This window comes from Marmota marmota, unplaced genomic scaffold, assembly GCF_001458135.2.
Source record: "Marmota marmota marmota unplaced genomic scaffold, marMar, whole genome shotgun sequence".
Classification (NCBI taxonomy): Eukaryota; Metazoa; Chordata; class Mammalia; order Rodentia; family Sciuridae; genus Marmota; species Marmota marmota.
In genome coordinates this window covers 39,839,622-39,973,928 of record NW_026000093.1, presented here as the reverse complement: position 1 = coordinate 39,973,928, position 134,307 = coordinate 39,839,622, and the positions used below count along the sequence as shown (strand labels likewise).

Here is a 134,307-nt window from a genome sequence, read left to right as displayed (position 1 = left end):
CAAAAAAAAAAAAAAAAAAGAAGAAGTAAAGTGTTATAGATCACACTCCATGATACCAGATAAACAATAAAATAATGATCAAATATTTCTTTGTTTGGAATAACTCTTAATTATTCCTTTTAGTGAGTAGTTATGAAATTAAAACTACAATTACAAACTAGAAGATAATAAAAAAGAGAGCATTTCATACACAATCCTAAAACTAAAAGCTCTAATGAGAAAAAATGCAAGTTTAAAAACCTTTCAATAGTTATAATAGAGTATAATAAATGCAATAATACTCATGTTAGTAAATTTTTAATAGGAAAATTGAATAAAAATATAGCCTAAGATTTAATTTAAAAAAAAAAATAGAAGATTAATCCTTTTTTTAAAATACTTTTTTAGTTGTCAATGGACCTTTATTTTACTTATTGATTCATGGTGCTGAGAATCGAACCCAGTGCCTCACACATGCTAAGAAAGCGCTCTGCCATTGAGCCACAACCCCAGCCCAAAGGTGAAATTTTTAGAAAGATGAAAAACATATTTATATGCCCTGAGGGAAAAATACATATGATTTGAATATGAATGTGAAAATAATCACAGATATGAAAATAATACTAATTTGTAAAATAAAAAATTATAACTCTAGGTAAAAAGTTTGAAAAACTAAGAGAAGGGAAGGTTTTCTAGAAAAATTTATTTGTGAATAATGTATATCCAAGAGGTATAAGACATGAGTAGATAAATGATTATAAGAGAGATTTGAAAGCATATTAAAATATGTCACCAAAGTCAAATAAACCTATATGCTATGTAATATCCCAGTGCTTCAGTTTTCTGATCTATAAAATGTAGATAATGTCTTTCTGACAGAGTTGCTATGACAATTGCCTGTTTACATATATAAACTTCTTAGAGTACTTTATTAGGCATCATATAAATGTTAACTACTTCATTATTGGAGACGATATAACCCCAATGCTATGAAAAAAAGAAAAAAAGTGCATCATTAAAATAATACCAAAATTTGATTATTTTAAGAAAAAACAGATAATTGGACAAAATACACCAATTTTACTTGAAAATAGAACCACAAAATTCTAGATGTATTAACAAACCAATTCTAGTATATTAAAAATAATCACAAGTTATTTGAGAAAATGCCTGGGCTGGATACAGTGGTACATGCCTATTATCTCAGCTACTTAAGAGTCTGAGGCAGGAGGTCACAAGTTTGAGGCCACCTTGGGAAATTTAACAATCTTGCTTCAAAATAAAAGTAAAAGGTCTAAGGATGTAGATCATTAGTAGAGTGCTCCTGGATTCAATCCCCAGTACCAGAAAAAAAAGAAAAAAAGGAAAAAGAAAAAAATATATATTTATTCTAGGAAGGAAGAAGTGCACTGATATCCAAAAATATGATCTAATCAATTGTTAAAGGAGCCATCCTGATGAATATATAAGTAAATTCTTAAAAGAATTTAGTAAAATTTAACTGTTATTCTTAATTTTAAAATCTGAAATTAAAAAAAAACTAGTAAGATGTAAACTAGGTTGATTTCACAGAAACAATAATAATTATACTAAGCAGCGAGACTATTTTCATATTAGAAACAAGGAATCTACCTGTTACTATTATTTTAACCTCACCTGAAACATTGTCCATGCCTCTCAGTATTTTATTTTTTATTATAATTTAAAAGTCTATAACACTCTGTATATTTTACTTATTTTTCTGGCTTCTTGTATGTGTATGATCTAGAATGGAAGTTCCATGACAGAGGTTTTTTGACTCTTTTCTTTCTGCTGTATCACTGAGACTTGAACAGTACCTGGAACAAAAATTAAATAAGGAGAAGAATTTAACAAATTAAGTAATTTATCCCATATTAATTTTGGGGTAGTAACTAATGTAATAAGAAAGTTGGTTAGAAGAGAGAAAATTAAACCAACAAGGTGGTGCAGGCCTGTAAGCCTGTGACTGGGGAAGTTGAGGCAGGAAGATTGCAAGTTCAAGGTACAGCTTCAGCAATTTAGTGAGGCCCTAAACAAGTTAGTGAGACTTTCTCTCAAAGAAAAAAAAATAACAAGTACTAGGGAGTTCTGCTCAGTGGTAAAGCATGCTTTTGAGTTTAATCCTCAATTATAAAAAAAAATTGTGGGCTGGGAATATAGCTCAGTTGGTAGAGTACTTGCCAAGGCCCTGGGTTCAATCCCCAGTACCATAAAAAATAAAATATAAAAGAGAAGAGAAGAGAAGAGAAGAGAAAGAGAGAGAGAGAGAGAGAGAGAGAGAGAGAGAGAGAGAGAGATTTGTTTGGATGACTGCATGTCTCAACACTTACAGTAAATAAACCTAATAGAATTAATGAGTAATTTGGCCAGGATTTGGATTTTTTTTTCTCCCAGGAATTTTAATTAGAGGGGAATTTAAATCTCTATAGGAGTAGATACAACTGGAGTTGAGTCACTGTTAATAGTGCTCTAAAATTTTGTTCATGGATTCTTGTTCCTGAGATCCTTGGAGCACTTCTCATTTATATTTCTCAATTCTATAACTTCAGCAACACATTTCCTATTTTTACAGCTTAATTTAATGAAAGTCATTTTCTGTCACTTGGTATAAATACATTCTACCTATCAGAATAAGTAAAAAATGTTTTTTATATTTTAATTATAAAAATAAGGATTAATTTCTGTCTAGTCTGATTTGTGTGTGTATGCAAACATACATATATATAATCAAAAAGTAAAACATGGATATGAAAAAGAGCATCACTGAAAAAACAGCATTCATGTTAGCGTATAACTGACTAGAATTCTTAGAGAAACAGATGTTCTGGTTAATTTAATTTTCTTATAAATTAAAAAATAAAAAGAAGCTCCCAACACTTGAGAAAATCTTTATAAAATCTTTTTTTATTTTCTCGTTTTAATAAGCAATCAAAGAGCAAAATTTAGTGTTTCTTTGGTGAACTAGCTTTATGTTTACATCTTACCCCTTCTGTCACTTTTTTATTAAATTATTTATTTATTCTAATTTGTTATACATGGTGGCAGAATGCAATTCATATCATATTACACATATAGAACACAATTTTTCCAGTTATTGGTTGTACACAAAGTGTTTTCACACTATTTGTGTCTTCATACATGTACTTAGGGTAATGATGTCTAACTCATTCCATATCATTCCTACCCTCTTGTCTCCTCCCTTCTTCTCCCTCCCCTTTACATATCTAAAGTTTCAGTATTCCTCCCATGCTCCCCCTCCATCACCATTATGAGTCAGCATCCTCATATCAAAGAAAACATTTGGTCTTTGGTTTTTTGGGATTGGCTTACTTCACTTAGCATTGTATTCTCCAACTCCATCCATTTACCTGAAAATGCCATGATTTTATTCTTTTAATGCTGAGTAATGTTCCATTGTGTATATATACCAAACTTTCCCTATCCATTCATCTACTGAAGGGCATCTGAGTTGATTCTACAATTTAGCTACTGTGAATTGTGCTGCTATAAATATAAACGTTGCTATGGCTATATCCCTGTATTATGATGTTTTTGAGTCCTTTGGGTATAAACCAAGGAGCAGGATAGCTGGGGCAAAAGGTGGTTCCATTCTCAGTTTTCCAAGGAATCTCCATATTGCTTATCAGATTGGATGCGCCAATTTGCAGTACCACCAGCAGTGTATGAGTGTGCCTTTTCCCCCACATCCTTGCCAACACTTATTGTTGTTTGTATTCTTACTAGCTGCCATTCTGACTGAAGTGAGATGAAATCTTATAGTAGTTTTGATTTGCATTTCTCTAATTGCTAGGGATGTTGAACATTTTTTCATATGTTTGTTGACTGATTGTATATCCTCTTCTGAGAAGTGTCTGTTCAGTTCCTTGGCCCATTTACTGCTCAGGTTATTTGGGGGGTTTTTGGTGTTTTTTGAGTGCTTTATATACCCTAGAGATTAGTGCTCTATCTGATGTGCTTGTGATAAAGATTTGCTCCCATTTGTAGGCTCTCTATTCACCTCACTGATTGTTTATTTTGCTGAGAAGAAGCTTTTTAGTTTCAATCCACCCATTTATTGATTCTTGATTTTAATTCTTGCACTGTAAGAGTCTTATTAAGGAAGCTGGGACCTAATCCAACATGATGGAGATTTGGGCCTACATTTTCTTTCATTAGGTGCAAGGCACAAGGTCTCTGTTTTAATTCCTAGATCCTTGATCCACTTTGAGTTGAGTTTTGTGCATGGTGAGAGATAGAGGTTAATTTCTTTTTGTTACATATGGATTTCCAGTTTTCCCAGAACCATTTGTTGAAGAGGCTATCTTTTCTCCAATGTACGTTTTTGGTGCCTTTATCCAATATAAGATAACTATAGTTATGTGGGTTTGTCTCTGTGTCCTCTATTCTATATCATTGGTCTACAGGTCTATTTTGGTGCCAATACTGTGTTGTTTTTGTTACTATTGCTCTGTAGTATAGTTTAAGGTCTGGAATAGTAATGCCACCAGCTTCACTCTTTTGCTAAGGAATGCTTTGGCTAATCTGGGTCTCTTATTTTTCCAGATGAATTTCATGATTGCCTTTTCTATTTCTATGAGGAATGTCATTAGAATTTTGATTGAGATTGCAATGAATCTGTATAGTGCTTTTGGTAGCTTCTGTCACTTAATGTTGTTTTAACACTACTCTATTTCAACCAGTGTTTTATTAATTGCTTTTTAGGATCTTCACTTTTGAATCAGTAGTATTTTTAAAAATCATATATTATAAACTGTTTTAAATTCATTAATTCTTCTGACAATCTTCTATTTGTTGTTTGCCTTATAATTCTTTAAAATTTTTTAACACACATGAGTTTTTTAAAACAATACTCATATAGTCAATGTATCGATATATTTTATGCTGATTTCTTCATTTATTTGTATGTTTAGATGTTTCTAATTATTCAGTTAGTCTACCATATTTTATTCTAGTCATAATTTCTTCTATGTTTTGGTTGTAATTTTTGATACATCTGTAATCTATTTTAATTTGGGGGATGAGTTCTGATTCTAAATTGATTATTTAAAAATAAAAACATATTTTATAGGTTAATCCTTTTATTCCTCACATATTATCTTGATCACACTTTAAATAAAATTCTCATGGTTATGGCTGTGTTTATGGTTGTTATTCCACAGATTTGTCCACATACCATTGCATTTGTAGAGCACTAATCTTTTTAGCTCTTCTTGTTTGTTTACCTTTTCACATAAAATTTAGAATTTGTTTTTGCCTACCTGCTGTCAAAAGTATATAAATCACTGCCATATACTTTTGTTGAAAGGATTTAAAACTATGAATTGGAGGAAAGGAGTAGATATTTTCATACTATTCACTTTAATATGTATCTATCATATAATATTCCAAAGTATAAGAAATTAAATAAGATGTAATCCCTAATATTAAGGACCTTGTTGTTAATAATTTACTAATTGTTAAAAGTATTCTTTCATGTGTTACAAACACAGAGAACTGATATATTGACCAAGTTGGGAATCTTGAATATCCAGGGACAAATGGTGTTTGAGTTCTAATTCCTTAACTATAAAGGTTACCCAAGTAAATGTTGGGGGTTAAGTAAAGCAGAGACAATCTAATGTAGAAATATTTTAGGAAATGAGTTGAATCATTGATCTAATTATAATACTTTGAAATAAAATGACTTTAGTTTTAGTAAAAATAAACATACCAAATCAACACAGTGTCCTTATACATTTAAATGCCAGAAAAGTTAGCATGAAATTTAAACAAAGACATACATACATACACATAAAAACACACATACTTTTCTTCCCTTCTTCTTTTTGTAGCAATAGGAAATATTAAATTCACCTTTTGGGATAAAATGATTTTAGAAAATATAAAGGAATATGAAGTCAAAATAAAATCAGCAAAGTTGTGTCATCCCAAAATAATACTTAAAACTGTATACTGTATTTATATCTGTGCCTGTGCCTTTTGTTTTCTATCTGTATTTCTATATATCTATATCAATATTTATACCCATGTAAATTTATGGTTTATTAGCTTGATTTTTCAGCAAAGTAATTATTTTTTTAATTCTTCAAAAATAAGATTTTAATATATACATAGGGTCCTAGAATATAAATGTATTATGAAAGTCTTTGCACTAAGATCAGTATAATTATTCTAATCATTGTTTTCAAAAGTACTTTTATTTATTTGATGAATCATATTCACCCTTTATACTTTTTATTATTAATAATTATACCAAGCAATTGCCTCTGGTAACTGCTCACCAATAAACTAAGCTCCTTCTTAACACTATTGGTATTCAAAGACAATAATAGTATTTATTCATTCTGTCTGTGCTAATTTTGCAGGAGAAACCCAAGTACTTTCACATAAAACCAAATAACATACATACATATATAAGTCTATATGCTAAATAATTCTCCATAGTTTCCATTCTCTGTAGGAAAACAAATTTTCCTTTTAGCTATTTTTTTAAGGAATTGTATAAATTCCTTGGAGACTCCAGAAAATTTCTGATATCTGTTTATGATGTTAGATCTACAGACCATCCCTTAAAAACATTTGTCAATTGGAGTTATGAGTGAACTTTGGGATAAAATGTCATCAAGGTAAGACAGTTTCTGATGCTTCAAGAGGCCTAATTGCTGCCATTAGTTTCTTGAATTTGTTGCGCTTCATACATATATATCTCATAAAATAAGGCACAGATAATAGTTTGGTTAGTGTTCTGTGCTTAATTAGACTCAGGGAGGTTGACCTGAATTGATAATGTGTTAACTCAAAAGAATGGAAAGTCCTGAAAGATAATTCACCATTCAAAATTTCAGTGAGATGTAACCTTTTAGTTGACCATCCCATCCTATTCTCTACTGTAGAAACATATTTGGGGAAGTAGGTCTATTACCTGGATCCTTGTCGTGTGTTATGTCACGATGTATACTTTGATTTTATTTCCTTATTTCCTTATTTTAAGATACGATACATAGACAACAACTACCTTAATTAACCATCCTTAGATTCCACTGAGTTATTTCTCTTTACAGATGTATATCTGTATTTCTGCATGTTCATATCTAGACTTCAGTTTCTGCATTTGGCAGAGAACTTCTGTAGAACTAATTTTTTGCCTTTAGTATGAATACTCATACAAATACTATTACCTGACTTATGACACAGTTCATTGCAATTCAGAAGGAAAAGAATAATTAGCTAACAGGACCAAATGGAAAATAAGGAAAGAGGAGGTAGTAAGGTCCTATTCCATTCCAGATTTCTCCTGAAAACAATTCATTAATTATTTGGAAAACTACTGAAGTGAATTTGGGGGGCTGTTAGGGATTGAATCCAGGGCTTCACACATGCCAGGCAAGGACTCTACCATTGAGCTACACTCCCAGCCCCACAAAGTGAAATTTATTCCTACTCTTTTCTTATGCCATGCATAAAACAGGCAAATAAAACTAAATAGAGAAGAAGCTCTGAGAAATTATTTCAATTTAGAGTAACTGGAGAGATTCTAATATTCACATGTTCTGTATTACAGAATTACTTGAGTTGTTGGACTCAAAGAGACTGAGTATAAAAGTATATTCTAATTAAGTCTGAGTAAAATTTTCATCATCAGTTAGGTTGCAGTTACTAACAGTTAAAGATGTGTTAAGAAATATATTCTTGATAATTTCTCTATATATAGTTGTTAATTTTTCTAGTTTCTGGGTTCAACTATTTCCTCACATAGTTGAATTTCATATATAGGAAAAGTATTTAAAGCAAAATGCTTTAATGTAAATTTCAGAAAATGTGTATATCTGGTAAAACCATATGAAACAAAATAATTATTTCAGCTGATACTTGAGAAAATAGTGTGGTACCTTTCAAAACGATGCGAAAAGAAAAAAAAAAAAAAACGGTTTCCCTGGTAAGCTATTCTATATTGCATATAGTAGAATGCTTGAACATGTATTTGATTTTTGCAGATATATGTAAAATCATCCTAAGAGATCTGAAAGGATCTCAGTCAAATCCTATTGTATATTCAAATCACTCAACTACTGCCTCCTTGTAATTAAAGACAACAAACACCTTTCTGGAAATTTGACGTACGTAACTCTATAGGCAGAAAACATGCTAGTTAAATAGAGAAAAGTATCTAGTACCCTTAGCAATTTAAGTTAGTCATTGTAAATTATTAAGCTCATGCCTACATATTATACATCTGTACTTTATGAGCTCTACTAATGAGTGACAGAATATTGGATTCTTATTAATTGGGCACACTAACATATTAAGATTCTTAGGCCGTAATATGAAGGGTTAGAATGTGAATTATGCTAGTGGCTACTTTTTTTGGCCTTTTATTAGCCAAATCCTGGGCACAGAATAGGTAAAAAAAAAGAATAGGTAATATAGTTCCTTAACCATACTACCACAAATATTACCGCCACTACCACCACCACTACCACAACCAAAAGACTCATTTAACAAATATTTTCTTGGGTGACAAACATGTTTTTTGTCATGTTTGCCAGAATTTGTTTAATGATTAAGTCTGGGGAAACCCTGAAAGACCTTAGGACGTTTTATTATATATATATAAACAATAAGTGCATGAGATTAAATTTGAACCTTTATTTTCCACCAGATGGTAACTGAAAATACAGTGAAGCTAAATCTCCTCTAATATCTCTAAAGTAAGCTATGCCTCAGTTTTTTGTACTCAAAATAGATATATTCATAAATTTCAACCACTGCTTAGTGTGTGGTGGAAGTTACTAAGAAATCAAAAGAAAAATGGAAAAAAAATATAAGTAAAAGATTAGATAGGAGGCTATCACAAATGAAGGTCATGGAGGAATGAAGAGTTCATGGTCAATAGCTACATTTGTAATGAGAATTTATTGTACAGACACACTTATTTCTCTCTCTCTCTCTCTCACACACACACACACACATACACACACACACACACAGAGAACAAACTTACATTTAAGACAAAAAAGCTATGTTTTCAAGAAATGATCTCAAACACTAGAGACCATTGGAGAACAAATAATAGTCATTCAAAAAATCAATTAGTGTCAGTTGACTTTGAAAAAGAAAACTAAAATGAAGTAAATCTACGGTGGTGCTCTACTTGAGTCTACAGAAAAATTTAAAACAATGAATTTATTAACCTTTACACACAGAACAAGCTGAGACAAGTTTGTCATGACAATTGTCAGAACAAATTTATTTTCAGAATTTAGCTCAGCTAGAGGTAATAATTACTGCATTATACATAATACTCTACTAAATTTTTTGTGGCTTCTAATTTTTATGGAATACAAAATATATGAAATGTATACATAGAAAGAAAACATTTTTTTCATTTAAATTATATGGAACAAGTTAATGAATGCTAAATAAGTGATGACTTATTACACAGACAAATTGTCTACAACAGAATAAGAGGCAAACTAATTAAGCTCTTCTTTTCAATTCTTTGAAAATAATTAGCTTAAGATTATTACTTAGTCTTCTTTTAAAATCTCATATGTTAATAATGTTTATGACAAATTGAATTTTTTACTTTTCAGACCCCTGCCCAACATGACCTCTAAAAACTCCTTTCCACTTTCACATCATCTGATTATCTTTTAAATCCTTAGTTCATATGTAAGGCTCTGATGATCTCATATTTTCCTTATCATAATCTACTTGAGTTCTCTCACTATAACATGCTAACTAAACATATTCCAACTGTATAATATATGTTAAATTCAAATATATATATATATATATATATATATATATATATGATACTTAAAAAGCATTACTTGCACAGGGATGTTAATGGTTTTGACGACGATAGGGCACAGTGACAATGGAATGCCAATTTACTACTATAGTAAATTTTTTTAGGCATTTCATTAGTAAAAATAATACTTTGTACTTCCTTATTTATAATCATATTTTTGTGTAATATTTAAAATTAACATTCCATTTCTGTGATTTTGATAGACATCTTTTCAGATAACTGAACCTGGGAAAGTTTGAGTGACTTGAACAAATTAACAAAGAGTTAGGCACAGAATTCATCACTGAACAAAACTGAGTTGAACTGATGAGAACATCACAAACAATTCTGTGTTTACTGCTCAGTTTAAGTAAAAATTGCATGTTCATTTTGAAGGCAATATGAAAAAACATGAAAAATGTTGGTGAGAAAATTAAAAGGAAAAGTTCACTGGATTCCTAGCCCTTATTCTAGCATTTGATAAAATCACATCTGTGGTAGACTTTATCCTTCGTGTTTACCAAACCCTGAATTTTCTTTCCACCTTGAGCACAGTTCAATTACATCTTTAAGCCTACCTTCTCCCAGTAGATGAGACCATGTGATTAAGTTCCAGCTAGTGCAATATGAGAAATTTGAAAATGATGCACATTTCTTCTATGCTTGTACCCCCAAAATACACTCCTGTGATTTTCTATGGTTCTCTTAATTTCTTTTATTTCCCTTGTTTTTTAGATGAAATAGAATACGATTTCTAAGTAACAACTGCATTCTAGAACAAATTTCAAGAATATTTGTAGGATCAAAAAAATATCTAGCACCCACCAAGGTTAAGTTCAAAAATCAGTTTAAAAAAAAATCCAGGCAGCAAAAGATATAGGAAAGATATACTATGGGATTAAAAGCCTTTCTTCCAGTACTAACAAACCCAGATACAGATGATATAAAGAATTAGTAGGAAAGAATAATAAATACGTACAATAACTATATTCCAAATGATCAAGAAAGTAGAGAAAAGGATAAAATGTTAAGGAAAAACAATGATGATATTTTTAAAATGTTAATTTAATCTTATAAATGCAGAAAACAATGTCTTATCTAAAAAAATACACTGGATGGAATAGAAACTTTTCAAAATTATAGACACAGAGAAAAATAGAAAAAGGGGAGACCAAATCTCTCTCTCTCTCTCTCTCTCTCTCTCTCTCTCTCTCTCTCGATATATATATATATATATCTGTTTGAAGTTATTGAAGGAAAGCAAAAAGTGGAAAGGATAAAAGAAATTGATGCAAAAACAACTCCAAATTTTTACATATTGATGAAATGTGAAACCCATATTTGTTGAAGCTCAACAAATCCTAAACACAAAAAATATAGAAAAATCTGCACCATGCCATATTATAATCAAACTGCTTAAAGTGACTGGCAAAGGGAAAAATTTTACAATCAATCAGAGATAAAAGATTAATTAGTAACAAAGGAACAAATGTAAGATAATAGCAAACCTCTTGTTGGTAATATGTAAGGCAGAGGAAAAGGAACAGCATCTTTAAAGTATTGAGGTAAAAACTGTCAATCTAGAATTCTATACCCAGCAATGTTATCTTTGAAACCAAAAGGCAAAATAACAACTTACTAGACTTACAAAAAGATGTAAAATTTACAACCAGTAGGCATATGCCATAAGAAATGTTTAGAGAAGGCTTTTAAGCAGAAGGACAATAATAGAAAATGGTAATACAGATCTACACAAAGGAATAAAGAGCATGTGAAATGGTAAATAGGTGGGTGAATATAAAATAATTCTTTCATATTTTAAAACCTTTAAAGGAAGATCAAGTTGTTAAAGCAAAAAATATCATCTGAATTGTTTGAGTTATAACATACATAGAAATATAATGCATGACAATAACATAAAGCCTCAAGAATACAAGTATATTTTGTCAAAATTATTTTGCTACATGCAAAATTACATAATATGTAAAGATAGTGATAGTAAGTTAAGTATGTATGCTACAAAGGAACCATTGAAAATTATAACTACTAAGTCAGTAAATAAAATGGAATCATTAAAAATTCTATAATTTCCAAACAGAAGAATAAGAAAAGGGAACAAAGAAAAAATATAGAGAGAAAACAAATAGCAAAATGGTGTATTTAAATCTATCAAATTAACAATCATGTTAATATAAATGGTCTATACCCCAATTAAAAGTCAGAAGTTGTCCAATTAGATAAAAAAGAAAACCTCAATTACATATTGCCTTTAAAAGTATTCAAAATATAAAGATGTAATTTGGTTACAAGCAAAATAATGGAAAAATTAAATCATACTAATACTGGTTAAAAGAAAGCTGACATAATTAAATTATAATCAGACAATGTTGAATACAGACAAATAATATTACCAGAAACAAAGAAGGTCATTTCACAATTGTAAAGGGGGTCAGTACATGTTAAAGGACATATCATATGCACATACTGACACAGTTTTAAGTATATGAAGCAAAAAAAAAATATAAAAGTTCAAGTATAAATGGACAAATCTACAAGTATAGTAGAAGATTAAATACCTCTCTCAAGTAATTTTTTTAAAAAAGATATATAATCAGAAAAATATAGAAGCCATAAATGCCCCTATAAAACAACAAGACATCATTTAAATACGTAGAAACTTACTGAAGTATAGCAGTATTCTCCTGAAGTGCACATGAAATATTTACCAAGATAACAGATATTCTAGGACATAAAATGGATTTCTATAAATTTTAAATAATGAAATTTATGCAGAGTATATTCTCTATAACAACAGAATTAAGTGGAAAAGTAATAATCCAAATATGTCTGGAAAATATCCAATTATTCACACTAATATATATGTATATATTATATATAAACTAACATATATAATATATATATTCTAAGTAATCCATTAATCATATAAGAAATAAAACATTAATTAAAAGTTTTTTAAATAAATGAAAATGAAAAGAAAACATTAAAATTCATGGGAGGAAAATTAAGCAGTGACTAGAGAAATTTATATCACTAATTTTCTATATTAGAAAAGAGAGAATTGTCTAATTAATGTCCATCTACCTAAACTTACTAAAACAAAACAAAACAAAACAAACATACAAATAACAACAACAAAAACCTTTCCCCTCCAGTCAGCAGGAACTGGGAGGCCATAAGTGCAGGAGGCTAGGGCAATAAACCTTGCTAAACCTTACAAAACAGGTACCCTTGGTTGTTAATGTTTCTTTCATGATCACTTGTTCTGACTGGGGCAGAGACATGAACAGAGACATACAAGCATCCCTACCAGAAATAAGAGCCAGGTCCTCCAGATATTGCATAGTAGAGGCAGATTTGGGGAGTGCAGAACTCTAAAATCAAAACCATTTTTCAAATTCTCCTCCAAGCTTCTGTTGGAAACATACAGTGTCTTCTGCCTGTATTTCCTCTTCTGTTGGTTCACATCCTATTCCTGGTCCAAGACAAGGCTATGAATAATATATAAGGCTGACACAGTAAGATGTCCAAGGGTACCATGGCACCACCACATCCATTTTCACAGCCCTCTACGAAGTACCGAGTTGGTGAATAAGTCAGATTCCCTAGTAGTCAGCATCAGGGGTGGGAGGATGAATCAGGAGCTACCTCATAACTGAGATTGCTAGATATGATGGAGCTCCTTGAACTTTTCTATCTTATGATACATTAGATCATATGATACTATTAGTCAATTAAGAAGCTCTCCTGAGAAGATTTCCACCAAAAACTGAGCTGGAGAAACTATATACCATCTACACAATAATGATTTTTTTTTTCTTCTAGGTTGTATAGTGACAATACCATTCCTTAAAGTAGAAGGTGAAAAATGATGGTTGGGTGTTGGTCTGACTTCCCTGAAATAGGATAAGCTCATTGAAAAAGTGCTTGGGGCTTAAGAGTTTGGTCTTTACCTTCTATTGGACTAGTTTGGAGTGGAGGCTATGGGTTAAGACAGAAGTCCATATCCAGAATACCTTATATTGGCATACTTATAGGGTATAACGGTCTTGGCCTTACAGCAGGGATGAGCCAATAATCCAAGGAAGGTGTCAACAAATGATACACGTAAAAGTCCTGTTTGTTACTGGGCATGACCTTGGAAGTCAGGGAAGTGGTCTTATTTCAGGTTTTCCTAGTCTCACATTTCTACTATTCCTGTATGGATTCTCACTGGCTGTAGAGGAGCTGGCAACCATGTAGGCTGTTCTGTTGATGATGGCATGGGGTTATCAACCTGAATTAGAACTTGATCTTCAAGTATTTGATGTGAAACTAATGAGGAGATCCAGGCAGGCGCTGGTTGTTTGCAAAGGGCAGGTTGGTAGCCAGCAGCGGTATATGAAGGAAGTAATTCCCCAAAGCTAGTAATATTACATGGTAAATATACAAGAATCATGCGGTTTGGGATAAGAGGTCCCAGACCTATACAAGATGGTAGTCATTTGTGCTTTCTTGGGTAAAGAAGAGAGTGCAATAGGGGACCAGAATATATTGTGAAGCTCAGACTTGATATCATTATCTTGAACTTTTCCTTTTCCTCTCTTGCACCAAATATGTTATACTATTTGATCTGTGACTCTGCAGAGGTGGGATCATTAAAGCCAACCTTCAAAATTTCATAGTAATGAAATGGTATCAGACCAAGCTTTATAATTTGTAGGTGCCAGGGGAAAATGTGCATGTGAGGCCTATTGTTACAAACAAAATAAAATAATAAAGAAAAAAGAAAAAGAAAAGAAAAACAAAACAAAACCAAAGAAACTAAAACAGGAATAATGTGCCACTAAAAGTAGAAAAATATAAAATATTTTTGCTTTCTTTCGCCATCTTTCTTTCAATTTCTCATGTTTTATATTCATTATTTAATACCATTCTAAGTAAAGAAAAAATATACTTTTTTATCATTAGCCTGAAAAGTTTCATTTAATTTCATATTATACAATGCCAGTTTTAAACGAACAGGTAACAGTGATATATAGAATTGCTGCAATTACATAATTCATTTTTCATAGCTTACATTTTGTTCTTCTTGAAATAGCAATGTGATAGTCGGCTTTTTGTCACTGGACCAAAACACCTGGCAATATTTTTATTGTGGGCTCACAATTTCAAAGTTTGGGTACACAGTTGATCAACTCCATCATTTTGTGCCCAAGGTGAAGCAAAACACTATGGCAGAAGGGCAGCAGGGAAAGGAAACTGCTAGCCTCATAGCAGCAAGAAAGTTGAGAGATAAATGGGAAGGAGCCACAGGAAAGATGAATCCTTCCAGGGCAGCACCCAGTGACCCACCTCCTTTGACCATGCTCTACCTGCACACAGTTACCTAGTTCATTCAAACTAGGAATGACTGATTAGGTTATAGCTCTCTATTCAGCATTGTAATAGTTGTTATGCCATGAAAATGAATTAAAAATATTGAAAAGGAGAAAACAAAATTGTCATTATTTATAGAGGAAATTATTGTATAGAAAATAAATAATATTTAAAGGGAACTTTAGCAGAATTGCAAAATACAAAATAAAAATTCAAACATCAGTATGGACTTCTGCTTCATGCTATGTCAGAATAGTTGAAAACTGACTAGCTTTTTTTAATGTAAGTTACTGTACAAGATAACACCTTTAAATATTCCTGTTTTAATACAGAAGCTTTTGGGGGGCAACTCAGATCTAAATCATAACAAATGGAAATCCTGCAAATCAAGCTCAACTGTTCTTATCTTACTTATTGATATGTACACATTCTCCCAATGCTATACGGAAGCAAGTGACTTCCATAACACACTTATCTAACACTTGTTTTAAATATCACTGAAACTTCATATCATGGATCCATGAGACTTCCCTGCTCATGGGCATCATGAACTCTCTATGAAATAAGATATCAAGGAATGGTAGTGCACATTTTATCTTGTGCTTATTTTCTCTGCTTATGCACATGCTTTAATGTCCCATTAAACTTCACTTACAAAACATAAATTCAAAGATAAAATTATAAAAATTTCAAGATAGCAACAGTAGAGCATTAATTAAACATGGGAACTCTCTAAGTGTGATGTGCCATATGCCCAAACAGTGCTCAAATCATGAAGCTGGCCTTGAGTAACAGGTCCTGGGACCCAGTAAAGATCCAGTTCATGTTTTGGTTTTGTAAGGACTAAAAATTATGAAGACTTCCACCTGGTAGGATTTCCTGTTTCCTTGGCCTAGATACATGACCCTCCTAGGTGGGGTCATGCTGTGTGGCAATAATACTTGAGGATGTACCTAAAGTTCAGGTTCCCAATAATATGCTGCAGCCCTGTGTAGTAGCAGCTGCTCATCTGGACTATAAGCCAGGGTTTCAACTAAACCTGGGATAGTAGAAGAGCGCTTGAAGTACACTTTAACATTGGAAAATGATTAATTGAATTCATTTTACCAACATAATAAAGTTTAAAAACATGATCATTTTAAAATGTCTAGATAAAAATTTGATGAAGCTAATATCCATTTATGGTCTTTAAAAAATAAGTCTTTGAAAACTAGATATAAAAAAGAATTTCATTAACCTAGTTTAAAAAAAATCACAATCAAGAAATACTTCATAATGAGTGTTAAAAGCTTTCCATTTGAGAGGAAAAAATATAATACCTGCCACCATCACTTCTATTCAGCATTGTAATGGTTGTTATGCCATGAAAATGAATTAAAAATATTGAAAAGGAGAAAACAAAATTGTCATTATTTATAGAGGAAATTATTGTATAGAAAATAAATAATATTTAAAGGAAACTTTAGCAGAATTGCAAAATACAAAATAAAAATTCAAACATCAATATGGACTTCTGCTTCATGCTATGACAGAATAGTTGAAAACTGACTAGCTTTTTTTAATGTAAGTTACTGTACAAGATAACATGAGATGAAATTTTTCAGGCATTATGAAAGAGTCAGCACATAACTGTGATTCCTGAGAGAAGGGAAACATTTGACATGATCCCCATGTTCACTGTAGCTTTCTGTTTCGAACCAATTTCCTGATCACAACATGAGTAGTATTCACTGTAGCTCTCTATTTGGGACCAATTTCCTATTTACAATATTCGTAGTTGGAAAACAAGCAGAACATACCAGTCCCACTGGTCTGTGGAGTCAAATTTCAGAGTTTGGGGCCATGAAAATGGCTAGCCTCTACAGGGCAGGATATTGAAGAGAAGAAAGAAGTACCTAAGGGAGAGTTGAAAGTTTTGAGAGTTTCCTAAAAGTCCTTGGCCATGAATGAGGCTGTGCACTTACAATGAAAGATGTTAAAAGGCTTGCTAAAGACTGGTTGCTATAAATTTAAAGATGAATCATGACATTAGAGATTAACTAGGCTGAAGAGATCAAATTCCAACTCAGGCAGAGCAAAGAAACCACAGAAATGGGTCATGCAAAAGACTGATGAGACTTTTGGATGCAAATGGGTGCAAAGACCATACCATAAAGAAAAGCCTACTCCTAACTTACACTAAGAAGCTTAAAACCAAGCCTTGATAAGAACATAAGGGGAAAAAGAATTTGTAATTTGAGGTAGCCTATGTAGAGTGTCTTGGAAATGCCAACAAATCTACCTTAACAGAGCACATAAAAATACTATAGAAATGCAAAGTAATTGAGAACGATTCATTTTGCTGCTAGAAAAAAAAAATCACTTTTCAAAATAATATAAAATAATCAAGTCTCTAAAACATATCATTTACAATATCCCACGCTATGGTTTTGATGTGGTTTGTCCCCCAAGAATTGATGTATTAGAAGTTTGGTTCCCAGTTTGGCGATGTAGAGGTGATGTGGAACCTTTATGAACTGGGACCTATTGGGGGGGGTCCTTAGGTAAATTAGAAGCAAGTCTTTGGAAGGAACTGTGGGACTCCAATCTCCCTGGCTTCTTATCTTGTGATGAGGTCTCTTGCTGTCATATATGCTCCCACCATGATGCTATCCTCCATCAGCTCTTCCCAGAGCTCAAATCACTGGGGAATCTTGAACTTTCAGTCTCCAAAACTGCAAACTGAATAAAACCCTTCTCTTTATAAAGTTAGAATATATCAGGTATTTTGTTATGGTAACAGAAAATGGTTGAATAAATTCAGTATCAAATAAAAAATTATCAGACATGCAGAGAGACAGAAAATAGGACCAATAGTCAGGAATAATAGTAGTCAATATATTGTGACCTCAAAGAAAGCATAGACATTTTAATTATCAGGTAATGTGAATAAGACAGCTACTACTAACATATTCAAAGACTTACAGGAAAATATTCAAAGAGTTAGGAATCTCAGTTGAAAACTAGAAATATATGAATGGAAATCCTAGGAATTCTACAGTAACTGAATCTAAAGCTTCACTAAATCAGCTTCAAATCAAATTATAGGGAGCTGAGTAGGGCATTTAATCTGAAGAACAGTGAGTAAAATCTTAAAAAATGAACACAGCCTTAGTGAAGGGACCTGGATGACACAATGATTATTCCTATACTTGGAATCCCCAAATGATAGAAGAATTATAATGGGCCAGAAAAATTATTTGAAAAAATCATGGACAAAATTTCCCAAATGATATGAAACTTTGGCTTACATATCCAGCATTCAAGAAAATTAAAGTAGGATAAATTTCAATAAACTTATATGCATAAGCACATGGTAATGACACTTCTAGAAACTAAGATGAAATCTTGAAGACAGATGTGGAAAGAATAGACAGACTACAAACAGGAACATCAACATAAGTAATGACTAATCTGGCATTATAAACATGGAGGAAAGAAGACAATTGTGTAACATTTTAAATGCTGAGAGAAATAAAATAAAGCTTTCAACTAAAAAATCAGAATAACTTTAAAAGAGGATAAAGATATTTTCAGGCAAATAACAGTTGAGAGAAAATATCACTTATACACCTATACTATAAAAAATAATTTTGTAATATGAAGGGAAATGATTCAACTGGAAATGTAAGAAAGAACAAAATGTACCATAAGGAGTAAATATAAAAGTGAAATCTCTTAATTTCCTTGAAAAAATCAATTATTTTGGACAAAGTAACTGCATTTTTTAGTTTTTCTAACTTAAAAGAAACATATAACAAGATGGGAAGAAGATAAATGGAATTATACTCTTATAAGTTTCTTACATTTGTGAAGTGTGATGTATGAACGGGAATTGTGAAGTGTTATGTGTGAAATGTGAAACTGTGAACTCCAGCTCTAGTTGTTAGAGTTGAGGAGAAAATGGCATAGCATGAAGGAGGAATTGCATGAAGAGGAACATAGGAGATTACTCTTAGCAATGTAACATTAAGTGGAGATAACACTAATGAATCTCAGAAAGGATTTAAGGATACAAATGGTTAACCCCAGAATGACCTCTAATAACATAATAAAACAAATATTGATAAAAAGCAAATAGAAGCCATTATCTTATTAAAATAAAGTTAAGGAATGGTAAACATATTTGACTGAACCAAATGAAATCAGAAAAGGAGAAACAAAAGATAAAATCAGGATTGGAAAAGAGAAAATATATAGAAAGATAGTATATCTTTCAATAAAATATCAATAATTACAGTAAGTGTAAGTGGAATATAAAGTAGATAATGAATTAAAGATTTTCAGGCTGGATAATACAAGTTAACTCAACAAAACACTGTCTAAAAGAGATAGACTTAAATGGAAAGACATAGGTAGCTTAAAAATAAAGGTATGGGAATGAATTTAGTAGAAACAATAAGCCTAAGAAATGCAGTTTAACTTTATTAGTATCAGGTAAAGTAGACTTCTAGATATAACCACAGATTTGGAAAAAAAGAAAACCTACACAATTCCATAAGCTAAATGAGTTGATTCATCAGGGAAGTCACATAAATTATAATGTATGTTTCTAACAGACTTGCAAAAATACATGAAGCAAGAATTAATATAATTAAAGAGACAAAGAAATGCCCAAGCATGGTTGGAGATTTAACACTTTTCAGTAAGTGATAGAATATGTCAAAAACATCAATATAGACTACAGCTGGACACGGTGGGTGCATGCCTGTAATCCCAGTGACTCTAGAGGCTGAGGCAGGAGGATTGCTAGTTCAAAGTCAGCCTCAGCAAAAGGAAGGCGCTAAGCAAGTTGGTGAGATCCCATCTCTAAATAAAACAGAAATTTGTCTGGGGATGTGTCTCAGTGATCGAGTAGTCCTGAGTTCAATCCCGTTACCCCACTCCCCCAAAAAGATATAGACTACAGTAGACATCCATAGAACACTACATCTGACAATTGTAGAATATACCTACCCCCACCCCAAGATAAACCACAGGCTGGGCTATTTTTAAAAAGTATCAGTAATTTTCAAAAGTGTAAATTCTTAAAAGAGTTTGTTCTCTAATCCTAATGAAATTAAATTCCATACTAGAAACTACAAAATCTTTAAGTACTTGCAAACAAAACAGCATAATTCTAAATCTGTAACCCAATGATAAAAGAAAAATTCACAGCTAAGGAAATTAAAACATATTTCCCAAGGAATACAAATTAAAAAACTACATTTCAAGTGCATGGGATAAAACCAAAGCAATTCTTAGTCATAATATTCTAGTTTTAAATGCTTACAGTAGAAAAGAATAAAAATTTAAATCAATTATTTTAGTTTATACCTTAAAGATATAGTAACATAGAAAATTTAATAAGGCGAAAATAAATAATAAAGGTAAGAGCAGAAATCAATGAAATAAAAAACAATAAACTTATCAAGACAAAAATTATTTTTCTGAAAAGATTAATGTATTTAAATACTATAAACATTTCATTTAGGAGGGCAAAGGGGTATAATACCTCAGGAAAACAATTTGGTAATTTCCTTTTATTTAGAATATGGACTTGATCTACAACTTTTTTTGATTCTACTCTGAATTATAAGCCAAAGAGAATGTCTGGAAATTTTGCATTAGAAAATTCATGTGTTTATACAATAATTTTGTTACAGATGAAATCTAGTGACGATCCCCAAATCCTACAACAGAACAGAAATGTGAATTGTGGTATATTCAAGCACTAGAATATTTCTAAATAAATCAACCATAGCTATGTAAGGCAATTTAATCAAAAACCCTATCTTGAGTGTTTATTAGGTTCCCTTGGGATACATCAGTTTATAGAAGGATCAATACCTTTAAGCAACTTACATTCTTGGGGTAGAGATAAATAATAAACAATGCACATAATAAATAAATAAATTATGTATAAATACATTAAAAAGTGATGAAATATTACGTACAAAAGTACAAATGAAGCATTATAAGGGACTCTGGAATACTGGAGTTGGGGAGAAACTAGAGTATTATAAAAAGAGCAGATGGAGATTGCTTTTAGCACTGTAGTATTAAATGAATATAATGTTGATGAATCTTATCAATAATATTGAGCAGCAAGGTATACATCCCTGATATACACTGATAAGTCCCAGTGCTTTGTTGAGGATGCATGAAGCTCCTATGGGATTATGCAGTAGCTCTTTTCCCTGGATGTGAGAAATGGGAATGCTCATTTTGAGATGAGCAGCACAAAATCAAAGCAACTTTGATTACTGAGTCAGCACCTGGACATTAGGAGGCTATCATCTGTAAAAGCCATTATTATCTCTCATTTTATTAATGAGAGAAAATGCTATCTGTGAATTATTTGTAAGCTGAATCATGATTTGGGAAATGTTTTAGAATTATTGACATATATTAATTGTTCAATAAATTGAGAGAAAAAGCTTAAATGTGAGTCTTTTCAACTGGCTAGGCTATAAGATATGTCTTATCTACATTTCATTTTTTACAGATGCAGCACATAGCTGCATATTTGAAATTGCATCCTTATAGTATTTAATTTGTGACTCCATTTTTCTTTCACTTATGTGAAACTATTCTCTACACATGTTTTTACATTATTTAAATATATCATGTATAATATATCATCTATAATAGATAATTTTTCATGATTTCAGAGACCATCTTGCATTCAATTATTTAAAAACAAACAAGTGTTGAAAAATGACTTAATAATATAGGTTCATTCTTCCCATGAAATTCATTTTTTATATGTGCTATGCAAATATAATTTCGAATGTTGTACAAGTCAACAGAAAATATTTTCTGTGGTTTACAAATCTCCTGACTTTTGAGAAAGAAGCTTTTCTTTTAAGAAGACCATTCCCATTTTCAAGTTTCTAATAAGTGGTTTAAATATAGTACTGTAAGGCAAAACCATGACTTTCATGCAAAATTTTAGGGGATCACAGAGCTTTTTTTTGGGGGGGAGAGTGTAACCAGAGATTGAACTCAGGGGCACTTGAACACTGAAAAATATCCCCAGCCATGTTTTGTGTATTTCATTTAGAGACAGGGTCTCACTGAGTATGCTTAACACCTCGCTTTTGCTGAGAATGGTTTTGAACTTGCAATTCTTCTGCTTCAGCTTCCACAGCTGCTGGAATTACAGACATTCACCACCACACCCAGCAAGATTTCTTAAATTAAGTCACATGAAAAATAATTTCTTTAAGTAATTTAAACAAAGTTCACCCTAAATGTTTCCCTGATTTTGTCCTAAGATGAATGCGGGCAAATAGCAATATGGGTCTGACCTATTAAGTAATCAGTTCTAGGTACTTTGATAATTCAACCATTAAAATAAGATAAACCTCTTCTAAACAAAATTAAATAATTTCATGTTATATTTACCATTTTAATGTATTCAATAGACTTCACAATATTTTGGCAGAATCATCATTTTAAGATATTTAAATTTCATGATTAATAAAACAAGTTTCTGCAAATGAGTAAAATTGATCCCGTGAAACTTTTAAGTGTATTATTTTAAGTCAAAGGTGTAAGCACACATAATTATTAGATTCTAGTGTATATTTCAATTTGTCACAAATAGAACTTAATATATGACATTATATGATAAAGAAATAAGTATATTTATAAAATATATCTGAATGCTTTATTTTACATTAAGTCTTTTAGGTCTTGTTGTATATCTCAAAAATATATTTAATATTTGCTTAGTTATATTAGTTCCTCATAATTTTTTCCAATGTACATTTATAATATGGAATAATTTAAAATCACACGTTTTCCAAGTTTTGGAGCAGAAGCATGATGTGCAATAGAAATAACTGAGATGTGAATAGCACAAAACTCTCAATACTCCAAGTATGGGGAGTATTAAAAGTTAACTGGAAACATTACTTTTGGAGCACATTTTGAAAAACTTATAAAACTACTTCACAATAGTTATACTATAGGATGAGTTAGCTAGTGCTCATTTATATATCAGTAAAATGTAGAATAATTGGTTAAGACAAGCTCTTAAGTATATGTTCACAAGTAATTCAGGGATAGACTTATTATCTGATCTTTTTTCCTTATTTCTTCACAGGGATATAGTTTAAAAATTTATTATTCATATGTAGCACAGTATTTTATACTGGGTGTGTAACTAGATACGAAGGTATAGAGTTTCAAAAAACTTGAATATATGCTTCAAAAATCTGGAGCTGTACCTGTGGATAATATATAACTGTGTTTATTTCAAATATTATAAATTTACAAGCATATAATGCATTTACTTAAATGTATATTTGTATTTTCTCACATATATGTGAGAATGTCCAAACGTATTTGCTATACTTATACTTATTTGAAATGGATTCAAATAAATACATTCAATGCTTAAATTTGCAGTACTTATTTATATAATGCACTTAACATACAATTGTAATTCTTTCTTTTTAGACTAAAACCAGATATTTTTGAAAGATTAAAAAAACATAATGAAGACTAGGAGTCTCACAAACTGAGAAAGTTCTGTAGAGTTATTTGCAGTTAGCAAGCTTTCAGATTTTAGAAATTCAGCAGGACAAGAAAATAAAATCATTTGCAATTGGAATGTGTTTCTTTTATTTCAACAATTTTATCACAATATGGTGGGCATTTTAATTGAATCTCAAAGCACTATCTAGAGATACTGTTTTTCTTGGTTTTGGTTTGATATGCTAAAAAAGGGGTGGGGTTTGCTATTTTAAAGTCACACACCAGGAACCTGATTAAGGATATTAATATAATCACGTTTTCATGTTTAACTTTACCTTTATTTCTGGTAGATTAACTGGAGACTAGAAGATGATTTAGGAGGACACAAAATAAAATTACATTTTGGATTCAATTCCTGGCCATGATATCCTGGGAAATTTCAGAGAACCTTCTGGTTATTCTATTTATACTTTTCTTTTTTTTTGAATGCTACTTTCTCATGAGATTTTTTTTTTTTTTTAAGATGATGGACTAGCCAGAGATAGGTAAATTATAATTCATCAAGAAAAAAACTAAACTGGAAGTTGCATGATTTTTTGAAGGACATTTAAATTGAGTTTACTAAAGTATAAAAAGACTCCAGACACTTAGATTTTGTTGAATAATTAAATAAATGTAATCTCTCCTAGCCTATGTTTCATTGTTCATAGGCTGTGGATAATAACTTCTCTTAGTGGGTTTTGTAAGATTATATAAATATATTACATAAAGTATTAGATTGTCAAATGTATTCCAAGTAATAACTAATATCTTAATATTTCTTCCTTATTTTATAGAAATAATATTTCTTCCTTATTTCATAAAAACTAAGTACCTGAAACTGACCCCAAACCCTAGTTGTGGGTCATATTTCAGCAATTAGCTTTCCTAAAATTTTAAGTTAAAATTAATATAAAGTTTCTTTTTTCTTTCTTTCATTATCTCTCTCTCTCTCTCTCTCCCTCTTTTTTTTTGGCTGGCCAAAGCTGCAATCAATACACTGTTTTCAAAGACAGTTCAGACTTCTACCTAGGGATACTTGCCTTTGAGTGCCATTTGGGAGTATAAGGGTGTGTGGGGTGGGGCCTGTTCAATATCACAATAACTTTTTTTCGTCCTGTATCTGTAAAATAAGTCAGTTTTCACATTTCTACCTTGCCAGACAGGTGTGGTAGCTTCTAACTTATTTCAAAAGGAAGGAAAGGCCTCAAGGCGCTCTTTAGCCTTCAGGATCGCGCAGAGGCGGGAGAGAGACCAACCAATCAGAGAGAAGATTGAGGGTTGGTCCCGCCTCTGCCGAGTGAGCCCTGCCCCTTTTACGAACCGCCCTGTGGGAATAGCGGCGTGCGCCTGGCTCGTCCCGCCCCTGCCTCTGAGTGACAGGACGGTGGACAGCAACATTTCCAGCCGGACACGAAGTTTGTCAGCCCTTGCCTTGGCTGAGCGGAGGTGTGTGTGTGTGTGTGTATCTGGTGAGGGCTACGGGGCTGGGGAGACCCTGCAAAGAAAGCTCCGGGCCCGGATCTGAAAACGGGCGCACCTCCTTAATTGAGTCCTCAAAACGTTTAGGACACGATCGTTCCGCCCCTGGGAGCGGTTCTTGAGCGGACTGGGGGAAGGGAGATTTTGTAAGAGGAACCCGGAGCTGGGGAAACCTAATAGGTACGGTAATCACTTAAGGACCCTTTCCCCGAGAGCTATGCGTTCGAGGTGGGATTGAGGGGAGAGCGGGCGCAGGGTTTGGGCGCAGGGTGGGCGTGGCCGCCGCGGTTGCTAAGGAACGCGCCGTTCCTGCCCTGCCAGCGTGTCTGGTGCTGGCCGCTGGGCCTTGGAAACGTTAGTCCCGCCCACTTCCTGAGGCTTTCCACTCGGCTAGGGATTGGTACCGTTCTGCTGTCAATTATCTTGCGACCCTTCCTTCCCCACCCCCCTGGGCTGCCTTCTTGGTTCTGCAGTTCTCATTCAGGCCTACCTTTCGTGTATCATTTCTGCTTATTCGTTTTCCTGTTTCTCCTTATTAGTGAACAAGTATGCAGACTAAAATATTTGCAGAGAAGAGTGACTTGGTGCTTGTGGTGTTGGTGTTGGAGCCGGGTTACTTTACCTGGTGCTTGGTGAATCCCTTAATCCAGGAGACATTGGTGTCCATGTGGATGATTCTGAAAGAAGGGTTTAGGAATCTGTTCTCTTCACTTGCAGTTATTTTTCTCTGTTGCTTTTCTGAGCTCAGTGTACTTTCTCAGAAAGTTGAGACAATTCATTCCTGGAGGTTCCCCATTATAGGCTCTCCCCTTCAACCCCTATGCTGGGTCTATATTTGACAGTCAGTGGCTGTAGGGTAACAACCATTTCAAATGTCCTCTCCTTTGCTCATATCACTTGGCCCCAAATGATTCAGCAGAGCAAACATTCCAGAGAGAAAACAAAGGAGCTAAAATTCTGCTTTCACTTCCCTGTGCCAGGTTTGCAGTGTATATCTTCAGGAAGGAAACTTGTACTGCTTGTTAACACTGGGAAGAGCATTGGCCTACAAGTCAGGAAACTGGCAGGATTAATTGCTTTTAGGTAATAACCCATTAATTGCTTTTAGGTAATAACTCTTTCTCATCTTTAAAGTGGGGATACTTGTTTGTGTCCTTCCTTTTAGGAAGGACTGATTTGAAAATGTATTTAAAATAATAATCTTTACAAAGTGTTTTATGCTTATAATCTGTCTATATGATCTGAATTTGACAAAATGGTTAATCTGTTTAAAGTACTTTTAATTTTTCCTTATGATTTTTTTTTTAATCTTTAGGATTAGAAATAATCAAGAAACCACTAATGTATTCATTAATGATTCAGGGTTGTTCTGAAATGTCTTGCAGGATAACCTGCCCTCCGCCCCTCCCCACACCATCCCTCCTTTTTTTTTTTTTTTTTTAATGACGTGCATATATAGCCTGAAAGGAAGGGAGAGCATGTTTCTAATCCATTAATGATTAGACACTACAAGGTTGTACATAGAATTCATTATTTTCTTTGCTCAAGTCACCAATGAAAGTAGGCATCAATTGTAATATCAATTGTAGATGTAAGATGTTATCATTGGATAAGGAGGAAATTGAAGAGGGAAAGATTTCTTACTTTTGTAATAAATCTTAAGGATATATATGTGTAACTTTTATTTCCTTAGCACTTTAATTTGAACTCTTTAACATTTGACTCTTTCCTTTGACTCTTTCATTATTCAACTCTATTTCTAATAGAAACTAGAATGAGGAAAAATGGATACAAGATAATGGACTTAGTGATTTTAGGGGTTCAGTAGTAGGTCTTTTTGAACTGTCTTGAATTTGTAAAAAGTTTACAACATCAGCTTTGTTACTAACAGGCTGGTTGAGATTAGTGCTTTAAATAGGACACCAAAAATAAGTACTAGTATTTCCTACCCTCTTTTATCCCCTAAAAAAATTTAGCTGATAGAAAAATTTCATTTTTTAGAACAGATGCATTTACCCAGAATCACTGCTGTGCAACCATAGCTGTACTCATTGGCATAATATACACCAGCATATTCCAGCCACTGATCAGATAACTGCCCTACTGAAAAGCTACACAAGGTGAGGGATCTTAGGCCAGGACTGTTAACTTAGTGCTCTGGTTTTCCATTGTGGGTGATACCTCTGGTTAACTGGAAATGTGTGGTAGTACTTTTGAGTTATTAAAGTATCTTTAAAGTAAGTAATGGCTTTTGGGACCCTGAAGTTTAGAGATGTAAAATATTTGGTATGTAGAAGAATTATGAAGTTTCACAAAGAATAATTTTCTTCCCTCAGTCCAATGCACAAGGCATTTCCATGGAAATATTGGTCCTACAGAAGTTCTTTCATGTAGAAACATGTTTCTACATGAAAGAACTAGGGCATATTTCCCCCATTTTTGATATCAATAGATTTGGCTGTAATTGTGAAGTCTTAAAAATACTACTTAGAATATATATTTCTTAGTATTCTTTCAGAATAACTAAAACAATACTAACTAGTGAGACATATTTTGTATTTGCTACTCTCAAGAATTTCTTACTGAAGAGATAATGATTATATAGTCCTAGAACTGATTATTTTTCATAGCTACTATATGTATCTAACATTTCCTATATGGAAGAAATGTTAAGTATCTTTGGATAATTTGAGTGAGATGGGTATGTATATATTTTTATGAAATAATTTTGAAATGTTAAACAGCAATAAAAAATATGTGTTCTACATCCAGAGGTTTAACAATCTGTTTCATTGAATTTGAAAGTAAATAAATGAGGGACTCTTGTCAAGTTCATGGCTTTATACCACTGAACATGGAGAATGGGGATAGTAATAAAGTAATTTAGTTCCATAATAGTGTTACTAGGGACATAGTTGTAAAAATAGCATAACAATTAGATTGAACAGCTTAAAATTTTAACAAAGAGAAAAGAAACTTGACTGTATTTTAAGCACATTTGTTTTGCATACTTTAAATGTTGAAGATATTTAAATATTTTGGGTATTAGGAATAACAAATGGATACCTAAGAAAATGTTCTAATTTTGGTTTATGGTTTATGACCTACACCAGGTAGAAAATAACACTGGATGGAAAAACTTGGCTCCGGTATTAGAGATATTATTTTTTGGATATTGTAACACTTCCAGTGATCAAATTCATTATATAGGAAGGGTTGAAGATATGTAGTTCTCTTCCATTGTTTTTGAACCATATACTTGAACATTATAATATACTCCCATTATTCATAGAGACTTAATATAGCACTGAATTTCTCTCAATAGGGGCATGTCAGTGTTGTTGTTGTGTTTTTCCTCTTAATATAGGCAGGTGTAATCAGTTTCTGATTCTGTTTCTAGGGGTCTGTTCTGTGTCTCCTCTCTTCCCCTTCAGGTTATCTCTCCTAAACATATTTGGAAAACATTACACTATGCAGGACCAGCATATACTCTTTTTAAAATATAAAAATAAATAAATTTAGCATTTGAAAATGAATTAAGTGGAACAAAACATCCCACAAAATCAAGGCAAAGGAAATCAGCTGAAGACTCTGAGGCATACCTATGAAAACTTAAAAGTAATTTTCTGCTAAAGAAGAACATTTCAGGGCATTCTTTGATATTTAACATATTCAGGCATACATGAACTCTGTGGATAGGAAAATTCTATTTAAAAAGGACAGATACTGATGATGTGATAATAGGAAGATAGAGAAAACAAAATAAGTACAAGGAAACTAAACATATTAGAGATATATACTTTTTAAAATTCTTGCTATAACAAATTACAACAAACTTTGTAGCTTAAAACAACAATTTTATTTTCCTATAGTTCTATAGTTGAGGAGCCTGACATATACCACAATGGGCTGAAATAAAGGAATCTGCAGAGCTGCATTCCTTTATGGAGGCTCAGAAAGATAATTTTCATTTTCTTGACTTCTAGTTTTTGAGGTTGCCCACATTCCTTTCTTCCCTCTTCTTCGATTTCCATAGTCAACAAGATGGCATCTTTATGGCTTCTTATGTAGTCACCTCTTCTGAATATAGCAGGGAAAGGTCATCCACTTTTCAAGACACATCTAGATTATCCAGGGAGATCTTCCCATTTTAAGGTTCTTCATTTAATCATGCCACATAATCCTTTGAGCCATATAAGGTAACTTATTCACAGATTCTCAAAATTATGATGGAACATATTTGGGTCAGGGGAGTATTATTCTGTCTACCACAATAACATTAAAAATCTGTATTTGAAGCAGTAAAAGGCAGAATTGATATTGTGATAAAGTTTAGTCAATACAGAGTATAGTCTTAAAAAGTTATATAGCTAAAAGTTATGTCATACAAGTAAGATGATATATATGAGTATAAAGTATGAAGACCACTTAATTTTTTAAATATTTGTAGATTCTGAAGATGAGACAATAATATAGATAATTTTTCCAAAAGAATAGAATAAAGCATTTGAAAAAAAAGGTAATAAACAACAGCAACAAAAAAAGAAGGAAATAAAACATTTCCCAAGCTGAGAAAGACCTATAAATGCAGAAAGTCTTTATATAAGACATGACAACACAAAAAGGGACGATATCACAAAATTTTCAAATGATGATAATGAAAAAAATATTTTACATAGGAAGGAAAGAACAAAAGCATGTTATTATCAGGAAGTAAAAATTAGGTGGGTTTCCAACTTCTATTCTGTAGTGTAAAATGCTTGAAGACAACAGAACAATGTTTTGAATTTTAAAAATATTCCCATGCAAACTGTATTTCTGATGTGATGGCAACATGAGACCATGTGTATATAAGGGGAAAAAACACTAAGATACCTACTGTAAATTATATATAAAAAGAAAAAACCATGATGTGTTTGTGTATAAAACCTGATGGAATACTCTAGTATAGAAGTACCTTGAGATAGTTTTGTTAAATCTACTTAAAAATTGACTGAAAATTAAAAATTTACCTGCATAAGAAGATATATATTGTAAAAGTTAATTCAGTAGCAACATTCTATAGTTAAATAAAATTTTGTGACCTTCTAATTTATTTATTCCAGATATGAAATCTAGTATTTCAAGAGAATGAACAGATTTAAAAATATAACCACACCATTGATTTGCAAACTATAACCAATGGGCCTACTCTGGCCCACCATATCTATCACATGACCTTGTAAAAATCGTGTCATTTTGTGAAATGAAAATTTAAAAATTCAAATTTTATTATTAATAAATAAAGTTTTATTGGAAAACAACCACATTCATTTATTTCCATATTGTCAATGGCGGCTTTTACACTGCAGCAGCAGAGTTGAGTAATTGCCACAGAGATGCGTATGTGACACTTTCATTGCTGCTTCTGTGCATACTACAAATAGTAGTGACACAGTAGTAACTTGATTTTGCCTCTTGGCATGCAAAACATAAATTATTTGTATCTGGAAAACAGAAAAACTTTTATAACTCCTGAACAGAATTATAAACTTTAGTGTATAAATTAATATTTTTCTTTTCAATTTAAGGAATCCCGATTTACTCCATTATTGCTTTCTTATGTCAGTATCTCTGGTCTTTTATGAATTGGTGTTAACATCAAGAAGATCTTATTCTTTACATTTAATAATCTGTAACTTCTTTTTCCCATCTGTAGAGATGGAACAAATCTCGTGCAAAGATTTCATACTTTAATTTCCAAAGACAAAAATCAGTTAATATGTCATTATTATAATAATGAATACTTTACTGTTTTGTGCTGAAATTATGAGTGCTTATAGAGATAAGCATGTGCAGTATTTAGTGAGTTATATGTCAATCAGATAATCACAGATTTGTCTGGCATGTATAGGGGAATTATACAGATAACATACGTAATTGAAACAGAGTCTTCAAGAACACCTATGAATTCAAGATAGATAAGACTAGGGATAAGGTTACATTGAGGTAAGAACAAGGTTTGTGAAGCCATTAAGCTGTAGCAGAATCTTGTGATTAGGAAATTAAAAAAAAGTTTAGTGCCCTAGAACAGGATATAGTTAAAAGCACCTGGAGTTTAGATAATGTGGACCTGCTAGACTAAGGTTAGAAAGCTTTTGAACACCATGCAAAGCAGTTTGCATCTTATAGGCAATGAGGACCCATTTTAGGTTTTAAAATGATAGAATAATATGACCAGATTAGTATTGTAGAATATTGGTTCTTGAATTTTTTAAGTACAACATACTCCAAGATTCATTAATTCTATGGCAACACAAATAAAAGTTGCCTTGGGAAAGATCTACTTATGTCTTACTTATGATAAACTTTTCCTTGAAAGACAGTATATCAACAGTCCCCTAGTTATCCTAGGAACATCGGTGTTATATAAATTTATGTGGAATATAAACTTATGCTATAAATAAATAAAAAACATTTCATATTTTCAGAATTAAGAAGTTTCCTGTAAAGTAAAAAAGTAATCTGTTCTGATTTCTCATCAGTAGATAAAAAGATAGATCTTCTTTAAGATAAAACATAACGTTTTTTTTGCATACTGCCTTACTTTTACATAGGACTTATAAAAAGTTTGCAGAAACTTAAGATGATAGTTTAATTATGGGATATTTGAAGATGTTTGGATTTTATATTTTAAATATTTAAAATTAACACTTAGTGTTTAGCATTTCTTTCAATAAACATTTTTTTTCAATGTCTACAGTGAATTTGATTAAGGTAAAATCCCACTTTGAACCTTTATTATTTATATAATGAAATAGTTTTGAAGGTAATATTGTCTCTGATTTATATAGACCTTGATATTCAGCATATTATTTTAATAATATTATATTGAGCAATTAACTTACTAAATAATAAGGAAACTCAGTTTCCTCATTTGGGGTTAATTATACCTATTGGAGGAGAAAGTTAGAATTTCTTTTTGGGGGAGGGTGGGGTACTAGTAATTGAACTCAGAGGCTCTCCACATATCCCCAGCCCTATTTTTCATTTTATTTAGAGACAGGGTCTTACTTAGTTGCTTAGCTCCTGACTTTTGCAGAGGCTGGCTTTGGAATAATGCTCCTCCTGCCTCAGCCTCCAGTGCCGCTGGGATTACAGGTGTATGCCACTGTTCCCGGCAAAAGTTAGAATTTCTAATCATATATGTGACCATGTATAGTATAGTATTTGCCATATTAGTTGACATTTGACATTTGGCAACTGCTAATCAGCAGTTGTATTATTACTAATATTATTATCTTTAATAAGGGTCCAGTGTCCATTATTTACATTTCAAAAATCCAAAAGTTCTACAAAATTAAAATTTCCCAAGTTTTGCCTGAACTCAACTGAGGAAAAAACCAGCCTTGATTGAAACAATTTATATCAAGATTTTTCAATGAAGTATTAACATTCTTTATCCACATCCCTTAAGGAGTATTATGTTTTTATGATAAATGGGATGTATTGCTCTTTCTGTAATCTAAAACCTTCACAGAAACATCTGGCCCAAACATTTTAAATAAGGCCTATAGACCTGTGTTATTATGACATCTTTAATATCTTTATTGAAATATAATTAATAATTGTAAGTAAGATTTATCATTTGAAAATATACAATTGTTTGGTTTTTGTAATATTCCTGGAATTGCACAACTACCACCACCATTTAATTTTGGAATATTTTCATTATCTGAAAAACAAACCACATACCTATCATAAGTCATTCTTCATTCCTTCTGCCTATATCCTCTAATGAACCATTATTCTGTTTTTTGTCTCTATTTATTTCCCCATTCTAGGTACTTTTATAAAGGGACTAACAGGAGTAATGTATTTAGCCATATTTTGTGGCTAGATTTTTCAGAGCACAGTGTTTTCCAGCATCATCCATGTTGTAACATATATCAATATTTCATTCCTTTATATGGCTGAATAATATTCCATTATATGGACCATGGACCAACCACATTTTCTCGGTTCCTCATGGATTGTTTTTACTTTTTGTTATAATAATAGAGTAATGAACTTTGCTTTTATTCTTATTTGTTATGTACAACAGCAGAATGCATTACAATTTATATTACGCATATAGAGCACAGTTTTTCATATCTCTGGTTGTACACAAAGTAGAGTTACACCATTCATGTCTTCATACATGTACTTAGGGTAAAGATGTCCATCTCATTCCATGTTCTTTCCTTCCCCTTCCTCTCCTTTGCCCTATCTAGAGCTCATCTAATCCTCCCATGCTCGTCCCCCCCATTCCCATTATGAATCAGCAACCTTATATCAGAGAAAATATTCAAAATTTCGTTTTGGGAGATTGGCTTACTTCACTTAGCACTTTGTTCTCCAACTCCATTTACCGGCAAATGCCATGATTTTATTCTCTTTTAATGCTGAATAGTATTCCATTGTGTATATATACCACAGTTTCTTTATCCATTCTTCTATTGAAGGGCATCTAGGTTCGTTACACAGTTTAGCTATTGTGAATTGTGTTGCTATAAACATTGATGTGGCTGTGTCTCTGTAGTATGCTGTTTTTGAGTCCTTTGGGTATAGACTGAGGAGTGGGGTAACTGGGTCAAGTGGTGGTTCCATTCCCAGTTTTGCAAGGAATCTCCATACTGCTTTCTAGATTGGCTGTACCAATTTGCAGTCCCACCAGCAGTGAATGACTGTGCCTTTTTCTCCATATCCTTGCCAACACTTATTGTTGTTTGTATTCTAAATAGCTGCTATTCTGTCTGGAGTGAGATGAAATCTTAGAGTAGTTTTGATTTGGATTTCTCTGATTGCTAGAGATGTTTAATATTTTTTCATATGTTTGTTGATTGATTTTATATCCTCTTCTGAGAATTGGCTGTTCAGTTCTTTGGCCCATTTATTGATTGGGTTATTTGTTCTTTTAGGGTTAAGATTTTTGAGTTCTTATATATATCCTAGAGATTAGTGCTCTGTCTGTGCTTGTGGTAAAAATTTGCTCCCCAAATGTAGGCTCTCTATTCACCTCACTGATTTTTTTTTTCTGAGAAGACACTTTTTTAATTGGAATCTACCCATTTATTGACTCTTGATTTTAATTCTTGCACCATAGGTGTCTTAGTAAGGAATTCAGGTCCTAATACGACATGCTGGAGATTTGGGCCTACTTTTTCTTCTAATAGGTACAGTGTCTCTGGTTTAATTCATAGGTTCTTGATCCACTTTGAGTTGAGTTTTGTGCATTGCGAGAGATAGGGGTTTAATTTCACTTTGTTGCATATGGATTTCCAGTTTTCTTGGCACCATTTGTTGAAGAGACTGTCTTTTCTCCAATGTATATTTTTGGCACGTTTGTCTAATATAAGATATCTGTAGTTAGGTGGGTTCATCTCTGTGTCCTCTATTCTGTACCTTTGGTCTACCAATCTATTTTGGTGCCCATACCATGCTGTTTTTGTTACTGTTGTTCTGTAGTTTAAGTTCTGGTATAGTGATGCCACCTGCTTTACTATTCTTGCTAAGGATTGCTTTAGCTATTTTGGGTCTCTTATTTTTCCAGATGAATTACATGATTGCTTTTTCTATTTATATGAGGAATGTCATTGAGATTTTGATTTGGATTGCATTAAATCTAAGTAGTGCTTTTGGCAGTATGGTCATTTTGACAATATTAATTCTCCTATCCAAAAACAAGGTAGATCTTTCCATAATCTGAGGTCTCCTTTAATTTCTTTCTTTAGTGTTCTATAGTTTTCATTGTAGAGGTTTTTCACTTCTTTCATTAAGTTAATTCCCAAGTATTTTATTGTTTTGAGGCTATTGTAAATGGGGGTAGTTTTCCTCATTTAGTCTATATACCTCCTTAAAGGTCTATATAAATAAGAAACAATATTACTTTCAAAACTATTTCATTATATAAGTAATAAAGGATCAAAGTGGGATTTTGGCTTAATCAAATTTTCTATACACATTGAAAAAATGTTAATTTTATTGAAAGAAATGCTAAACACTAAAATCCTTTCAGAGGATTTGTCACTGATATATAGAAATGCCTTTTACTTATGGGTGTTGATTTTATATCCTGTTACTTTCCTAAATTCACTTATTAATTCTAAAAGTTTTCTGGTAGAATTTTTTTTGGGTATTCTAGGTATAGAATCATATCATTGGAAAATAGTGCCAATTTGAGTTCTTCTTTTCCTATCCATATCTCTTTAATTTCTTTCATCTGTCTAATTGCTTTGGCCATTGTTTCAAGAACTGTGTTAAATAGAAGTGGTGAAAGAGGGCATCTTTGTCTTGTTCCAGTTTTTAGAGGGAATGCTTTCAATTTTTCTCTGTTCAGAATGATGTTGGCCTGGGGTTTAGCATAAATAGCTTTTACAATGTTGAGATATGTTCCTGTTATCCCTAGTTTTTCTAGTGTTTTGATCATGAATGGGTGCTGTATTTTATCAAGTGCTTTTTCTGCATCTGTTGAGATAATCATATGATTCTTATCTTTAAGTCTATTGATGTGATGAATTACATTTATTGATTTTGTTATGTTGAACCAACCTTACATCCCTGGGATGAACCCCACCTCATCATCATGCACTATCTTTTTGATATGTTTTTGTATTTGATTTGCCAGAATTTTATTGAGAATTTTTCTATCTATGTTTATTAGAGATATTAGATGTTTTTTTTCTTTGATGTGTCTTTGCCTGGTTTGGGAATCAGGGTGATACTGGCCTAATAGAATGAGTTTGGAAGTTCTTCCTCTTTTTCTATTTCACTAAATAATTTGAGGAGTATGATATTAGTTCTTTGTTAAAGGTCTTGTAGAACTCAGCTGTGTATCCATCTGGTCCTGGGCTTTTCTTGGTTGATAGGCTTCTGATGGCATCTTCTATTTCATTGCTTAAAATTGATCTGTTTAAATTGTGTATATCATTCTGATTCAATTTGGGCAAATCATTTGACTCTAGATAATTTTTTGATGCTTTCAATATTTTCTATTTTATCAGAGTACAAGTTTTCAAAACAATTTGTAATTATCTTCTGTATTTTTGTTGTGTCTGTTGTCATATTTCCTTTTTCATCATGTATGTTAGTAGTTTGAATTTTCTCGCTCCTTTTCTTTGTTAGCATAGCTAAGGGTTTGTCAATTTTATTTATTTTTTTCAAAGAACCAACTTTTTGTGTTTTGTCAATTTTTTAATTGTTTATTTTGTTTGAATTTTATTGATTTCAGCTCTGATTTAAATATTTCCTGTCTTCTACTAATTTTGGTGTTGATCTGTTCTTTTTCTAGGACTTTGAGATGTAATGTTAGGTTATTTGTTTGTTGACTTTTTCTTCTTTTAAGGAATGAACTCCATGCAATGAACTTTCCTCTTAGTACTACCTTCATAGTGTCCCAAAGATTTTGATGTTTTATCAGTGTTTCCATTTACATCTAAGAATTTTTAAATTTCTTCCTTGATGTCTTTTGCAACCCATTGATCATTCAGTAGCTTATTAGTTAGTCTCCAGGTATTGGGGTAGCTTTTATTTTTTTCTTTTATCATTATTTTCTAGTTTCATTCCATTATGATCTGATAGAATGCAGGTTAGTATCTGTGTTCTTTTGTATTTGCTAAGTGTTGCTTTGTGGCATAGTATATGATCTATTTTAGATAAGGATCCATGTGCTGCTGAGAAGAAAGTGGATTTGCTCATTGAAGGATGAAATATTCTATTTATGTCAGTTAAGTCTAAGTTATTGATTGTATTATTGAGTTCTGTAGTTTCTTTGTTCAGCTTTTGTTTGGAAGATCTATCCAGTAGTGAAAATGGTGTGTAAAAGTCACCCAGACTTATAGTGTTATGGTCTATTTGATTCTTGAACTTGAGAAGAGTTTGATGAACATAGAAACTCCATTGTTTGGGGCATATATATTTATAACAGTTACGTCTTGTTGGTGTATGATTCCCTTGAGCAGTATGTAGTGTCATTCTTTATCCTTTTTGATTAGCTTTAGCTTAGAAGTCTACTTTATTTGATATGAGGATGGAAACTCATGCTTGCTTTTGGAGTTCATGTGAGTGACATGATTTTTCCCAACCTTACACCTTCAGTCCTTGGATGTCTTTTCCTATGAGATGAGTGTCTTGGAGGTAGCATATTGTTGTTTTTTTTTTAAATGCAATATGCTAGTCTATGTTATTATTGAGAGATGATTTGTATTCCCAGCCATTTTTGTTTATTTTTGGTATTTAACTTGACTTGTTTTCTCCTTTGATTAGTTTTTCCTTTAGTGTAATATCTTCCTCTGCTGATTTTCATCATAGCTTTTCATTTCCTCTTTATGGAATATTTTGCTGAGGATGTTCTGTATTGCTGGCTTTCTGGTTGTAAATTCTTTTTAACTTTTGTTTATTATGGAAAGTTTTTATTTCATCATCAAATTTAAATCCTAATTTTGCTGCATATAAATTTCTTGGTTGGCATCCATATTCTTTCAGAGCTTGTTATATATTGTTCCATGATCTCCTGACTATGAGGGTCTGGGTTGAAAAATCTGCTGAGATACAAATTGTTCTCCTCCTATATGTGATGATATAGGGGGAGATTCCTCTTTCTTATGACACTTAAAATTCTATCCTTTTTCTGTATGCCACGTATTTTCTTTATAACGTGCCTTGGTGTAGATATGTTGTAATTTTGTACATTTGGTGTCCTGTAAGCCTCTTGTAATTGATTTTCCAATTCATTCTTCATGTTTGGGAAATTTTCTGATATTATTTCATTGAAGAGATTGTACATTCCTTGGTTTGAAACTCTGTGCCTTGCTCTATCCTAATAACTCTTAGATTTGTTCTTTTGGTGCTATACCTCATTCTTGAATATTCTGTTCATGGTTTCTTACTATCTTCACTGTGTAGTGAATTTTATTTTCCAGATTGTATACTTTGTCTTCATCATTTGATGTTCTGTCTTCCATGTGATCTAATCTGTTGCTGATGTTTTCTATTGAGTTTTTTATTTGGTTTATTGTTTCCTTCATTTCAAAGACCTCTGATTGGAGTTTTTTCAGAGTCTCTATCTCTTTCTTGAAGTAATCTTTTGCTACCTGTATTTGCTCTCTTTTCTCTCTGTTGGAGTGATTAGTTTTTGTCTCTGTTTGCTCATTTAGGTCATTCTTTAATTCACAGATCATTTTAATTATGATCATTCTGAAGTCCTTCTCTGACATTTCATCAACTTCACTGCCATGGGATCTGTTATAATAGTATCCTGATTTGTTTGGGGTACTTTCCTCCCTTATTTTTTCTTGTTGTTTATGTGTCTTATTTTCTTGCAGTGTGGATCTGAGATATTATAGTTTCTGCCATGCAGATTATCTGTACCTCACCTTGATGCTGGGCTTCCAGACCCTACAGGTGTCCCACGATGGATGCTACTGCAACTAAAGGTGGTGATTGCAATAGGGGAGGCAACTCGAGATAACAGTGGAGGTGCCCCAAGATGGATGCAAAATCTTTCAGAGATTGGGCTGAAATGGTGTGCCTTAAACCGGCTTTGGGATGCCTGCTCCGAAATGTAGTTGCTTTTAGGCCCTGTCTGTTGTCGAAAGGTAGAGGCTACTTTGTGGGGAAGACTATGGCGATGTCTGCAGTGTCCCAAGATGGAAGTGGGCTAGGCCTGGGCTCACAGGTCGGAGGTGGGTGGTGAGGAACCTGGACTTACCCTGGGCCTGAGTCCTGCACAGGTGGGTGGAGGCGGATATATAGGTGGGCCTTGTCATGAACATTTATGTACAAGATATTTTCATTTTATTTTATTTTATGTGATGAAAGCTATTTCAGTGTAAAACTAGGAGTAGAATTGTTATTTGTATGGTAACTTTGTGTTTTGCTTTTTGAGAAACCACTAAACTGTTTTCCAAAGTGTTCACCATTTTACTTTCCTATCAGCAATTTATGAATGCTCCAGTTTCTCTCCACATCCTCATATTCATTTGTTATTGTTTTTTTGGTATCATAATTCTAGTGGGAATGAAAGATATCTTGTAGTTTGTGTTTGAATTTCCCTAATTGCTAATGATGTTGTGCCTTTTTATGCACTTATTGGCAATTTATATATTTTTGGAAAAAAATCTGTTCACGTATTTTATCCATTTAACAATTGATCTATTGATTTATTTCATTGCTGAGTTTTGAGGGTTCTTCATATATTCTGGGTAGAAAACCTTTATCAATCACCTGATTCGCAAGTGTTTTCTCCCTTTCAGTGGATTGTCTTTTCACTTTCTTGATCATGTTCTTTGAAGCAAAAAGGCTTTATATAGATGAAGTTTATCTATTTTTTAAATTTTGTGCTTGTGGTTGTTTTGGTGTTGTGTCTGAGAAACTGTGGTCTTAGTCAAAGGCACGAAGTTTTACTCTTGAGCTTTTTCCTAACTGTTCTAGTTTTAGTCTTTGTGTTCAGATTTGTGATTCATTTTGAGGTAATTTCTGCCCATGGTGTGAGATAAGGGCCCAACTTTATTCTTTTGTAAAACCATTTGTTAACAAAAGACTATATTTTCCTGTTATAACTTCTGACTTGGATTATTATTGGTGATCTTAACAACTTCAAGGTATTTTTAATGATCTTATTGGAATTGGTGAAATTTATATTCTCTAAATTTTGAGTTTATTATTATTAGCAGTAGTTCTAACCATTTAAATGTGATATTCTTTTCCATATGAATGTTTTTGTAGTGTAAAAGTATAAAAAAAGTTCAGTGTTGATCACATGATAGGTATTTAGTTAATATTCATTGAACAAAAATAAATAAATCATGCTTTACTTGATTTTTAGTGGGTGCTTCTGGTTGATATTTAGTGGGTGTTTAGAAAATAATATATACTTGAAAGTGTATGATTAAATAAATACAATTGTATTGTGAGTCAGCCTGGTACAAATTGAAATAACAGAAAATAATTTCAAATTAGTTTCTCTGCAGGCATACTTGATTCTAGAATGTATTGGAAATATGTCCTATTACTTTTTAGATAATCTTTGCAGACATATTGGATAAAGGAAATTTTAATAGGATTTTCTATTATATAATCTCTCAGTGTCCTTATTATATAATTGTGGCTTGTGAAAGTGGGCATAAAATGCAGTATTTTCTGAGTGTATTCTGGCCATGTAAACTTATTTTGATTTTGTAGGTAACAGAGTTAGCAACCCAAAAAACTTTTAGAAATGCTTTTACTGTGATTCTATTTTGTAGACAATATGAGGGAACTGGGGATCATCCATTTAACATTTATATATGCTCTATTTTGAATTTCAGTAAGAAAAAGCAACCAAGGATATTATTTTTGGTATCTGGAGTTGAATTTGCCAGGAATCCAAGCACAGCTTCCTCAGTAAAGACCTTGGTTTTGGAAACATCTTACCGCTTGGCGGCTCTCCAGAGTTCAGACTTGGCAGCATCAAGGACACAACGCAAGGTGTTTATTTGATTTAACATTTGGCAAAAGGTGTTTTGATTTGTAGTTTATTTCCTCTCACTTTGTTTTCTTGTTTTGGGTTGTTTGGTTCTGGCAAGGAACCTGGGTTCTGAATACAGTTCTTTCTTATGGAAGGCAGTATTACACTGAGGAAATGTTTTTACTTGTATTTATTTTATGGTATTTGGATAAATCTAAGTAAATGAAGCAAGATTCATAAAGCTATTAATCTTTTTCTGATTGGTTGTTAATTCATTTTATATTATTATCTACTAAGATTTGTTGCAACATAAAGAACTTATTCTCTCTTGATATTTGATACATTATTATACTTTGGTACATTAAAATATTTTGGTAATTACATATTGGTTTTACTCAATCTTGCTGCCTAGCAATTAATGAACATAAATTATCAGATATTCAGTGTTTTTTTCTAAGATTTCTCCATGCTGCACATGTATTATAGAGAGAGGAAATATGGCATAAGATGGGAGATTGGGGCTGTCGTTTCTTTGACCTTATCTTCTACTGTCTTTTCCCAGTCTTGACTCTTTGCAAAACCATTCAGTGGTTCTTCATTGCACTCAAGATAAAAGCTAAAGCTCTTAAATTTACCCATAAAACTGACCCCTTGTTTTCTAATTTCATCTCTGAATATTGTCATCCTCCTTCACTTGCTCCAGGCATACTGACTCTTTTGTTTGAATATGCCAGGCATTTTCCCATCTCAGAACTTTTGTGCTTAGGTTGTTTGCCTTTGCATTGTTCTTGTCTTGGATATCTGCATGGCTAGTATCTTTACTTTCCTTTGTATCTGTATTAAAAAGGTCACCTTCAAATTGAAGGTCTTATCTGACTACCATTCAATACTTGATAGTCTTTCCCTGCTCTATAGCATTTATCACTATTTAATAAGATATGATTTTATTAAGTATTTTTTTTTTGCTTATTGCCATTGTTCCTCAGAAAAATATGAGGTTATGATGGCAGGAATTTTTGTTTGCTTTGTTTTTACTCTATCTCTACTAACTAGAATAGTCTCTTGTTCTTGATGACTGAATGAATGAACAGTTAATTCAATAAACATTTTAAGAACTTACTGTGCGCTTAACACTGTGTTTTCACTGTATGGTGAGAATGCACGACCGAAGTACACAGTTCCTTCTTTTAGGAGTACAGTTTAATAAGGGAAATAGATAACTGCGACAGTCATTTTATTACATTCTTGTGTTATAATAAGAATATGACTATAATGCTATCAACACTTGGAGAAGCAACATTTAAATCAGTTGATGTTGCACTCGTGAAAATGTAACAAAAGTAACCCTCTGTATAAGTAAGAATAGCCTAGGTTGTGCTGCAGGAGCAAACCGGCCAAAAAAATACTGTTATGACACAACAAATGTTTATTTCTTTTATAGGCTGTTTGCCCCAAATGGGTTGATAGGGAAACTTTAGGGACCCAAGATGTTGACCACTTCATCCAAAAGTATTTCCATGATCACAGCAGCAGTGGGAAGACTGGCTTATTATATATTGTCATTTATGAGTTTGATTGGTCAAAGCAAATTGTTTAATTTGAAATGGGGGAACTGTGAAGTATAATATTGCCTTCTATCAGAGGGGAAGGATAATTAGAAGATTAGAGTCAAATTAGTGACTGCCATACCCTTTTTCTGTTTTAAGGAAGAATAGAACATATCCTAATAAAAATATTTTGAAGCATTTTTAGAGAAAGGAAGAGCATGAGCAAAGATAGTAAAGTATTGTGTAATATAATAGCAAACTGTGTTTCATTCCAAATAGTTGGAGCACATTATATGTGTGGGATAAAGACAGGTTAAAAAGATCAGAGAGACTATGGGCCAGAGTTTACCAAACTCTGAAGTAAGAACTGCATCTTAAAGGACATGGGGAAATATTCAATGATATAGCATACTTCAGGGGAATATCTTGACTAAACTTAAATCATAAAAGATTGTTCTGGAAGTGCCATGATATAGATTTGTGGGAAAGAAGACTGAAGATAGAAAAAATCAATTCTGCTACAAATTCAGTATTTCAAGTGATGCCCCAGGTGGAGGCACTGACAGAACATATAGAAAGAATGGAACAAAAGGCATGTTTTGGGGGTAATCTCCTGTACACAGGGGAAGCCTTGGCAGAAGACGGAACATTTCTTACCCTGAGATCAAAGTAGAAGTACTGATGCAGACAGGGTTTGTGTCTAAGGCTATGTGTAGATTTGTGTGTTGGTGTCTGTGAGAGACTTAGAGCAAGCTTGAATATTGACTGATTTACCTGATGGCCTGTATTTTCTTTCTGAGTTAGGAAATGAACCCAAGTGCCCAGGCTAAAATGAATATGGATGGGGATTTGAGCAGAGCTGTGCAAATTGGGATGGCTAGAGTCAAATGGGAGATACAGAAGATTTGAGGCACAGGGATTGCTAGAAATTTTTAGCATTTTTTTAATAAACTATACATTTTACTGCAAAAGTTGCTTTGGGAAACTCAGTTGCTTTTATCTTTAAATTGTTTATAATTCAGCAAAGATTGAAAATGTATACCTTAGCATGTATAGATTTAATAGTTCTATAGAATTTTGAGCATGTGATTTTTATTAGGGGGCTTATGAAATATAATAGCCTCTGGATAAGAATTTTGTTTAACTTGATAAGAAAATTTCAATCATTTCTTAATAGTGGAAAAATTTTATAACTAGTTAAGTAATTATGCAGTACTATTATGGAAATTTTTTTTCTGATAGCTCTAAACTTTTTTTAGAACAGCTTTTAAGTTCACAGCAAAATTGAGAGGAAGGTATAGAGATATCCTATATGCCTCGTCCTAATGCATGCATAATTTGTTCGTTATCAACATTTCCTACTAGAGTCTTATATTTGTTACAGCTGATGAATCTGCATTGATACAGCATCACCCAAGTCCATTTCTTACTTTAAGGTTCACTGTTGCTAATGTACATTCCATGGTTCTGGACACATGTATAATGACATGTATCTACCATTATAGTATCATATAGAAGGAAACTTTTGTGTTCTGCCTATGATTGCTGCTTCATATTATAAGAGTATGATTATTTTTGTAAGAAAATGCCAAACTTCCAAAATGGCAATATTGTTTTGCATTCCCACCATCAATGAGTGAGAGTTCCCATTGCTCCACATCCTTAACCAGCATTTGATGTTGTCAGTGCTCTGGACTCTGTCCATTATAATAGTGTGAAGAGATCTCATTATTGTTACTATAATTTAAGAGTTGTTCTAAAATTGGGTTTCTTGTTGCCATTATATGTTAGATCCAGGATTATTATAAACACAGAAATGCTACATTTATTATCGAAAGGTCCAAACCTCTATGATAGAATGAGTTTAATTAAAGCCAGGCTACTGCTCTAATATAGGAAACTGTATTGACATGCACAATGCATGTGGCAGATATAATAGAAAAATTGACTTACAGACTAAGTAATACTAACATCAAGAAGAGGACATAAGGAAGAATTGGCAGAAGTGGTCACCTGACAAGGTCCTTTTCTTAAACAGAAGTATAATTTGGGACTTCACGCAATCAGAGATTAAGCTGCCAGTTTAAAAAATAGTGAATAGTGTGTGTGCTTTTTTTTTTGTTGTTCTAAAGTATTCAATTTTAGAAAGTAAATATTTTTGAGTACCCATTATGTACATATACTGTAAGTATGTAAGTGATACTATGTTAATCCAGAGTTTCCAGCATTTATAAGCAAGGACAATATACATTTATTATCACAAATGAAAGGTTATTTGGCATCTTGTAAGTTATCTAAAGACACTTTTATTGAAGATTCTTAGCTGTTGATAAAAGATGGGTAGGAGATCTAGCAGTAGCAGAAACTGTACAATTACCTGTAATTAAGTTGTTACAGGCTTAGTATATTCTGAGACCATTCTTAAGAACCTATATATAATGGAGCTTATTGATTTTTAATGAGATGGGGTTAAGGTCAGGGTGTTTTATGAGGGGGAGTCTAAAGTACTGTTTGCCCTGTGAACCTTAACAGTAACTTATTGAATCAGCACAATGTAGAGGTATTAGTAATACTGAGTACTTATTGTGTGAGAAGCATCATGTTAAGCACTTTATCTGATTTATTTATTTAATTTAGCCACTATAATACAGCCATGAGATAAGTGTTCTTATTGTACCCATTTTAAAAATGTAAAATGAGCTTACATGGGTCAATAGCTAAAAAGTAAGAGACTCAGAGGAAACAAGTTAAAGTAGAGTTCATCTATACTTTATTATGCTCATATTCTTTAATAATATGTAACTACTTTGTGCTAGACATTGTCCCTATTTTTTGAGAATCTTTAGTATGCAAAGCAAAGATCCCTGTTCTTTTGGTACTGCATTCCAGTCAAGAGAAGTCAGAAAATAAACAATAGACTAAGTTTAGTGTGAAAAATTATTTTAATAGTTTTAAACATAGTTTTGATAGATCTAAGAAAAATAACTTTTATGTTTCAACACTGATAATCTGATTGTTCATTAATTTGGTAGTGCCTACACCAAATCATGCAAAGTATGAAATATTGAGTGCTATAAATATTTATTAAATAATTAATTTGATGAAATAATGCTGACCATTATTATAGTGAAATCTCTCCCTTTTCTCCTTCCTTATACACTGAAGATGCAGCATTCCAACGAAGCAATTAAATATCATTTGTCATTTTTAAAGGAACTTTGTTTTCTGTAATTACAGACCTAGGTGGTCTATGGCTTAAAAACAATGAAACTGAATTTTAAAAAGGCCCTAGGATATATTTTTCTAAAGAAGGACACATTTAAGTACAGTCTTGGCATCTCAAAATATCTTCAGAAGCTCATGATTAAAGATTTAATTTTGTTCTTTTTGTTTGCAATATATGGGCTTATATATAATAAAAGAAAAGGGAGACAATGAATATGAAAATGAGAATGAATTACACTGGGGCTCCTTGGGTAACTTTTTCAGAATCCTACCAATGTAATGCAGGGAATTGACTAAATATTTACATATTGTTAAAATAACTATATCATTTTTCTCTGTGTTTCTTCTACTTTTCTTCAAGCAATCTTGGTATTACTATACCATATATTCCCTTATGCAAGCATGTCTAGTTTTACTGCTTTAAACCCTCTGTTAGGTAAACCATCTTGCATTAATTCTTTCTTGTGAGTGCTTCAAAGGGTTAAATAATGGATATGGTTTATGGAATTCATCCCTGAAATAATAATGATGTGGCAGAGTGAAAAATTAAAATGTTCAATCACAAGGTCATTAACAAAGAATAAAAAATAATTAAGGGCAAAAGAAGAAAGAAGGTTTTAAGATAAAATCCAAACTCAACTTGAATATAAAAAGAGCTGGGTGTTGAAAAAGGCATAGCCAGAATTTTTGCAGAGAATGGAATCTATATTTAAAGAAAAGTATAGTTCTGTTTGTAACTAGATTTTTGTATTGAAAGAGATAGCATGAATGTGTTTAGAACAAGATTCTAAAAGAATTTTGGAAAAAATAGAGGTAACAAAAATGACACATATATTTAAAAAATAAACTAGTTTGCATGACACATTCAGGAGAAATATGGTCCAGTCAGAGATTATGATGATGGCTAATTACATTAAAAAGTTGGAAAACAACTTTTTTTTTTTTTTTTGCTTATTATTAGCTTTAGGGAATTTACTCATGAAATTAAGAGTTGCGTACTTTTACAAAATCACATTTTTTGATCTGAGCTACCCAGAACAAGTTTAAAGGCAGGAACTCAGAATAATTCATAGCCTTTTTACTACATTCATTTTTAAATGCCTTATTTGAAAGGAATGTCCTGGTTTATGATTTTCATATTTTTCCCTTTTAGAAAGAGGCAGATGGTATGAAAACTGGACTCCCTTATTTAAAGGAATGTTGATATTTATAACCAAGCTTATCTCCAGCAAGATTTGTTTTTTGCAGCTGTTCCAGGTTGGAAAAAAATATTATATGAAAGTCCTGGCTTGTTTTCCTTTCCATATTTTTGGGGGATTTCAAAATGTGAAAAAATGATGTTTGATTTTAAATATGAATGCAATGTAAACTGTGATTTTTTTCTGTCTATATGTGAATTTTCTGTTTGTATGCTGTGATGATATTACTTTTTGTTTTACTGATCTATTTCCTTGGTACTTCACACTTAAGAAATAATTTACTCATTATTTTCTATATATCATCAAAATATTCTAGGAAATGTAGATTTTCATGAGGAGTTAGCTTATATTATTAAACAAACGAATTTCTTATTTTCCATTTTAATATTTTAGGCATTTTCCTCTCTGTTCAGAGTATCTTTACTTGTTTTTTTTTTTTGCCTATAACTATATTTATATAATTTATTTTAATTTTTTCTTTTTATTTTGTTCTCTTTGATTCTCTTTTTAATTATAAATGATGCCATATTTCTCTGGATATATTTTACATCCCTTATTTATATAACTTAATTGAAAAATAACTATTTTATACTATGAACAATACATGAAGCTGTCTCTTTGGGCACATGTAAATATAAAAGAATGGACACCCATGCCTCCATATGCATATAATTTTTATACATATGTATATGTGTATAAGGACCAACACATATATAGTGTTCCATAAAGAAAGAATTTGTAATTAATGCATTGTGAATAAATGTGTTAACTATTGATTAATGGGAAAGTAGCAAATAGTATGCTTGTCAAATTAAAGGAACTCCATTATTTATGTAGTGATATCTTCTTGAGTATGAAATATTGTGCAAATTGTTACTATGTCAGACTTACATATTTTTCATTTTAAATTCTGAAGCAAAAACTTTTACTTAAAATTTTTTGTTGCCTCTCTATCTCACTCAACAATTTCACCATTTACTTCAACATCATGAAATGCAGCATACTTGAAATCTATGAAACCAGTCATTACTAGTAGCCAACAACTTAATTATCTCCAGAGAGATTTCTTGCTCTTTTATGAACAAATGTTTTAAGTTTCAATCTTTAGTTCCCAAAATAAATTTCATTTTTTTCTCTCATTAGTCACAGAGTGAATGTTGCATGAGTCCTTTCAGTAAATTTTGTCACTTCAATCTATTCCACATCTTCTTTTATCCTTTCTTTATTGTTTACAGTGATGCTCACTGAAGTGAAATGTGAAGAATATGGGAACTCAGTTGGTATATCACCTCTTTCTTTCTTTTTATAAGTGATGTTTTCACACAAGTGGAATACTCCATTACACAAATGCCATTCTGTCCTTTCATGAGTGTTTGCTTTATGTGGATTTGGAAAAAAAAGTTACATGGAATTTTCAAAATAGAGGAAACAAATTGACATGACACAGTTAGTTAAAACTCTTAGCATTCTACTATTCTATACATTTACCATGTAACAAAGCAAGTGATTCTGTATAAGGCATAAAACTACAAATAAAAATGTTGCACATCTCTACTCCCGTTTTTTTTTTTTTGTTACTGCTTTATGCTTCTTTATGTTTGTTTCCAGTGAGTAACTATATGAGCAAGTGTTTAAGGACCATACAATGTGGAGTTGTCTGTTTTCATTTTCTACTCATTAAGCAAGGAGATCCCACATATATGTTATTAAATCCTTTGAAAATAAAAAAAAAATGAAGGATATTCCTTCAATCAGCATCTTACATATCTGAATGAACATAAGTCAGATAGGAAAAGCTAGGACATAAATATGATATGGCTGAAGAAGGAGATGATGTGTTTAGCCATATAAATATAAAAGTACCAGTATATAATAGAAAGTGAAATAAAATATATTTAACTAAATTAAAATCATTGGATTTTTAAACTCAGAAAGTTCTTATGAATTTCCTGTTTGCAGCTCTTTAATGTGAAAATTGGTGATTATTTTCAGTCTGTTTATTGAGGCAAATAACAAATTGCTGATGATGGATCACTCTCTTTTGGAAATATCCTTCTTTAGAGCCCAATACAGAGATTAAGTGTCAGCTTTTCAGAAGGAGGATTTGATCAATATTGGTGCCATCCAGCATTGGAGAAAATTTCTTGGATCAAATCTTTTTCACCTAAAATTTTTCTTATTTCTCTAATTTTGATCTCTAGACCAAAATTTAATTTATGTGAAACTTGTCTTCTCATTCATTGTGACATAACCACAGAATATCATCATAGTTACAAATTCTATCCACACACAAGCTGGGGAGGCAGTTAGGCAAGGGTGAGAGTCATTGGGAGTCATCTTAGACTTCTGCTTACCACATTTGATAAAAAGTATTACCTATCAATATGAATATAATGATAATTTTAATGAGTAATCTGAAATCAGTTTTCTTTTTTTAAAAAAAAACTTGATCACAGCTCCTTCTTGCTTTACTCACAACATTTTCATATTTACTTTGACATTCCATTCTCTACATCTCTGTTGCTACTATCATAGTTTCCTCTTTATCTGGGTTTAGAGTAGTATAGACATCAGGAACCTACGTTTTTAGGTTTCTTGCCTTTTCTGAATTCCCAGGGAGAATTATTCTGTGTCTACATTCTACATTCAAAATTATTTTCAGAAAGCACAGAATATCTCAGCTAAGTACAAACAAACAAACAAAAATTCTGCCATATATTTAGGAACAAATGTAGCAGAAATGCAATAATGTATTTTCTTATCCTAGGATCCCCAGACAACATATTTTGAAGCACAACCTAGGGTTGGGTAAAACATTGGAAGATAAAGAGTGAGGAGAAATGGAAGAAAGAGAAACAGTGAAGGAAGAAAAACAAAAGTTGATGACTAAGCAGCCCTCAGATATATAAGAAAACCCAGACACTGTCTTAGTCACTTGCTCAGTCATGCGGAGCATCGCCAAACAAACTGTATAGAATCAATCAGTTAAATTAAGGTAGGGGAAGAGATTTATCTGCCAACATCTTCCCAGCTCTTGGTTTTCATTGGTCAAACTTCTTCTCATGGCACATATCATCCCTGTTCTTTCAGATTGTGTTCCTAATCCTTGTGGGCAGTTGTTGGGGGAAGTCAGATCCCACAGTGTAGGCTGTGAGGCTTTATTGGAATCTGGAAGTGATAGGAAAAACCAAGCTTGTGTGGGTCAGTGTATAGGTATTGCTGTGACTGTGGAGGTGATGTTGGAGCTGTGCCTCTTCCTTTACCCACAAAGGAGCGCTATGTCAGTCAGTGGTTTTAGAAGATAAGTTGAAGGTAGTGCCTGTTGCTTGCTAAGGGCATTGCCTAAGTGACTGAGAATTCAGTAGGTAGTAAATCTGGGCAAGTACAAAAACTGGGTTCAACACAGGATGATGGTAATGATTAGATCTGGCCAAATTCTTTAAAGATTATTTATCATATATAAATGTGATTTTCACAGTATCTGGTTCACAGTAAGCACTCATTATTTGTTTGTTTAATTTTTAGATAATATAGTTTCTCTGGTCCTTAGAGTCTTTTCAACATTTGGATATGAGTTTCTTTTATGGTGGGAGAATGAATCAGGTATAATTACTATCAGAAACATAAATATCATTTCTTTGGATATCCTTTATTGAGTGTTTGAGTTATTTAAAAAGCGTTGATCTTTTGAATGTGTTACTTTTCAAATGTGAATATTCAGTTAGGGTAGTATTCCTTACTGGTGTGACAAAAAGTACTTATGAATTTCAAATGTCTGTGTGGAATAAAGAATTTCACAATTAGGAATTCAGATATTTACATGTCTTCTTACAGTAAGATTTTATTATTATTATTTGTTGGGTATTATCAAGGTTGATTTAATAAATGTTATTTAACCTTTTCACTTTGGTGCTGGTAATGATAAGTCTGTTTTCTAAGAAATGTAAGTTTAAGAGAGAGAGATAGGAATGACAGAAATTCAAAGTGACTGTGGGATTATCCAGAGCAGAGTAGCAGGTTCTCTGAAAAGAGAAACTAAGGAAGTTTCTGAACATTCAGAGTGTCTCACATTTTCTTGCTATTGCAAAAATCTATGACAAATTTATGTAAAAACAAAAACTCAACATCCATGCAAAGTTTATAAGCTTTTATTATTTAAAACAACAGCAACAGGAAATATGTATTTTAATTTTCAAATTTATTGAAACAAGTAGTTTTTCTTGGAATCCTCCTGTTGGATAATCTCTGCAGAATATTTAGTCGTGTTCTATTTTTCATTCCTAATATTGTTTGTATATTTTTCTTGTTCTGTCTTGATGAGAGTTAGTACTATGTCATTATTTTAAAAAATTTATTCTAATTTGTTATATATGACAGCAGAATGCATTTCAATTCATATTACACATATATAGAACACATTATTTTCATATCTCTGGTTGTACACAACATAGAGTCATACCATTCATGTCTTCATACATGAAATTAGGGTAATGATATCCATCTCATTCTACCTTCTTTTCTACCCCAATGCCCCCTCACATCCCTTCCCTCCCCTTTGCCCTATCTAGAGGCAAATGCCATGATTTTATTCTCTTTTAATGCTGAATATTATTCCATTGTGTGTGTGTATGTGTGTGTATGTGTGTGTGTGTATGTATGTATGTATGTGTATATATATATATATATATATATATATATATATATATATATATATATCACATAAAATTTTACCTTAATATTTATANTACTTTTTCTTCTATTAAGTACAGTGTCTCTGGTTTAATTCCTAGGACCTTGATCCACTTTGAGTTGAGTTTCATGCATGGTAAGAGATAGGGATTTTCTCTTTACTTCATTTCTCTTTAGTCTTTTGTAATTTAAGTTTACTCTAAACATTTTCCTTTTTAAAGAAAAAAACCTAATTGACTTATAATATGTACAGGAACATGCTTATGACCTAATAGTGTATATATTGAATTTTTAAAAAATGCACACTGATGTAAAACCATGAGTATTTTATTTTAGCCACAATTTATATACATTTTGTTGATGAAGTCTTTGGATCTGTATAGTCCACAGCATGGAAGTTAGAGTCTTTTTCTTTTGTACAATTTATTTCAAATCTATATTTTTCTTATTTTAATTTGCTAGCTTTTTGTTTTCTTTCTTTTTTGTGGAACTGAATGATTTTAGAAAGCTCAACTATCACTATGCAGCATCACTTTGACATCTTTTAAAATGAAATGCCTTAGGAAAGATATTTCACATTTGACAGTGTAGGAGTTTGGGAACAGGAGATGGGAGATGGAAAACCACTAAGAGAGAATTTTTTTTGCTTGCTTTATGTATTTTAATCATATCTGACAAATCATTTTTTGTTAATCCATTGTAACTGAAATTTGATTGTACTTCTTTTCTCTCTACATTCTGCATTAGAGTTATGTTAGTCATAACTCAATGCTTTTCCCCATCAATGGTTTCCACATTGTTTTCTCAGTTTGTTACCTCAATTTCTTTATTATATTTCCCTAGTAATACAATTTGGTGGTTTTACAAATGTGTGATTTGTATCATAGTTTGTAAATGTAAATTTTAATTCCACATTCTGTTTAAAAACTACCAGTTTGAAAAACTTATTTTGGTGAAGTGGTAATGATAGAATCACATAGTACTTCAATATAATACCCTTTCCACATTTAATGTAACTTCTATATAATTGAATATATAGTAGTTATTTTTATACTTTTCACAGCTACTTACTAATAAGGCTATTTTAAAATAAATAATACAGAATGATAAATCTATAGAAATGAAATAACCATGAAGGGTATTCTAATGGTTGCTTTCAACTCTTTATTTCACCTTATTTTCTTAGATTAAGATTACTTTGGTAAACATAGCTTACTTTCATTGGTTTTAAAATATGTGTTTGTTGGGCATGCTGAGGTGTACCTGTAATTCCAGTGATTTGAGTGGCTGATGCAAGAGGATTATAATTTTGAGACTAGTCTTGGTAACACAACAATGTAGCAAGACCCTGACTCAAAATAGATAAATAAGAAAATAGATAGATAAATAAATAAATAAATATAATGTTTTATAAAGCAGACTGGAGATATAGCTCAGTGGCAAAGCATCCTGGATTCAATCCCACATTACCAATAAATAAATAAAGAAAAAAGATATGAGTTTTATAATAGTATTATTATTATTAAGATTATTCTAATATGCAAATATGTGTTTCTAGACCCCAAAATAATTATTCACAGTTGAGTACATGGGCTAATATATATACAGTTTTTTTTTGGTTTGTTTTGTTTTGTTTTTAGTTGGAAAGGAATCTAGAAATTGTTTAAGAAGGGAAACTACATGACTTTGTCAAGGCCATTTAGTCTTTTTTTTTTTTAATAATATGGTTAAACTAAGGTTTTATGCCTGTGACCTGGAATGTTTACCTACTAGTTTTTATTTTGTCAAGGGACACAGACATTGAACAAGTGTCTTTTTGAAACTGGACCAAACTAGAATTTTTTTTCTTTCAGTTTATTATTCCTGAAGTAGTTAGCTATATACAGAGAGAGTGAAAGACAAATCTGTATTATTTTTGGTTCCCTCTGTATGGGCTTAAATGGCTTTTCTTATGATGTTTTTGTTAGATCTGGAAATGAATTACTTGAAATGGATAATGGACATGGAAATGACTAACAATTAGCATTAGTGATGGCTGCCATTAAAATAGATAAGGAATTTAGTGAGTAAAATCTCATTTGTATATTTTACACTCAAAAGTATGAAAATCATTGTTTTAAAATCCTAGATTAAGTGATGAATGAATATATTTACTCATAATTTCACTTTATGGGTATTGAATATAAGTAATTTAGTATAGCCAAACTGTTTTTTAATGTACAAATATTTATGTGTATATACAGTATGTGACTATATATTCAAATGACACTTTTAGTTTCCTGTCTAGAATTCTTACTCTTTATCTTCAAAGAAGTCTGACTATATTCCATTATCTACTCTTGCTGAAGACCGCCACATACTTAGGGGAAACAGATCCCACTGTCAGTTTCAAGGGATAGTTGGTTTAAATACAATCTCATTTTCCTTACCATAAAGTGGAACATATATGTCCATAATGTGTAAAATAATGTGACAGGCCTGTATGGGTGTTTAATATTGGATATTAATATCATCCTCCAGTTGGTCCCTATCAACCCAGGATATTTATTTGGTACATTTGGTTCAAATGAGCTTTTATCATTTTTTTCATAAGTAATTCACAAATTTAAAAAATCTTAGATATTAATTTTCTTTTACTAATTACTATAAAAATTATCCATATGACAAATTTATATTGATAACTGTGTCCAACAGGTTTCTCAGTGTCGAAGAAGAAAGTTATACAGATAATTGTGGAATAGTCAAGACTAAAACTTGGTGATATTGGATTGGAAGTATCAACTTCACACACACACACACACACATATATATATATAAAACAGTATATCTCCATTAGAAATTAGCATATCTTGACTTCAGATCTTTGTTTCTAGATCCAATTTTTGAGGAAATGTATACTGGGCATCTTGGAAAAATAGCAGATTCAAGAGCAGGTGTAGGAAAAGTTCAGGATGATCTATGAATATTTTAAGGGCTAGACAGTATGGAAGTAATTAAAATAATTATGGTAGGGGCTGGGGTTGTGGCTCAGTGGTAGAGTGCTCGCCTAGCATGCATGAGGCACTGGGTTTGATCCTCAGCACCACATAAAAACAAAATAATGTGTCCACCTAAAACTAAAAAAATACATTAATAAATAAATATTTTTTAAAAAAATTATGGTGATATGTCAAAAGGACACAAGCCACCTTGAAGGACATTCCATTGGCCAATACCAAAGCAATCTGGGCATTAAAATAAACAAATGATACAGATGAAATCTAACTCATTGATCAAAAAGTGATCTATGATTATATACTGCTATAAACACAAATGAGTAAATAGGGAGAAGCAAATACTCTTGTACATAGTACAACACCAACTAATAAATGTGGTAGGAATGATGAAATTGGAAAATAATTATATGGTAACTGTCAGAGTTTTAATAATTCAAGAAACATGAATAGATGGCAAACTAATAGTTGCAAAATTTTATAAAGAACAAGATATAAAACTTTTTATAAACACATTGATTACTAAGGAAAAAGCTTAAATTCACAGTGGAGAAATTGGGTAGAAACTACCCTAGTGAAGTAATCAAAGTTAGCATCACCAATTGAGGACATCATGCAATAAAAACAATACTATATTTGTGATATTCCTGTGATGTATTTGTGAGTTGAGTGAAAACCAAAAATTGAGGGAGAAAGCAGGGTAAAAAAGTTAGACAAAGGATAAATGAGAAAATTAGGTTGATCATTCTCAGTCAGAATGATTCTGAACGTATGATAAAAGTAGTCAGGGCTAGGGAGACAGGACCTTAGTGTATATTTGAAAGAATAAGGCACCAGAGGAGAGCATATTATATGGAACAGGTGAACTTCGGGAACATCAATTATCAGTTTCGCAGGCAGAGGTAGAGTGCTTATAAAGGAGGCCAAGAAAAAAATCTAAATGGAGAGGAGAATCAGGAAAAGTGTTACCTTGGAAACCAACAACTTAATATTTTAGGACTAAGTACTCAGTGGTGCCACATGCCTCAGAGTAATTTTGTAAATAATGACATTGTTTTCTCATAGCACAACTTTCTCTTATATTATCATATTTGCTGCAGGAAATTTCTAAAATATGAATGTTTCCTGAAACATAAGTATTGGAAAAGAAGATTTGCCTTCCTTCCCTTTTATTGCAATACCTTACTAGTTGAACTGTGGTGTATTATAAATTGTCCTTGTGTTTCATAGTTGTGGCAAGGATATATTCCAGCTGTCCTAGTTTACACATTTGACTTTGGGTAGTGGGGTCCCTTGCTTTCACAAAAGGGTCCTGGTTTGGATGATAAATTATATAGCCATCCTGTTATAAGCTTCTGTTAATAGGATCATGTGAATCTGGGGAAGTAATAAATAAGTCGGTGTTGCAGCCAGTTATTGATATCTTTTATTCATTAACCAAAAGCTTATTCCCTTCCTTTATAATTCTAAATCAGCTTTTTAATAAATTTGGACAAATAACACTGGGAAATGTGGCATATTCAAGCCCACTCTTTGAGACTGACAAGGCACCTGTACAGACTCAGAGGATTTTCAGTAGACTTTATTAACATATTATCATATTTGGAGTATATCAGAACATTTCATCTACACTGAACACACATGCTTCAGAAATTCCTAATCATATTCATCTAACATTTGGGCTATACAGATACAAATGTATTTTTACTAATAAATCTTCAGAAAAAAATTATTGGAAACTTAAAAAGTAGTTGCCATTTGAGATGTTTACATCTACAGTGTATCTATCACTTTTCTTCATCCTTTAGTCACCAGTTTTTGGTACCAGTTGGAAGAAGTATGGATTATATTATCTATATGAAAGCTAAAGAAACTCTGGATCTCCTAGACCTCTCTTAAAATAACCCAGTTTAAAGGGATTATGCACATTGAAAACTCAAGGTTTGAGACCTTTATTCATAATGTTTTCAGTTATTTTTTGTCTCGTAAGCAAAAGAAGACTGAAAGTAGGTTAGTTAATATTCAAAATGGATATGAAACTGTCCTTTCTCAACTGTGTAATCCCTAAAGCCAAACATACTCTTCTTTCTTCTCATTCCTCTTAACTAATCAGGCTCTTGAGTGAAGCTGCCCACCTTATTGGTTGTATGCCAGAACTATAGAAGTCTGTTTTTTATATTTTTAATGTCTTCATCAGTACTTTGTAATAATAAAAACAGAGTCTGCATTTTTTAATTTGATACTATTTAATTGTAACCTTTAGAAAATCTTTTGAAAGAATAATTTTCATAAAAATAACCTTTATTTAGAGAATAATGTAACTTGTGTGACTAATGACCTTTTAATTTGATGCCTACAAGTTCATAATAGGTATCTCATATACCAATCCTAGCTTAACTAACTGATCTCCTTTTGCAAATATACAGGAAATTAACTAAAGTGCACTTCCTGTTTTGTTGAAATAAAACACTTGGTGATTTTAACAATCATATTCCTGTATTGGAAATGATTACTCAATAGAAATTCTCTCCTTTATGTGGCTTCTCAGATTTGAAGTAATTACCCCTTTTATATTTGTGTAAAGTTCAGAATTAAAAAAGTAATCCCAATGGACTCAGCAAATGTGGCACCCCCTCCTCCAGTGATGAGTGTTGTTGATGGTACACACAAGGCAGCTTTTTGTCTATTCTGGGCAGTATAAATTTAATGTGTTGTTTTCAAGTGTGTCATGTGTCCAGATGCCACAACAATCTGTGCATTAAAAAGGCATTAAAACGAAAGTAAGTAAAATATTTGTGGGTTATTTTTTGGTGGGGCCCAAGGAATTTGTGATGTAATTATGTTTGGATCAACTAATTCTGTTAGGTTTTGGGAAAAACAAGCACATTGTTTTCTTATAGCAATTATAAACATTTTATCAGATAGATTTCTAACACTCCCTCACTCCCAACCTCACCACATACCCTATACATACATTACCTTGCTGCCAGGGAGTTGATCCCCTTGTTGAACATGCTGCCTCCTTGATCCTTCCCCAGTCTTACTATTTCTAAATGGTAAGGTCTTGGACCTTTTGATTAATTATACTATAGTTAAAAAGCACTGTTATTGTCTCTCAGTTTTCCGTCTGACTCATGGCCCCATCAAGGCTGCTTCTAAATTCTGAAAAAGTCAAACACCAAATATTACTACTTTATATTTGCTACATATCTTCCTTAGTGGATTTGCCTTTGGATTTTAGCAAGTTTTTTCCCCTGTTCTATTAATTATCTTCAAAATTTTCAGTCTTTCTAATCTTATTAAATAGAATCTGATTCAGTTATCATACAAAACTTTTTGATGACTGTTGCATTCAGAAGAAGCTTATTTAATAAAAAAAGAATTTAAAAAGAAAATCATGAAAAACTACCACAGTTTAGTCATGCGCCCCAACCAGACCTTACCATGCATCAAAGAGGATAAAGGATCCCACAGGTCCTGCTCAAACTTCACACCTGCTTCCAACAAGACTTTGCAAATTACAGCATGCAAAAAACTACCTGTGAGCTTGTTATAAAGAAAAGCAGTGGTTCTTAATCTTTAATGGTCATAATAATCACCTGGGAAGTCTAAAAGCCAAGGAAAATTGGCGATCTATGGGCCTTAGCCCTTGAGATTCTGATTCAGAACTGTGATGCGGCCCAGGAGCATGCATTTTAATGAACATTCCAGACATCTCTGAGACTGGGAATGATGGCCACATTTTTACAAATGCTGACTTACATCCTTGAATTGCACTGATATTGTAAGTATACCAGTGCTGAATTTCAGCTTGCCAACCCTTCCTAGATTGACTGGTATTTCCCCAGGCCGCAATTGACTCCTGAGAGACCAGAACATTCAGTATCGTTTTGGGATAAATATAGTCCAAGGTTCTATACATTCCTGTTCTGTGAATGCTTATGCCCTGCATTATACTGTGGTTCTTTTCATGAACCGCTCTCCTGCTGTTCTCTTTCCTCATATTTTTTATATACCACCTGAACTCTCTGTCATTGAGCACTTCATTGAGTATTAGTTTTACTTTGTGAGATTAAACTTGATTTTCTTATAGACACCACTTTCTTGAAGCATTCTAAAACAGAGACTATTCTTTCTTTAAATTTCTGCGTACCTGTGAGTTAAGAGTTTGATTGTTATCATATTTCTATATTGCTGTCTCTAGATCATTTACTTTTCTGAATTTAAAAACAAACAAACAAACAAGCAAGGCAAGTTGAAACACCCAGCTCCTTTGGGGTTCATTCCATTTAACTGTACTGTTATCTCTCTCTCTCTCTCTCTCTCCCCCTCTCTCTCTCTCTCTCTCTCTCTCTCTCTCCATCTATGGGCATTCAGATCCCTCCTTAGTCTTCTTAGTTCACAATTTTTTTTTGTGTGTGCCCAAGCCCAAATTCTGACACCATCCCAATGCTTTCCCTGTTCACATGTGTAATAATATGTGCATTATCCTTTCTCTCAGTTCCTTAGTTTTTCATGTTTTTCTATCCAAAACAAGTACTATTTCAATAATATCAATTCCTCATACTCACTATTTAATAACTTTAGTTCTTCCCTAATAAATAACCTGTAATTCTTCTACTGTTAATATTAATTATCTTTTACTCTCAAGTTTGGTTGTTCAACATCATCTAAACCTTAGAATCAAAAACCAATCAAGTTTCTGGTTAAATCTAAACCCCTGCTATCCTCACTTTCTTCTATAGCTTTAGACACTATGGGACATCACTTCACCCACTTTTTGTACTAACCTAAACTCTTTTTTTTTTTCACCTTACTGCCCATATGTTGTGCCCATTTAGAAAAACTAAAACTGCTTAATCTGACTACCTTTTCCCTGTGCCTGTACTGGGCACCTGAGCACTCAGAAAGAAATACATTTATAGTCCTGTAGTCCAGTGCTGCAATAGGTTAATGGTTACCAAATCCATTTGATCTCTTAGTATTTTCCTTCAACCTGTTTTCTTTTTAGACAACTCTGCATTCCTCCACAGCATGAATTCCAGTATCTCTGTACTTTCTACCTTCCCTTTCACAGGAGATAATCTTTCCTCCTAATTCATAATAATAGCAGAGCTACCAAAACTCTCTCCTTTTGGCTACCAAACTTTAAACCACTTTTTTTTTTTTCCGCGTGTGTGTTTGTGTGTGTGTGTGTGTGTGTGTTTATGTATTTCAACCATTGTTTCTCTTTTTCCTCTTAAAGTGAAAGGTAGTGTAATATGATTATCCAATCAAATATGTACTAGATTCTACCCCTTCCTATCTACTTGGAATTCTCAATCATTTTTTTTTTTTTTTTTACTTTTGGTCCAGTTTTATTTTTTTCTCCCTTATCCCTTAATTTTCTACTTGTTCCTTTTAGTTATCATTTAAACCAACTCAAATTTCCATCTTTATTTAGAAATGAGCCTCAAGAGTAAAAACAAAACATAACAACAAAAAGAGCAAAATCTTCCTCAATCCTAGTTCCTTTCTACTTAGAGGAGATCAGCCTGGTCAAGTGATGCTACAAGGACAAATAAAACTGATGAGTGCCTATTTAATTTGGGTCCAAAGAAACCTTTGCTTCTTTCACTCAGCGTATTTAAACCATTCTAGGAGGTGTGCAGTGGTACCTCAGTTCCAATTTTAATTGGCATTTTGCTGATTACCAATGCTGTTAACTTTTTAATGCACTTGTCATTCATATATCATCTTTGGTGAAGTTACTATTCAAACCTATTACTCCCTTTTTTAAAATTGGTCTGTATCTCTAAATATTATTGAGTATTCCTCAGACATTCTGAATGCAAATTCATTTGTAAGATATAGGTATTATGAATACTTCCTATCTATTACTTGCCTTATTTATATTTTTCTAGTATGTTTTATGCACAAAAATTAATTTTGATGTAACACATTTTATTCTATGTTTCTTGCTATTTGTATTATAACTAAGAAATATTTGCCTCTCTCAGGTCTTATAAATTATCTCTACTTTATCCCTAATATTTATTTTATTTTTTTAGGTCTTCTGTTTAGGTCATGATTATCTTGAACTGTGTATGGTGTGCAATAGGGATTGAGTTACTTTGTTTTTTGTTTTGCTTATTTTGTTTTTCTTAAGAAAATACAGTAATTCTAGAACTATATTTTAATACTGCATTAATTTTAATTCCATAGATTGAAGGCTGAAACCCAGCAATTAGGATTCTTTTCCTGGAGCATAACTTTTGGGATTGACACAGTTAACTATTCTATAGTTACTTTTATGAACATTTATATTAATGTTGGCAAGTTATTAGGGGTTTGGAAGTAATCTTTTCACATTCAAAATTTTAGGTAATTTCTTGTGCTGCTACAAATGAAATTAATTTGGCAAAATTATAGTAAGCTGATAATAAAACTGATATAAAATAAAGGTCATTTGATCTTGAAAAGTTATGAAAGACTGTTAGCTCTCTAGTTTTATACAAAATTTTGTTTCTCATAATAATGACTTGTCCCAATATAATCAACCTTCTGTATATAAGGGTTTCATACCCAAGGTTTTCAATTCTATAGCCTCAAATACAAACTGAAAATATTTGAAAAAAAGAAATTGTTTTTTTACTGAAAATATATAGGATTTTTTTCTTGTCATTATTCTCTTAACATGAAATTATAACAATTGGCATTAAATTTTGATTGTTTAAAGGCTTATAAGTAATCTACAGATGATTTAGAGTACATGGGAGGATATACATAGGCTATATGTAAAAACTATGCCATTTTATAAAAGGGTTTGCCATTTTATAAAAGTTTCTGGGGATTTGAATTTCTGAGAGGTCGTAGAATAAATCTTCCATGGATACCTAGGGATGGTTATTATATTTATTTACTTATTAAAATGTTGACAATTAGTAGTAATATTAATAAATGCAACCAATAATGGAGTGAGATAACTAACATTATTTAATGTAATGTTAATTTTTATGTTTATAATAACATACATTGTCTATTTCACATTCGGATAGTATTTCAAATCTTTTTTTTTCTTTAAATCTCTAGAGACCTAAATCATGTATGATGCCTCTCAGGCTAGGTATAAGTGATTACTCATTGGAGATGATACTGGTGTGCATTATTAAAATATAGTTTCCACTAGTGGTGATGTATTGAAAGGACATTTAAAGCAGAATACAGAGCCTGAGTAAATTCATGAAAATGTTCATGATATTCTTCATGGAATTAAAAGCTGAAATTGATAGTGTACGGAATATAAGTAGGGAACAAATGACAAACTCAGATCGTTAATGGATCTTTATGTTAGGTTTTTTTTTCTTTAAGAAATATGTCATCATTTGCATGACTCCAATAAGTTAATTACATGAACAATTTTCAATTTTAAATACTTTGGAAACAGGGTCATTCGATCAGGAATAAATATCTTCTTTGTTTAACACTATGTCCTAGCAGCTAGCATGTGGTTATATTTTCATGATTGGTTCTCAATTTTGATCCAGCCATATAAAATATTTCTACATAATTATAACTTCATGCTTAAACTGAGGATTTTCTTAGGTAAGGGTTCTTCTCTTAGCTTTAAAAACTGAGATAATTATTTTTTCCATGGTCATGGGTTGAATCTTTTAATAACCTGTGTTTTGATATATATTTAAATGTCACAGTCTGGATTTAATGCTTTTTCTGGAAGCAGAGACATGTGTGAAGGCTTTGGGTTTCTTATTTCTTTACTTGTTCTTTCTGGATTTCATAAAAAAGGTATAAATGAGCAATAAAATGACTTGGATGGAATGTGATTGAATATAATACTACATTTGTTTGTTGTAAGAGGTCACATATTTTGCTTAAAATTACATGTGGCAAAATTGTTATGTTAAATTCAGGTTAAGAAAGCATATTAAAAACAAAGATATCTTAAATCTTAAAAGTTCTAGAGTGTAAAGTTTTAATTAATGAAAAAATTAATGATGAATTATTTTAATATGCAATTTAGGTATTAAATAAAATTAGCATTCTTTCTTCCTTAAGTATGTGTTATCAAATTTCAAGAATGTTAAAAACTTCTCTGATGATTTAATCTGAAATCATTCCTACAGCAAAATTCATAAATAATAAATACTATCTTATTAATCCATATTTTAGTTTAGCTGGGTCTCAGAGCAAGTTATCTCCTCAGGGAATGTAGTGTTCTTTATAAAAGGAAGTGATGAGACATAATCTCTAAGGAATTAAATTGTGAAAACAATCTTGGTATTGTACATGCTAATATAAATCTGTTATTCCCTTTCCGCATCTATCACAACACATTTTAAATTGTGGCTGATCTTGTATGCAAATAGCTGTCTTATTAGAAATTGCGGCTATATGTGCTAATGTCTCCCTGGATTTCTTGGGAGTTTTCTATCTAACCATCAAAGCAATAGAAATGAATGATGATTACTGCAAGACTTTGAAGAACAAAGAAAAGTCAGGACATTTTAGAGGTTCTAGATATATGAGGCATTGACAGTTTGAACCATACAGATGAATGGGTATCTCTTTATTGAGGTAATTTAAAATAGCCTCAATGTGTTTATTAGTAAAGTAAAATATTTTTCACTTTCTTGTGTTTGTTACAACTAATTAAATGCAAGTTTTTTTAAAGTGTGCATTCTATAGATGTTTTTTATTTTACCATTTGGTGAAATGATTTTTGCTTATATAAATAATTGGATATAATTTCAGAAACAATAGTAAAGTGAAAAGTTTTGAAATTTTGATTACTAACAATCTTTAAATAATTAAGAATAAAAATTGAAAATCAATTGATAATATATTTCCTTGGTGGAAATTGTTTTAAAGTTTTTATATTCAGAGATTATTATACCTATAAAATGTGACTGTTTATAGAGCCCAGGCCCTGATAAAAATTTAAATACTTTGCTATTTTTGTCATACAGAGCACATTTACAAAATAGTGAAATTCAGTTTCCTTTAGTGAAAAGATATTCTCAATTGACCCCTTACTTTTTATTTACTACAGGCAATGAATGAATAAAATACTGGCCACTAAATTGTTAACTCTTCCTGGGATGTTGGTTTAAATGATCAGGAAGGAAATTCAGAGTAGCCATTTTGGCAGATAGCTTTAGTAACCTGATTTTCTTTTCTTTTTTTTTCTTTTTACACATATTCCTTAAGGATAAAAAAACAAAACTATACTGAAAAAGGGATATTATCTTGTGTATTCATTTGTATAAATTAACTTCTCTCATAAATTGAGTGATATCTTTTCTAGCCTCACACAATTAAGATAAAAATAACAACTCACAATTAATAAATGCAAAATCACTATGCAAATGGATTTTCTATATGAATAAATTATAATATATCTATCAACATTATTTATGATGCTTGTCTTGACAATTATTTTGAATGTTTTGAATTATAACAAGTAACTATAGGATTAGAGATACCTTGGTTTCATTTATAAGATTTAAGAAATGTGTTATCTTACATGAAAAATTAAATGGTTTATTAGAGTGGAAGTCTTAATTTTTTGACTGTCATTTTTTAATATATTTATATTCCCAGATATTGCTTTAATACTATAAATCTCAATATTATTATGATTAGAAAGATAGGATATAAGTGAACTTAATAATTTTCTTACATGCAAATAGAAATTATTAGAGATGCCTTTTACTGTGTTATATGGGATCATTTTAGCTATCTCTGTGAGGATATAAATACATACACACAGACACACACACATAAAATGCAGTTTGATCTGAACAGATTTCAAATGCACTTGGTGTTTTAGAACCTTAATAATGCTTATTAAAATATTTGCAGTTTGATAATTGCATCCATTTATATGGAGAGATCTCTACCTGTTTGTTTTAGTTGAAGTAATACCAACTGCTTTAACAAGTAGATGTAAGAAATGTATAGTGGCTCAAATGCTGCAAGTTTATTTCTTGTTCTCACAGAAGTATGAAAGTGAAAAATAAGTTGGTTGGAGAGCTTTCCTCCATGCACTCATTCCAAATCCAGGCTGTCACAGAGTCTCCATCCTCATTATATCATTTCTTAATCCATTCTCATCTCAACCAGATAAATTAGTATATATGAAAAAAGTTTATGTCAGTTCTAGAAGTAGGAAGCAATTTACTCACATTCTATTGGCTAAAATTAGTGATGTGCCCGCAACTAGTGAGAGGAAGCTGGCAAGTGTAGCCAAATATGCCTGGGGAAAAAAAGAAAAGCAGGATTTTTGTGAGCAACCAAAAATTTTTACTATTTTGACCTTTCTGGCCTTAAAATAGCCATGTACGTCCTTTTCCCTGCCTCCTCAGTAAGAGAAAACTTGATAGAGTTTATAACTTACTGCATCCAGTTCAAAACCAAGAATCTAAAGCTAGTAATGCACAGTCTTCTCAAGTTGGGATGTGGTTACTTGAGGTTTATAGACCATGAAATTTACCCACCCTTTTCCAGCCTCACCAAAAGAAGATTCTTGCTTAGACCCCAATTATGATCCTTTCAGAGGAACTCCTTCATTTTTTTTCTTTATAATTCTGCCTTCTGGAATGTTCTTTCTTCTTGATCACATATAAATTTGATAATACAAACTCAGCAGAGTTTACCTTCCTTAAGGCTGCTCTCTGTTGTTTTAAATATAGAGACCTAAGCATTGGTTTTCACTTTCAGACCTTTTAAATGAAGTTTTTGCCTTCTTGGTAAATGTAGTTCCCTCAAATATTGCAAAGCTTCTTACCATTTCTAGTGAGCTCCTTGTACCAATAATTGTATGTTAATTTCTTTCATACATATAATTCTCAACCTATGCTTTGTTTCTATGCTTTGTTTCTATCCTGTGATTCTCTGTTTTTACCCAAGAAGTCTACTTGGAAGTAATTTTAAGTAATAGGCCCAGTTTAGACAGTAACATCCTTAATCTTAACTTTGTTTCTGTCTGTCCGTCACCCCTTCTCTTTCTGTTTTGAGCTGAGAAATTTTAATATGTTTTTTGTTTTTCAAAGTCTTTTTCAGTTTTATTTCTTGCTGTTTTGTTTTTAGCAATTAGCATTACCATCTCATTAGTACCTAATTTACTAGACTTTCTATTTCTTAATATTTTTGTTTGTGAGCTGAGCAGTTCTTGCCTTACTTTATCTTCTCCTATAGCACCTTAACTAAAAGCAGTGAGGAACAACTTCTCTTGCACCAATGTTGGTATTATTTTAGCAAAACTTATATCTGTAATGCATAAAACCCACAGATGTATAAGAACTCAATTACAATTGAATTCTGTTCCTTTCTCATAAGTGGGATAATAGGGTGGTATTATGATTTGGATGTGAGATGACCCCAGAAAAGTTCATATGGCAATGCAGGGATGATCAAAAGTAAATTGATTAGATTAATAAGAGCTGTAACCCAACCAGTGGGTTAATACATTTGATGTGTTAATAATTTGAATTTATTTCTGGGTGGTCACTGTAGGAAGTTATGATATGGCTGGAAGAAGTAGGTGGGAGGGGGTGTGCCCTTGGGGATTATATTTTGTCCCTGGCTCTTTGCATTCTCTCTGCTTCCCAGCTGCTATGTCTCCACCATCCCCTTCCACCATGATGATCAGCCTTATCTCAGGCCCAGAGCAATGGAATCAACTGACTATGAACTGAACCTTTGAAACTATGAGCCCAAGTAAATTTTCTTACTCTAAGTTGGTTTTGTCAGTTATTTTGATCATAGCAGTAAAAAGCTTACTACTATTACAAGTGAAGTTCGAGAAGTTCATGAGAATACTCTTCTCCATTCCCACGCAGTCTGACCAAATTTCTGTTTCTACAAATGTAACTTGGAGATATCTGGAGTTCATTTCCACTTGAGCCTATTAGAAGGGGAAAAAGGATGCAGGATTATGCTTGAGAGATTTTCATGCTAAAGTTTGAAAGTGATGCATGTCATTTCCATTCAAATTTCTTTAGGAAAAACTCAATTTTATACTTGAATTTGGCTAGGAAATATTGTCTAATTGTGCAAGCAAGAAAGTGGAACACACATTTGGTGGCAGATTATAATCTTTATTTAAATATTTAAATTAAATAGAAATAGTAGGATTTGAAAGATAATATTGAGGATTAATGAAACAGTACATATAGTATGCAAAATATAAGTAAATGGTAGTATCCTTATTGTTTACAGTAAGATGGACACCACTAGAACCTAAGTCATCCATTTTGTCTACAAACAGAATACAAACTTCCTGAAATTCAAACTTTTGCCTTCTTATATTGTGCAATGCAATAGATAATTGGTACAAAACATGAGACCAAGAGCAAGCATGTAGCCCCAGCCCATTTGAATAAATACTATGTGATTTTCACATTTACAGATAATATTATCTAACAGTGTGGTTTAATTGAGCATTGATATTTCTTGATAAAATAAATGTTTCCAAGAACAAATGATTGGAAAATTTAATTACCAGCAATTGTATCCTTGATAATTTATTTGAAAGAATTTTGTGTTCTTTATGGATATCTAATGGAAATATGTCAAAGGCATTTTTACCCATTGCTTTAAAGATGAATTTTAAGGAATAAATTATTCCTGAAGTTTGTAGATAGTCTTTTTAAGGATTTCATTATAATTGTTTTCTTTCTTTTCAGCAGGCATTTTGGAGATCAAAGATGGGTAGAAAAGATGCTTCCACTATAAAACTTCCTGTTGATCAGTACAGAAAGCAAATTGGTAAGCAGTGAATTCCCTTTGATATACTCCTGTGAGTTAAGATAAAGAGAAAAGCAATTATGCATGATATTAAGACATATTTTTTGTAATACATATGATACATAGAAATGTACAAAGAAGAACTTAGAGATTTTAGGAACAAAAACTATATTTAGCCAAGCTTGCCATAAAAATACATACTTTATGTACTTGTGATATATGAGTGTTTATACAATATTACTTACATACTAGATCTCAAGGAAAGACCCTCCAATTTTAAAGAAGCAATATTCAACATATTCCTCTAGGAAAGTGTAGAAAATTGGAAATCAGAAGAAAAAATTTAACTTTTCCTCCCCACTCACAGTGCACTCCTTTTGTGTATCCTTTCATCCCTGCTAACTCTCATTCTTTTGGAAATAAAAATGTAATACGTTAATAAAAATATGTCTTTTAGTAACTGAAGAATAAATAAAGAATTTCCAGGAGAAGTCAGAAAATAATTAAAAAGAATTGATACCAAAACATAGGGTATATATTTAGTTCATAAATATGGCACAAATGTACATGCCATAAATTTTTGAAAAATTTAAAACAAAATCTGCAAAACAAAAGACATGCAGAAAAAGTAGAATAATAATCTGGCATACATGCAGCCAATTAAGAATTTTTTGTATTGTTTCCAACAATATACAGGTTTAGAAAAGTTATATATATATTTTATATGTATATATATAATATATATATACACACTTATATATCCGCACACACATATGTGTATATATACACACACTTACATAAATATATACACATACATAGATATACACATAGATAACAATAATTACTATAATCAATCCAATTAAAAGTCATCATTTTACATAGTTATCTTTTTTGTGTGTCCTCAGAGCACCAAAAGTCTACTCTTAGCAATTTTCGGTTATGTACCTTATTAATTATGGTCCCCCTGTTGTACATTAAATCCCTAGATTTATTCATCATATGTGATTATAACTTTGTACCCTTTGACCTATGTGTACCCATTGCCCCCTCCCTTACCTCTAGTAAGCACCCCTCTTTCTCTATGTATTTGCCTTTTGTTTTCCTTTCAGGATTCCAAATACAAGATATCATGAAGCATTTTTATTTCTGTGTCTGACTTATTTCACTTACCATAATGCCTTTTGGGTTTATCCATGTTGTTGCAAGTGGCAAGAGATCATTTTTTTAAAGCTGAATGACATTTCATTTTATGTATGTATGTTTATGTGTGTGTGTATATGTGTGTGTGTGTGTGTGTGTGTGTGTGTATATATATATAGCTAAGATACGGAAACAACCTCAGTGTCTGTTGACAGATTGCAAGATAGAAATTGTGGTGTGTGTGTGTGTGTATATATATATATACACACACACACACACACACACCACATCTTGCAATCTGTCAACAGACACTGAGGTTGTTTCCGTATCTTAGCTATTGTTAATAATGCTGCATTGAACATGGAAGAGGAAATATCTCAACAAAGTGCTGATTTCCTTTCTTTTTAGTATATAGTTAGAAGAGGAATTGGTTTTACTTTTAATTTTTTGAGGAATCACTATAATGGCCCCACCAATGGTACAGTATTTGCTGTTCTCCATATTGTCACTATCAATGTTACCTTCAGTTTTTAAAATACTTTTTTATTATATCCATCTTAATAGGAGTAAGACTGTACCTCACTTTTGTTTTATTTTTATTTCCCCTGATAATGAGGGTAATTGAGTACATTTTCATGAACCTGTTGGCCATTTTCCTGTCTTTAGAAAAAGGTCTGTTCTGATTCTTTGCCCATTTTTAAGTCAGGTTTTTTCACTATTGGGTTGTGTGGGTTACTTACGTATTTCGCATTAACTCTTTCTCAAATATAGGCTTTTCACATATTTTTTCTATCATGCCATAGGTTGCTTTTTCATTGTGTTCATTGTTTTCTATCCTCCACAGAAACTTTTAAGTTTAAAGTAGTTTTGCTTATCTATTTTTAACTCAGTTTGCACTTTTAGTATTTAATCTGTTTGACTTGGTTTTGTGTGTGGTGTAAGATTAGAAACTAGCTTCCTTATTTTGTAAGTTGATATTTCATTTAAGCAGCATCACTTATTGAATAGACTATTTTTTTCCCCCGTTGGTCAGTCTTGGCACTCTTGCCAAAGATCACTGGTCCATACTTATATAAAACTGTTCAATTGATCTATATATCTGATTTTATGTTAGTGTCATACTGTTCTGATTACAGTGGCTTTATAATTGATGTTTGGAATCAGGAAGTGTGATGTCTCCAGCTTTCTTCTTGCTCAAAATTGCTTTGGCTATTCACAATCTTTATTGGTTGTATATGAATTTCAGAATTGTTTTTTTCCTATTTCTGTAAGAAATAACATTGAAGTTTTGATGGATATTGCATTCAATCTATAGGTAGCATGGACATGTCAACAGTATTAATTCTTGCAATCACAGAACATGAAGTATCTTTCCTTTAATTGCACCTGCTCTAATTTCTTTCATCACTCTTTTATGATTTTTTCAGTATACAAGTCTGTTGCTGCTGTGTATTTTCTTCTTTTTGATGCTATTAAAATGAGTTTGTTTCCTAAATTTCTGTTCCAGAAAGTTCATTGTCAATGTATAGAAATGCAACTTCAACTAATTTTATTTATGTTGAGTTTATGTCCTGCCACTTTGCTGAATTCATTTACCAGTTCTAACAGTGTTTTTGTAGAGTCTTCAGGGGTTCCATATAAAAGATCATACTACTTGCAGAGACATTTTTACTGTTTCCAATTTGAATGCCTTTGATTTCTTTGCCTTGCCTAATTGCTCTAGATAATAATGTGTTGAATGGAAGTGGTAAGAGTGGGCATCCTGGCTTTGTTTAAGATGTTAGAGGAAAAGTTTCAGTTTTTTCATCATTGAATATGATGTTGACTATTGGTTTGTCATATATGGCCTTTATTGTGTTGAGATACATTTTTTCTATATATAATTTGTGGAGAATTTTTATCATGAGAGGTTGCCAAATTCCATCAAATACTGCATCTGTTGAAATTATCCTGTGATTTCTATCCTTCATTCTGTTAGTATACTGTATCATATTGACAGCTGCGGCATATGTTGAACTATCCTTGCAATGCAGGGATACATTTTTGGTCATTGTGAATGATCTTCTTAATTGATATTGAAATTTACTTTTATTGAGGATTTTGGAACTGTGTTCATTGGAAATGTTGGCTAGTGGTTTTTTATATATTTTTTTTTATATTTTATTTTCATTTTTTTCCTTTGTCTGGCTTAGGTTGTTGGCTTCATAAAATTAATCTGGAAGTGTTCTCTCTTATATTTTTTGGAAAAATTTAAGAAGGATTGGCATTATTCTTTTTTAAATGTTTGGTAGAATCTGCCTGTAAATGCCTCTGGTATGGGGACTTTCTTTATTTCTGGTTACTGATTCAGTCTCCTTATTTGTTATTTCTATGTATAGGCTTTCTATTTATTTTTAATTGTATCCTTGTTAAATTTCTAGAAATATGCCCATGTTTTTAGAAATGTACTGTTTCTTCCAGTTATTCAATTGTTGGCATGTAATTCTTCATTATAGTCCATTATGATCTTTTTCATTTCCATGGCTTCACCTATATTGTATGCTCTTTCATTTATGTTTGTATTTTTTTGAATCCTTTTTCTTTTTTCTTAGTCCTGATAAGGGTTTGTCAATTTTACCTTTCTAAAAAAACTCTTCATTTTGTTAATTTTTTAAAATATTTTGTTACTTGTAGACACAATAACTTTATTTTGTTCGTTTTTTTTAATGTGGTGCTGAGGATTGAACTTAGTGCCTCACATGTGCAAGGCAAGCGCTCGATTGGAAATCACAACTCCAACCCCTTTGTTAATTTTTCCTATTGCATTTCTTCTCTCTATTCCATTTATTTTTCTCTAATTTTTATTATTTTATTTTTTCTGCTAACTTTGTACTTAGTTTACTCTTTTTTCTAATTTCCTGAGATGTAAAGTTAGGGTATATACTTGGGATATTTCTTTTCTTTTAATATGTTGTTCATTACTATATATGTCTGTTAGTACTACTGTCTCAGTTTGTTTTCTGTTTGTATAAAATCTATCTGAGACCTGGTGATACATAAATGAGAGAGAATTTTTAGCTCATTGTTCAGAAAGCTGAAAAGCCCAGAGGATAGTGTCCACATCTTATGGCAGCCTTCATGCTCCACAAGACATAGAAAAAGGTACCACATGGCAAGACAAAGAAAAAATGGTCAGCTCAGTCTCTCTTCCTCTTCTTATAAAGTCACAGATTCCATTATGTGGGTATACCCTGATGATCCTATGTAATCACAGTTACCTCCCTTTTGCTCCACCTTCAAATATCATCAACGTGAATTTAGGGATTACATTTCCACGTGAGTTTTGGAATTCTCATTCAAACTATTTCAACTACTTTTTCTAGAGCCAATACATTTTGGTATATTGTGTTTTCATTTCCATTTGTCTAAAATTTTTACTTATTTCCCTTTTGAGTTTTCTTTGACTCAATGGATGTTTAATTTTATACATTTGTGAATTTTCCCTTTTTTCTTTTTTTTATTTAATTGATTTTATTTTTTTAAATACATGACAGCAGAATGCATTACAATTCTTATTACACACATAGAGTATAATTTTTTTGTATATAAAGTATGTTCACGCCAATTCATGTTTTTATACATGTACTTTGTGGTTTTTTTGCATTACAGTTGTTATTACACATATTACCACAATTTTTCATATCTCTGTATATAAAGTAGGTTGACACCCAATTTGTGTCTTCATACATGAACTTTGGATAATGATGTCCATCACATTCCACCATCCTTGCTAATCCCTTGCCACTTCCCTTTCTCTCCACCCTTCTTCCCATCATTTTGCTTTTCTTATTGATGTCTAATTTCATTCCATTGTGGCCAAAAAAAAAAGATATTTTGAGTGTTTTCACTCTTCTTAAATTTGTTGAAACTTGTTTTGTATCCTAGAATGTGTACTTTTGCTATTGGGTGGAATGTCATATATATACATATATATATTTTTTTTCTATAGGATTTTTATTTGTTTCCTTCTTTATTTCTGTATGGATGATCTATCAATTAATGAAGTCTCCTGCTAATATTGTATTGTTTATACTTCCCTCTTCAGTACCATATATGCTGTGATGTTGGGTGCATATGTAGTAGGTCATTCATATCATAGGTTCCATATACATGGATTCAACTGAGTACAGATAAAAAATGTTTGGAAAAACAAACTGCATCTGTAATGAGCATGTACAAACATTTTGCTTGTCAATATCCCTGAATAATATAATACAGCATAACATCTATTTACATAGCATTTCTTCATATTAGTTATTATAGGTAATCTAAAGAAGATTTAAAGTATAAGGGAAAACATGTATAAGTTATGTGCAAATACTACACCATTTTATAAAAGGGACTTGAGCATCCATGGATTTTGGCATTGAATTCTTGCAATTCCTGTGAAAATGGAAGCACACCTATATACATTTTTAATTATTGCATCTTCTTGATGAATTGACTCATTTATCATTATGTAATGCCCTTCTTTATTTCTTACATTAGTTTATTTTTATCAAGTATAGCTACCCCTGCCCATTTTTATTTTGTAATTACTGCATATACTGTCCTTTTTTCATGTCTTCATTTTTAGCCTATGTATGTCATTAAATCTAAAATGAGTCTCTTATTGACAATAGGTAATTGAATCCTTTTTTAAAAATCCATTTTGCCATTCAATCTTTTGATTGGTGAGTTCAATCCATGTACATTTAAAGTAAATATCTGTAGAGAAGGAACTACTGACATTTTGTTGTCTCCATGTGTTTTGTGTTTCTTTTGTTGCTCTTTCCCTCTCTTGCTATATTTCTTTGCAATTTAATTATTTTTATAGTGAAATACTTAAGTCTTTATCTTTTTCTCATCTATCATATTTTTTTTTCTTGTGGTTACCATGAGGCTAGCGCTACACATAATGGTGTAGTTTAAACTGATAACAACTTAACTTCAATTATATACAAAAATTCTTCACATTTGTCTCCTCAGACTAATTTTTAACCTTGTTTCTTGTTCAGAGTATTTTCTGTATGATATCTTTTTTTTATATTAAGGTTTTCTCTTTGAGTTATCATGTAGTCAATTTATTAAAATTCCCTTTGTGCTTGAAAGGCATAGGTATTTTCTAATATTTGGATGCATTAATACTTATGTTAATTATGGTGTTGTATTTTCTTTTTTACTTGTTGTATACTCCAGCTGTAATTTTTACAAGAAAGAGAATTATAATATCCTAAAACTATGAAGCTTTTAATTGTTGTATTTCTTTTTTATTAATTTCTGCTTTATATATTTTGAAGCTAGGTGATTATTGCTTAGCATTCTCAAATTGATATATATTTATTGTATTTCCCCCTTTCCTATTATTATGACCTCTATATTTATAAAGTTCTCATAAAGTTTTTCTTAGAGTTCTTTTTGTTTTATATTAATATTGATAAATCACATTTCTTTAGTATTTTGATGTTTTTATCCTCTTATTTTCATCTTTACTTTAATGTTTACATGCTTTTGGTATAGCCTAAAATTCTTTTTAAGCAGTTTTAATCCAATTACATTTATTGTGAATTAAAAAATCTACATTTATCCAATTTTATTTTATATTTCATATTTCTGGTGACTTTTCCTTGCTAATCTTTATTCCAACCTTCTATCTTGAAAATTTTGGTCATTTTTATTCTTTAAATTTTTAGTTTTTCTTTCATTTTTTTCTTCCATTTTTTGTTACCTTAGTTTTTTCTGGTATATTTGACTAATATAAAGTGTATCAAGTTTTAAACTCTTAAATTTAGTTTTTCTTTCCTATTTTTCATGTCTTTTTTATTTGTAGCTATGAAATTTAAATATTCCTGATGTCAGAAGATCCTAATTTTTTTCTTCACTCTAGTGATTTACATGGAAGGCTTTTAATAAATATTTGCTTAAATATCAATAAAGCAACTTCCCTAATCTCAGATAATTACAATTCTATTTACCTGTTTTAATCTAGTGTTTGTATTAGTCTTGATTGTTCTATCGTATCTCTTGAAATGATAAACTTACTGAAATGTTTTATGTATCTTTTTAAAACCAGTTTTTTGTTATCCCATTGTTTTTCTTTGATTTTACTTCCTTATATCCCCAAGAGTACCTTGTATATAATAGTTCTTGATTTTTTTCTTGTTTGCTAAGTACAAACTAAATTTTGATGTGCTTTAGATTATCTTTTATTTAACTACCTTTTCCCTTATTAGAAATATCAGGATGCCAGCGTGGGTGAGGGGCAGGGTTGTGGCTCAGTTGTAGAGTGCTCACCTAGCACTCTGGGTTCGATCCTCAGCATCACATAAAAATAAATAAATAAAATAAAGTTATTGTGTCCAACTACAACTAAAAAAAAGAAAAGAAAAGAAAAAGAAAAACAAACAAAAAAGAAATATGAGGATGCCACAAGGAATCACACATACTTACTCAGAAGTAGTTTGGAAAAGCAAACTTTACTTCTGCAGAAGGGTATGCTACTAAATAATGTCTGGCAAGCAAGCACACACAGATTGGGTATAACCAGCATTTTATCCCCTGGAGTATCAGGTCCCTCCCCTAGTTCCTCAATGGCTGAGTACTATGGGGTGTACCGTCTTCCCAAAAGTTACTTTAGTATTACTGACTTCTATTGAGTTATTTAAAGAAATATACCTTTAGTTGTTTCTACCTCTCTTTGTTCTCCTGTGGTGGGAAAGCTTTCTCGAGGGTTCATGAATTTTGATATGTAGGCAGTTCTTACTTCTTTACCTAAGTTTATATTTCTTTACTGAGAGATTTCTATGTGTGTTGGTTAAGACATTCTATTTCCATGCCTCATTTGTTGAGGGGCTGTTCAGGTACATGAACTTTGGATCTGCCACATCCATAGGGTATGGTATTGTTGTGTACCTTTCCATTCTGCTGTATTTCTCCTAGGAGTACCTTTCTTAAATCCCAATTTTACATTTAAATACTGTAGTCTGAAAATGGACTTTCTATTTCTCATACCCTCCATGTATAATTTGCTGCTTGTTGGTTAGCATTTTACTGTGACTTTTTGGGGAAGTATAGCTATTAGCAACTTGTTGGATTAACTTCCTAGTATCACAATGGCTAGTGTTTGTTTCGTTGTACTGTGTTAAATGATGGTGTGGCCCTTGTAAGGTATGATTGATATCCAGATTTTCTGTATAAATATTAAAAAATTATCATTTGTTTAAATTAACTTTATGTCATTAAAATAAAAAGTTTGCAAGAGATTTTCATTCTCAGGATTAATTTACCAGTTTACTCTCTGAAGTACAGATATCTCTAATAATATTGAAAAAAATGCTTTTTGCAAATTTTATGTTTAGAGATAATATCTCCCTTTTATTCTTTTTTGGAACATTGGAATAATTTTGTATGCATGGCTACAAATAAAGGTATACTATTCTGGTGACAATCCACTGAAACCATTTTTTATTGTTTCTAATTTCATAATAATTTTCCTTTTGTTAATTTGATTATTTTTTAATTAGTTACTTTATTGTATTTATAATTGTGTCTATCTTGAAGGTATCAAAATGTATACCATTTATTTATTGACATAACTACTGTGGATTACTATAGGGATCCCTAAGAAAGACTATTAATTTTTGGTTTTGTAATGAATCTTTTGTTTTTTTATATAATTTGTAATATAGTAACTAAAATTGTGTTCATATGGCAGTTGGGAAATTATACAACAGATTGTATTGTTCTCTTATATCTAATTCTGATAATATGAGAAAAGTAAGATTCCAAGTAGTGTTTTGTTTTATGAAGCTGGGAGGAGGGATTTGAAGCTGTTGATGAGAAATTATTCTAAAAATGTTGAAGGCAATATAAAAGTCTTTACTGTTGATTAGCAAATATTATTTGTCAGTATCTTTGCATGCTGTAAATAACTCATCTTCCAATAATTCATTTGAGTAATTAAATTTAGATTGCAAATTTTTCTTTTCAAATATTTTGACTCTTATCTCTCTGCTTTTCTATTGTATCTTAATTGGTGTGGTCTATATAAATGGACAATAAATTATATATCTTTGTTATAGAGATCAGACAGTGAATAGAACTTGGTATTCATCCCAGACAGAATTATGATTGAATGTATTTGCAAGATTAAAGCACTGAATTTACTTTTTTCTAATTAAAGGCAATTAAAGATTTCCAGACACAAATAAAAGACAATGAATTGAGGAATAAGTGTAGGAGCAAGTCCATTTGCAGGTGAAAAGATGTGCCTTTGAAGCAGAACCAGCTGTATTTTCATTGAAAGAATAACAGTTTAGGAAGCTTTTCTGCATGTGCTTGCTTGATAGCATAATGTACTCATAAGCAGCTTATGCAGTATTCAGAAAATAACAGTGCATTAATTTTTAAAGCAGCAAAGGCAGAGGAAGAGCAGTGCTGCCACGTTGATAATGAATGTGGCTAGTATAAAGTTCACGTTGAGAAAGGAAAAAAGTGAGCTTCTGAAAAATGAACATTTATAAAACAATAACCAAATATTCACATGGTAATAAGCTTGGGCAGCAGTATCAACAAAGTGCAAACATGTAGTCTTATTTCTGGGCAAGGGTAAAGAATTGAACAGGAAGGCATGAAAAGAAATTAAGTAATCTTTTGTTAAAATAAGGCAACTTCCAGGTAAAAGCATGTAATAGTTAAAACTATTGCTTTGAATATGTAATAATTTCTGACATAAATAAAGATTTTATATTAAATTAAGTAGAGCATACAAGTTATTCTTTCTTAAAATAATATAAAAGGGGTAGTGATAAATGCAATAGTGAAGTACTGAAATATTTATGAGATTTATTAAATATGTTGTTATATCCATAAACATTAATATATGTTTTAGTAATTATATTGTGTACCTACTTAAATATGTGATTCTTTATAGAGATGGTGCTTAGGCTTAAGTTAAATATGTTCTAATCATACTTAATATTGTAAACAAATGAACTTCTAACACATAATATTCACTGATTAGAAATTATATCTAAAAATGGCTAAATATTTTATTTAAAACAGGTACTAAAGATTATCTGCAAACTATATATAAATAAAAATTATGAAAATTAGTGTAACAATCTTTGCTATAAAAATTCTAGGCATAATTGAAAATGTTTTGTATTGATGTATGATTTTTAATTATAATTTTGCTTTTAGTTGATACTCATAATCCTGTTGAAGACTTAAAGCAGGAAATTCTGTTGATACTGAGTACCATACATTTTCAAGTATATATTTATATTTTAATTTAACAGTAGAATGCAGAGGTAGACTTGTTTAGCTTGGTAAAGTTGTCTGAGTTGGGATCTATACCCTTATTATTGAGTGGATCTTAAGTCTTCTGTATCTTCTGTAATTGGAAGAAATCTTATAGGCAATTTTTTAGTGTATGATAAAAATGATTAAAGTGATCTCAGGGAAAAGTGTCCAGGTCTTTTCTATTCCTCCAGTTCTTGTGAGTCCTGGCAAAATTGATTCTCCACTTTCTCCCTTCCTCTCTCATTTTCATTTTATTCCAAGTTCAATTTCTGTTACTTAACAATGGAAATAATTCAGCAGAATCTAAAAGATATCTCCAGGATCCTCAGCAAGTACCTAGATGCATATCTGAACCAAACCTGAACTGGTGTCCTCTAAGTCTACAATTGCAAGTGATATTCAGCCTTTTTTGGGGGAGTGGTGCGAGGACAGGAGTGCTGTGCCAATCTAACTTTAAAGGAAGAGGAAGAATTTTTTTTTAATTTGATAATGGTGATTTTGTAGGGAACAAGAACAAGAATGTAGGTTCAGGCTACCATTCTCAGTTCTCTAGCTCATCACAACAATTTTAATTTGTGACCTCCCTCTTCCAATACTTTATTCTAGATCCTCTCCCTAATAATCATCTTCGTCTGCTTAAGTCTTTGAGTTTAGAATGTATCTTTATCTTCATTTCTGAAACTCTAAGCTCTTGGTGATTACCCTGGTTATAAAGTTAGATGGAAAAATATCATTAAATTTAAGATTGGTCATAGTAGTTAACCCCAGGAGTTCCCTCACATCTCCCCATGTTCCTTTTGATATTTACTATATATTAACAAGACAATTTATCCTTGATAACAAGCATACATTGTCCTAGCCAACACTGTTTTTTTTTAAATTTTCCCTGTTTACCCGTAAGCATTAAAAATCCAAAACTTCCTATTGAGGAAATCTAGTATTGTGCCTTTTCTGAAGTTACCTCTCTTCTAGATAAACTTCACAACAAAATATACCACTCACAATTTGAGTGGGATTTCCCTTTTTCGTTGTACTTTAGGGTCATCTCCAAGGTTAGCAATAATAGCATGGCAGTCTACATCCAATTGTTGTCAAAACATTATAAAGAGCTATCTGTAAACTTTAAAAAAAAAATATTACAGTCATGTACCCAATTTTATGATTTTTTTTTGGGGGGGTAGTTTGATGTTCTTTTTTTTTATTTTATTTTTATTTTTTTTTAAATTTCATACAAGAGGAAGTGAGGGGAAAGGGGAAAATAATACAAGGGGGAGAAATGAATGACAGTAGAGGGGGTAGAGAGAGAAGAGGGGAGGGGAGGGGAAGGGGTGGGGATAGTAGACAATTTTATGATTTTTTAATCTAGATAACCCTCAGTTCATAACTAGTAGTTTAAATCTGATAATCTCATGACCAAGTAGTCATCTCCAGCAGTTTGGTAGGAATCTAGGAGTTTTTTCTTAACAGCCATACTTACTGAAGAAGGTATGGCAGTGTTCCAAAACCTTAAAGACTTTTTCACTTCTTTTTTATTGGGATCCACTAAAGACTTATTTCTATGTCTCAGCTAAAAAGTCTTCAGACTCCATTGACTCTGCCATTTCATAAACTCCAAGAGGTATAGTAGATTATCTGGCAATTTATTGAATAATTTTTTATTGACCCATGCGCTACTCAACACTATAGCTTTTCAGGCCAACACACAAGAACTGTGCATTATAGATTTTTTTAAATAATAATATGAACAACCATGTATCAATCATAAAACATACACTGTTAGCTTAGAAGCTATTTGTATGCCTCTTCCCTATTGCAACAACACTCCATGCCTTTGAGAAACAACCATGATCTTGATTTTTTTAAGTCTCTATTTGGATTATGCTACCTAAATATGTGAAAAAAATATTGTTTAGTTTTTGAGTTTATATTAATAAAATCACAATGTATATAATATATATTTTGCTTCATATCATGTTTTTGAGTTTTATTCTTATTAATGAATGTTGGTATAGTTTACTTAATTTCAGTTCTTTTTAGTATTCCCTTGTTTGTATATACTGGTATTTTTCTACCTGTTCTAGTTTTAGATAAATTAGATTATTCTCAATTTCTTGACTTTTTTTTTCTGTGTATCCTGTTATGAGCAATGCTACTGTGAATATTTTTATACATGTCTGCTTATCAGTTTACATGTATGGGAGTACCTCTATAATGTTCACTGAGTAGAATGTTGGGTCATAGATATGGATGTATACCATTATCAAATAATTCTAGTGTGTTTTTTTTTTCTTTTTTGGTTGTTGTTGTTTTTGTTTTTTTAAGAAGTTGTACCTATGCCACTTTCAAGTGGTAAATGGATGGCAGGTTATGGCAGGTTTACTTCTGGGAGACAGTCCTGATGTACTTTACATCAGTGAACTTCCATGAATCACATTTATGTGGCAAATCTCCGAGAAGGTTCATACTTCTCTTCTTCTTACGCATATATCTGAAGAGGCTTCTCAGCACTTTCAAAGTCTTCCCCAAAGCTTATCTCAAATCCTTGTCTTTTGATATGTTGTATAGTACTGAAGCCATTAATATCTCTGGGATTCAGATTGAACACCAAGATGTACAGTTGATCTACTTCTGCTATAGGACTATAAGTATACAACTATGCCTTCCATTAAAGTAAAGCAGCCTCTTACAGTTGCTGTGATCACAATGTAGAAAAATACATTAGCTTAATTAAATATATAGTTATGACCCATGATAAGAAATTTGTTATTCTGCTACAGTTAAGAAAATTCTGCAAGATTTTCATGATCAACTAGTCATGATGAATAGGTCTGTGAAAATAGGGTGACTATGTATTTAAAGTTTTATTGATATAGTCAATCTCTAAAATTTCTTCTAGAGTATGCATTGTCTTTGAGATCATTCTAGTAAGAAGGGGGAATATTATTGGTATTTCAGCCTTACTCTTAAAATAGCTTTTATATTCTACATCAGAAAACCAAGCTGGAAATTTTATTTCCCAGGACATCATTTGACCCTCTGCATTCAGAAATTAGAAAATGAACACAAGAGTCTGTTCTGTTCTGACTCTGACATTAGGAAATATTTATTTTTAATTATCTGCCCTGTTAAACTCTCTTCCCCTTTATGTTAGTGTCTTTTGAATCTAAACTTCAATGGTCTCAGTGTTTGGAATTGCTTCTAACATATAGACTTGCCCTCTAACTTCATTCAAATATTTGTTCAAGTGACATCCCTGACTATCTTATCAGAAGCAGTAGATATCTCCACTTTATTGTCTACCTTATGTCTACCCTTGCTCTGTTTTTCTTTTTTCATGCTTTTTATCATATGACAAATTATCATCTATCTACTGTTCACCCTTTTTTCCTGCTTAATACTATTTTTTTATTTGTTCTAATTAGTTATACATGGCAGTAGAATGAATTTTGACACACCATACATAAATGGATTATAACTTCCCATTCTGATTGTACATGATATAGAGTTACACCAGTCGAATAATCATATATGCACATAAGGTAATATGTCCGACTCATTCTACTATCCTTCCTATCCCTGTACCCCCTCCCCTCCTTTCATTCCCCTCTGTCCATTCACTTTTTATTTCAAAACTACCAGACTATAATAAGTACACACATCATAGTCTGGTAGTTTTGTAAGCAAGGACATCACTGTCTTGCCTGACATTTTATTAAGCAAAATATACCTGTTCTGCAGTAGTATATACACTTGTAAATGTGTGAATTATTAAAAGTCCACTACCTAGATAAACTTCCCTAGCAATGACACATGTTCATGGAATTCAAATATAAGAAAAGCAAAGTCAAAAGAGATAAGCAACCATTAACTGAACTATGACTACAAAGCAATTCACTGCTTGTTTCCATTATATTAAAATGTAAAATATGTTGTATTATTAAAAAAATTTAAAATAACTTGTGTTATTTTAGAAATTGAATAAAACTCTGAAAGGTATATATATATATATATATACACACACACACACACACACACACACACACACACATACATACCACAAAGACATGCCTCCAATAACCTATTGTTTCCAACCACACCCTATATATACACACACATACACACACACACATGCACACACATAGTCTCAAGGACATTCTAAGAAATATAGTTGAAATCAAAATACATGATTTAAATGAAATACTAAAAAACAAAGGGAGCAAAGAGAAACAATAAAATGATAGTCCTCGATAAAGCATATCAATAGTTTCATTAAATATAAATGGTCTAATAGCATAGTAAAGGTACTAAAGGACATATATTTTTTTTCAAATTGATCTTTTAAAAATGACCCAAATGTAGGTTGTATAAAGAAGTTTACTTCAAATATCATGATATTAAAAGTAGGGGAGGAGGCTGAAAATCTGTTCTACATAAAAGCAATAAGAAAAAAATAGGGAGAAGGAATGAGGTAGGGAAAGGCAGTGAAATGAATCTGACCTAACTTTCCTGTGTACATATATTAATATACCACAGTGAATCTCACCATCATGTACATCCATAAAATGCTAAATAAAAAAATTTAAAAAGCCATAAGTACATAGCAGAAAGATCAGTAGAGTAGAGGGAAGTGAATAGAGGGAGGGAAAAAGGGAAGTACTGGGATCTGAATCAGAATAAATTATATTTCATGCTTTTATAATTACATCAAAATGAATCCTATTGTCATGTATAACTAAAAAGAACCATAAGAAAGATTGAATATTGAAAGCAATGAGAGTATGCATTTCTTATGGTGTGCTGATAACACAGGAATATCAAATAAGTGTTCTGTATCCAGCACAACTATTAAACAAAGAGAGAAATTAAGCCATTCTTAGATGAACAAAAAAATGAGATAATTTTTCAGTAGCAGACATGATTAAGAAAATAACTTTAAAATATAGTAAAGGAAAAAAAGAAAGCAAAGGAATTAAAAGTGACTAGAAAATAATGAACACAACATGAAACAGTATGAGAGAAACAAAATGTCAGAAGCCAAATAGAAAACAAAAAACCCAAACAGAAATCCATCTTTATCATTAATTAATTGTATGAAGTGTAAATGGAATAACCATTTCAACCAAAAGGCAGGGAATGGTAGAATAAGAAGAAAAAATGATCCTGTCTACAAGAAGCACACTTTAGATTCAAGATCAAAATAATTTGACCATAAAAGAATGAGAAAGATAAACTAAGAAGCAGTACCCCCAATAGCCAGGATGGCTATTCAAATAGACAAAATAAGCTTTATGAAAAAAAGTTTTTAGTAGAAATGAAGGACATTTTATAAAGATAAGAGGTATTTCTTCTGGAAGATATAACAATTATAAACATGTATGCACCTGGCAAAGATCCCTAAAATACAGGAAACAAGTCCTGACATAAGTGAAGTGAGAAATAGATAACTAAGCCATATTAGTTAGAGACTTTAATATTCCATTTTCCATAATCAATAGAATGACTAGGCAGAGAATCATAAAAGAAATAGAGGACTAAAGCACTGCTACAACTAGATCTGTAGAACACTTTACCCAATAGGAGCAGATTTCATATTTTAAACTGCACATAGAACATTCTCCATAAAATAAGTCTTCAAAACTTTAAACAAATTGAAGTTATGTGATTTATTCTCTAGCACAATAGAATAAAATTAGAAATTGCTGACAGAAGCAGTTTATGTAATTAAATTTTTAAAATGTTTTTTGAATAATACTCTTCTAGATAACCAAAAGAGCAAGGAAATAATATGGCAAATACTTCGTGATGAGTATAAACAAAAGATAAAACTTTAGAAATGGAGCTAAAGCAATGCTGTTTTTAACTTTTTATTGCTGTGACCCAAAGACCCAATGAGAACAACTTAGAGAAGGAAAAGTTTATGTTGCCTCATGGTTGCAGAGGTCCAATCCATGGCTGGTGAACTCCATTGCCCTAGGCCCAAAGTGCAGAAGAACATCATAACAAATGGGCATGGCAGAGGATATCTACTCAGTTCATACAGCTAGAAAGCAGAGAGAGACAAAATATACACCACAAAGACATGCCTCCAATAACCTATTGTTTCCAACCACACCCTATCTGTCCACAGTTACCACTCAGTTACCTCATTCAAGTGGATCATTATACTGATCAGGTTATAATTCTTGTAATCTTACCATTCCCCTCTGAGCATTCTTGTCTTGTTCTTGAACACATGAGCTTTTGGGGGATGCTCCATAACAAGTACTTATGTGGAAATTCATATGTGTTAAAGACAATATTAATAAAGAAAAAATTTTAACTCAATAACTTTATACCTAAGCCAACAAGAAAATGAAGATCAAACCAAATTTAAGGCAAGCAGAAGAAAAGAAATAATAAAGATTGGAGTAGAAATGAACAAAATAGAGAATAGAAAATTAACAAAACCAGAAGTGTAGCAGTTCGAAATATTAAAAATATTGTTAAACCTTTAGTTAGACTACCTAAAAGAGAAAAAAATGCAAATTACTAACACTAGGGATGGCCTTATGGAAATAAAATGGATTATAATTGAATACAATAAATGATAGTATGCCAAAATTTGTTAACCTAGGCAAAACAGTACCAAGTATTAGTGATGCTACCCAAACTCATGTACATTGCAAATGAGAATGCAGCATGATACAACTATTTTGGAAATGGGTTGGCTGTCAGTTTTTTTGCAAATTATATATATATATATCGTGATCCTGTGACTCAGTAGTCTTACCCTTATATAAAGGAAAACTTGTGCTTACACAAAGATCTCTACATCTGTGTTTTAGTAAGATTTTTCACCACTGTGACAAAAAGACCAAATAAGAACAACATATTGGAGGAAAAGTTTATTGGGGGCTCATGGTTTCAGAGGTCACAGTTCCTAGACAGCTGACTCCATTGGTGTCAGCTGAGGTGAAGCAGAACATCAGGGTGGAAGTGCATAGCAAAGGAAAACAAGCCAGGACATGGCAGCAAAGCAGCAGAGAGCTCCACTGAAACAGGGACAAAATATATACCCCAAACTCATGCCCCCAGTGACCCTTTAGCCATACCCTACCTGCCTAGGGTTACCACCCAGTTAATCCATTCAAGTGTCTTAATTCTCTGAAAAGGTTAAAGGTTTTATAATCCAATTATCACAATGCCAAATGGATTTATTACATTTTCAAGAGTCTTCATAGTCTTAACAGTTTCAGCATTACCCAAAAGCCCAAAGTCCTAAGTCTCCTCTGAGACTCACGGCAAACTCTCAGATGTTTTCCCCTGTGAAACTCAAAAGCAAGTTACATATATGCAACATATACAAGCACAGAATAAACACTTCTATTCCACAAGGCAGAAACAGGGACATAGAAAGAAGGGATGAGACCAAAGCAAGACCAAAATTCAGCTGTGCAAACAAGTCCTATAGTTCTACCTCCAGCATCTGGGGCACATGATATCATGATATTCTCTCCAAAGTACTTATGAAGTTCCTCTCCTATGATTTTGCTAGTTACAGCCTCACATAGGCTGTCTCTTAGCTTGTCTCTGCTCAATTTCTTCAGCTTTCCTCAGCAGATGTTCTATGGTACTGGCATCTCAGGGTTCTCCACTGAAGCTGCAGCTTCCTTCTCAAATCTCCATGAATCATCCTTTCAGGGACAGCCAGCAGGAACTTTGACCTGGATACACTTTGCCTGGCCTCTCAGGTCTTCCTTTAAAATCTCAGGAAACCTCTAAGACTCCCTAACTCCTGCATCCTGCATTCCTGCAGAACCAGCACCACGTGGTTGATGCTGAGGTCTGCCACCATCTCTAGCAGTAGCCAGGACTCCAGGGACCATGGCTACAGCAGCAGTTTTGAGTCCCAGAGCCCTTGAGCATGGTGAAACAATGTCTTAGATCCCACTGTGTAAGCATGGTGCCCCACTTCTCTCCTCAAAAGAATTTTTATTCATATACCCTTGAGCCTGGAGATGGGTATAGTCTTACAAATTTCTGAAATGCCCTCAAGCTCAAGCTATATTTTCTATTGTATTTGGGTAAGTATTTAGCATTTTTTAGTGGTTGTCATTCCTTTAACACTTCCTTACTTACACTTCTTTGACCAAATTGCAAGTTTATCAAATCTTTCTTCTTTCCTTTCTAATCATAATTTTTCACAATAAACTTGTCTAACAGCCACCAGCAATGCCAGTGTCACCTCCTAAAGGCAATTCTGCCTTGGAATTTTCTCCTTCAGACTAGTCTACCATCTTTAAATTCAGCCTCACAGAAAGTCATAGGACCTGAGCAAAATGTAGACAACTTCATTGCCAGAACATAACATGAATGTCCTCCAGTCCAATTTCCAATTGAGTCCTTGGTTTCCTGTGAAACCTTTATGAGCCTAATCTTTACTATCCACAGTTCTATCAGCATCCTAGTCTTTTGAGCTTCTGCCAGAATCACCCATTAAGCTCCCATTACAATAGTCTAAACCTTTACAGCTTGCATCTCTAAACTTCTCGAAATTCCAGCCACAAATTCCAAAATGCTCCAAAAGCTTCTGAACCACATCATCAGGTTAGTCACAGCACAACCCCACTTCTCAGTATCACATTCTATTTTAATTGTTTTTTTTTAACATTGTGACCAAATGTCATGACAACAATTTTGTATGAGGAAAAGTTTGTTACTCATGAATTCAGAGGTCTTAGTCCATAGAAGGCCAGCTTCCTTGCTCTGGGCCCGAATTGAGGCATATTGTCAAGGTGGAAGGGTGTGGTAGAGAATAGTAGTTCAGGACATGGTAACAAGGAAGCAGAAAGAATTCCACTCACCAGAGACAAAATATAAATCCCCAAAGGTACATTCCCAGTGACCTACCTCCTCCAGCCACACCCTACCTGTCTATGGTTTCCACCCAGGTTAATGAAGTGGATTAATGTCCTGATTAGGTTAAGACTCCCATAACCCAATCATTTCACCTCTAGACTTCTTTGAATTGTCTTATACATGAGCTTTTGGGGACCACCTCATATTTAAAACCATAATAATGTACATTTATAATAGCTCTAATAATACTTGCTTAGCACTATAAGTAACCCAAATACTCTTCAGTAAGTCAATCAATAAACTCTGATACCACCATACAATTGAATACTACTTAGAAATATAGAATGAAGTGTTGATTATATGACTTCAGTAAATCACAAAGACATTACACTAAATGAATGAGTATTGTCACTTTATTGCCACATTGTTGAAAAGGAAAAGCTACAGAAATGGATGATAGATCTGTGGTTGCCAGGAATTATTGGTGGAAAAGTAGGGACTATAAACATATAATATGTTGCAGTTTTGAGAGGTTCTGCAACTATTCTGTATCCTGATTTTATTCTACATGAATCTATACTTGCATTACCTTTTATAGAAATGTATATCAAAAGGAAAAATGTAAATTTCAATGTATGATAATGCCGCAGTTTTGCTGGGCACAAAATCACGAGCCACCACACACCTTGTAGATTCAAACAGCAACTCTTTATTCTCGAACTGTCACCGGCACTTTACACACACGTTCTGGGCAAATCCACGTTGTGGGCAAAATCCACACACTCCACCAGGCTCTGAATCCCAAATACTCTCTGAATCCCGCGAGAACTCAAGGGGAACTCAAGGAGCGGGCGCGCGCCTGAGGCAGCAGGATAAGCCCTATTCCCAGCAGGGTGCACCTTAAACCTGGAACTGCCCTAAACCCAAGGAGCGGGATACTCCCTAATCCCAGCAGGATATACCCTAAACCTGGATCCGCCCTGGTCCTTGAGCAAGGTCACCTTACATGCAATGTCACTGCAAATGACCTGGGTCATGCCATGCGTCATACCTACTTGGCAATGGCTCTCAGCATGATAATTTCAAAATTAAACATTATTATGGAATTAGACTAGAGGGAGGAAGCATAAATCAGTTGATCAGAAATGTACAATTGAAAAAGACCTTGTTACCTAAACATTTTAATAAGAAATGAAAATATAGAAATTATATAATGAATGGTATCCTTGAGGACAAAAAAACTGGATGATTGAGGACTCAGACTGGCTTTATAGGCTTGAGTAACAGTTTTTTTTTTTCTTTTATATGAAATTACTAAGCAACTGTTGAACAGATACTTTTGTTTTTGTTTTTGTTTTGGTCCTGGAGATTGAACCCAAGGCCTCGTGCATGCTAACCACATGCTTTACCACTGAGCTGTACCCCTATTCCCTGTGTGTATAACTGAGATCAGACCTAGCTGTGTTAAATGAATAGTCTACATATAAAATCTAGATTATTATTTTTTCCCTAGGTGTTACTACTCAGAAGGCAGAGAATTTCATATTTTATGTTTTTAAATAATAATGGCATATTATCTATCTTGAAGTCATAGAAATTCACCTGCTGTAAACTTATTTCATTATATGTTAAGACATTTCATTTATGAAGAATTGAACAGATGCCCCGTCAATGTTTTCACTTAGTAGACCAAAACCACATTTTGCAACATATACTTTTGTATATCATAGTCAGCAAGGAGAATGCTAAATTAATGACAGATGCATTGTTTGGAAGAGTACCAGGTGTACAATCATGTTTAATACCATCTATTATAAATACAGTTTCAAATGTTCGTATCAACTTTAATAAAAATCTAGAAGTATTATTCTCGTAAGAGGATATAGGAGTTTAATTGAAATATAATACATTATTTACCAATGATTATATGGCACTTGGAGGAGAGTGATGAATTCTCATTTTGACTCTCTGAGCTATATTTGAGTCTATATTATGACAGACATATTAGCAAAAATATTGTATATCTGAGATCAAAACTACATGGAGATTTTAACTCACTCCATTTAGAATGGCAACTATCAATAATACATATGGAATTAAATGCTAATGAAGATGTGGAAAAAAGAGAACACTTTTACACTGTTAATGGGATTTATAAATTAGTACAACCATTATCAAAATCAGCATGAATGTCCCTCAAAAGACTAGGAAAGGAACCACCATATGACCCAGATATTCTATTCCCTAGTGTTCATTCTCAATAAGTACTTTCAGGGTATTATAGCCATACATGTATTTCCATTTTTATACCAGCACAATTCACAATAGCCAAATTATGGAACCAGTGTAGGTGTTTATCAACAGATGAATGGATAAAGAAAATGTGGTGTATATACACAATGGAGGAATCTAGAATGGAAGAAGGGAAAGCAGGGTAGCAGGGGTGGGGGCAATAGTTCTCATGAAAATCAAAAGGAGATTAGGAGTATAGAGGAAAGGGACCAGCAAGAGGGATGAGGAAGGAGAATGGAGAGACACTGGGGGATGCTGTTGTTCAAATTATATTATTATATTGTGTGCATGTATGAATATGTAACAATGAATCCTACCAATATGTACAACTATAATGTACCAGTAAAAAAATAAAAAAATAGGAAAAAAAGACATAAAAAATTTCAGTTTGATATGGTCTAAAAAATAAAACATTGCATATCTGCATGGAAATTGTATTGGTTAAAGTAAACTTTTCTTCTTCACTTATTTTTTCCTTCTTTGTACCAGAGATTATTTTAAGATGTATACAGGATAAAACAATAAATCACCTTTGACTTCAAATCTGTAATCTTCAAAATTCTTTTTAGATTTTTATTAGAAATGTGCTTTGTAACCCTGGAGTGGAAGCATTTGATGTGTCACCATTTTCATTGTTCTGAACTGTGTATAGCTCAGCAGGAATAATGACATGAATAATTTGACTGTTCAGATGTGAAATCAGAGTGAAAACTTGTCAAAGTTTTTTACCAAAATTAAATGTTCCTAATTTAAAATGGGTCAGAGTGATATTTTTCTGCATTTTATTTATTCCATCCCTGTTTTTACAATTGGTTTATTTCTGGATCATTAAACCACAACTTCAAATAATATTTATTAAGCTTCTGCTTATAGATTCAGAATATCTGGTATACTATAGTGGTTAATGAAAGAACAAATGCCTTCCTTAAAATAATAATAATACATAGCTCTTTAACCAAAAACATTTTTATGTGTCTAATGAATACAACTATGGCATTTCTACATTGCCTCCATCCATATGATTCTCTTATCTCTGCCATTTCAAATTCTAAAAATCTGTATGAAATTTTAAAGGTGCTTCTAATTCATTAGCAGACATATTAAGAAACTGATTTATTCCTTAAGAGACACTTCTCAGAAGATGATGTACAATCAATCAACAAATACATGAAAAAATCTTCATCATCACTAGCAATTTAGAGAAATGCAAATCAAAACCACTCTAAGATTTCATCTCACTCCAGACAGAATGGCAGCTATTATGCATACAAACAACAATAAGTGTTGGCGAGGATGTGGGGGAAAAGGTACATTCATACACTGCTGGTGGGACTGCAAATTGGTGCAGCCAATATGGAAAACGGTATGGAGATTTCTTGAATAATTGGGAATGGAATCACCATTTGACCCAGCTATCTCTCTCCTCCTTCTATACCCATAGGACTTAAAAACAGTATACTACAGGTACACAGCCACATCAATGTTTATCTCAGCACAATTCACAATAGCTAAACTGTGGAACCAACCTAGATGCCCTTCAATAGATGAATGGATTTTAAAGATGTGGCATATATACACAATGGAATATTACTCAGCAATACAAGAGAATAAAATCATGGCATTTGCAGGTAAATGGATGGAGTTAGAGAAGATAATGCTAAGTAAAGTTAGCTAATCCCTAAAAAACAAATGCCAAATGTTTTCTTCAATATAAGGAGGCTGACTCATGGTGGGATAGGGAGAGGGAGCATGGGAAGAAAAGACAAACTCTAGATAGGGCAGAGGGGTTGGAGGGGAAGGGAGGGGGCATGGGGTAATTAATGATAGTGGTAATACAATGATCATTATTATCCAAAGTGCATGTATGAAGACATGAATTCCTGTGAATATACTATGTATACAACCAGAGCACAATGAAAACTTGTGCTCTATATGTGTAATAAGAATTGTAATGCATTCTGCTGTTTTATATATATATATATATCAGCTTTATTGCAGATTAAATTTTATTATATACTTTAGATAAACTGCTCTCAGATTTATTTCACTGTGAGGATGTGGAAATTAAAGTTACAAGTTGTATCATTTAGATAAAGGAAATATATGGGTAAGTTTTGGAAGAAGCTGATCATTAAAAGGAAGAGGAATAAGATGGAAACAAAAAGGCAAATTGCAAATGTGAAATAGATTATCTAACCATGTTAACTCCCAATCAGAAAAATACATCAAACTATTATATTAAATTTTCTTTTGATTCTCTTCCTAGTTAAGAGTTTAGTTAATGCCTTTGTTATTGTTATCTAATTAATTATCTAGTTAATGCCTTTGTTATTGTTACTATTAAATCTATTTTTCTGCCCAGACTGTATGTTATGTCTTTTGTAGCTTATTGGTGATGTCACCAGATGGTATACCAAAGTAGAAATTTTGTGATAATTCAGTTTTGCTCGTCTTTCACTGTGAAACATGATAGAATTGATTGAGACTAGTATCAAAATATAGGTGTCCTATGTCTTTAATCTACACACATTAGTTCTATCCTCTATTAAGAGGAAACAAAAGTTAAGTACATGTTTTTCTAATGAATTCAGGAGACCAAAGTTGTTTTACACATTCCTTCAGTCTCTTAGAGAAAACTAGTAAATATTTCTCAAATTGATTGTATGAATACTAAATATATCTATACAAGTTTATAATTAGCTATTATTCAATTATGAAGGAAAAAGTTAATTTTTCCTGTTAATAAAATCTTACATATCTTCATTTATACATTTGTTTCCAAATTCTTCCCAATGTTTTACTCCCTTTACCATAAACTTACAATACAAAATGAGTTATAATTTTTAACATTAATTGCACATCAAATCAAAAATGTCTGTCAGACAAATCAAAGATGTCTGTGAGAGTTTTATTCTTGAAGAAGTAAGAGAGGAGAAGTTGACCTTTGTGTACCAAGTTTATGGTTATCACAACTGGGAAGAAGTTTGGAACTATGTGTCCCTGAATTGCTCTATTTAAACATACTTTGATATTTCAGATGACTGTTAGGCTCGAATTATGTATAAGCATAACTCATTGTCTAAAACTGTTTCTTTCTAGGCAAACAGGATTATAAAAAAACCAAACCTATTTTACGAGCAACCAAATTAAAAGCAGAAGCAAAGAAAACAGCAATAGGCATAAAGGTAGATCACTATTTGATAACTTTATAATTTCATATGTATATGCCATTTCATTTTCTAAAACTGGATTGCATAACATTGAATTCTAAATGTTTTATGACATTTCAAAATCTAAACACCATGCCAGAATTGAATTTTTGTAAAGAATTTAATTAATGGAAAACATCCTTCTTAGCCTGAGATTTTTTTTTGGTGGGGCGTAGTGTCTTAAAATGAAACAATGTTTCATAAGTAAGCCAGTTTTTCTTAAATTTGTAATATATTTTTTCTCTAACTACTATATGTATTGCTCAAACATTTCAGTGATGTATGTGGCTTTAGTCAAAAACCCTTCTTTCATTTTCAATGAATTTATTTTTATAGTTGATTAAGGTATAGTTGTAATCATATATACTTAGATCATAAATACATATATATATAATTTTGTTATTTTGTTATTGTTGCCAGTATTCTATGTTGAAATTCTAATGACATTCCCAAACTTATCCTTTTAGAAAACCAGTTTATCTGCTTAAGAGGGATAAATGCAACTGAGAATGATGTTAACAGATATTAATTCAACATGCTAGCACAATAAAGTTTCACAAAATTACATTTACATTATTGCTTATGTTATATATTTTTGGCTAAGTATTAGAATTGAGGTAAACTAACTAGAAAAATTAATTTGGCAGTCTTACTACCAAATGTGTAAAATAAAAAATGACCAGTACATATATTTTATTTAAATATTAAAATGTTAAAAGGAGATTTTGGTTTTTATCTGGCAGATGAGAAATCAATTTTTCTAAGTTATAGCTTATAGCAAATGCCAAGGTATTACTACCAAGCTGTAACAGCTGTTGAACTGCCAGATGATATATTTGGTTGTCTTCCAGAATTTGCTATTATGATCACGAAACACTGCCTTCTTTTTGCTTCTGATTGCTGATTTTGATCAAGCATTGCCATGTGATGTGGTTTGTTTTCACAACACAGTCTCCTCAGTTAGTGCTATGTGTCAGTTTTTAATGAAAAAAAATTATCTTTTTGTTGAAAAGAGAATTTAATCTTTTGAAGATTTTTTCTAATTTCATATGAAATTTCATTCATCCTTTAAATTATTTCAATGACATGACTTTTCTAAAATCAATGCTTAGATTTTTATTTTACATTCCGTTACTTGACGATTATCTATTCTATTAAGAGCCTTTTGTCATTGTCTTTCAGGGAAGTATGTCACTTACTTTTATCCTTCACAGTGCAGTGGAGTTTTTGTTTATTCACTTGTCAGGAAAATTCTGGTGTAACAAAATTCATTTGTGGCAAAGTTTAATTAGCAGTTATATATTAGGAATTGAGAAATAGTGCAGCCATTCAATTATTTGTATTTCACTCTTTTATACACATCCTTTTTTTCCCATGTGCTTTATAATTTTTGTTATTTTTTTTAATTTGGAGAAATAATTGTGATCCCAGTATGAGCTTAAACCTCCTTTATAATACAATTATCCAATGTCCCTTTAAAAACAATATAAAATTTATCTTCAAAAATGTTTTAATTTTTATATTTATGAATGTTTATTCTTAGACTTCATTTACAATTTAAGGTATATATAGAAGAGTTTTTGACATCAGAACATAACTCCTTTTTAATAAGCTAGCATATCATTTTGATTTGTAAGCCTGTGAAAAACAAAGAACTTAACTTTAAATATTGTTTACTTAGCTTGAAAATTTATGTGAAGGGCCCATTAAGATGATATGAAACTTTTTAGAATCAGAACCATGAAGGTGTTTTACATTTCAAATCTGGCATACTAATTAGTTTGCCCTGTCAAACTTTGATTGCCTTGTCATTTTGGCATAGGATTTTAAATAACGAAATTTCTTTCAGCAATTGCCATTTAATGCTTTTTAATTTCCCTAGTGAGTGATTTTATCCATATTGATAATGTCAGAGAAGCAACTAAGGACTAATGAACATCAAACATGTTTGACTCTTATCTAGTTGATAGAGAATGACCATAATATTATACTATTTTATCACTTTACTACTTACTCCTTTGAATGAATCATAGTTTTACGCTTAAATAATTTGAATCTACAGAGAGTATGAACAGGTGCATGAAATAGAAAAATAACACCAATGAAAACAACACTGAACGTATGATGAGGCAGCCTTGGATCACATCTTTTTTGGCCCTTTCTATTGCCATGGTCTAACTAATTCTAGGCTGCAACATTTGTAAACTGGAGATTATGCCATTTACCCCATATAATGTTGTCCAAAGAATTAATATTACAGTACAAACATCAAGCACTGAACTTATTACATGGAAGTAATTTATGAATAGTTAGCTGACTGAGAAAATACATGTTAGAATTAATAATATCTAGTTTGTATAAATAAGACTTCCCTAAAATGTTTTCCAGTGGCCTTCCCTTACTTAAACTATTTCTCCATTATGTGGTTCTATAATATATTAGGAAATGTTCTCAGATTTGTTGTGGGGATAGTATTATGGATTAGTGTTGTAATGATTTAAAAGCATTACAGAATTTTAGTATCCTTTGTATAAAGATTATATAAATATTACTCAAACCATCATGTATTGAGAAATTACTATAAGTATCATAATATTGTAAAATCTATGGAAAGGAAAATGAGTTAAGTCATGATTTTCTTGAAAGAACTTAGACAAGAAATCACTTACATATTTTAAGTATCACATTAAATCAAGAGTACTGATGCAAATCACAGTATAGAGATATAAAGAATTATACAATAGAGCCTTTTATGTTTTTAATGTTTTCTGTAAATAGACATCTAATAATAGAAAATGTTTTGGGGGAAGAGTTAATGTTTTCAGCATAACGTATGAATAGATTGTGTTAAAATCTATAACTAATTTACAATTGAGAAGTCATTCACTTCTTGTGTCTTACAAATGTAAATAAAATGTAGTACATTATGACACAGTAATAAAATAATAAAAACTGTGGGGTTGAAATGAATGCCATCTAAAAATATTTGCATAACTATATTTGCTATTTAGTTGCTGTTCAATTAGAAAATTATGTTTTAAGAATTACAGCGCCACTAAAAATTTTTTTTAGAATGCAAATATCTGTGATTCCTAGCATGTTGAAGGAAAAGAATCTAAAGTTTTTAGTTAATTTGCTGTTTAAAAGGTTTATTCCAAAGGCACAATCATAATAAAAATAAAGATCAAAGTTTTGCTACATAAATAAAATATTCAGTGTTAACCAAATCCTGCCAACAACCCCTTGAGATGAGCAGCTTGAAATGTTACATTTGTTCTTTTTTGGTATTTCTGAATTAAAGCTAAAAATGGCCAAGGGGCAGGGAAGTCATAAATGCCTATCAGTCTTTTAAATTATGGTTAGAGTCATCAGCATCCTGAAAGCATTATTCTCGAATTTCACAATTTTTTGATTCCCACCCCCCAAACTTTTTTCTCTATGTGCTTGTCTCCTCAACAAATCTTCGGACATTTTGAATAAAATTATTTGTTCTACCTCCCCCCCACCCAATGTTTCTAAACCATCCCATGCCATATGTAGAATAGATATAATTGAATTAATGGATTTTCTGAAGTTGTATTCTATGAATAGCGTCTGTTTTCTATCCTTAAATTTCTTTTTCATTCCTCTGGATATCCTGGAAGTATACAGTAACAATAATTCAGAGTTATTTTAAGAATGAGAGTTGAAAAGCAACAATTAAAGTTGATTATCAATAAGATGAAAAACATGGCCTCCAATCAAGAATAAAAACTTTATTTTTGCATTAAGCTTGAGCAAATGAAATGGTGACTGCTGTTGATCAGTTTTGTTGTCCACTATACAGAACAGATGGAGTTTGCAGTTGTGTGTCACTTGTTTATTACATCCTCTTAAAATTAGTAGCTGTGTAACCAGATGGGTCTGGGAGCACAGCTGTGGATATAAGAAAATAAATGAAACCTGTCTGCTGCTGCCATGCCCTTTTGAGATGCCAAAGTGTTCCAACTGTAACAAAGAAAAATTCACTTTCATTTGACATTATATTGATATATCAGATTTTAAAAACCAAGTCTTAAAAAAATTGACACTGAGTTTTTCAACCTCACAATTTTTATTATTTATTTTCATAGCTTGTATATGTAAATAAATTTAATTATGAACCTAAAACTCTGCATAAAATTATCTATTTGTAATCTCAACATTCAGATGAAAATTCCATGTTGATTATAAACAAAATTGATTTTAATGTTTTTAAAGTTTATTAAGTAGCATATTATTTTATGTTCTTACGAGATGTAAAATCTATTCATGTGAATGCAAATAAATTGCTTTTCCATAAAACAATGAGAGTTAAAGGATATGCTACATAAGTGAAAAAAAGAAAGGAATATCAGGTCCAGCATTCTATTTGTGCTTTTTTGTTGTTGTTGTTAAGCCAAATGACATATTAATATTGAGAAAGTTTTCTTATAATACATACACACATACTTTTTGAGAATGAATATGACTTTTATAATATATATGGTAAAAATTTTGGTCATTTAATGTAGTTGATTAATGTAATCACCAAATTATTTAATGAAATATCTAGTATCATGCTACACAGTTGTGACAAATTGTACTATATCTTGCTTCATAAGCTGAGTACCAAGTTTTTGATCACCCACAAGATAAGCTATAAGATTTAAAAGTTAAAATTTAAAATTTGAACAAGGTAATTATTGAGGATATAGATAGATACATAATCTAGAACCTGGTTATAATAGCCATTTTCCCACTAAAAATGGAATGATAAATTTTTAAAAAATTGTATGTGCAAATGCTATCACCAATAGCAAATATAATAATTGAAGCAACAAATGAAGTTAAGCATACTCAAATAGAAAAACAGATAAACTCTATAGGCACAAACTACATTGCTTGCTTCCAACATTTTGATATATAAACTATGAAAAGTTATCAAAACAATAATTTTTAATTTCACTATTAGGAAAAATACTAGGTTAACTAAAAGTAATAATAGAAATGACTCACCCACTGATGTACTTGCCATTGAAATGGGTACTGACATGGGCAAAATAAGTTTCTTTATTTCATGGCAAAAAGTGTTGAACAAAAAGAATGTGATTATTAGATTCAAATTATTCATTCCACACTGTGGAATAATACAGTTATTTTATCTAATGAAACTTATGACATTAACCAGTCTCTCTCCATCAATTTTAAGTCTGCTTTTTTTTCTTCCCTAGGAAGTTGGCCTTGTACTTGCAGCTATATTGGCCCTCCTGCTGGCTTTCTATGCTTTCTTTTATCTCAGACTGTCCACGGATGTTGAGCCTGATCTGGACCCAGATGAAGATTAGCTGAGCAGCAATCAATATTTGAAAGGAAAATAATTTTATAAAAGCATCCACTGGGACCAATACTTTCTAAAGTACTGAAACTACAACATCTTCAATATTTTCTTTTGGTACTTTCAGTTTGCTGAAATAGCTTTTTAAAATAGTTGTATAGGATATCAAGAAAAGAACCTTATGTAGCAATGTAGTATAATGTAAGCTACCAGATACATTTATAAATCTGTCAGTTTTGACAGGCTCCCTATACATGTTGCATTTAGATAAAATGGATAACATCCAAGTTTTCAGATGTCTTACCTAACTTACATGTATAACTTCATCACTTACAGATTATTTAATGTGTTTGTGTTCTATATACATCATAGGTAAAAGTATGTATCCTAATCTACAGGAACATACTCAAATCACATTCAGAACCTAAGAAAGATCAAGAAGTCATGGGAAATTTTTCTCTTACAAAGAAATCCTGCTTTCTTTCCAGGCATATTTTATATCATTAGAGAGACTATCTGCACATACATCTACAGTAATCTTTTCCTTCTTTGCCAACTGTTCAGTGCACATGTGCTCCGTCAGAAATGGCACCTGGATGACAGAAGCTCAAAGAGTCACATATGTCTCTAAAATAGAGTTCCTTTCCTCTTGCGCTGCCTGAACTGGTGTAAATAGAAAGTTCGGTTGATCTTGATTTTAATTAACTTATTACTCTATTAATACAAACTTGGAATTCTATTTTAATTATGTTGTTCTGGCTGCCTGCAGTATCAGTTTGCCCTTCTTGTTAGAGAGATATGTAACAATCTGTCATTTAATTGTGCAGTCTTTTTCACAGCACAGAATAGCAAAAGTCTTATCTACTCAGAATCATTTTCTTGGGTTGTGTCCTAAATCTGAACAACACAAAGTTGTTTTCCAAATTTACATTTTATCTTTTAAGAGTTAATCAATTAAAATTCTTTAGGGAAAATAAATAATAGAAGAAAATATGTATCTCATAATACTCTCATGTAGTTTTTTTTAATATAAACTTTTCAATGTATTTTCTACTCGTTGGAGCATAATGATTAGGATATTCAACTTTCTTGATAATCAAATTTTACTACATTTTAAAAAGACATGAAAACATAAAGCTTAGAAAAATGGAAATTATATATCCATAGAAGAGTTGTTAACTACTACCTTATATAAAAATACATAGAAAATAGATATTTTGAGATATCTGCATAATGTATTTCATAGTGTACACATGGTATTTATGAAGAATAAATACAGTATTCAGATTGTTTTCATAGTGGCCAAGAGACAAAAGTTTTGATAAATACCCCAGGAGTATTATGGCTTTATAAGAATTTCTTTAAAAAAAAACCATATCTTTGGTACTTTTGCAAAAAGTTGAATATGACAGTGTAACATTATGCTCTGTAGAGTTTTTTAAAGTAGCATAATTTATTTCATCAGTGTGAAAACAGCCAAAGGTTCCAATACCCTCACAGATTATTTATGCCAAACATCTGAGGACAAAATTTAGCCAGTGTTATTTACTGGATTCTTCTCTTGAACTCACAAACTCAAGAGACAGACCAAGAGTTCTTATATCCTCACCACAGTGGACCAATCCAAGTGGCATTTTTAGGAAAGGTTGCAGCATTTTATGCCATGTGGTATGTCTGTTCGCAAAGTGGGAGGCAAGGGAATATCCAAGCTGGCATTTTGGATATGATGGGTCTTTTACTTTCCTGAGTGACATGCCACATGTCAAGAAATACTGCTTTCCTCTACTCCCATCACATTTACGTGAACAATTTTCATTTAGTTATTTCCCTCCCATATGGTGTTAAAAACAGTCATATTAAATAAAGATTATTCCTGGTTTTCAGTTTTAATTTAAATGAGAAGATATGTAATAATTGCTTATTAGCTACCCATACAAGTGAGATATTAACAGGGTTTACAGTATTTAAAATAGATAATTATGTTTTGGGAAATGTTTGAAAATTTATCATATTGAGAAAAACTACCATTCTGTTCAATTCATGAGGTGTTCTTTTGGGGGGGAAATGATAGTAATACATGTTAGCCTAAATATACTGTAAATATAGGCAAATTTTATTGCCCAGTGTTATTGATACCTGAGTCAATAGCTAGTCCATTTGTATGACTGATTGATTTATGATGGCTTCAGAAAACCATAAATCCAAAAGGTTTAAAGCTTTGATTTCAGTAAATAGCAGGTAACATGAGATGATATATGTTTACACAACAGTTTTTGTGAAATACAAATTTGGTGAACTCACATTACCTGGGAAGCAGCCAATACTGTAAAGAGAAATCCCAGATTGAAAGTCTGGTTTGAATCTTTGAAGACGGAAAGGTGATATCTTTTGCTGTTTCGGGAGATTGCACTTTTGAATAGTGAGTGGTATTTGGCAGAAATCTGAGACTGGCATCAAACAAATTTTAGACAGGTTATTTTCCCTCCAATAATTTACTGCTTGGAATAATTCAGAAGACAAAAACAGAAAAAAAATTATAATGACTTTTCAGAATGTTCAAATCTATTTATTAACATACTCTGCAGAATAGATTTCCAACCAATGCTGGAAATATAGCCTATGAAATACTGTGAATGAAGTATGAAGAGTTGCTGATTCTTATTTTTCATGTAAGTTTAGACTAGGGTAAAGAATGTATAAATTATCTGAGGGGAAATATTGTAAAAATCTAACCTCATCTAGTATTTCTTTTAAAACTATTTCAACAAAAATGTAGGATTGATGGTTGTTTTAAGGGAGCAAAATATATAAAGAGTATCTCATCGGTTTTTCATAAAGACAGAAGAAATGTTCTCATCCTAACTGATGATTGTAAGATCTAAAATATCTTCTTACTCGTTTCTGTACAATAGCATAATAATCTGCACATAAATTTAATAAATGCATGTTAAAATTTAAGCTAATGTATTTTAGTTCTGAGTCTAGATTTCTTGATGTATAGATGATCCAAAATTTTTTAATTTAATAAATAAAATTTAAACATCATAATATTAATCAACAGCATTTAGCATTTATGAACTTTGGTTGTATTGCGATACATATTTTTATATCTACAAATATAGGGTTTTTTTCATTCTGATTCTCTTGAAAATTAAGATAACTAGCCTTAAGGTTGCTACAAAATAGAAACATTGTTTTTTCTAGTAAATCAAGTATGCATATTTATTTAAAAACATGCTCAATGTTTGAATTCAACTTAGCATGCGTCTTCTCTCCAAATGAAAATAAATCTAAAATTTTATTATAATGTTTATATGAATATTAAAGCATTTGCAGGTTCTAAAAGTATATAATCAATGATAATTCAATAGAGTGACTACTGCTTTGAGTTTCAGAAATCAACTTTTTGAAATTAAAACTTATTCAATTTTAATGTATTTCATCATAACATAAGGTTCTTGAACTAGAAACTACCTAAGATAATGTTATATTCTCTCCTTAACAACAGTTAGACTTCTTTACACTTACCTGAGGCTTCTCTGAGAAGATTCCTACCCCTTCTCCCTTAGCAGCACTGCCTTCTTTTATTACAATTACTTCAATGCAGTCTGGATAGAATGTGTTTGCTAGATTTTGTTCCTCTGACACCATATCTAGAATCAGTACAACCAATAGTAAAAAAAAAAAAAAAAAAATTTAAAAAATGTAGCAGATGAATTCAGAACCCACAGGAACATTCTTATCATATTTTTGAGGTTTTGACTATAAAGGTAGGTATAGAGGGAACTTGGAGAGTCATGTAAAAAAACTATGGTAGTATGGAAATATCCATAGAAGATCAGTAATTCATTTAAAACAATTGAACTGCAGCCGTAGTCAGCATAGTGTCTCCTTGTTATACGTTTTTTTTTTTTATCCTTAACAACAGATATGAGATCCTTATTTCAAGAAAAATAAGATACTTTACATGCCAGAAGATTTTTTTTGATGACAGTACCCCCTCCTATTCTTCATTTTTTAAAACAACAACCAAATTGGTAGGGAGGCAGCCAAAATTTGAGGTACCAATGCTTCTCGAACAGATGTCGCACCATTATTTTTTAGCTCGTTTAGATGAATAAACATGTTAAACTGTGAAGTATTACATTTTAGATTTTTTCATTAAAAAAAGAGACAATCTGTTTACTGTCCTAATTGAGACAACAATCCTTGTGGTTGCCAGTTTTGGCAGTCATAACAATGAACTATAAATATTTGGACCAATCAAGTAAATGGTGACTATAAAGGCTATAGCATGTGTAAAGTTCTGTTTTCACGGGCACCCCTCTTAGTATGGCATTTTTTTCTGACTTCTTCAAATACAATTGTTTGTGTGAAACTGAAGGTTCAAGATAAGCCTAAAAGAAATTGATTTCAATATCTAATTTCTTTCTAGTTTATCATCCCTTTTAGTGCTCAACTATCCATCTGCTTGTAACAAATTGCTTCTGCAGTTGCTCTATTGAATGTGACAAGGCAGGTCTTCATTGGATTGCCTTCTCTGTATGTTCCAGGGTACCACAAAATTCAGAGTTTTTTTTTTTTATTTTACTTTTTTTCATATTTAATAATGAGGTTAAAAATATTTAAGTCTCAAATTGCTGAAATTAGTTTCTTTTTCAGATGAGGTTTTTATGAACAAACATTGCTGGATGTAATGCTTAATAGAATGACCTTGAGGAGATCATGTCTTAGCCTCTACTACAATGGTTTACTTGAAACACCAGTGTGAGAGAGTTGGTAGACTAATGAGACATAAACAATTGGTGATGCTAGTGCCGAACATTTGTAATCCATGCAGGAACTGTTCTTCCATGCATCTTATTTGAGTGCTTCAGCTCCCTTCTCCAACTTTTCCTTTTTTACCCTGTCTCTCCCTGTTCTGAGTTTGGGCAGTCCCTAAAGTTCTCTCCCTGTTGTTTTGAACTCCAGTGGTATTTCGGTGGATTAGCACTCTCTCCTACTTCATCGTGTATCTTCCCTATTAACCATCTCTGCTCCTTTACTTACAATCATCACTGATCCTCACCTATTTTCCTCTCTCATTTTTTAACTGCTTTCACTTTTATTACTAATCTTTTGTATTACACAAAAATAGAATAATACAATGAAATTTTATATAGCATCACCTATATAAAGGGTCATAAAAGTTTGCCACCCTTATATGAATATCCTCCATTTTTTATAACCTGAAGTATTTTTAATTCTAGACATGGTGGCATTTTACCTGTAAATAAATCAATATGCTCTTTTAGCTAAGAATAAAGTTGCTTTTTGTTTGCTTGTTTGTTTGATGTGCCATTAGTATAGCTCATCAAATTAGATACAATTTCTTAATATCATCTATTACAAGTTAATATTAAAATGTCCTTAATTGTTTCCAAAATAACTATTTACAATAGATTTTGAATCAAGGTTCATACTCCATTCAGTTGAACATTTCTTAAATTTCTTTTATTCTAAAACAAACCTTTTTATTTCATGTCATGGATTTACAAGTCCTTTAGAACATAACAGTATTCTAGACTTGGTCTTTTTCATCATTTTCATTTTATTTCTCTATTTTTCATGTTTTTTTTTTTTTTAACTTGCAGTGAGGTCTTAAGCTAGATTAGCTCCAAACAGATTTTTTTTTTTTTAGAGAGAGAGAGAGAGACAGAGAATTTTTTTTAATATTTATTTTTTGGCGGACACAACATCTTTGTTTGTATGTGGTGCAGAGGGTCGAACCCGGGCCGCACGCATGACAGGCGAGCGCGCTACTGCTTGAGCCACATCCCCAGCCCATTCAACAGATTTTTTTGTTATTGTTATTTGTTTTTAAGCCAAGAGTATTTCACAGCAATTAATAAGGAACATAATATACTGTTTTTCTCACAGGATTTCTGAAATATATCTGTGAGTTCATGTAATAATAAACTGATTCTTGCCAAAATAAAGTTTCCTATTAATATTCTATTTATATCTTTTAGCATGCATTCACAATTATTTCTTAGAGCTATTATCTCTTTTTGCATTGAAAAATGGCAATTTTCTGTCATTCCTTAAGCATTTATTACGTGGAATTATTTTATTATTATAATCAAGATAGGATGTTTTTACATTGTTATATAATTGGAGACATTTATACAAGGTGTAACGATCAAATCAGGGTTATAAGTATTTCCATCTCCTCAAATATTAATCATTTCTGTGTGTTAGGAATGTCACACTCTTTTAGTCATCATTTTCATCAATAGTTTCTGTACAGTGCTGCAGAAAATCAGAACTGATTTTTCTTGGTGTTTTAATGATCCTTATATGTCTTCTTTCCATCTTCCTACCTCCCTCTCCCCTCCAGTTCTAGTGACTACTATCCCATTCCATTTATGTGGAATTATTAGATAAACCTTATCGATTATTTGGTTACCCTGAAATGTACCTCGTACAGGAAAAGAAGGATAAATACTTGTATTTTTCCCTTTCACATTTATGCATTAGCATTCTCTAAAGGTGACTAATGAAGATTTGAAACTGTTATTGATGTTGCTTTTACTGTCATTATAATTCATAGATTTAATATATTTGTTGTACTTCAGTACCTTGTAATCATTATCCTTTTTAATACCTTAACAATAGAGTATTCTCAAGAAAATCATGAAAGGTATATGCTTTTGCACTATTTTCCATTTTTCAGAAAGCAATAGTGAGTGTAATCAGATTTTAAAAGCAACAGAGTGAATGGTAAATATGGCAAAAATGGAAAAGCCTAACATTTTCTGATTATGTGTCTCACTAGAAAACTAACAAAATATTGAATGAGATTTATATAATATTCTCCTTTAGAAAATAACTATGTGATAATCAATAGTTTTATCAATCAACATATATATATATATATATAAACAGTAATTATAAAAATTAGTAAAATATCATAATTGAAAAGTATCTTTCACAACTGCAACTAAAATTATGGGCTATGTATGTGATGAGCCTTTATTTAAAAAAAACTCTATAGGGTAATGTAATATATTTATACTTAATGACATGAAGAGAAGTAAAAAAGAAGTTATAAAACATGACATGTGATACCATTCTATTTGTTTAAATATACATGTCTTTGTATGTGTATTTATGTGTGTTGGAAGAATATTTGGCAAAAGTAAGGAGTATTTGACTCTAGCTATGAATTACAAATGAAGCTTTAATAAAAAGGAGACCAATGGTCTTCCTGGACAGGAACAATCAATTGTACAAATATAATTTTTTTCTAATATGGGAATAGAAAAGTAAAAAGTGAAACTTAATCTGTAAATATTAAAGTATCAATAATAAAAATAATGTCATAGTCAAGGAAAAAGTATTGAGACCAGCAGAAAAAAATGCAGTGTCCAGGGATAGATAAAAATATAAACATTTACTTAATGCATCATATGTAATTAAGATGAAAATAAAGCTTACTTATTAAATGTATTTTAACAATTGAGTATCCTTTTGCAAATTAAAGCACATTCATACCATGATTTAAACCAAGTTAATTTCTGATGAAATTTATGATTTCTATGTGAAAAATGTATTCATAAAAACTATTAGAGGAAGTCATAGTAGACATTGTGGGAATCTTTTACTGGGAAAGTTACCTCTGGATTATAGTATGTTAAATTAGAATGAAGCCTTGTACTTAGAGTTAATGAAGAATTTGAGGAAATAAGTCTGTTTTCTAACCTTCTTGAGGGAATAGGAATCTCACATACTTTCTAGAAATCCATTTACAGTATCCTTCCAAGGCTTTAACTTTCATAAGTATTTGTAGATATTGGATGACAATGCCAGTAGTATGCAAAAATGAGCAAAGTTTGTCATCCATAGCATTGTTAGTAGCATTAAAAAAAAAAACCTTAGAGTAATATAAATGCCCAACATTAAAGTCTCTCTAAATGAATTGTTTCTTCCATAAAATAAGCATGATGAAATCATTAAAATCATACATATTTATACTTAATGACATGAAGAGAAGTAAAAAAGAAGTTATAAAACATGACATGTAATACTATTCTATTTGTTTAAATATACCTGTCTTTGTATGTGTATTTATGTGTATTTTTAAAATGTGTTGGAAGAATATTTGGCAAAAGTAAGGAGTATTTTACTCTGGCTATGAATTACAAGTGATTTTTACTTTATATTGAGTGACTCCTTCAGTCTATGCTTCAGGAAGACTAGAAGGGAAATGGTTTTCAGAGATATATATTGAGTCCCAACACCTAGTAGGTATGTCTCTATTTTTTCATTGTATTCTTCTATTTTCCATAATTTTTAATCACCCATTGGATAAGTGTCTTTTTTCACAAGTCCTCAACATAAGCACTATAGAAATAGACAATTCTGGTTTTTCACAGTGAGAAATTGATCAATTCTTCAGAAAGGATGAATATTTGAGCTTATTCATTTTTCATTAAAAAATTGAGGATTTGCTAAATGCCAATGGCTGTTCTTTATGCTTAAAACAAGTTAGTGAATATTAAAAACAAAGAAATAAAACACTCTTGTCTCATGACATGACATGTGATCTTGAAAGATGATGATGGTTTCATCAAAGGGAGGCAGGGATAAAAGTGGATAGAAAGATATTCCATGTGAGGGAAAACCAGTGAGTATAGAGACCTATTAGTGCCAGCTTGCTCCAGCTGGTGTCTCAAAGAGTGTGTGTGGCAGAATAGGTTGTGAAATTTGTTGGTGTTCCTTTATGCTCACTGTTACCTTCTTTTCTTTCTCTGATTTAAAACCATGTTCTCTTGATGAATACAAAAAATTCCTATTTATCTTTTAAGACTCTGCTCAAGGCACAACTCCTTACACCCCAATCTAAGTTCAGTGATTCTTTTCTGTCTTTCATAGAAATTATTCCATAGTAATTATCTATTCATGTAACTGATTCTCTACCTTGACTCCAAGATTCTTAAAGAAGTAGTTCTGGGTTTTATTGCTGTATCTCCAACACTAACATGGTTTCAGACCCATTGTGTATACAAAGTAAATATTTTTAAATAATGAAGTATTACACCTACTTCCCTGAATAGATTATCACATTGTTTTTATTTGCATTTGAGGCCAGACAATTATTTGTATGTGTCCAGATAACTCTGTATGTTGTAGGATATTTAGCAGGATCTGGATGCCAGTATGTAGCTAGGTACAAGTAGCATCTCCCATGCCCAGTTAGGACAACCAAAAGTGTCTGCAAACATTGCCAAATGTTTACCCTGGGGTCATCATTGCCCACCATCTGTTGGATCACTGATGTTGAGAACCACTGTCCCATGTCTATGCAAGTTGCAATTCCAATGAATAAGATGTGAAATTGGAGTGTGCAATGGAACTTTCCACTGACTTCACATTCTTTTTAGTCCAAGCATTCCTAATTCTACATTAATTATTGGATTCTAATGCAGTATTAAATTTTAATTAACAAATTATTATTCAATGCAAAGAAATTTTAATATAGCTATCCAAATTATGTCTTAGAAACATATTTGAGTCTTAGGAAATTTTTTGAAACTTTCCTTTGTAAACACTCTTTCATGGATGAACTGATTATTTCTTATCAACCTCTTTATTCTTAAATATGAAATGACCCAGATATTTTTAAATGCATATATTTCATATATACTATGTAAAAGTATGTATGTTGTTGAAAGAAAAATTAATACCCAGATACCCAGTGCCCAGCATACCAACATTTGGTATTGCCATGTTTCTTTAATTTGTGCCATTTTTAGTGTATAAAATCATTTTACTGTCAAATTTTTCTTTTCTGTTGTCGAATTTGAACACCTTTTTTATATATTTTACTATTCATTTATATTTTCTCTTTGTGAAAATTTTTTCATTTTATTGCCCATTTTCAAAATATTTTCCCAACTTTCTTAAGGATGAAAAATTATTAATTTTAAATATATTCTGATAATATTAATTTAATATTTTAAATTATTTGTGTGTGTATTCCAAATATAATGTTAGTGTTTGTGTCATATTTTCACTTTCTTTGGGGTGTCTATTCACACAAGAGTTCTTGATTTTAATGTGATCAAATACATCTTTTTTTCTTTTTTTTTTTTTGTATCAGGAACTGAACTCAGAGGCACACAACCACTGAGCCACATCTCCAGCCCTATTTTTTTATTTTATTTAGAGACGGGTCTCACTGAATTGCTTAGTGTTTCACTTTTGCTGAGGCTGACTTAGAACTCTGGATCCTCCTGCCTCAGCCTCCCAAATCTGCTGGGATTCCAGATGCATGCCACCTTACCTAGTACCATTTTTTAAAATTTTAACAGTTATTGAAATGTAGAGAAGCAAGGATATTACCCCAGAGTCATGGAAATATTTTTCCTTTTTTTTGTACTAAGGATTGAACTCAGGGCATTTTACCACTGAGCTACCTCCCCATTCCTTTTTATATTTTTATTTTGAGACAGGATCTTGCTAAGTTGCTGAGAATCTCACTAAGTCTCTGAGGCCGCCTCAGCCTCCAGGGTCTATTGGATCACTGATGTGCACCACCTCTCCCAGCTATGAAAACAGCTTTCTATATTTTCTTCTAAATGTTTTACAATTTTTTCTCTTCTATTTAAGTCTTTAATCTCTTCTGAAATTGATTATTATGCTTTGCTCAAATACCATCTACTCAGTGAGTCCTACTTTGATCACCCAAAGTAAAAATATACACATTTTGGGTGATAGTCCCTTTTACCCTGCCTTAATTTTCAAGGAGTGTTCAGGCACTGCTTGGACATGTTTTATCTGTGTCAGTTCTGTATTGTTGTCCTCGTACCATTTATTGAGCTGCTCCCTCTTGTAAGCAACAGGTACAATTGCTCACTCTGGATTCTATATTCTGGTTCGCTGGAGTATTCTGACACATGCATCTGTATATTTCATTGTCTATCCCTTTGCCATCACCACACCATTTTAATAACTTCTTTATAATTAACTTGATATTATAGGGCTAGTTCATACCCTTATTTTTCAGAAATAGCTCTGTTATTCGTGATTCTTTCAACTTCTATTCAGTATTAGAAACAGCTTCACTAGTTTCCTGACAAACCCTGACAATATTTTTACTGAAATTTCATTAAATCAACTTGGGAATAATCACCACATTTAACATATTCAACTTTATTTATTCAGGTATTTTTCATTACTTAGCAAAAATTTTCAAAGTTTTTCTTAAACTTTAAATTTTTTGGTAGATTTATTCACAGGTACCTTTTAATATTTGTGTTATGCTAAATATTTATTTTTTAAACTAGTACTTGTTGCTTATTTGTAGAAATAGAAATGAATTTTTATGTTAATTTTATTGAAATAATATTGTTAAACAAATTGTTAATTCTAATAATTAGTCTGAAGATTCTTTTGAATTTTATATGAGGACTTAAAATTGTATTCAAATAATGGTAACTTTGATTTTCCTTTTTCATTTCCAGTTGTAGTACTACTTACTTTTCCCCATCCTGGCAGTTTGAACTAGTTCTTTCAGTACCTTATAGTAAAGAAATGTTGAGAGTAGGCATTTCAGCCATGTTCCTGCAAGTCTTTACATAAGTGTCATCTTCTTAGTGAGGCCTACCCTGTTTAAAATTGCAAATCTTCACCCATTCAAGACCTTCTCACCCACTTATCTCTTTTATTTGTCTTTATAACAGTTATTACTTCCTGACATAGTCATATTTTATTTATGTGCCACTTTATTATTCATTTTCCTTTTCACAAGGCATGGACTAGATTGCTACCTAAGTTATTTTGAGCAAGCGATTTGATAACTTAGAGTTTGGATATTTATATCCTATTTTGCCAAAAAATTGTTACAGTTTCATATAGTTTTTTTTTGTTTATTTGTTTGTTTGTTTTTTGTTTTTAAGTGATAACTGGGGATTAAACCCAAAGCATTCTCTGCTACCAAGCCCCAGTACATACCCCACCTTTTTTCCGTTTTTTTTTTTTGTTTTTTTTTAAGACAGAATCTTGCTGAATTCCTGAGACTGGGCTCAAATTTGTGATTCTCCTACCCCAGCTTCCTGAGCTGCTGGGATTATCGGTACATGCCAACACACCTGTCCTTACAGTTGATTCTTTAAGGATTTCCAAGTATTCTCCTGTTATCTGTAAATTGGCATAATTCAAGGTCTTTTGGGGTGTTCTTTTTCAATTCTTATGTTGCTAATTCTTGTTGCCTAAGAAGACTGAGTCATACTGCTATCATAATGTTAAATACTAGTTGAGATAGTGGTCATCCTTACTCTGCAGAAATTACTCTGTTGCATCATTACATAAGTCTGGCTTTAATTTAGAATTATGTGTATGCATGTGTGTACATTTATAGGTTGAATATCTTTTATCTAACACACTTAGGATCAAAACTGTTTCAGATTTCAGATTTTTTTCCAGACTTGGGGATTTTTGCATATATAGTGAGATTTTGGAGGACAGAACCCAAGTCTAACCCTAAAATTTATTTATGTTTTATATATACCTTATACACATAACCTGAAGGTAATTTTATATTTTAGTTTACCTGCATCAAATCACATAAGGTCAGGTATGGAACTTTCCATTTGTGGTGTCATACTAGCATCCAAAAAATGCCCAATTTTGGAGCATTTAGGGTTTCAAATTTCCATATTAGAGAAATTTAGCCTTTAAGCATATAATTAGTGTTATATAATAATTCATCAATCATATATAAGATGCATAGTGGATTATAAATAATTTATCAATTATAAAATCACATAATTTGTAAAGATATATAATTATGGAATATATAAATAATGAATATATAAATATATAGTATAATAAGTGTTGCATATTAATTATTATATATAAGTCTTATACATAAAAATATGAATCTGTTTTATGTAATATAAATAAATGATGTATAAAATATGTAATTGATTTTGTAAAATTGATACATATAGAAAATAAACATATATGTGTTTACTAATGTAAGGAAGTAAGGAAGAATCCACCATTTCTAGACTCTCAAGATTTATCAGAATATTTATTGAACTTTTTCATCATGTATTTCAGCATCTATGTAGATAATCATGTGTTTTTTCTCTGAGAAAAATTACATTTCCTTTTTAGGGAAAAATCCTACTGTAGTAATAAATTTCTTATTGTTGCATAATCTTTACACAGTATACACCTTACCTGGTCATGCTGTGTATGTTATTAATGATATTTTGTGGTCTGTTACTTATTTTTTTACATCAAATTCATAAATGATATTGGTTTTTAGTTTTCTTTTTTAAACACAAGGATCAAGCATCATTATTACATTTCAGATTAGACATCAATGTTACATTTTCTTTGTAAAAAAAAGTTGGGGAGTTTTTTTGTACCGTGTTTACTCTGAATCAGTTTATGATGCAGTATTTCCATCTCCTTTTTAGAATTCACTTAAATTCCTATGTGAAGCCATGTAATCCTATTGCTCTTGTGAAGTCCTTCTTGATTTTTTTTCTTTCTTCTATGGGAATTTGTCTATTTAAATTTCTGTTTCTACTGAAGTTAATTTTGTAAGTTGTATTTGCCTAACAAACATCCGTTTCACCTAGGTCTTCAAATTTTGTAGCATAAGAAAGCATAAAATATTTTCTTATTATTTAAAGTTTTCTATTTATACCAATAGTTATTTCCTTTTGTCATTCTTTTGCTGTATACTTAGGTTTTCTCCTTTTTATGTTTTTAATTTATCTTTTTTTAATAATATTTTTATATACTAATTTAATCTATTTGTTTTATGTTCTCTACCTAATGCTCATGCTTTGTTTTGGTTTTGCTTCGTTTCTAATTTTTTATTTTCTTCAGTTAGAAATTTAAAACTTATTTTTATTGTTTTATTTTTACTGAAATAAATGGTTAAAAAATATTATATCTCTGCTTTAAATTTATTCTACAGATCTGTTGGTTCAAAAATTCTATAATTCTTATTTTGCTTTTTTCTTTTCAGGCAAGTGTTATTTAATAGCAAATTTAAATATTTGTGTGTGTGTGTGTGTGTTTTAGAAGTAGAAGGGCTTTTAATTTAAAATTTAATTTTTAAGTTCAAGTTTTACTGTATTGTAATAGCAATGTTCATTATATTTCTATTCTGTGGTACTTGCTGCTATTTTCTGTTTCATCGTCTATAGATCAGTTTTTTGTGATTCATGTACAAGGGAAAGGGCTACATATTTTATCATAAAGGGTAATGTCTACAATTGGTATATAAAGTCAATCTTACTAAATATGCTGTATAAATCTCCTGTACTCATGAGCTGGGGCTGGGGCTCAGCCTTAGAGCTCTTGCCTCACACCTGTGAAGCACCGGGTCTGATCTTCAGCACCACATAAAAATAAATAAACAAAATAAAGGTATTGTGTCCATCTACAACTAAAAAAATAAAATTTAAGTAAATATATCTCCTGTACCTTTATTTGATTTTCTTCCGTTTGATCTGTTTATGTTGAGAGTGGAATGTAAAGTCTTTGATTGCTGTGTTTTTGTTCCTCTTTGTATCTTCTATAGTCTTTCCCTGTGAAGATGGTAGCTCTGTTAATTGGTGTATTGATATTAATAGATATTATATTTTATTGTGAGTTGCAACTTTTAGCTTAATATTCTTAAGGCTTCTTGATCTTAATTCTGTTTTTTATCATGTCAATATAGCAATTTCTACTGTCTTATTATTTGCCTTCCTGATATAATCTTTCCCATCCCTATTATTTAAGCATTTTTTAGTCACTGTACATTAGGTATTCCTTGCATAGGACAGATGTTGATATTTGCCCTATGATTCAATTTGAAAATTTGTCTTGAAATAAGTGAGTTAAACTCATTTATATTTTTATATAGCCATGTATTAGTACTAATTCTACATGTAAGTTTTTGTTTAGTTCCCATATGTATTTTCTTATATAAACCATGTTTTCCATTTGTTGCTTCTTTGTTACCTAAAAAAATTATTTTGGTGTTTTTGAAATTGGGCATTTTCATTGTAGTTTACTCTTGTATTTACACCTTATTAGTGCCCTTAATATAATTTTTTCATAAATAACCTTTTACTAATGGACTATAAATCTTAACATGATAACCCTGAATCTCATATATTACTTATAAAATATCAATGATTTTATTCCACTTTCTCTACAGCTTAATATTTTCATCTTTGTGAGTAATTTGTTACATTTTTCTTTGTTTATATTTGAATTATTTTTCGAGAACCTGTCTCAAGAATATTATTTTTGAATTTTCAAAGCACACAATGTGCTTTTTGAATATGTAAAATAAGTTTTTTTTATACCAAAAGGTTTTCATATAGTTTTACTTTTATCTAGATTACCTATATGTTTGTTGAATTTTCTTTCCATGTTTTCCATTTCCATAATTTTCTCTTTGATCCTTTACTGGTTATAGTAGTCCCGTCTTATCCACAGTTTTATTTTGTGTGGTTTTGGTTACCCTCAGTTAACTGTGGTCCAAATATATTAAATGAAAATTTCAGAAATGGCAAAGTCATAATTTTTTAAATTGCATACCATTCTGAGTAGTAGTATGAAATCTGCTATACTTCACTCTCTGTTCCATTTGCATTGAGAATCATCCCCTTCTGCAGTATATCCATACTATCTATTCCACCCATTTATTAGTCACTTAGTAGCTGACTCAGTTATCAGATTATCTATCACTCTCTGAGTTCAGGTAAACTTTATTAACAGTAAAATAAAGCACAAAAATAGTGATATGGCAATTTGGAGATATGCCAAAAAGAAGCCATGAAGTATTTCCTTTGAATAAGAAAAGCTCTCAGTAATGAAAAAAAAGAATATATGTTGAGGTTACTGAAATCCAAGATAAATTATTGTTCATCTCTTACTGTACCTAATCTATGAATTAAACTTTATAAATCAATGAATTTTTACCTACTCTATGAGTTAAACTTTATATAAGGAGAAAACATATTTGAAATTCAGCACTATCTGCAGTTGAGGCATTCACTGGAAGTCTTGGATATCTCTCCTGGAGAAAGAGGAGCATCTGTATTTCAATCTCATTTTGATTAATTTATTTCCTGCTTTTTTTTTCTTCAAAAGTCTCTTATTAAGTTTTTACAACAAACTATTACATTTTTGGTATGTTTTAATTTTTTCATATTTCTGAGATAGGTTTATCCTTTTCTTCATTTTCTTTGCTGAGATGAATCAATACTTATTGCATTATTCCCCCTTTTCCACTTAAGATTTTTTTCTTAAATTCTGATTTTTGTGAGCTTTCTTTCTTCTTTTTTAGTACTGAGCATTTTATCACTAAAGTAGTTTGATTTGAATTTCTTGTTCTTGTTCTCATTTGCTTTTTGTCGAATAGACCTTATTATTTTTCTCTTCCTAGTCCTTTTGTGGGTATAGTCCGTAGTCTAGAAATTGGCCCTCTGTCAGTATAGAGGGTGGTTTCTTTACTGGATACTGTTGGGAGAAGTAGGGACTGGCATGTCTAATTTCAATTTAGTCTCTGAAAGATTCTTCATTTTTTTCCTCTTAACTTCTCCATTCTCATTTCTGGTACATCACCAAGGAATAATGTTTTCTCTATTTTTATGGTTTTTTCCAAACAGCAGTGCTTTTTCAAGCTGCTAACTTCTTTAATACTTGTAACTTTCAGATCTCTTCCCCATAGGTGGTTCTGTGGACTGCCAAATACCCAATGCAGTCTTTGACCACTTACTGTTTTAGCTTCTTTTTCTAGGGTCTGTGCTTTGTCTATCCACTCCACCTTTCTTTCTTTCTTTTTTTTTTATAAGCTTCTTTTTCTCTACTTTCTGCACACCCAGGCTTACAGTTGTGTCATATCAAGAGCTCTGTAACAATGTGGTATTTATATATGAATTATATAGCTAACTTGAAGTTCATAGTATTTTCTGTTTTCTAGTATGGCTAAAATCTTCAGACAATTATAATTTTATTTGCACTCTTTTTTGATATTATTATTTTGTGGGAGGACTTGAGAAGAGATTCAGGGGTCAGGGGAGCATTATTATCTCATGTCCTAGAATTTCCTGGGGAATAGAGGGTGAATTGATGGTTTTCCAGGGTGAATGTATACAGTAAAATCACTTTGGAATTGTTTTCTATAGGTCTGTTATGTTTTGCATTTTTAAATGATTTTGTGTCTTTAAGTTGTATATGTATAAGTGAAACCAATACTTCAAGAAAAAAGGATCTTTCAGTTTTGATTTTCACCACAGTACCTGGCAAAATAACTTACACATAACAATTTTTCCATAAACATTAATTGTTCAATTAATAAGGATGTTATTCACTGTTAGAAGGAAAACATTTTATATAGGAAATTATAGCATATGAAGTATTTAAATGTCTTTTAAAAAGTTTCTTACATAGATTAATGTTGAGAAATGTCTTAGAACAAATAAAATGTAGTCCAACTTCTTAAAAAGAAAATATTTTAAAGAAGCATGCATCTAAGAACACTTTCTCCTGACAAAATTGGAAATAATGGAGACTAATTTCTCCAATTCATACTTTTCTTAATACCTTCTATGTAAAAAAAAGAACACCCATAAATTTTATTCTTTATTTAATATGTGTAAAAATTAGAGCATCAAACAATAAGAAAATATAACACATTATTTTAATCTCTGCTATTTATTAATTCACTTAATTTAAATGCAAATTATATGTTTTAATAATCATAAATTGCTTGGCATCAGCTTGTTCCTGGTAATGAGCAGCTCAAGATGGTACTTTTTTGAAATTCTAATAAAGCATTCTATGCAGCCTTCTTCCTTTGTGAACATGGCTGTCCCTTGAAACATACTGAAATACAGAGCTGAAATGATAAAACCTCAGAAGAAGGTTTTTAAGGTTTTAACAGGAGCCACTCTTGGTTTTATGGCTAGATCTGTACATTGAAGTTAAGAAGCAATTTCAAATCAATCTGTAGAAGGATTTTACTTCTGATCATGAGCAAACAGAGGCCCTCTCTCCAGTAGGTGTCAGAAGTCATGTGATGGACACTAATGATGTCTGCTGCCTTTTATCATCTGTCAGGGACAAGTCACATTTATTCCTATACAGACAGTGAGAACATTTAATGAAACAAAACAGCACTATCGAGCTCCAGGTTCCCAGTCCTCTTTCGTCCTAGAAATGAGGCTCCAGGTTCATTAAATTGTGGCTTGTGGAGGTACACCACAATTATCATCTACTGAACCAAACATTATAAGATCCCAAAGCAAGGCTTTAACATACACTGACCCTGATGTCTCTATTTCAAAAGTTCAAATCAATTCAGCAAACCACCATACATACACACACATATAAACTTTTATCATTCTTTGATATACAATCATGTGTTCAATATTGAAACAAACATAAAAGCTAATAAAAATCCCAAATTATATTCCCCGATATATCCTCTGATAATATTTACATTTGTTATTTTGCTATTTAACTTTCCAGACTTTATAAGAGAGTCATATGAATATAAAATATGAAACTTATTTGTTTTCACTCTTCTGCCTATGACAAAAGTAATACCCAGATGGTTGCTATCTTAAACCAAAAGATGTAAAAATGTAGGCAGTCACAGACCCATTATATTTCTATATTTTTCTTATTTATTATTTATTCAATCAACAAGTATTCATTCTAAAAAATACTAGAAATATAGTATTTCTAGTATATGAACCAAAACTAATATTAATAATCCCTCTTCACACAGAGTATGAAGCAGTAGGCAAACATATAAAAAATAAACAAATGAAAAGATACATACACATACACCAAAAAAAAAATATTGCAGGTGGTAAGAAATGCTGTAGGGAGAAAAAGCACCTAGGGAAGAAAAAAAATTCAGACACTTCTTGATTTCAGAATATATGCTTCAACCTCAGGACCTTTGTGTTAACTGTTCCTTCTGTTATGCACTCTTTCACCTCTTTCTAATATTTACTTAAAGAGCATCTTCTCAATAAGACCCACCTCTGAATACCTTATTTAAAATCTTAACCTGATACTCCATCCTGCCCCAGCACTTGCAAGCCACTTTCCATCATCATTTTTACCTAAGGCATATCACTTTTGAATATTCTACACATTTTACTGGCAATGTAACTCAGTGATAAAGCATCCCTGCTTTCAATCAAGTATCAATATATGTTGGATGTTTAAAGTAGAGATGTTAAATTATTGACAAGTTTTGAGAAGGCAAGGATGGAAATAAAAATTGGGGAGTTATATAGGGTAAAATTTTAAGTCACTAATTGGAAGAGTTCTCCCAGAGAATGAGTGAAAATGTGTAAGAGGAAAACTGCTAGGCAAAAGATCCTGGATACGTCCATGTTAAAAAGAAAAATCAACAAGATAAGGAAACTCCAGGAAAGAAGGCTGAGAAAAGTGTTAGTAAAGAAGGAGGAAAACCAGCGGAGTAAGGTAGCCTATGATCCAAGCAAAGGAAATATTTAAATAAAGAAAAGGTGAGCAAATTTGGCATAGTTGTCTTTCTGTAAAATATATACGTGAAACATCTTTTAATGTTCTGCCATTCTTTAAAGTACTGTGCTACAAGATAACCTGTGTATCTTTGGTGGTAAAAGGATTTTTGTTGAAACTCCAATCTAATTACAAAAGTATTCTAAAGGTTCTAATTTTTGCCAGGCATGGTAGCATATGCCTGTAATCCCAGTGGCTCAGGAGGCTGAGGCAGAGAGATAACAAGTTCAAAGCCAGCCTCAGCAACTTAGTGAGACTCTAAGCCTCTTAGTGAGACCCCGTCTCAAAATAAAAAAGAGGGGAGCTGGAGATGTGACTCAGTAGGTAAGCAACCGTCGTTCAATCGCTGTTACCAAAAAAAAATTATAATTTTATATAATTTGCCACATGCAATACTGTAGTATATGAACTGTAGAGCAATCCAGTAAATTAACAGAAAATATTTTGAATCCCCTAAGATGCATGGACTCCACTTTAGAAAATATTGATCTAGAAAATAATATTCACAAGGACCTCAGACTGAGATCATCCAGACTTCATCTTCTTTTTTTTTTATCAGCTCCCACCTCTTGTTTCATATTTCTTTAAGTGGCAACTCTTTCTGTAAAAACATATCTGTTTGGTCACAGCTTTTTGTTGCTGTGGCCAAAATACCTGACAAGAACAACAACAGAGAAGGAAAAGTTTATTTTTGGCCCACGCATTCAGAAGTTCAGTCCATGGTTGGCTGACTCCATTACTCTGGACCCAAGGTAGGGCACAACGTGGCAGAGGGACATGGCAGAGGAAATCAGCTCAGGACATGGCAATAGGAAGCAGAGAGAGCTCTGATCACCAGGGACAAAATATCAACTCCAAAAACACACCTCCAGTGACCTACCTCCTCCAGCCACTCTCTACCTGTCTACAGTTACAGCCCAGATAACATATATCAGTGGATTAATGCACTGATTAGGTAAAACTCTCATAACCCAAACATTTCACCTCTAAACTTTCTTGCATTGTGTTACACAATTGCTTTGTGGGACACCTCAAATCTAAACCATGACACTGTACTACATGATTCTACTTCCCTCCCTTCAAGTCAATTGCCAAGTAGTATTGGCCTCACATCCTGTCTCCTTTACATCTATTCTCTTGCAACCTGTTTCCTTACTTTGAGCATTTTTTTAATCAGACCCTTAGGACCACTATTTCTATCTTCTCTTCGTAAGAAATCTTGCCTAAGGTTCATCTACTCTCACTAGCTCGCTTTTGAACTCTTTCCATTCTTCATCTATTATATTTTGATTTCTGTCCTCACATCACCACCTCATCTGTCCCAGCTGAGGTTACCAATAATCTCCTAACTGCCCAATTCAATGGAAACTTAATTCTTATTTTGCCCATCTGTGGCATTTCACACTGATGGAAGATACCTTCTACTTGATGCTTTTTTTTCCCTGGGACATCTGTCATGCCATGTTTCCCCACCTGATTCTTTGCAGCCTCCTTTGTGGCTTCCCCTTTCAATATCTGCCCCTAAGTTTCAGTGGCCCTCAGAATGAAGTCTAAGGTCCACATATCATTCCTTAAAGTATTTAATCTACATAAAGTCCTTCCTTCAGTTCCACTTCTTTATTTCCCATGACCTGTGTATTCCCCCTTTTCTCTGTGATCTTTCTGTTTCTACCTTCTAGAACCTTCTAGGTTCTTTCCCATTTGTACCACAAATGTAGTCACAGATCTCTAGTACTGGTGCTTCAAGACTCAAGAGATATTTTGTGTTCCTCCCCAAAGTACCTCAAGTACTTTTCACAAGTTCTTTTCACAGCCCATCAAGAATTAGTCTTATTGATGTAGCTACTGTTATCTCTCTGTGAGCCGACTCCATGTCTAATCCATCCTTTTCTGTTGTGGCATTGAATATAGGTGGAACTCATTAAATGGTGTGAATAAATCAATAAGAAAATAGGAATGTGTTCTTACAATGGCACGGTCACTAGGAAAAAGTCATTTAGTTAGCAACATCCAATATTGCATAGCACATTCTCAAATTAAGGACTGAGCAAACTAACTCCTGTCCTGTTGAATGGATAGTGCTTCATGAAATGTCTCAATGAGCAGTGGATACACATAGATTCACAGAGAAATTAATACCTTTTTCCCAATTAATATGGACATTAAAATATAGAAACACATTTCCAAATATTCAAATCATAGTAGTTGTCTTTCAGTTACTTTCAATGGAACATTTATATGTACAACAATTCTATTTTTTTCACATGTTTTTTTTACAATGTTTTTAGACCGTTTATTAAGTGTGATTTCACAGTTCTCTGACTACCTTGGCAGAGCTCACTTTGAAATAAAATTAACATTAATGATTATTAATACCATTCTAATGGAGCATTATATTAACATGTGAGAAGATTAGGGCTTGTTACTAATATTCCTCATGTGATAATTTCTTTAACAGTTTTAAAATTTATTATGCCATTATATTAGCCACTTTTCTTTGAGCATTGCTTAGGCTTTCACCTACCAAAACTACTAAATTTAATAACTAGGAATAATAGCAACAAAAGCTATCATTTATTGAGTATTATGTCAGTGTAGGCCCATTGGTAATCCATTGAGGTGTATTACCAATACATTTTATACTGAGAAACTGAAAGGCTTAGATAAGTAATTTTTTCAGTCATAATCTAGAAATGGTAGATCTGATTTTCCAAATTAAAAATGACTTACTCCAGAGCTAGTTGTCTAAATTATTTTTATTTGACTTCTATATCTCTCTGATTTGAATAAAAGATATGTTTGAGAAGGTTATACCATGTCCATCTAGTTTGCCAATTTTTGTATTTAACATCCAAGGTCATGATGTGCTAGGTTCTAAGAAGAAAAAAAAACCTTAATATTCCCAAATAGGGAAATCATTAAATACAGCATGATTTGCAGTGTATTTACTGCATATCCATAATGTTTCATTTAAGAAACATTAGCTTAAAAGATAATCTGAGGGCTGGGGTTGTAGCTCAGTAGTAGAGTGCTTGCTGCATAGGTGAGGCACTGGGTTTGATCCTCATACCACATAAAAAAAGAAATAAAAAATAAAAGTTAAATTCTTAAAAAACAGATAATGAGTCAGGTTTTTAGTGTTCAGAGTTGACTTCTATTTAATGGCTCACAAATATATTTTAAACAATTCATTCTAGTATCTTGCTTAGAGTCAAGTTCCAAGGAGTTAAATTCCCTGACATGATTTTGAACATCAGGACTGTTTACTCACCTGAAGTCCCCCAAAACATTGAAATGAAAAACTTCAGTTTTTGTGATTCCTTGAGGATATTCAAGATGAGTGATGAACTAACATTGTTTCCTTATATTCTAAATAAGTAAAATTTGAAAGCTAAGAGACACAAATGCAACGGAAATACATAAATTACATTCCTCTTACGGATTTCTGGCTTCAATTTTCTCTTACCAGTATTTGTCCTACCATTTTTAGCTGAAGAGCATTCTCTTTGACAATGAAAGTGGAAAGATGATGTGAATTTATCAGATTTGCTCATTTTTGTTGCCTGTCATCCAATTAGATCTGAGCAACAGAAAATGAGGAACTTTCCTCCCCTTCTTATTTGGGATATAAGTAAGTGAAAAATTATTATATTTTTCCTTAGTGATTTTTACCTACTTTTGTTCATATAGGGGCTTAGATGTACTGATTAGAGCATTCTAATGGAAGTCCCTGATGCTGGGTGGGGGGTACAGAGTAATAAATACACTTTGTAATACACTCTTTTACTTTGAAATCCATTAGAAAGCTCCCTTTGAAAACATAAGTGATTTCTAAATTGACAATACTGGATCATTCTGAATTAACAAGCCACTTTGAAATCTAATGAAGGTTCTGGACATCTCAAAATATTGCAACTGGACATGCAGGGAAGTATACAAACCAGTTATTTTCATTCATGGACTGTTCTGGAAAAAATCCTGATCAAAACCCCATTACAGATTTTCCCATTTTCATCTTCATTGGAATTATGGGAATTTTACTAAAGCAATTTAGTTGCTCATATAAATAATTTAACTTTAATAATTTGTTTTATGATCTTATATCATGCACTCATGCCTGTCTTTACTATGAATATTTTGAAGACTTCCTTCATTAAGATTTAGTTACCTCCTGCATTTTTCTACCACAGCTGTTTTGTAATGTTTGTTCATTGGAGGCAATGTTAATAATTTTAAAAGTTTGGGGCTTTGAAGTATAATGTTAATCAAGGTATTTGATATTTCTACATTGTGCTCATCTGCTAAATAAGATTAGAATCTACCACACTGTTCATTTGCTTGTTTGCTTGTCTGTTTTTTAACAGGTGGGAATTAGATGGGAATATCAGCTCCCCAGTAGCAGGAACATCTTTCTTTTGTTAATGCTGTTCCTTAGAACTCAGTTATATTAGTGCCTAGTACATAGTAAGTGCTCAATGACTAATCCTTTAATGAATCAAGAATATATCCAAACTTCTTAACAGAAGGTATGTCTTTGGTTATAATTTTTAATTACAAACATTACAATAATGTTTCAGAAATGAAACTATTACAGACAAGGCAAGAATTTTCTGGCACACTCCTTTTAGCTGAGTTTTGCTTGTAGCAAGTGGTTAGCTCGTTGTCAATTCCTGCTTCTTTATTTTTGTATTCCTCAGAGATGCTTTCCCTGACAATTCTAGCCAATACTTGCTCCTATCCTAAGCCAATAACTCTCCACTATATTACACAGCCTGACTTTCATGTGTTTCATTTGTTCTTTATTTCTTTACCCCACTAAGGAGTAAGATTTCTGAGAGGACTTTATCTTGTCCATCATTCTCCCTGCAGTGCCAGGCACTCAGTAGGCACTCAACACACACTTAATAAAGGACCAGTGAGTCCTAAGTGAAGCCTCTTTTCCTAGAATTATTTTCCTCAGGCCTGTTAATGGTGTCTACCTTATTCTCACAGAACACGGAGCTCTACTATCTTCTTGTCTAGAACAGCCCACTGACTTTACATCTTGCTTTCTGGGGACAGACCCGACCTCTATTCTTCAGATCCTGTTCCCCTCTCACTGTTAACACTGCTTATGATCCTAGTAGCAGAGACTGCTGGTTGCTGACCTACCAGCTACTTTATACTTCATTCTTCCAAACAGAACTCAAGTTTTGTTTAGTCATTTGTACACCTCTTTCATGCAGCCATTACTCCTGGGAATGCCAGACCAACCCCCACTCTCAGGCAATGGGGTCCTGATTAAGCTATCCCTATGGTCTCATTCTCCTTTCTGATGATTGGTTTAATTGAAGGCATGAAGTTTATTAGTGGCCAATAAGTTGCAAGGAGTATTTCTGGAAATTTCCATGAACTGATAACAATTCAGTCATACTATCATATTATAAGTTCCAGAGAGCTGTAGAGAACACTAGGATGCAAGGGCACAGGGAGCAAGAGCAAGAGAAACAATGTACAAATACAAAAGGCAGAGAATGAGTGAAAGAATGAGAAGACACAATTGAAGGAAGAGACTAAGAGAAAGAATAAGAGTCTAAGCATAAGATATACATAAAGATTAAAGTGGGGTTGTGCTGGGCTCAGCGGTAGAGGGCTGGCCTAGCATGTGTGAGGCACTGGATTTGATTAAATAAAAATAAATTTTAAAAAAATAAATAAGTAAAATAAAGGTATTATGTTCATCTGCAACTAAAAAATTCTTAAAAGGTTAAAAAACTGCAAAAGTTAACTCGACTATTTTCCAAGAAGAATAACTTAAATAATAATAATAATAAAAGACTTTCCTATTGAATTGGCAGCAAGAACCTTGCTGTGGAAGCTGTACTTTCAAAGAAAATTTTTCTACTTGCTGTTCACCATTAAATTACTAAATGATAGCAAATAGACTTTTATTCAATTTCTTAGATTATATTAAAGGCCCTAAATATCTCTTCAAATTATTTGTTGATATAATTTAACAAACAAATGATGTGTCAAGTATCCATAATCCTGAATTTCTATAGTAATGCTTTCTTTTCATATGATGATATTCAGGGTCTGTTTGCATGACATCATTACATACTTCCTATAAAGAATGCCAAGGAATGGCCACAGGTGTCTGGCACATTCTGACTATGGCCAGGAGACCCATATCATTAAGATAATGACCAGGAGTCATCCTGCTTGGCTATGTGTTTGAAATCAAAACAAGAGGCAAAAACCAACATAAGTGCAGTTAATTTAAGGCACTTTCCCTCTATTTATTAAAGCTAATTGCAAGTCTGGCTTACAATTAACAAGTGCCTAAAGGATTAAAGTGCCCATGGCACTTGACATAACAGAGTGTCCATGGCACTGCCCCTAGACTTACTATTTCCAGGAATGGATTCCATCGCCCGTGGTGTTATGGCTAGAAATAGTCCTGCTGTATAATAAGTATCAACACTAGCATGGCAATGCCAAAGCAATTTATGATTTTTATGTCAGTCTATATGAGTGTCTAGTATTAAAGCAATACAGCTGGAGGCTAATTAATGGATGCAGGTAGGATGTTCCATCCTGTAAGAGGGAGGTTGCTTGTTCCCTCACCGGCTGCTGGCTGTGGCTCTCATACTGATAGCATGCTGTTGCCAGTGTTGCCACCTCATTAGAAAATTAGCTTTTAATTGACTTTGGAAGCTGTTGCATGGCTTTTGATAGGAGGCATACATTTGTACACATCTTGTTGCAGAATTAAGCCGCCCCTTCATGTTTCTAATGGGCCTCTCCTGCCTTGCAGAAAAGCAGCAGACTAGCCGCTTGCAGGCAGCCGCTCCGTGGGTAGCAGTGGCCACGCAGCTCCAGCCTGCTCCCAATTACAAAGAGATGTCCTTTGGTGCCCTCATGAGTGGCCGCTTACTCCAAGGCCACTTGAAACATAAAGCAGCAACAGAGAAGACCACAATCCCAGATGCTCCCCTTTCATTCTTCTGACCCCCAACCTGGCTTTAATGGCACATAGTCTGGAAAGAATGTGCCTTACCTCATTTTTATATTTAAACATCTCTGCCTGAGCACAGTGGTGATAAACCTACAGACAAGATAAATAGCTAGATTATCACTCTTCTCCCCAGGGGAAAGTCGTGCTGTCAATTAGGCTAATGGGGGTTCTGGGTTCAGCTCTGGCATGCCCTAACACCAGGGAAGGCTTTTTGCCCTGGATGGCTGCAAAACCCAAGGATGGATTTGAAAAGTGGTGAGGACCCTAGGATGGCGAGCCAGCAAAGAGGGAAGTCAAGAAGCCTGACGATTAATCATCTGCCACAACAATGGGAGGGCGAGGAAGATGAGGCCCAGGAGACCAGATCTTTCGAGCTTTATTATAATTATACATTGCCTCTTTCAATTCTCCTTGGTGGCTTAAAAAGAGATATGGGTGCTCTCTGTTTAAGAAGTGAGGCTCCAGTCTTTACCAAGAATAAATGTTCTTTTGTCATACTTTTTCAAAGCACTTACCCTGATATCTCATTTGATCTTATTACCAGTCTCTGAGGGACACAGGGCAGGTGGCATTTTCTCAATCTGCAGATGATAGAGCTGTGCAACACAGAAGAGGCTAGTAATTTCCCTCTGCTCACACAGCCAGCTGGTGATGGCACCAGAATAGAGTCCAAATAATCAAACTATCCTAAATACTTATTTATTTATGATTCTCCAGTGCATTAGGCCTCCTCTTCTTCCAAGCCCAGAAATTATATTATGACCTGCTCAGACACTCTTTTTTATAACTCTATCCATTATGTGGTTATACCTAGTAGACAAATCTAAAAAGTAACACATCTGGCAAATACAGCCTGCTAAGCCATGAGATAATTTATTTAATACAAAATGGGAAAACATAGTTTTAGCCTGGATTTTTTTCTACAATTGGGGAAACTCAGGAATGATGTATATGTTTTTGATACCATCAGAAAGAGACAAAATCTACAATGTTCATATTTTTCATTCAAATAAAGGTTCTTTGCAGAGTGGGGAATGGATTATAAATTGGGTGACCACATATTCTTCTTTGCCTGCATGAATCCTGGATTTCCATTGTCCAAGTATTCCACCAGTTTTAACACTTTTCCTGAATAATGGTCCAATTGAATAATAAATGTGTGCTTTATCTTACAAATATATTGTCTCTCTGCAGAGATAGCCCACCTACAACTTAACTTTTGGGTGTTTTCAAGAAATACTTTGTTAGTAATATTATATTCGCCATGTTTTCCTTAGAGGATATGGCAGTGGTGATAAAGATGATGGAATTTATAGGGCAATCACCATGTGGTCAGTGCCATGCTTCATGCTTTACCTGCCCTATTATCTCCTTTAAGCACTGCCCTCCCAATCCTCTGAGGTGGTTACCATTATTGCCTATATCTTACATGAAAGGAACCTGAGGCTCATGATATTTAAGCAACGTGCTCAAAATTCAACAGCAAGTGCTAAGCCAGGATTTGAACTCGTCTTTCTGGCTTCAAAATCCAGGGTCTTGACAGCTATGATTGTTCAGTCTCCGTCCAGATCCTCAGGTTGTTCTCCAGTGTGTCTGACTCCAACAAAAGTGAAAGCCACAGCACTGTCTCAGACCTCCCAGGCTGCTTTCACTAGCTTCATGTAAATAATTGCTTCTTCTGAAATGCATATCCCTGGGCTCTTCTTCAAAGATTGATTTAGTAGAACTTGTACATTTTCTTTTCAATGAGCTTCCCAGGTGATTTTCTCCTTAAACTGTACTTAGAGAAGCACTGATCCATATATTTTTAAGTATTTATTGTATGTGAACATTTGGATTTGATTAGAGATTACCAAGTAGACTGGGAAAGTCATGGCCAGATACTCTATTTCACTGAAAACTCCTGAAATGGAGAACAATAATAACTATGAATATTAATTACCGACCCTGCATTAGATACTTTCCCATATTTTATGGCATTTAATATTTATAATGATCCTGTCGTGTGTGTGTGTGTGTGTGTGTGTGTGTATGTATGTGTGTATTCGTGTGCACATTTTGCTCATAAGAAAATTGAGACTAGAAGTAAAATTTGCTAAGTTAAACATCTCAGGGGTAGCATAGTTACTTACATAAACTTTGATAAACATATTTTCCTAGATATTTATTCTTATGGATGAAAATACATAAAAATTTTAATAAAAGGCATTTTTTTTACATTTATGTTCTGTCTATTTTGTTTTCTTCTTTAAAACTTCTGTGTTTTCCAAATTTCCTCTAATGAGCAAATGTTATTTTCATAAACAGATAGCAGTAGCAATGTAAAACTATGATTTCTCCTTGGTTGGCTTTCCCAGCAGCAGACTCTAAAATGGAGATTTGAGCACAAGTAATTTATTTGGGGAATAACCACTGGAAGGATGGTAGAGAGTGGAAAAATGAGACAAGAAAGGAACTGATGTCCACATTGAATGTCAGTGATCAGATTACCATTTATGGGTAATTGGAATTCAATCCTACTAGGGACCTCTGAAAAACTATATAGAGAACTACTCAGGGGGAACCCATCTGAAGGTTGAGACATTTGAAGTACTCATCCTCTAGGTCTCACCTATTTGCTTTCCCAGCATTTTCAGCTTTCCTTGTCTCTGAAATGAGAAAGCCCTTGGGAAAACAGATACAGATGTTTGCAATAAAAAATGATCTGGGTATGTGGGTGCAGAGCTGGATACATTACCAAAAGGAAGGTGGAGCCCTGGTAGCTTTACTAACTTCTGTGTCTTCTGCCCAGAGATACAGTTTGACATCTTTAGGATGTTTTAGATGCTTACCATTTCCTTATTAGTTACTTTATGCATTCGAAAATGAACACTATTAAACTTAGACACTGATTTATATCTAAATTATAGCATACACCTAGCTTAATCTTTCTGTTACTAAATTTTTGATTTTCACAATCTTGTTAAAGATTATAGGATGGGGGTGTCAGTTTATGTATATTGTGTTGGCTTTTCACTTTCAGCATGCAAGACAAACTTACATTTGAAACCTCTTTTACTTAACAAGATAATTAAATAGGCAATCTGGAATGTTGAATATGTTTCTTCCTCACAGAAAAGGGTGGGAGATCTGTTCTGCATTTATTGTCTTGGACAACCCAAAGGAGAGCTCAATCTTATTGATACAATGAACTGACAGGTAAGATCCAACTGTCCCCATCCATCATAACTTAAATCAGCAGAAATGCTACCATTGTCCTTTGGGGAGCAGCAGCCTACCAGGTGGGGGCTGCCTCCGAGAGACAATGAGGAAATCACCTTTGCTAATTGAACCTCTCTGGGAGAAACTGCCAATTTTTTGCTAAAAGCAGCTGTCTCTGTCTTCCTTTCCAGGAAGGGACAAAGTGGATGGAAAAGAGGACCAATAGATATTGAGTCACCTTCATGTCCCTAGATGTTTCTCCCATCCACATAAATCCATATCAAAGTAAAATCTGGCTTGCACAATGAGAAAGAGTAGAAACTGCATTTTTTAAAAAAATATTCTAAGTAGTTATATATGACAGGTAGAATGCATTTTGACACATCATACATAATCAGAGTGTAACTTCTTATTCTTCTGGTTGTACATGATGCAGAATCACACAAGTCATGTACTCATATGTACATTGAGAAATAATGTCTGGTTCATTCTACTATCCTTTCTCTCTCATACCTCCTCCTCTCCCTTCACTCCACTCTGTCTAATCCCAAGTATCTCTATTTTTCCCCAGCCTGTTGTGAATTAGCATCCACAGAGAAAACTTTCAGCCTTTGGTTTTTTGGGATTGGCTTATTTCACTTAGCATGATATTCTCCAGCTCCATTCATTTACCTACAAATGCCATAATTTCATTGTGTATATATACCACATTTTTTATCCATTCTTCTGTTGAAGGACATCTAGATTGGTTCCATAGTTTGGCTTTTGTGAATTGAGCTGCTATAAACATAGGTGTGGTTGTGTCACTGTAGTATGTTGATTTTAAGTCCTTTAGGTATAAGCCAAGGAGTGGGATAGCTGGGTCAAATGGTGGTTCCCTTCCAAATTTGCTGAGGAATCTCCATACTACTTTCCATAATGGTTGCACCTTTTTGCAGTCCCACCAGCAATGTATGAGTATACCTTTTTGCCCACATCCTCACCAACATTTATTGTTGCTTATATTCTTGATAATTGCCATTCTGACAAAGTAAAATCAGGAAATGACTGAGATAAATGAGATGAAATCTTAGCGTAGTTTTGGTTTGCATTTCTCTAATTGCTAGAGATGTTGAAAATATATTCACTTGCCAAAAGATGTAATATTCAATATATGTCTGTTAAGTCCAAATTATTGATTGTATTATTTAGTTCTATTGCTTTTTTTGCTAGTTTTTCTTTGGAGGATCTATGCAGGGATGCGAGAGGTGTGTGAAAGTCACCCAGTATTAATGTGTTGTGGTCTTTTTGGTTCTTGAAATTGAGAAGGGTTTGTTTGATACATGTAGATGTTTCATTGTTTGGGGCATAAAAATGTACAATCGTTAGATTGTTATGTTTTCTTGATGTATAATTCTCTTAAACAGTATGAAATGTCCTTCTTTGTCCCTTCTGACTAAATTTGGCTTGAAGTCCACTTTATCTGACATGAGTATGGAAATCCTTGCTTGTTTACACAATCCATGTGAGTGATGTTTTTTGCCCATTATTTCACCTTTAGTCTATGGATGTCTTTGCCTATGAGGTGAGTCTCTTGGAGATAGCATATTGTCAGGTCTTGTTTTTAATCCAATCTGCCAGTTTGTGTCTTTTGATGGATGAATTTAGACCATTAATATTCAGTGTTATTATTGAGATATGATTTATATTCCCAATCATTTTCATTTATTTATTTTTATTTATTTGGTTTTTAATTTGACTTAGTTTCTCCTTTGATTATCTTTTTCTGCAGTGTAGTTCTTCCTTTTGGTGATTTTCACTTTTTTTTTTTTCATTTCCTCATGGAATATTTTGCTGAGAATGTCCTGTTGTGCAAGCTTTCTAGTTGTGAATTCTTTTAACTTGTGTTTATCATGGAAGGTTTCTATTTCATCTTAAAACTGAAGATTAATTTTTATGAATATAAAATTCTTGTTTGGCATCCATTTATTGCACAGCTTGGTATACGTTGTTCTAGGACCTTCTATCTTTGAGGGTTTGGGTTGAAAAATCAGTGATATCCATCTGATACTTTTTTCTTGCAGTCTTTAAAATTCTATCCTTATTCTGTATGCTATGCATTTTCATTATAATGTGACGTGGAGTGGGTCTGTTGTAATTTTGTATATTTGGGGTCCTGTAAGCCTCTTGTATTTGACTTTTCATTTCATTCTTCAGTTTTGGGAGATTTTCTGATATTATTTCATTAAAAAGATTGTGCATTCCTTTGGTTTGTATCTCCGCACCTTTCTTGATCCCAATAAACCTTAAATTTCATCTTTTCGTATTATCCCATAATTCTTGGAAGTTCCGTTCGTAGTTTCTTACCATCTTCTCTGTGTGCCCATCTTCATTTTCAAGATTATATATTTGGTCTTCTTTTCCTGAGATTCTGTCTTCCAAGTGGTTTAGTTTTTTTGGTGACACTTTTCATTGAATTTTAATTTGGTTTATTGATTCCTTCATTTTGAGGATTTCTGCTTGATTTCTTTTTATAATCTTTATCTCTTTATTGAAGTGATCTTTCATCTCCTGAAATTTCTCTCTGATTTTCCTCCTTCCATTGTCCTTTATGTCATTCTGAACTCCTTCGCCAACATTTCTTTTACTGTGTTGTTAATGCATTCTATTCTTGGAGTATTTCAGTTTGTTTGGGGTGGTTTGCTCCCTTGTTTTTTTCATGTTGTTCGTGTGTCTTCCCATCTAGCTGTGTGGATCTGAAGCAGTACAGTTTCTACCCTGTGGACTTATTGTGTCCCTGAAGGTTTCCAGTACCTTGCATTTAAGGGGAAGATCAATATTAACAGTACCCAATGCAAACAATATATAGTCTTAAAGCAAATAGCTCCTGTTAAGAGTCAGGCACTTCTCTTGCAGGCAGTCCTGAGTATTGAGTACTCTGTCCTGTTCACTGGTCACAGAGAACTGTTCTGTATGGGGCTAATTAGGACCAGGCATTGAGAGCTGCAGGCCAGCCACATAGCTGTGAGCACTGAACCAAGTTGGTGGGTAAGGAAGTGTTGTGAGACTGGGGATTGGGGAGCTGGAAGGCCCTGTTGGGACCAGGGAATTAGTGGATGCCTGACTATGGAGGGAGTTGGGGACCAGACACCAAGTGCCAGCCCTAGTGGGCCCTGGGAACCAGATGGGTGCTTGACTTGCTGTCTGGGCAAACCAAGAGCAAGATGCCCTCACATCCTCTTCCAACTTCCCAACCCACTGTAGATAACTGGTCCATCCACGTGCTTCAGGACTCACTGAGCTGGGGAGAGCCCAGTTCTCTCCCTCCTCTGTAGCAAGATGGTGGCTACTAGCACACCCAGCTGAAAGACCTCAGGTGTACCCAAACCCGTAGGTGCCTCAATAATGGACCTCCAGGCCCTGGTCAGTGTCACCAGACAAAAGAAGTTATGTTCTGAGATGGCATCAGCAGCTGCAAACCTGCAGACACTGGGCCTGTAGACCTAGGTTGACATCCCAAGATGGAGTCTTCCACATCTTGAGATGGCAATGGCAGTATCCCAAGATGGAGGCAGCCATGTTTGGAGATGAGCAGTGGTGTTTGATGGTGTGGCTGAGGTTGGAGGCAGTCAAGTTGGAGATTCACTGTTACCAGAAATTCAAAGATAACCAAATAATAAAAGCTAACACTTTTTGAAAACTTATTTGAAATGGTGAATTGGATGGTAGTACTAGAAGAATGCAATGTGAGTCTCCTCCAAAAGTTTGTATCATCACAAGCAGCACAACAAAAGGTGTTTGCTTCTTTTCATTCATTCCATGTTTTATCCAGAGGCATTATTATATAGGAATAGCCCTCTTCATTAATATCAGACACATCCTTCCCTTGAGATCCCCAAGATTGCATTCTTGAGAGTTTTCTCCCTGCAATACTTCTCTTCCCCCCAAATATATGTGTTGATCTGCAATGTGTATAAGTCAGGGGCTCTACATACTAGGTCCTCAAGAATACAGATGTAAGTCCTGAATATGGAAATTACATATCAATGCTCAAAGTATGATAAATTATAAGTGTGGAAGAAAAATCCAAAGGCAGAAAGAGAGTGGGTGGTGATGAGGACTTTAAACTCATCCTCAAAGTTCAAACTTCTTCACTGCCTCATTCTGGGCCAAGTGACATTTTTCTTCATGGCAAACATAGTAATTTTCTGGAAAGGAGCCTTCTCTCTGTATGGACAACATGTTTAACCCCACCCATGAGGGTTTTCTTTTTCTTTTTTCTTTCAGAGTGAGAAAAGCTATTTCCAAATTGATACTGTGGAAGTCTCCTTACCCCACAATGGATTTTCTATCATTCCTTGCCCAACCTCTGCTCCAACCAATGATAACTTTTCCATCAGAATAGCAGCTCTAATAAAAATTTTTCATTTTGTGATCTAACCTTCATTATTTGCTGGTTCTCCAAACAACATTCTATCCTGTTGAAACTCGATATTTTTGTTTGGCTTATTTAAGAAATGAATAAATAAAGGGGCTGTTTCCACAAAATTTCCATTTGAATGGCTATCCAATGAAAGAAATCCAGAATTTCATGTCTGATTGCTTAATAAGTTTTATGACATATTTCTTTTAAACCTCACTGCTTTTTCCTCTAATCAGACCCTCATTATTGCTTATCACCCTCTTAATGTATTACCTTCAAGCATTGCCCTTCTCCACTCCATCAGCATCATTTATTCTTCACATAGTTACAGGGTAATCTTTCTAAAACATAGGTGTGTTGCCTAGCTCCCAAAATTATATGAAAAAGAAAAGGATAAAAGCATATTTTCAAGAACAAAGAGACCTTAGGCAGCTTCTGTGAACATAGTTGAGTATCATGGAAGTCTGGGACATGATAATGCCAAGTTGGGTAAAGGTGATGGATTGAGGTAAATAAAAAAAAAGATAAGCTAACAGAGGCAAGATTCAGTGTACAAAGGTACAGTAGGAAATCATGAGATGGACACCAGTCACCTAGGGGATTCTGAGATTTCTAGAGAGCCCATTTCACTGGTGAAGTATAGGGATATGTAGATAAAAGTTACTATCCAGAGCTCCACCATGTTGCAATAGGGCTTTGGCTGCCTGTTCACATATGTTCATTAGGACTTTTGGTTGAAAGTGCCAAAAAGTTCATATTAACTTGAGAAAAAAGAATTCATTTCCAGAAGACACCCAGGGAAGTTCATGTTCATGGGTATAGTTAAATATCTAAGGAAAACTTGGAAACTTGAACTCCAATAATACCATCCTTCTCATCTCTTTCTTTTATTTCTTCTTCTCCTCTTTCACTTTCCACTTTATTTCATGTTCTCTCATTCTCTCTCATTCCCTCCTTTCTCCCCTATTATTAGCATATTGTCTTAGTTTTATTAGGCCACTTCTATTCACATACACAAAATACTTTGATCCTCAACAAATTATAGTCACCATATTCCAGAGATGAAAATAGAAAGGATTTATATTTCTTTCTTCATTTCATTCAAAAAGTCCTACAGAAGTTTTCTAATTGACCTCTCAATCCAATTGGAAATTCGACTTTCTGGGAAAGCAGATGGAAGCATAATATGATTGGCAATTTCTTTGAAGACATATGGTGTTGATTAGGGGAAGAAAAGTTCCCTCAAAGGAGAGAGTGATGGTTCCGCAAGATGGAGCCAGGTCCCCCAACTACAGAAAGGTAGTTCTATTGAGGGGAGGAAAAGGATGTAGCAAAGCAACTGATGGTCAATTCACTTACATGGGGGGATGGAATAGTGGTAGTCCTTAGGGCATGAGAGCCTAAGCATAGTCACTTGGACACTGGAACCTCATTCAGATGGCAAGAACAAAAACAGATGATAAAGTAGTAGTTTGCTGTCTACCCTATGGCATGCTCAGGTGTAGGAGGACAACCTAATGTCAAGTCCTTCAGGTAGCAATTGACACAATCCTGTGAAGCCTATTTTATAACCATCTGGACTTGTCTGACTTCAGGAGAAGGTGTAAGGTGGGGAAATGAAACCTTTGGCCATTTTCATTCACTCATTTCTTCAGTCAATATATACTCACTGATTTACCAATACCAAGCACTTTTTGGGACAGTGAGTGCACTTTAGAGAAAAGGATAGATTTTTTTTTTACTGTTCACAGAATGCTTGGAAGACAGTTCCCAGTCCCCACACTTGCCCCCAAATACTGAGTAAGAATGTGTAACAGAACCCCTCCTGTCCTCACAAAGGTCCACCTCTAATACAGTATCAGAGGTGTTAAACCTTTGTAGAGACATCTTCACATCTGAAATTTCAGTCAGTGGTATGTGTGCAATGGATACAATTTTAAAACTACTCTCTGACAAGTTGCTTCTTTAATAAGACAAAGGTGAAGGATTTGGGGTTGCTTATTAGTTATACTATTTAATTAATCAAAGTAGAGTCCACTGTTATGCCTTCTTTCAACAGGTTTCTTTATTTAAAGTTCTCAGCATCATTTTACTGACTAAATAAGAAGTTTGCTGGTCTTGATTTGCAAAAGGAAACACAGACCTTTATTCTTTTCTTCAATATTATATCTGTTATCCAGACAGCTTTCAGGTGAATGACATACTTAGTTTTGGTTGTGTAACTGATGAAGTTAGGGATTATGCTATAAAATTTAACAAGAAAAAAGTGTGTTTATTTAATATGATTAAACCGCATTTTCCTCTAACAATTTTAACTAAAATAGCAACATAAATCATTGAACTGTTACTATAAGATGTAGCTAAGAAAATATTGTGCTATTAAACATCTACTCTGGTGTTAAATGTAGGGATGATGTAGTGTTCATATTAAATTTGTGTTCTGAAAAGAACCTAGTTTCGATGTGGCTTTCTTCATTATTCTCATTTTTCAGGCAATGTTTTATGAAGGAAAAATATTCATGGAACTCTGGGTAAAATACATTCATCTCATGAGTATATGTTTAAAATGTGACTAAAGTTAAATAAAAGAGACATAATTTTGTACTAACAAAGTACTACCTGAAATTGGAATTTATGCTTATAGAATATTTGAAATTCAAGCAAAGAAAACAATTTCTGAATTAATCTTCTAAAAAATATTTAGAATCTCAATTATTATATCTGTCTTATCCCCTCCTACCACAAGAATTTTGAGAATATTAAATGAGTAACTATACATGAAAATGCTTTGCAAACAGTGCTATGGTGTTGAGGTGAGACTGTTCTTCAAACTTTTTACTGTAACGAATCTGAGTCAATGGTTCTATGTGTCCCTTCTGTGGTACCTGGTATCAGACCTACTTTCCTACCAGTGCACCATCATA

At 32.4% G+C, this 134,307-nt stretch overlaps 1 protein-coding gene across 7 annotated transcripts; it reads left to right on the top strand.

Moving 5' to 3' along the window:
- The first annotated feature begins 25,048 nt into the window (after positions 1 to 25,048).
- Positions 25,049 to 100,181, top strand: Triqk (triple QxxK/R motif containing). 7 transcript variants are annotated; one of them, XM_015485954.2, is made up of 5 exons: positions 25,049 to 25,183; positions 40,540 to 40,699; positions 67,019 to 67,100; positions 91,770 to 91,855; positions 97,111 to 100,181. In XM_015485954.2, exons 3-5 carry the CDS (start codon positions 67,040 to 67,042, stop codon positions 97,222 to 97,224), a joined length of 261 nt encoding a protein of 86 aa, XP_015341440.1. In that variant the 5' UTR covers positions 25,049 to 25,183; positions 40,540 to 40,699; positions 67,019 to 67,039; the 3' UTR covers positions 97,225 to 100,181. The 7 variants fall into 7 exon arrangements, with proteins under 7 accessions (XP_015341440.1, XP_048638745.1, XP_048638744.1 ...); XM_048782785.1 differs by lacking the exon at positions 25,049 to 25,183 and adding an exon at positions 25,202 to 25,396 and having other exon boundaries at positions 67,022 to 67,100; XM_048782784.1 differs by lacking the exon at positions 25,049 to 25,183 and adding an exon at positions 25,203 to 25,396.
- The last annotated feature ends 34,126 nt before the right edge of the window (positions 100,182 to 134,307 follow it).

Excerpts from the sequence above, each read along its gene's own strand:
- Triqk (XM_015485954.2), top strand. The coding sequence starts at position 67,040 with ATGGGTAGAAAAGATGCTTCCACTATAAAACTTCCTGTTGATCAGTAC. Across the intron at positions 67,101-91,769 it reads TCAGTACAGAAAGCAAATTG|GCAAACAGGATTATAAAAAA; the intron begins GTAAGCAGTGAA and ends GTTTCTTTCTAG. Across the intron at positions 91,856-97,110 it reads AAACAGCAATAGGCATAAAG|GAAGTTGGCCTTGTACTTGC; the intron begins GTAGATCACTAT and ends TTTCTTCCCTAG.